Genomic DNA, 131,595 nt, shown 5'->3' with positions numbered 1-131,595 from the left:
ATTAATATATCCATTTTTATAAATCTGAGAAAGTGATAAAAACATAAAACATACTAACATAAAAAAGATTTGATTCAGAGAGGTGTAATGTAGTTAAAGAAAAACATATATTGATAAAATTAATTTTAAAAAAGGTGAAAAGGAAATATCGTATTCTATTCCAGCATATCGTATTTTGTCTTCCTATCCCCTAACCGTTCAGTAAAAGCATTCACCATTCCCTGATGCCATAACAAATATACATTGAGGACTAGTACAACTTTACACCTATAAAAGTATGCAATCCACAAATTATTATAGTTTCAAAACTTATGATTTTGTATATAAAATTATTGTTGAGTGTTTCACCAATTTAGTTTTTGAACATTTTCTTTTTAAAATGTGCATGTAAATCAAAATTACGATATTTCGGTAAAAGAATTAAAACAACTAAGTGCTTGTTGATATTTACTGCCTATTAAGTGCCATGCTACTATCGGTGCTACCATATTTTCTCTAATGAAGAAATGTTCGAATGTGAGAATAAAAATAAATTGATAAAAATCTTAGGAACTTGTTCAAAATAACCTTTCACACATCTGATATTTATTAGGATATATATCAGAAATAATTGATAAGAATTATTTTAAAATGTCGTTGATATACATCTTTATATCAAATTTGAAAGGCACTGTCATTTTTATCCCTTTTCTCAAAACAAATGCGTGATAGAATAGACTACCACCTAGCTTTTTCTCATCTTCGATCTCAAGTGGACTTCCTTTCATGTAATCGTATATAACTTCTTTCCCCATTGCTGGACCTTTCGCGTTCTCGCAGCAGTTGGAAGGTACGCAAAACGCGAAGGCATGTGCATTCCCAATTATACCAACAACACTCCCACGATTATTTTCGTTTTTCTTGCTCACCATTGGGTCTGCAATAATGGCCATTCCTTTCGGAACTAGAATGTTGTCGACATCTTCTAGAAACTTTTCTGGACCTGTGACATCGTGGAAGACATTGATAGCCAGAGCCATGTGGTAAAAGCCTTCCTTCAAGTCCTTTTCATCCTTAGAGAATCTAAGATTTTTTTGTTCTGTATGTTTGGATGCAGCTGCGTCTATAGCCGTTGGGTTGGTGTCATATCCGACCACATCGACCCCAGGCAGAGCTGCAGCGATGGCGGCGGTGAGATTTCCATGTCCACATCCAATATCAATGATACGTAGTCGTCCTTGAGAGAACATATAACTTTGATTATGATATACCCTGAATTGTATATAAACACGCAACATAAACTATAATATACTGTGTATTTTATATAGAGAGATGTGGATAAGATAACTTGGATTATGATATACCCAGAATTGTATATAGTCACGCAACATAAACTCTAATATACTGTGTATTTTATATAGAGAGATGTGGATAAGATAACTTGGATTATGATATACCCAGAATTGTATATATAGACACGCAACATAAACTATAATATACTGTATATTATATATCAGAGAGTTATGGATAAGATAACTTGGATTATGATATACCCAGAATTGTATATAGACACGCAACATAAACTGTAATATACTGTGTATTTTATATAGAGAGATGTGGATAAGATAACTTGGATTATGATATACCCAGAATTGTATATAGACACGCAACATAAACTATAATATACTGTGTATTTTATATAGAGAGATGTGGATAAGATAACTTGGATTATGATATACCCAGAATTGTATATAGACACCCAACATAAACTATAATATACTGTGTATTTTATATCAGGGAGACGTGGATAAGATAACTTGGATTTTGATATACCCAGTATTGTATATACTGTGTATTTTATATAGAGAGATGTGGATAAGATAACTTGGATTATGATATACCAAGTATTGTATATAGACACGCAACATAAACTATAATATACTGTGTATTTTATAGAGAGAGATGTGGATAAGATAACTTGGATTATGATATACCCAGAATTGTATATAGACACGCAACATAAACTATAATATACTGTGTATTTTATATAGAGAGATGTGGATAAGATAACTTGGATTATGATATACCCAGAATTGTATATAGACACGCAACATAAACTATAATATACTGTGTATTTTATATCAGGGAGACGTGGATAAGATAACTTGGATTTTGATATACCCAGTATTGTATATACTGTGTATTTTATATAGAGAGATGTGGATAAGATAACTTGGATTATGATATACCCAGAATTGTATATAGACATGCAACATAAACTATAATATACTGTATATTTTATATCAGGGAGATGTGGATAAGATAACTTGGATTATGATATACCCAGTATCGTATATAGACACGCAACATAAACTATAATATACTGTATATCTTATATCAGGGAGATGTGGATAAGATAAATTGTATTATGATATACCCAGAATTGTATATAGACACGCAACATAAAATATAATATACTGTATATCTTATATCAGGGAGATGTGGATAAGATAACTTGGATTATGATATACCAAGTATTGTATATAGACACGCAACATAAACTATAATATACTGTGTATTTTATAGAGAGAGATGTGGATAAGATAACTTGGATTATGATATACCCAGAATTGTATATAGACACGCAACATAAACTATAATATACTGTGTATTTTATATCGAGAGATGTGGATAAGATAACTTGGATTATGATATAACCAGAATTGTATATAGACACGCAACATAAACTATAATATACTGTGTATTTTATAGAGAGAGATGTGGATAAGATAACTTGGATTATGATATACCCAGTATTGTATATAGACACGCAACATAAACTATAATATACTGTGTATTTTATATAGAGAGAGATGTGGATAAGATAACTTGGATTATGATATAACCAGAATTGTATATAGACACGCAACATAAACTATAATATACTGTGTATTTTATATAGAGAGATGTGGATAAGATAACTTGGATTTTGATATACCCAGAATTGTATATAGACACGCAACATAAACTATAATATACTGTGTATTTTATATAGAGAGATGTGGATAAGATAACTTGGATTTTGATATAACCAGAATTGTATATAGAACGCAACATAAATATATATACTGTGTATTTTATATAGAGAGATGTGGATAAGATAACTTGGATTATGATATACCCAGTGTATATAGACACGCAACATAAACTATACTGTGTATTTTATAAGAGAGATGTGGATAAGATAACTTGGATTATATATACCAGATTGTATATAGACACGCACTAAACTATATATACTGTTATTTTATAAGAGATGTGGATAAGATAACTTGGATTATGATATACCCAGAATTGTATATAGACACGCAACATAAACTATAATATACTGTGTATTTTATATAGAGAGATGTGGATAAGATAACTTGGATTTTGATATACCCAGTATTGTATATAGACACGCAACATAAACTATAATATACTGGTAATTTTATAGAGAGAGATGTGGATAAGATAACTTGGATTATGATATACCCAGAATTGTATATAGACACGCAACATAAACTATAATATACTGTATATCTTATATCAGGGAGATGTGGATAAGATAACTTGGATTATGATATACCCAGTATCGTATATAGACACGCAACATAAACTATAATATACTGTATATTTTATATCAGGGAGATGTTGATAAGATAACTTGGATTATGATATACCCAGTATCGTATATAGACACGCAACATAAACTATAATATACTGTGTATTTTATATAGAGAGATGTGGATAAGATAACTTGGATTTTGATATACCCAGTATTGTATATAGACACGCAACATAAACTATAATATACTGTATATTTTATATCAGGGAGATGTTGATAAGATAACTTGGATTATGATATACCCAGTATCGTATATAGACACGCAACATAAACTATAATATACTGTATATCTTATATCAGGGAGATGTGGATAAGATAACTTGGATTTTGATATACCCAGTATTGTATATAGACACGCAACATAACTATAATATACTGTGTATTTTATATAGAGAGATGTGGATAAGATAACTTGGATTATGATATACCCAGAATTGTATATAGACACGCAACATAAACTATAATATACTGTGTATTTTATATAGAGAGATGTGGATAAGATAACTTGGATTTTGAGATACCCAGTATTGTATATAGACACGCAACATAACTATAATATACTGTGTATTTTATATAGAGAGATGTGGATAAGATAACTTGGATTTTGATATACCCAGTATTGTATATAGACACGCAACATAACTATAATATACTGTATATTTTATATAGAGAGATGTGGATAAGATAACTTGGATTTTGATATACCCAGTATTGTGTATAGACACGCAACATAAACTATAATATACTGTGTATTTTATATAGAGAGATGTGGATAAGATAACTTGGATTTTGATATACCCAGTATTGTATATAGACACGCAACATAACTATAATATACTGTATATTTTATATAGAGAGATGTGGATAAGATAACTTGGATTATGATATACCCAGAATTGTATATAGACACGCAACATAAACTATAATATACTGTGTATTTTATATAGAGAGATGTGGATAAGATAACTTGGATTATGATATACCCAGTATTGTATATAGACACGCAACATAAACTATAATATACTGTGTATTTTATATAGAGAGATGTGGATAAGATAACTTGGATTTTGATATACCCAGTATTGTATATAGACACGCAACATAAACTATAATATACTGTGTATTTTATATAGAGAGATGTGGATAAGATAGCTTGGATTATGATATACCCAGTATTGTATATAGACACGCAACATAAACTATAATATACTGTATATTTCATATCAGGGAGATGTGGATAAGTAACTTGAACTTCACGTCCACATCATAAACATACGATGTATATTTTCTCTAAAATATATAATTAATGTATAAGGAATTAAACTTATTTAATGAGATTCTACGCTGTTATAATGTACAGTGATGTACTGACTTTGAAAGTTGCATCATTGAAATTAAAGTAGGTGGGAAAAAAGATCACTGTCACCGAACCACATTTTCTTGGCTACATTGTACCACTGCCTTTCCGAAACATAACTTAAAAGTTTCTTGAAAAGAATATCAACACTTTGAGAGAATAAGTACGATACTAAACAAAGGTCTCTAGCATAATCTATATGATAACACTAAAGAATCATTTCGCCGTTTTGCCGTCTGGCGAAGAGACAAAAAAAAAAAAAAAAAAAAAAAGACGTGCGGACGACGCTGAGGGGAATATAATACGACCCGCGTTATGAATATAAACATTCATTATCAATTGTAAAGTTCAGGTGATAAATGTAGTGTTAACGGTACGTTAACATCATTTATGAGTCTACAAAATTATCAATCTCGTTCTACATTGCCATTTCAAAAATTAAAAGCCGTTTCGGAAAGGTAGTGGGCCTTTAAATGAAATCGCGATTAGAATATTCATAAATATGTTGGAAATTACAAGAATTATTTCGTGGAAGAATAGGTTCCATACTGTTATACAATATATGTAAACACATTTTAAATACATTTCGAACTCGTCCACAATTTAAATATCTTTCTCCGAAGTAATTAGCCTTAAAAACTTACCTTGGAAGTTTTCTTTTGTTCTCAACTGTTCTTGTAACTCTTTGATAGCTTTAACAATTCCATTCTTCACTCCTTCTTGTTCATCTTCTTGAAATTTAGTTATGTTTCCACATCTGTATGAGAATTCATTTTCTGAAAAGAAGGAAATCACACAAGCCGCCAAACCATAAAAAACTTCAATAACACTATATGAGTAAGTATATTTGTAACACTAGTGAAGGCTGTCACTAATGAAGAAAGAACCAAACTCTTTACCAAATTTAACCCCATCAAGCTATTCACACCTTTTATGGCCTCAGTTATGTAATAATAACAAGACTGACGCGGACTGAATGAAAACATTTCTTACAAATATGAGGAAAAAATGTATGGTCACTTTCCGCATGCCACGACCTAAATCAAGCACAGCTCTTGCTCGGGCTAAAAATAAACTACAGGTGAAATGTCACGTGACATATTGGAAAACTCCCATGTCCAAAATAGGCTGCCATAAGAAGTCTGTTTCATAGGTCGCATAATAAACGCCAAATATTCCCTAAAGTACATTTCGTTTCTGGTACATTTTGGCAACTTTATTCTTGCATAATTTACATTTTATGAAATAAGATTACCTATTATTTTACACTAAGTTATATTTTCCAATTTGTTTTATTTTCAACATACCAATGTATTATAAATCACGAAAAATCATTTGGTTCCAACAAAACTGGACAAAACAGAAAATCCCTCCTTTTTTAACCATCATAACTCACAAGGGACTCCGATCTGACCTTAATCGTTAGTAATATTATGATGTCCTAACCCCCGGATATCTGTAAACAAAAAATGCTTATCGGTCATGGCCGTCAGAGGGCCCAAATTGACACTCCTCCTTTCGAGTCTCAAAACATACTTCGGGTATAATATCTATGTTCTTGATATTTTGTTATAAATAAAATACTACTCGCAACTCTACTTAAATTCATCGGTGTGATTACTGGAATAATGAAATATGCGATAAAACATAAATTGTGGTGTCTCATATGTTGGTTTCCTCTTTGCACTTAACATTTGCTCAAATATTTCATATGTACTTTACGATATCAGTATAATGTGAGTGTACATGATTTCTCGCTCTTGTACAAACTTAGCTGCAATATTGTAGACTTATAGACAGAGAATGGTGTCGTCTTAGAGCTACAAATGGTGCCTATTACTGCTAATGGAGCAAAGCAATGGTCGTGCAACAATTATTCAAACGTCTGTATGCATATTATCTTACTTGTTTGATATAGCTTCCTTACTAGGGAATAAAACTGAACCGTATAAAATATCAAATTCACAGCGAGACATTATTTCATTCACCTATCAATATAATGGTCTTTTTGAAGGAAAATCACACGACAAGTCTACAAATTATGAATTTGAAGTCTTATGAGTGGTCAAGTAGATATTAAGAATGGTCATTATGTTTCGTTTGGACAAACAAAATACATAAATACATGTACAGTATACGCTTACAATAATTAGAAACTTAAAACAAAGTATAGCAAATTGTGCTCGAGTGATTTAGTAGGTAGAGTGGGCCGGTGCGTTTATTCGTTCTAGTACAAACTAAGTAGACCACATGCCTATGATATCTTATATAATGAATTGTGTGTTTAATAATATCTAATAGATTGGTGTTTTTTAACACTTCAGGATACAGAAATCAATATGTTTATTACAAATAAATATATAAATAAAAACAATCCCCTGAAACTACATGTGAAATAATTTGTAAATAAACTTTATGTATATATACCGTCTTTTAGTCCTTTCTCCCTGGAGGCGCGTAGCAGCAGCTCTTCATCATTCATTAACACATGGTTCATTGGGAGTTTCACTTGAATCTGCTTTAATGAATCATCGTCGATTATCCGTCTAACTTTGTCATTTTTCTCGTCAAACTCAACCATTCCCATGGAGTCCAATAATCTCATCCCGGCTCGCAATTGCCTGAAAACGGTAACAACGAAAGGTCTATTGGAATACAAACATAAGTGGCTCGTCCAGCCATGTCATAAATATCGTGACACATGTAAAAACGCTATTAAGACGTCGCATGTAGTGACGTTATAATATATATATGACATCGCATGATTGTTGCAGAAGACGGAAACGTCACATCCGGATTTATACTCTTTATATGAAGACGAAATTTTTCTTATGTTTCTGATGATAAAACCTATGTGATAAATAGAATCTTACATTCGTGAATATCTGATATGAAAATCAAACTTGTTAAATCATCTGCTCGTGCATATCAAATTATTGAACTCATTAGATTAATTTCAATATTTTTAATATTCATCCCTGAAAAAATCTTGTACCCAAGCCTCGGCATATTAGGAAGGTATAGGTCTGTGTGATAGCACTATATTATGAAAGGTATTGTAAAATGTACTATAGTTCCCAGAAGCGGATAAAAAAGATAAATAGTTGTCGAAATAATGTGTAATTACTTTAGTATAATTAGCATGAAAAACCCAACATGTTTCTTATATCGACAAAATATAATGCTTAATTTGTTTTTAGTACTTACTTTAACTTTAGCATGCCGTGCTTGTTCTTTGACGATGTCAATTCTCTTACACGTATATCTGTAAGTGGCATCTCTTTATCGTATTCGAGGATGGACATGACATCTGTTTTGTTCACAAACGTATGATATGCAAACTTTGTCATACTGCATGATTTCAATATCTCCTGTCCTTTTTTCAGAATCTTACTAGAATTACTAGTAATCTTGTTCATGATGAAAACTGTCAAACGACGGAAAATTATAAAATGAGCTCAGATTGTAAAAATCCATGTTATAAACAACCGATGGGAATATATCGATTTTCATTTTCGCATATTAATGTTATGAACTTTATAGTACGGTTCTTCTAGAAGGACGACTAGCATAATAAATGGCACACTCGATACCTCAGGGTTCTGATCACTTACTATTTCTACACCATTGGAGTATACCGTAGTAAACTGTAGGCAACAGAACAGGTAATTTAGTCCTTTGATCTATATCAAAAGACCATATACGGTACACTGTGGTTGACTGTGTGGCTCTGAAGCTCGGCGTCGTTCTCTCTGTTATTCTTCAAAGGCAATTTTGCTGACCTATGACTGGTTCAGGTGTTTTTCCCTTTGAGCTGCCTTCAGTTTTATTACTCCATGGGTGTAGAGATCGGAACCCTTGGAGTATCGAGGATGAACGATTGGTGTAAATGAACAAATTCAGTGATAATGTTACACAACAACGGGTCAAAATACATGTATGGCATAAAAGTATTGTTCCTTGTGGAAAATAAAAGACAAATATATAACAAACGTCTACGATAACTATGTCAGCCTGTAAACTTGTTGACTGTTTAACTTGACACCGTTAAAAATTCCAAATCTTATATACGATATAATTAAGCAAGTACAATGTTATAATGTTAATGTTATTACCATACACAAGCCAGTGCCACAGATAATTAAAACAATAAATTTAATAAATTAAAGCAATAAATACCCAGTAATACCTAATAAGGTAAACCTATTAATCCGATTTGAGACAAAAGTTGCATTACTACACTGGCGCGGATCAGGGTTCGGCATACAAAACGTCACAAAGTATAATGTTGGAGAACGAGCGATTTTGAACATTTCTTATACTGTGACCACATTGGACACTGCTGGCCACATTGGACACTGCTGACCACATTGGACACTGCTGACCACATTGGACACTGCTGGCCACATTGGACACTGCTGGCCACATTGGACACTGCTGGCCACATTAAAGTGATTACACGAATTTTCATTATAACTGTTTTCTTTCCGATACGCATGCAGATTTCAATTCAATCTGAATTGTCCCTTTCATTTTTTAAGTTTAAAATATCAAGGAACTGAAATGCATTCAGTTTGTGTAAATTTATAAATTTATACATGTATGCTATAGAGCAAATATTTTTGCGATACTGTACATGTGTATAGAAAGTTATAAACTTACATACATGTGCTGAGAAAAAGTTCATAAATTTCCACCACTTTTGTTAAGAAGCACATTCATTAGATAAATTCATCATTTCATCACACCAGCACATTCTATTTCAACCTACCAAGCCATTCCGAAACTAAAAGTGTTTCGATATTGAGTTGACTTCCACTTAAAACATATGAAACGTTAAGCTAACTCCTAAACAAAATAAGTTTTAACTTTTAGTTCACTCCGAACCAAAATCTCTTTTAAACTTTTTGAGACTGTGGAACGAATTTTTTTTAACCTTTAGCTGACTCCTTACCGAAATCAGTTTAAACTTTTAAAAAAGTTGACTACTAGCCAAAATGCGTTTTGACTGTTTTCTGAACCCGAAACTAAATCTGCTTCACATATCAACTGAATTTGTTTCAAATGCTAGCTGAATCGAAACTAAATAGCTGTTTAACAAATATTGTTGTTGAATTTTAATAGTAACATTTACTAATGTCTTCTACTTTCAAAATGAAATTAAATAATCAATCTTAATAAAATACAAATTACAGTTACATACTATGGAGTAGGCCTAACGTAGTCTGTCATCTGTTGCTTTTCCTACCTTTTTCCCAACAGGATAGCAGATCTAGAGCTAACGATGTAACCTCGTCTGTTGACTGGACAATCTTTAACGTCGGAGAGTAAGTAATGTCGAAGATCCGAGATTAATACTGGGGTTTGATGATGCCTCTTATATACAGATATTCATACGTCATTATCTACGCTAAATAAAGCAAGAATAAACTAGTAAGGATAATTCCATTGCCATTACTCAAACATCAATATCCAAAACAGTAATTACCAGCGTTCAAATGATATAAACATATTTTAAAAATTGGTTTGATTACCTTAAAGTAGTAAATAATAAAAATAATTTGTTTCGACTTGTTTTATCATTATCTGTATTACAGATATTAACGTACTAACTATACATTGTTCAAAATACACTTAATGTATGATTGTCAATTCTAATTAACATCTTCGGTATTTGTCTATTTTGTTAAACTGCATTATCAAGCTCAGACATATTAACTCAATCACACATTTTGAAAAATGCTGTCGTAAAAATTATGTCCCAGGCTAATGTCAAAGTTTCATTTAAAGTCGTTCAATAAAGATTTATTTTAAACATTCATATTTTATACTACTGGTATTACTACAAAAAAATTAATGTGATCTTTTGAAATCAGGCGTTCAAACAGCCAATTCGTAACATGAATTGATTATATCACAACACATTGGGACTAATTCATGTACCATGCTAACGTCGTTTCAGCGGGAAGATTAGAAATAGTTACGTTCCATCACCACTGGAGATACAAGTACCGCACAAACGTTATCGAGTATCAGGTACATGAATTATTCCCATTTAACAACATTAAACCCTAGGTGACATTATTGTAGCACTACATTACTTTTAGATCGAAAATAGCATCGTCTTGAGACCGAGAGACATACATAGTAGGCTGGGTATATTCCTTTCTATAGATCTGTGTTTATATGCGGAGTATTTTTCATACGAACGAATCAAGAAGAGCTTTTTATATTTTATTCACCACCAAAATATACCAATATTTTGAAAATTACAATACTTCAAATGTAAAGGTTTTAATTTTACAGGCATAAATAGAAAATGAAAATGATTTTTGGCAGTACTGCCAAAAATAATTATAATCACATGTGCAGTATGAGTACATGCAGTCAGACCAATTTTATTTCAAATTTGAATAGTGTTATTTAAGGATTAACTTCTTACTTTGTTTAGTGTATGAGATGATAAACCCAATTGAGCACGAGGTCAATTGCGTTTACGTACAATTTACCTCGTGCTCCATTGGGTTTATCATATAATAAAGTAAACAAAGTAAGAAGTTAATTCTTATATTTACAATATTTTCTTTAAATAATGATATCAACCAAAACGTCAGATACAATCATTGACCGTGTGTTATTCGCCATCAAAATTATATTACCGTCATGTTTATTCATGCACAACAGCCATTCAAAAAAAGCGCGCCATTGACTGACAGCATAATCCCGCCCCTTTTTTCCATGACGTCAAGATTAGTACTCATATTTCAGTTATTTTATTCATGTCAAATATCAATGATACGTTCAAAACATAACTATGTTTTATAATATGTTTCCGAATGTCTCGAAATGCATTATTTGTAAACATTGAGACGTGATTTTTGGGAATGTCAAAGGAAGTCCGCCAATGTTTACAAGTATTCATACGCACTGAATCGGGTCACGTTCTGCACTCAAGTTATTGGAAAATAAATAGATTTGCCCCAACATAGTTTACCGTTAAAGAAATAGTGGAAATTGTAAACATTAACAATTATAAAGTGTTTTACGCGTGTATGTTTCCATCTAAACATACATAAGGCATAATAAAGAATTTATTAGTGCACAAATTTTGTGGTGTAGCTAATGTTTTATTGCATTTTACGTGTTTCTCTGTCCATTTCAATCATTTCTACAGCTCAGTTACTGAAGAAAAAAATTATATTTCAAAAATTAAACTGAATTTTTTAAATGTTATTTTCTACATCCAATAACTAATGTAAACCATCAGGTTTGATGAAGCTGTGAAAATCATCCAAATAGATAGACAAACACGTATGACGCCTTAAAAACATTATAATAAAGTTACATATTATTTTGCACTATAAGTGTTCTTGATTTTATGCTTTCTGTATGTTTAGATGAAATCATACCGGCATAAATCCTTAACATTATTGTAAGAACTTTAATTGTCAAAATGCTGGTAATTTGTGTTGGCGAATTAAATATTAAAATCTATTTGTCATTCGTGAGTATGAAAATTACACCAAATATAACTTAAACAACAATTACCATATACACCCAATTTAGATATATATTCCATTTCTAAAAATAACATTGACTACTGTATTGACTACTGTATACCAACTTTATTCCGCGATTTCCATTTCAAAAGATTGAAACAATGTCCGGAAATTCCGATCTTAATCAACAGTGAAAATGTTATTTCACGGAGATGAACTTTCGCGAATTTACTTGAATCGCCAAAGTAATTCGTAAGCGAAAGAAAGTTGGTTCACAGTACATAATGCACATGAATTGTGGCAGGGCGCAATGTCTTAAACACCAAAAATCTGTATTTTTGAAAATAAACCATAATCACTTTACTATTCATTTAGTAATTAATAGGCTTATCAGAATGGATTGGATGTTAATACTATAATTTGCAGCAAGTTTGACTACTTGGTTTAATTTTATTGTACGTAAAATTGTAAATCAAGTTGTTAAATAGAACAATTTCCTCATCTGTCTTATCAAGCTCCAAAATACGTTCATTTAAGTCGACAAAGCCTTGCCTTTTGTGTTTATAACGTATGAAGTAATGACGTCATCTTATTGTCATCAGGCTCAAAAGGTAAGCGCGCGCAATCTGTAGGGGTTGACAAAGAAATCTCTCACGGCTAAATCCGGTAACAAATCAGTGATTGGTGGAAGAAATAAGTATCAATATATCATCTAGACCAAGTAAATAACATTTCACATCCATCATGCAGATTTGTTTTAATATAGAACTTCCCTTACTATTTTGTTTCAGTCACATACGAGCCGAGATGAAGTTTTGTATTCCATTGGAATTGCTGAATATGATTATCACAGACAATAAAAAGAATTAAAAGTTGAAATATAGATCCTTATAACCACTCCGTTTAATAGAGGATCTGATAACATCCCGTAGGGGTCATGTTCGGATGACCTTTTTACCACATGTTCTTTAGCTCAAATACATTTACTACACATTGCTTCGTCAATTGATAACGCCATTTCGTCCCAGTTTACATATATATTAAGCTTTGTTGTGCTCTTTGGGCGATATGACTATATACACGAAAATAATTCTGGCAGCATTTTCAAAATATTTCGTCCCCAGTCAAGATTCTTGCAGCAGCAATTTGATTGGCCATTTCCGAAGATCACCAGAACGTGACCCCTAATGGGATGTTGTCAGATCCTCTTATCAGCGTAGTGGTAATAAGGATATGTATTTTAATTTGAATCCATTTTTATGAAAATATGTCTATCGATGTATGTTTTATTTTTCTTGTTTTCCTTTTTTAACTACATTACACCTCTCTGAATCATTTCTTTTTATATGCGAATGTTTTATGTTTATTACTTTTATAGATCTATAATATATATCTTAATTTAATGTATTGAATATTTCTTCATTAAACTGTAAACCAACTTATTTCCGCGTGCCATTTATGTTCGAGAGAGATTAAATACCGCGAAAAGTAAAGTAGGCAGGAAAACGTGAAATTATACTTTGTATTGGCATATTACAGAGTTATCTGACTTTGCCGTTAGGTGTTCATCTTGAGATTCGTTCCAAGACATTAAGATATTTAAGAATTAACTTGAATAGACACTAAATTTGAGTGTATTCTCGGTTTATGATGAAAGTACACTCAGGTGTTTGTGTTATATCCTTAAAGCATAAACAAATCTATTCAATTAATCATCTTTATAATTCAATTTACTAAAAATAATCTCTTAAAATTTATATTAGGACTATTTAGTCTATTACGCCATCAACTCAGCCAATCAGAAGCGACGTTACCAATGTAAGTACATTTTTAAACCAATTAAAATGCTCGTAACAAGAAAATTGATTTATATTTAGGGAAATCTCTTTTTTGTCATGTATGGACGGCGTCCCGTGTATGTAGTGTGTTGCGTGTGAGAAGTGCGTGGTGAGTGTTTTGGGAGATTGCATCCTCTTTTATTGTGGAACATTCGTCCTTTGTATAGTGTCATATCATTTGATAATGTGATTCGTTAAGCATTAAACTTAATCACATAACTGGCTTGTCAAGCATTGCCATACGACCATGTCATAAATATCGTAAGACACATGTGTAATAACACTAATATGACGCCAAATGTAGTTTTTTACTTATATTTCTATCGATAAAAGTTATGTGACTAATAATAAAACATTAAGGCTCGTGGCATATCAAATTATTGAGCTCGTTTGATCAATTTCATATCACATAGTCACTCATGTAAGGTTCTCTATGTCTCCCTATGGCATCTACAGACGTCATAGGAAGATAGTTTAATTCTTATGTTTACTAACTCATGTAAGGTTCTCTATGTCTCCCTATGGCATCTACAGACGTCATAGGAAGATAGATTAATACTTATAATTACTAACTCATGTAAGGTTCTCTATGTCTCCCTATGGCATCTACAGACGTCATAGGAAGATAGTTTAATTCTTATAATTACTAACTCATGTAAGGTTCTCTATGTCTCCCTATGGCATCCACAGACGTCATAGGAAGATAGATTAATACTTATAATTACTAACTCATGTAATATTCTCTATGTCTCCCTATGGCATCCACAGACGTCATAGGAAGATAGATTAATACTTATAATTACTAACTCATGTAAGGTTCTCTATGTCTCCCTATGGCATCTACAGACGTCATAGGAAGATAGATTAATACTTATAATTACTAACTCATGTAAGGTTCTCTATGTCTCCCTATGGCATCTACAGACGTCATAGGAAGATAGATTAATACTTATAATTACTAACTCATGTAAGGTTCTCTATGTCTCCCTATGGCATCTACAGACGTCATAGGAAGATAGATTAATACTTATAATTACTAACTCATGTAATATTCTCTATGTCTCCCTATGGCATCTACAGACGTCATAGGAAGATAGATTAATACTTATAATTACTAACTCATGAAATATTCTCTATGTCTCCCTATGGCATCTACAGACGTCATAGGAAGATAGATTAATACTTATAATTACTAACTCATGTAATATTCTCTATGTCTCCCTATGGCATCTACAGACGTCATAGGAAGATAGATTAATACTTATAATTACTAACTCATGTAATATTCTCTATGTCTCCCTATGGCATCTACAGACGTCATAGGAAGATAGTTTAATTCTTATGTTTACTAACTCATGTAAGGTTCTCTATGTCTCCCTATGGCATCTACAGACGTCATAGGAAGATAGATTAATACTTATAATTACTAACTCATGTAAGGTTCTCTATGTCTCCCTATGGCATCTACAGACGTCATAGGAAGATAGATTAATACTTATAATTACTAACTCATGTAAGGTTCTCTATGTCTCCCTATGGCATCTACAGACGTCATAGGAAGATAGATTAATACTTATAATTACTAACTCATGTAAGATTCTCTATGTCTCCCTATGGCATCTACAGACGTCATAGGAAGATAGATTAATACTTATAATTACTAACTCATGTAAGATTCTCTATGTCTCCCTATGGCATCTACAGACGTCATAGGAAGAAAGATTAATACTTATAATTACTAACTCATTTTGCATTAACATTGTTAAGTTAGACCAGGAAAACTGTTTATCAACGAGAATTCAATACACAAGATGAAACAGCCATTTCGACGTTGATCAATTGACTTAGCAATGCCGACATTAATGACGTCATAATCATCATTGTTTGGGTGTCAATTATGCCACCATATACTTCACTTTGTCTTGGTTAGTTTATATAGTAGAAGTTACAAGTAAATATTTACAAAAACGTGGACTATTTTTCAAAATACATGTATTATAATTGTGGACAAACCACCAGTATCCAGATTAATGTAGACAGGAAATGCTGATCTACAATGTACACTTTGCTATTGAATTAACATACACTATCTGTATATGAATTTGTTGTCAGTACACAATATATACAAACAAATAACTTTCATCACCATTTACTGTTCTGTTTTTACATATTACAGGGTTATCTGCCCTTATTGGTAGGTATTGATAGTGACGCAATGTGTTTGCGAGCATAACGTCAACACTTTCGGAGAAAACGACGTGAACTCCGCTTACAAATTAATGACGATACATTTATATGATACCTACCCGCAAGGGAGCTAACTCTGTAATATCTAACAATGGAATAGTCTTTTCACTCGAATCTATTTTTTCCATATAACGGATGTGTCCTTAAATCATTCCTTCACTGCTTCGATTTTCATTTTCCAGGCATTTTTCCAAATGCTTAATAAATAAACAAATGAATGAAAGCGGAAAAAAATCGCAAGTGGCACCACTATGTGTGAAAATAAGGTCCATGCTTCTATGCCATATAAGTTAACCTGTATGAAGTTATGTTCTGGTTCCCGCGACTGGAAAGTTTCCAAAGTCCATAATGCGAAATTACAAAGGATAAGAAATGTGATGAATTGTCGCCCATACTTTGCCTTTTCCTGTACCTTATTTCCGGCCCTCAGCTTCCTGGTGGCGAGAAGAAGAACTGTTTGGATAGACGCCTGCAGGATCATGAGAAGATTTGTCATCACATTAAGAACACCAATCGCTTTGTCTGTATAGAATACGTCCGGTATTATATTGAACACTCCGAATAAAAGAAGCCCCGTAAAGGAAGCAAGAAGCAGACTCTCCTCCAGACCAAATCTGAATTCAGAATAATGCCGAAGTTTATGCATACGTTCGGCGGCCAGAAAACTGGCGATACTGGTAAGAATATACATACTCATTTCTGAGAGTAACATCAAGACAACCGCCGACTCCTGAAATGCTTTTAAGTTGATCATCACATAGAAAGCCACTGTCGTTATAATGGCACACACAGACACAAGAATCCCGATAAATAATCCGCGACTCGAATTCGTACAGTCTATACTAATTTTATGGGACGATCTGTTCAATGATATCGTGTCGTCGTCCTGAGGACTGATTTCGTCATTTCCGGTCGTCATGGTTTGGCATTTTGAGTTTCGGTCGGTACCAACGTTAATCCACATTACGCAGAGTATACCTGAAACACAAAACACAACATTAGAAAATATGTCAGAGGAGGAAGAGTCATCGCCTGATAAAGGATTGTGGATAGAGGGAAAGAGATAAATCAAAATGATCTGTAAAAAGATATTCAAATAAAAGGGAAATGTGAACGAGAAAAAACTCACAAAAAACCTTATAATCGAGAAATGTTCGTATCGAGTGAAAAAATAAAAACAAAAAACAGAACAAGAGGGATAGTATGTTTACATACAAACACGCTTCAGTATTCAAAACAAAAACGCACTTCACACACACAACACACCATATACACTGGAGGCCGTTCTTAAATGACCCTGGCTAGTGATAGTTAATAAATATACAATCAACAAACAAAACAAAAAGTAAAAAGTGAAATGTGTTTCGTCCAGTTCTTTATCCAAAATTAAAAATATTTACCGATTGTCTAATACATACAAAAAAATCGACACCAGATTGAAAACGAGAGCTTTGAATTTATTCCTTGAATAAATACATTTTTTATAAATCGAAAACAACACGATACCTAAGGGTCTGTTTGGATCTGTGTGTTGTGTGGATGTCTGTTTTTGGAGGCTGCTGTATATTCGTGTTGTGTCTATTTACAAAAGTGGAACTCTTCCCCTTGTTTATAGTGCCCTGTGACGCATGGAAGTCACCGAACATGTACACCCCACTCGGTCTCATTAATATTGACAACAGAAAAAAAACAGTCGTCCCATCCCCTTTATGCTGACCGCTATGCAGTAGTAAAAATGACCACTTTTATAAACTAAGGTGTTTTTTTTGCCCAGGGGACAACCTCAAAACGTAAAGTGAGGTGCTGTCGGGGGATACGTTAATTCACCAGAGATTTTATAGGCATGCAAAATAGCACTAAAATAAAGGTGTTTATTGCTTTTATATCTCAACTAATTTCACTCTGAATCTTTAAAGTTATATGTGCCGTAACTGGGAGAAAAAATTGGCATGTTAATTTTTCTTCATTAATCTACTGAAAACTATACGGTTTGATGAATTAAGCTGTGGAAATCATTCAAATAGTTTCAGATGTCTTATGAACGTTAGTTACAACACAGAAATCACGTACTTTAAAATTATTTTTATGCCTTATGTATGTTTAAATGGAAACAGAAATCACTTTACAATTAAATAATGTACTAGTAACACTGCCGAAATGTGAAATGAAGTTGTACACCACAATTCGGCTTCATGGTCACCGTAGATACTCATTGCGCTTCACGGAGTACATACATGTGTAATGAATTTTGGTAGTACTGTTAAAAATCATTTTCTGCTCTTATTTGTATTTGTAAAATTAAAACCAATGCATTGAAAGTACTGTAATTTTCAAAATGTTAGTCCTTTTTGGCGATGAACAACTTATTAAAAGCTTATCTTGATTCGTGAGTGTGAAAAATACGGAACATATAACTTTAACCTACAGGTATTCTTACCAGTACAAATGATACTGTATTCAATGGTGCATGAATACAAGTAAGGTCCTGTCGACTGAACCACACGTGACATCATGTCATCCCAATAGCACGTTGCTTCCGGAACTGTCACGTGGTTGCTGTAGTTTGAATTATCCATGCCTGAAAAACGAATGAAAAATAAACTAGAAACATCAACGCTTAATTTGGGTTTAATCGTAGTAGCATGTATAAATAGCGTTAAACCATTATACTTATTTTTTAACTCAACAAGCAATACACGCCCCCTTGTCAGTACCCTATCTGCTATTTGACCCAAAAATCAATCCAAATCAATGTGTTCTCATTGTATTGGGTTTCATGGAATCCATCAATCCCCTTTTTAAACTTTTGTCTGGAAACCCAATTACCAAAACAATCCATTTTAGTAACAGTGGCATTTTTCCTCAAATCAATCTGTGTTTCTACGTAGGATATTTGTTTGTCGATTAAACAAAATCTATCAATCCCTCTTAAAGTTATCATCTGAAAACCAGTATTTGCCAAGGGAGTCTATTTTTAGTAAGTAGTTGACCTTGTGACCGTAAAATCTGTCCGATGCTGTTGTACCTCAATAGCTACTATTGTATGAATTCCCAAAAATATTCACCAATCCGTTCCCGAGTTATTGTCTGGAAACCAATACCCGGTCCGACAGACAGAGAGATACTATAGAACTGTCATCCCTTTTGGATGAGGCATGGGAAGAATCACAGCCCTCGGGGTAAGATTCTAAAGTTGACAAACACGAGGCTTCGCTGAGTGTTTGACAGCTTAAGAATCGTATCCTTAGGGTTGAGACCTCCTGTCCCACCCCTAAGAGGGTGTATGTTGAGACCTCCTGTCCCACCCCTAAGAGGGTGTATGTTGAGACCTCCTGTCCCACCCCTAAGAGGGTGTATAATTCTTTCAATGTTGTGTCAGAAAAAAAATCACCATTGGAAAATTGATTCTGAAAACAGACAAATGAATAAAATACTGGTAATCTGCAAAACGACGGCTGTTGCTTTTTAATTTTGTGAAAAAGCCGAAAACATCTGATAAACCATCAAATGCTATTGCCAAATGGTCATGTAATGGTTTGCAATAAGATATTACATTTCGAAAAAAACATACTCGTGGACTCATAAATGTCACTCTGGTTTGAAGATTGGACTTTAGTTCTCGGCGAAATGTCGTCCTTCTTGTTTTGATTCCAGTTATGTAGGACAGACAGGGTTTCCATAACGAGGCTTTGGACCCAGACACAGACGTTCGTACAGCACAGATGTATCATGCCGAACCTTGCAACTGTCTTGTTAGTGTGGACACATAACTGTAAAAGTTCGTATAATAAAAGTCGATTCATTTCACTGATGTTATATATCAATACTTATAGTCCGTTTAATAAAAGTCGATTTATTTCACTGAAATCATATATGTAATGATTATAGTTAATTCAATTAATTAAATAAAGTCGAATGATTTAACTGATGTTATATATTAATACTTATAGTCCGTTTAATAAAAGTCGATTCATTTCACTGAGATTATATATATGATACTTATATTTAATTCAATGTAAAGTATGTAAAGTCGAAACATTTCATTGATGTTGTATATTAATACAGATAGTCCGTTTAATAAATCTCGATTCATTTAACTGAGGTCATATATATATCATCGTTAGTTCAATTAAAGTCGAATCATTTCACTGATGATTTTCACTGAGGTTTAGCCGCCTTTTACGATAATGCAATGTGGTAATCACGCCATACCTGTATGACCATTCACGGACGAAGGTACATAACTGATTTTAAAATAAAACATGAACGTTTTTGCTTTTGAATAAAAGTATAACAAGTACCGCGAAAGTTTTGTATTTTCATATTGCAGATTGTGACGTCACGTGTTTCCGAGCGTAACGTCATGATTTTCAGAGAAAACGACGAAAATTTCGCTCACACAATAATGACGTCACAATGGATACCTACCCGCAAAGGATGTCACTCTGTTATATGCAAAGACAGAGTATTTGGTATAAACGTGTTTACATTACCTTTGCATTCAGGAATACAAAGTAGAGCTGGATGAATGTGAAGACAAGATGGCCGAACGGTTTTGCAGCCTCAATAGGTTTGTTACACATGGAGTTTCCGTCAAATGCCTGGAGATGTTGTCCAAAATGTAAACCGCTGTCCACCATACTACCCACTCCGAACACTGTCAAAACAAGGTTAACACTGTCAGTGTCCTGTTTAGCATTTCCAGTTCTGTCTCTAGACGTTAGCTCTTTGTATTTTGATGTTTGCTTATTGCGTTTTGATGTTGACTTATTGCGTTTTGATGTTGGCTTATTGTTTTGATGTTGGCTAATTGTATTTCGACATCAGCTGATTGTGCTTCGACTCATTTCATTGCTATACTTGCACGGAATTGGCTTAAAGTTGCCAGCCAATCTACTTTTGAATCTTGGTAATGATTTTGTAGATAATTAATTTTATTACGTTGTTTTCTCGTAATAAAACTACATAAATCTAAACAAACGGCGTGTGAAGAGACGACTACCGGCAAGAAAAGATAACTGTGCAATTGAGTAGGAGGACTGGTTCAACTACTGTTAGTATAATGTGACCGGGTGGGTGCGTTGCTTGGTGTCTTCGGCGGCATGCTTCAGTGATATAGCACTGTAAAAAGGGTAAGATATACCGGAGAGTCTCAAAACACCCACAGCACGCTGCATGCACGCAACTCATCGCATACATATGAGGTCGTCCTTACACGACACTGGCTGTAATTAGGACGTAAATTAATCGAAAAACAAAGCAAATGCATAATAGATCTTAAATGAAATTTGCATGTGCACAGAAAAAAGTGTGGGTCTAACATCGACGTTAGAGTCATTTAATGTCATTTTATGCGTGGAATTCGTAGTGTGTTTCAACGTCTCTATATGTATTGTCTTCCTGTGGAGGACCTTGTTTTAAAATGTACATTTGTAAGTTATTTCTCATTATTTTAAGGGTCAAAATTTATGATAATAAATTTCAATAACCAATTATTATTTAAAATAATTGCAAACGTAACCCAGCAAGCATATATCTTCGTGGACAGGTGTAAAGTTCTAAACGACAGGACCACAAATAAATAGAGTGAGACAAATATGATATCAGACCAGGACCAAGTTTCACGAACATTCCATAACTTTAAGGAATTCTTTATCTCATCAATCGCCATAGTAAATCATTACAAAATTTAAGGGAACATTTAAGTTTATGAGCCTTTCGTAACATCTCTAATTCGTTTCTAAGCAGATTTTTAAGTTAAAAATCCTTAAATTTAAGGAATGATCATAAAACTGTGCCCTGCTGATAGGATTTGTTTAAAACTGTGCCCTGTTGATAGGATTTGTTTTTAACTTGCATGGTTCGCTTTAAATATCCCAGCTAATCAGACGCTACTTACTGACTGCCCCTAGTCGCAGGTAGAAACTTCCGGTGAAGTATGGATAGTTAACTGATTGGTACGAGAATGGATGTTCTTCCTTCGGTTGGTCCGAAACGGAAGTAGAGGGCGCCTTGGATGACGACAATCTACGTGATAGAGCTTTAGCAATATCTCGCATGCCCATATGCTTCTTCCGCATCATGAATGCGTAGATGTAGACAATAAAGAGGATTCCAGCCACATATAGATATAGATAGAACGCCTGTGAAAAAAAATGTTTATCAGTAGTGTAATTTATTTAAAGGTTTATTCAAAGTGTGATGAGCATCAAAGCGTGGAGGTCACATACACTGAATCTTGATTGGTTGATTACTTTAACGTCCTATCAACAGCCAGTGTCATCAATGAACGGCTTTACGTGTATGCGGAGAGTTGTGTGGACGCGTTGTATGTGTATTTTTGAAAGTATATGGTGTATTCGTGTTGTGTATCATTGTTGTATTGGTTTTCGTGCTCTTTTTCTTGTGCGATGGGTCGTGAAGCATCAGGTAGCATATATATTAGTAATATGGGTAACACTATCTACCGCATTGATGGCATTGTTGACATGGTATATTTACATCAATTAAGAGTTTGTGCCTTTGAGACAGTTTGGAACACCTTCCAAAGCAATTTGCTCTATCCACAACTTTTTATACACTTTGCGAGTTTCTGTACAGATTCACGATACATCGTTGTAAACAAAGCGTAAAAAATCTGTTTGTTCATTGAATCATGATCTGAATAGAGAATACATGGTTAGTATCTTACAATACAAGGGTTACTTTCGTGTGGGACTTAGGAAAGCCGAGATGACGAGGCTTTGTCGAGTCATCTCGGCTTTCCGTGTCGACCACCAAAATAGACCTTGTATTGTAAGATACTAATCGTGTGTTCTGTTTATCCTGCAACTATTATGACATTCAAAACGAAAGCAAATTTCCAGTTATTTACTTGGTTTCGCTCGAATCGAGACGCTTCTTTGATGCGGAGTAAAAGATTCATTCACTAAACCGAATGAGAGAGTACTGCTTGTTACGTCCTTGGGAAATGTATAAGCGCATTCGCGAACAGTACCAGTAATTCTATTCAGTGTGTAACATTTCTGAAACAATATAAAAATACTCAAAAAACATCACAGTATTATTTTACAAACATACCTTTGCTATTAGCCAAGAAAAAGACGATACCGGCATACGAGATTTTCGTTATCGTAAAAATGATGTCATTCTGTTGAATGTGACGTCAATTTTTTTTTAGCGGGATTGAATGACGTTTTATTCACCAGAAAGTTAAAGTTCTGGGTCAAGTCAGAAAAAGTTCCGTGAGATATGGAACAAATTCACGTGATCGTATTAATGGAAAAGCATTTGTATTGACGGATCAATCACATGTTTATCCGGCAGTAGTTATCCGTCAGTAAGTGGGGCAGTTGCAGGATAAAATTGATAGAGGCATAATAATGTACATACATATATATATACTTACCTCGAAAACAAACGGCATTTTTACAGGATCCGCAAATGTTTCAGCCATAGGGACGATGATCCCTGTAGCAACCAGGAATATACCATATATACCGCTCATACAGATTGACAGGTATTCTCTGTAAAACAATATTCGTCATTAAAAACGCACACATAATTGGCTGGGGTTAACGCCCTACCAATAACTAAGGTCATTTAACACAAGAACGTGCATTGTATTGTATGTGCGAATTTGCAGTTGTATGTTTTCGGATCTTGTAGTATATTTTGTAGTAGTACCTTTATATAATGGAAACTTTGACAATGCTTTCTCTCTCTCCTCTCTCAATAACTGAAAACAGGTCACCCAATCATCTCACTCTCTTTAATCTGAACGATAAGTATATCATTCTTTGATACACAACTAAGACGCTTCCTCACGGAATGTCAAACTTGAGGCATTGTCAAACTCAACAAGATTAAATTATATTTACTTTCAATTTATCTCTCATTGCGTTTACGAAACAAAAAACGAAAGTATATAGTAAAAAAATAACCCTAACATCAGAACATCTACTTAGTACATTGAAGACCTAAGATAAAATTACAATGCCAAACAAAGATTTCAAATGAACAATGACGTTTCATTTCGTTTTTGTCGCGTGGCGTAGTGATATTCAACTACTTCGCGGTAATTAGCACGACGCCAGGAAACATAGGACGACATGCGTCATGGAAGTTTAACATTAATTTCAATTCATATATCTAAAGTTATCATGCCGCTAACTGCTGGTCAATTTTAATATATAATCAATATGTAATCATAAAGAACGGTTTTAATTTACTTGAAGTAAAATATTCAAATATAATGCTTCAAACATTTGTGTCTAAGTAACATATGTTAGAAGAAATTTTATTTTCAGGTGAACAATACATAAATTATTATTTTACTGATCGATGTGTGCTGTAAGAACTAGAGAGGATAATGTGTTAGAAGATAAATATAGTAGTACAAGTTCACTGTTTAAATGCTTTCCCTGTGGTAGGAGCCAGATATAGAACAAGTTCACTATTTCCAGGCTGTTTTCGTGAAATAAACTAAATAAAGAACATAATCACTATGTAAAGGCTTCTCCTGTAAAATCACCTAAATATAGAAGCTCACTCTCTCAAGAGTGTCCTTGTGTTAGGAGCTTAAAATAGAAAAAATGCTCTCCCGGTGTCAGAAGCTAGTTATAGAACAAGTTTACTATCATATGGGAATTTTTTTTTCTCGTGACATAAATTAAATATAAAAGAGTTTCTCTATCTTAACGTTATATAGAATACTCACTGAAGACTTTCCTCGCACTTCCGGACATCGTCTGTGTTTGTTTGACTGACAAATACGTCATCAGCATCTCCATCATCAACCCCGATAGTGTCGTCTGCTAACAACAAATTGAATGACGTCATATATTTATGGGTTCTTATTGGCTACATTATTGTCAACCGCAATTTGATGTCATGTTCTTTTATCCCCAAACAGATTACAAAAATTAATAAAATAAAAGTATTCTGAAGTAATAACAAAATTGATTCGGTAAGGCAATTAATAATGATTAAATAAAACAATATCTATACGGCATCCACTTATGTTTGTACTAAAAGCCCTGAAAGTATTATTAAAGATGATATATTTGCAAGGAACATCATCTAAAATACATTATGCTTATGCCAAATGAACTGATTTTGTAAATATATAAAGTGTTACCGATATCAATCATGTACGCAACGTCATGAAAGTATTCACAAAATTGCATACCTTTGTAAGAAAACACACCAAAACATTCATAATGATTCAAGAAATACATATTCCAAAGGGTAAGTGGAACGATAAGAAATGCTAAAGTCTGTATGTGTCGGCCAAATCTCTCTTTGCATATTGCAGAGTTACCTCTCCTGCGGGAAGACATCCATTGTAATGTCATCATTTTGTGAGCGAACTTCACGTCGTTTTCACTGAAAACATTACGTTACGCTCACAAACACTTGACGTTACAATTAATACCTATCCACAAGGAAAAATAACTCTGTATTGTGCCAATAAGCATAAAACATACTACAGTAGTTTGTACTAAGTTAGGTTAGAGTGTCTGCCGTAGTTTTTTTTCTACTCTCCGCTTTGCTCCGAAATCACAAAATTATTTATGAGCGCAGCCTAGCGGAAACAATTGGTACTAAGGCAGGTAATCAAGTCTAGTACTACATACCTGTGTTTCCGGAAATCACCTTGGAGAAGGACGACAGGCCTTTCTTATTGTCGTAATAGTGATCGCCTGAACTGTCGCTAGAGTAATTATACGCGTTGTCCAGCTCATTTAACACCTTCAAGGATTCCCTCTGTTTACTCGCATACTTTCCTCCCCAGGTTGTCCTCTTGGTTTTGTCCAATCCCTCGCCGTGTCTCCTCTTATAGCTATGTCCTATCGTCAGCCAGCCTGACAATCTTCGCTCGTCAACAGCAGTCGGAACATTCTCATGCTGCAGGTGGATGTTTCTCTCCAAAGACGCTGTGCCAGAAAGAACTTTATACTGATTCCCAATCATGTAGGACTCTTTATTGATACCGTCCATTTCTGAATGTCGCCTTTGAAGTTTGTGGTTGCTATTCTGCTTAGGAAGTGTATCCATCTTCATGTGTTCTGGTTTTGTTTTCATATCACCATTTAAGGATGCCTTGTCTGTTTCATTGTCGCTTGGACTGTTTAAGGAACCATTGGTCTTGATGTGGTAGGGCCTACCGAACGAAGGTGACTTTGGGACAATAGTACTCTTTACATCATCACTGTCGATCGACTTGATATCCCGAAACATATCCTCGGATGAAACGCTCGCTGGTGTGGCGGGAATGTATGTTTCTGTTGACTCAGGTTTTAAAACAATGCCCTGAGCTTGTTTATCCTTTTCCTGAAATTTTCCGTTCGAAACACTTTTCATTTTCGGAACACCTTTATTGTTTTTCTTATAGCCGTTACCACTAACGACCTTAAATGCACTTGCTTCATTATCCATATTCGGAGCACCTTTTCCGTTTACAGCCGTAAATGCGCTCGTTGTATTTTCTATTTTCGGGCCGCTTTTCTCCTTCTGTGTATCTGTGGCGGAGTCCATTTTCATGGCCTCGGTATTAATACTACCCATATCGAAATCCGAGTTTATAATTTTTTGCAGGTATGAACTTGACTGGGCGTTGATGTTGGGTTCAGTCATTGATATTGTCAAATGGTGTGTTCAAACTGTAAAATTCGAAAAGAAATTAAAGTGTTAATTTTGTAAGAGGATTGACTTAAAGATGCTGCACCGCCGAAAATATATTATTTTATCTGTGAAAACAGGAGTGGACCAATTAGCATTTTTTTCAGTTACAAACATTACTTATATTTACACCATTATCATCATTGAAACGTGTCAGCTTCTTATTTTATTTCAGAACAAAAGAACAATCTGTATTCAATAAAGTTAATAGCACCCGGAAAAATTCCATGGTATTATACTCTAAATGGAATGAAGTACTGGTGGTGCGGAAAAGAGAAAAAAACCTAATTATTTTAAATGTGTTTTTGTGTCTATATATACACGATTAAACATCAATTACTGTCCAAATGTTTTACATTAATTATGCTCTGTCGGTGGTGGGATATCTTCAATATAATTTTTGTTATAGAGATAGATCCATTAATTGTTTGGGTTTGATATTCTACAGTTGTTTCAAGCCTTATCAGTCAATATTATGACTGTTGACTGATATGGCATGAAACAACTGGTTTTTTTTTACCTGAACCACAATGTTAAACTTTATCATAGATTCTGGCGAGAAGACCTTCGTCGAAAGAATGTTTGGGTCCGGCGGATCTGAGTTTATGATGTCAACAGTAAAAGGTCCTCGCCGGTCAACTCAAACTATTGACCGGTCAACTCAAACTATTGACCGGTCAACAGTTTCTGAGTATTTGTATGTTTATAACGGTAATAAAGCAATTTGACGTGAAAACAGACAAAATTACTTTATTTACAATTATATAGATATAGAGTCAGGTAACATTGTATCCTAGTAGCCGGTTATTTACGTAACTGAAAAGGATGAAATTTCTCAATTTTTCGCGTCTAAATTTTTCGCGATCATGGCAATGTTTCGCGAAAGTATTATCCTCATGATACGGTATACGTAGTTGATTCGCGTAACGTCCTTTTAACATACAAAGTTTTTCGAGGAAATCAAATAAATGTGGGTTGTTGGCGCATGCGTATTCAGTACTTCATTCCATATAGGATATCGTTCCGTGGAATTTTTTCGGGATGCAATTACTTATTTTTCATATTTTTAACTTGAAGTAAATTAGAAGCTCTAAGATTTCAAAGGTGGTAATGATGTAAAGTAGTAACTTTTGTGAAAAAATACCATTCGTCAGCGGTGGAGCATCTTTTAGTGGAATTACGCTAGCCTGATTTGCCGAAAAAATATGTCGACTAGTTGAGCTATAGCATGACTTGTTGAAATATTTATGTTGGTAACTCGACTTATATTACTACTTTTGGACATAATCATCTAGGAAACTCAAGTTGTATTATCATGGAACTCGTTGTAACAAGGTTCTGTCAGTCAACTATCCAGGACATGAGTCAACGTTCCTTTATGCAAGTCGACTTGTCGACATAAACAACTCAACAAATCATGTTATAACTCTAATGTGACGCTACTTTTTGAAGATAATTATAAGATTAATATGTGTGATTGAAACCAGACTTTTCTTTTAACATTTCACAAATAAATGCCTTCAGTTTTAATTTCATGACTTATTAACTTGCCAGAGGTGCATATATTTTCAATTTTTACCCGATCCAGCCATGTGTTTCAGCAGGTTTGAGTACCCAAAATGGTACACCTCCTAAATTTGATTTGATTAATAAATGTCTAGACATGATCAAAAATGTTTGAATAAATTTAAGGAAAGTTCAAACATTTTTAGCTTTTTTAATTGTGCCAATCTGCCAAAAATATCCAGTTAAGCAATTATTAATATATGGTGTTCTTAGGGTTGTCGCACGACGTCGTTCCCCAGATATTTTCACAATTTAATTTTGTTGATGTTTACACAGAGATAAGAGATTGCAGAAAAGAATATGACATATGAAAAATGTCATAGTTACTAAAAACACCTTACTTTTTATTCATGACAATTATTGTCAGTTTAGATGGTAAACTGAAACTTCTGCTTCATATATAATTAAAGTGTAGCAATTTGGGTAGCGCCACGTTACTGGTCGACATGATTATCTCGGCAAAGTCAAGTTACCGTAACGCGACCTATTTTTTCTCAGAAATATGCCACCATATATTTTCATTAAATTGTAGATCAGCCCTTAAACTGGTGAGTGATTACCTAAACACGTTTTTCGGTTTACAGGACTGATTAATTTTATAGAGTTCGCTGGAATATGACATTAAAACTATATGTGCCATGTATTTAATACTCACGAATCAAAAAAGTGCTTTTGATATGTTATTCACCACTAAAAAATAAAAGATGTTTTGAATATTACAATACTTATAATGGATACTAATTAGGTTTTAACTTTACAAGTACAAATATTATAAAAAAAATAATTTTTGTTAATACATTTTACTACCTAAAATTGTTATTGCCACCAAAAATTATGAGTTTTACCTGAAGGTATGTTTCCATATAATCATATATATGGCATAAGAAGCAAGAATTTCACAGTGCATACAATAGGTGTTGTGCCTAACGTTTATAGGGCATCATACAAGTGTATCTGTCCATTTGAATTATTTTCTTAATTCATTAAACCTTATGGTTTTCAATAGATTACCGATGGAAAAACAACATGTCAAAATGTCCGCCCAGTTATGGCACATATAACTTATCTATTATGTAGATTATTATAGATTATTATCTATTATACATGAAAACATAAACTGATGCAATACCGCATAACGATTCCCTTTGCATCATTTATCTGATTTATGAAGTGTACCTGCATATCATAAACGGCGACTAAATTTGAGATATTATTTTTTTGATTTTTTTCCTAACTAACTTTCTTCATCCTTACGTTTCCCTTGATGCCAACTCACTTTTGTCCATCGGTTGAGCGTTTGCCCCAGTGAGGAAGGTTCTGGGTTCTGTCCCCTGGCCGAGACACACCAGAGTCTATAAAAGTGATAGTTTCTACCCCTTCTTAGCGCTCACCTTAAAGGGAGTGGGACGACTGTCGCCCGTTGTACACGTTGACGGTTTTTAAGTTTTCACTCAATATATGTTTCAATGGTCGCATTGAAAATATGTAAACAACTACCGTCAACCATTCTCTCGCGTCGAGCTCCCTCCAATGCCGCCTTATGATCAGCGCCCCCTAAGTCAGAGGTACGCACCTCCTGCGCACCCCGATTCCGTTAACCTTCTTCACGGTGGTTGTAAGTATAATGTAACCAGGAGGGTGTGTTGATCTATGGCGGGATGATTCAGTGGGATAGCACTATAAATTTAAAGGAGCCTCGCTTTCATACAGAGACAACACATGCATATGCTCCACCGCTGACAAATAATTATTTTCTCTATCAAAAACAGGACCAGACGATTTAGTATTTTTCTTCAGTTACAAAAGTTACTTACTTTACACCATTACCACCATTGATAAGTCTGAGCTCCTTATTTCACTTCAAGATTTAAATATCAAAAATAAATTATTGCATCCCGAAAGAATTCCGTTGCACTATGTCCTATATAGAATACAGTACTGATTGCGCATACACCGAAAGCAAAATGAATTATCTTATATTCTTTTTTGAGCTAGTTAGACAAATATATACACGATTATACACAAATTATTGTTCAAAACAACAACTTTTTAGATAAACAAGTAGCGATTTAACATTCAAGCGAACCTATTTGAATATGTATAGGGACAGAACACGAATAACTTGCAGACTTTTTTTAACACGCGTAACACATTTCTTACAAGAGAAAGCCCCTTTAATAACATAAGCAGTTAATATGTTTTTGAGAGGAGAGTCGATCGGGATGTCCTTATGACTTCACAGGTCAGTTGTCACCGAATCGGGTGAATGGCTTGAATTGGGGTTTCAAGTGTGTTTTGCAGAAAAATCGCTTTATCTCTAATAACTCAATTGCTATGAAACTCACACTTTCTGGACGTATTATCCAACCTTATATACCAAACCATTCCGTGTCGTGTACACATTAAGCATGTAATTAAACAACCAATCAACTTACATTTTGTTTATATACATCACGTACACGTATATGTTATACAAGTATTTTCAGATGAACCATCCTCGATTTAACATGAACCTCTTTCATACTGTACAGTTAGACTTTCGTAAATGTCATCATAAATCAAATGAAGTCATATTGTAATTTCACATGAAGATAAACTAGATATGTAATGATCGATGAATGAATTCGTCAGCATTTGTTTGGTTTGTTTTGTTTAGTTTTACATCCTATTAACAGCGAGGGCCATTCTACAACTGATTCTACTATAGACTGGATTACCTGCCTTAGTACCTATTCTCTCCGCTAGGCTGCGCTCGTAAATATTTTCGGAGCGAAGACTAGCGGAGAGTAGAAAAAACTACGCCAGGCAATGCAGTCTAATTCTACAATAATATATGGAGTAGCATACATGCTCTAAGTCAGAAAATGTAGCCTTAGAAAATATATGATTTGTTATTTGTTTTTCAATAAATCAGATTTTTAGTCTGGAGTCGACTTCTTATTTATTTATTTTTTACGAAAATTGCATCTCATATAAATAAATGAATATGCCGACAGTTTGGACCAGTATCGTCTAGGTATTTAATCATTCAAATGGCATTGATTATAAAATTCTAAATTAAATGGGATTATCAGAATTGTTTTTATTTGATAATCCGAGACAATTTTCAAATTACAAACTTTTGTTGTAGGACGATCTTATCGAAACAGTCTGTGACATTTACGCATTTAAATGTCTTGACGATTGATACGTGTAATTTACTGAAATTTATTTGAAAACATCACTAAGGTTATTTATATAATAATAAATTCAGTAGCTCATAATATCCGGTAATTATGCAATTTAGAATATATAAAGGGTACCATCAACAATTATATTTTACCCTGCAAAATGAATAATTTAATTCTTCTTAATTATTCGATAATAATAAAATAATTCAATGATTACACGAAATTTGAATGATTGAACAATACAGTAATATAGTTAGTATTTAAATTTCTCGTGACTTGATTATCAAATATCGATAATAAAATGTCTACATACCTTTTGAAGTATTTAAATGACAACTAATTCCACCATATTTGATAATGTAGTCCAGGATGATGTTTGTCCTTGTTCCATGTATATACACAATTTATCTACAACTCCCACCTGGAAAGAGAATTAATTTAGGTTTGACTTTTCTTCTGAAGGGCGTTTAGAGGACATGATTAAAGTACGGACACCGTGTACGGAGTCAAATTTTCTGTCGTCATGGCCCAGTGATTTCAAGATACCCCGATAACGTATACCCGGCCGTCATAGACCAATAGCCACTATGTGATGAAATAGGACCTCTGTATACCCCTGTGTTTCGTAAAGGATCTTAAATGAGAAACACATGCAAAAAAAAAAAAACAATAAAAAAACTTCCGAGGCCAGGTGCATAAAATCTAACACAGATTTAAATTATTTTTATCATATTACTACAACTACCTCCATTTTGAAGAATATCACCGTGAAATATGTTGTAATAATACAGTATAACCAAAACTTCGTCACGACGTCCAGGAATCCTGACGTCACGTCATTGTTTTACTAACGTCTAGTCATGACGTCACGGTGGATTTTCAGCAAATGGAAAGCGCTCTAGGCTATATTAATAAAGCAATAAACGCAATACATGTAGGTTTACACACGCGACGCTACAGGATATCAAGCGAATTATGTGATAAAAGAAAGGTGTTATTTATAAACTATGAATTAATGACCCCTTGAATTTGGCTATGAATATGCATTAGTTACAACACAAAATTTATGCGCTGTAAAATTCTGTATTTTACGTAGGTTCTGGTGGAAATTTACCTACAGAAATCCCAAATTAGACTAATTACATTGTAAAAATGTAAATTGAAATTGAACACAACTTGGCTTCGTGGTCTTACCATATGTATTCATTTCACTGCACTGTATCTGTAAATCATAATTTTTGGTAGTGCAGCCAAAAATCCTTTTCAGCTTCAATTAGTACAATGTACATTTAAACTTAAAACTTATGCATAATTCCCAAACTGTTAGTACAATGTACATGTAAACTTAAAAACTTATGCATTGTAAGTATTGTAATTCCGTATGTTTTGGCTCTTTTTCTAAGTATGAAAATTACGGTACATGTATACGGTTAACATATTCAGATTATGTTGCGGTGTGTGAATGTCTGTATGTTTTTGAGGCTGTTGTTTATTCGTGTTGGATGTTCTTACAGCGCTGGATCTCTTGTCTTTTTATAGTACTATTTTACTTAAGCATACCACCATTTCTAGAAGACAAACAATCATGCACACTCCACCTGGTTACATTATCATATTTACAACGGCTAAACCAGTCGTCCCCACTCCCTTAATGCCGAGCGATAATCAGGGAATACAACTTGAGACTATGGTGTATCTCCACCAGAAAGAAGAACCAAGAGCCTTCAGTGGCGTAGGAAGATGGAAGATGAAACGTAATTGGGGGGGGGGGGGGGGGGGGGGGGGGCTCAATATTTTGTAACACCCCCCCCCGCCGCACCTTCAGGAGGAGATTAATTCAACTCCTAACCATATATGCTTTATGTACATTTTTTCATATATCATTAAATTTAATCATTGTACACATATATAGACAGGTGGGGTCGCTAAAAGGAAATTAACGAATACGCAAATTGGCCAAATTAGCGTGTGAGCGTCGAAGGCGCGATATTTTGGTATTTTAGGGGTCTGAGGGTGACCCACGGGATGAAATATTGTAATTTAGAATGGCTGAGATGAGTTTTACAAGTATTTTGATGATTTTGCGAGCGCCCGAAAGCGCGAGATTTTAGTGTTTGTGGGGTTCGGGGCCACCCCCGGGAAAATTTTACGATTTAGAATAGCTTAAATGAGATTTGATGAATTTACGAGCGCCCGACAGCGCGAGATTTTGGTGTTTGGGGGTCCGGGGGTCTCCCCCGGAAAAAAAAAAACGTTTTAGGACGGCTTAGAAAGTTTTACGATGCATTTTGATGTATTTGCGAGCGCCAAAGGGCGCGAGAATTTGGTGTTAGGGGGTTCGGGGGTCTCCCCCGGGAAAAAATACGATTTAGACTGGCTGAGATGAGTTTTACGATGTATTTTAATGATCATAATTTTAGCGTTCTTAACATGGTAATATTTGGATTTAAAGCTACCTGCATTTAGAAATGATAATTGTGTCGTCATAAAATTACCGGCTTCACACCATCGGCACAATTTTGTGTAACATAAAAAATGAATTAATTGTCTCGCTAAGACATATAAACAAATTGATCTTTTAAGAGACGTTTTTAAATAGTACATAGAATCCCTTGATGGACATTTTTAGTCTAGTTCGTGTGTATTGATTTTTTACTATTTGAGGTTTGACATTATGTGCTTGAACGTTTTAGGAAATGCGCCGCGCAGCGGAAAATTTTCTAGAATGAAGTATGAAAAATATGCAGGAGGACCCTTTTTTTCTTTCAAATAAGCATTTTTTAGAAAAATGGGGGGGGGGGGGGGGGGGGGGGCAAAAAGACATGTTTGCCCCCCGTCCTGGGGGCGGGGGGGGGGGGGGGGGCAGTAGCCCCCCCCCCCGCTTCCTACGCCCCTGGCCTTCCTCACAGGGGCGAGCGTTCAACGGAAGACCAAAAGTGCATGAGGCGATGTCAAGAAAGACGTTCTCTTGGAGCCACCACAGCCAATTTCAAATGCTTCTGCTTAGAGCTCAAATATGGAGCAGGACGACTGGTTCCCATGTTAAGATAGAGAGGTTCAATAGATATAAATAGGTTGGCTGTGGCTTATCGAAAAACTCCAAAACACACCTGCAATTACCTCAATGAACCAAGGATGTTTGACATTAGAAGAGTACATGTATGTAACAGCTTTTAATTGTACATGTATACGGTCACGTTTTAGCTTCGAGCTTTAACTCGGTCGATAGATCACGTACATCAATGAAAGACAGTGGTGCTTGGTGGCCACAGGCGATTACAATGTATGTATAATATATTATGCTAGTCCAATACCAACGACTTACTTCTTTCTTAATATCTTTCTTGACACCGTCTCAATATTAGCCTTTGGTAGCGCGCTCGCCGTTGTGAGGAAAGCTCTGGGTTCTGTCCCCCCCCCCCCCCAGCCGAGGCACACCAAAGTCTATTTTATAAAGGGGTGATAGTTTGTGCTCCTGCTTAATTAGCGCTCAATATTTAAAGAGGAGAAGTTTTGCCCGTTGTCAGTATAATGTGACTGGGTGGGGTGTGTTGCTTGGTACCTTCGGCGACATGCTCAGTGATATAGCGAAAACTATAAAAAGGTCAATTCAAGAGTTCCACTATACAAGAAAAAACAACACAAATCTTAACACGTCCAGGCTATTGCGAAACGAAATTTGTCAAACAAGCTATAGACTAGCCGGACTGATCTAATGTTTTCCTCACTTCGTTTAAAATACATACATACACGTTGAAACTCGATTCTTTACTTGATTTTAGACATATGGTGTGCTAATTGGAATTCTAAGTTAAAAGTCCCATTTCAGGTATTCTGCAAATACCCGTATACAACTGACATAGTCAAGTCCAATAGCTCTAAAATGACCCTGGCAGTTTATTGGACGTTGATCTAATGAACCAAGTCAAGGTAAGTTGTTTTTTTATCTACTATTGCAAGGACGTACTTTTGTTTGAAACGGTTTAGTGGGCCATAAACAAAGCAAAAGTGAAATGATTATTTTCCTTAGCATTGGGTATAGTGTAATCTTTACACAGATACAACATAGTAGTGTACATACCAAAGTTCATTGTGAAGATTCAGGAAAAAGTCAGGTAACGGAAATAAAGGTCCCTCGTCAAAATTAAAAATTACCACATCCTTGTTACTCCAGGGGCTTCTATCACTGCCATTATACCCTAGAAAATGTCATAGCAAAACTGAAGGCTCTATGTGTGTGGCTTGAAGTTGTATGTATTTGTCAATGTGATCTTCACATGCCATCTCTGTAAGTCTGTGATTTGTCAGGTTTTTCCCCCTTTTGAGCTGCTTTTAGTTTTGCTTTGACATTCATGGGTGAATATAACAACAGTGATAGTAACTCCTGAAGTGTTGAGGATCCAATCAATGATACCTTACCTGTAGCTAGGCAGCTGAAGGGCAAACATTAAAAATAAAGATATTGACAACATTTATTCATATTAAATTGTTTATTATTGTTTGCAAAAGTACAACTGTACGTCTACCGAAATAGACCATTTCATCATAGAATCAACACCATCATTCTCACTTTTGAATATATATAGATATCAAGTCATTTACAATAATCAAGTATATATAGGTACCATCTAATGTGGATACCATAAGTTTATTTATCTAAGTACCTTTAGACTAAGTACCATCATCAATATTCCAAGGGTTACTATCACTGTCATACTATCCACCCCTGTACTATGTAATAGCAAATATGAAGGCGTTTCAGCAGAAAAAAACCCTGACAAATCACAGGCCTACAAAGTCTTTCTTAAATGATAATGCAGAACGTGGCTTTGAACTTCAAACCATACAATGTACATCAATAGACTAAACTACCTTTCTCATGTATTGTCGCACAAAGAGCCTTCAGTTTTGCTATGACATATAATCATGGAGTGGACAAAATGACAGTGATAGTAACCACTGTAACATTGAGGATGTACTATCAGAATACACAATATATATATTAACAGTATTCTGATAAATGAGAGTTAATTCCATTTATTTCAGTAAACCATAGTTACTTCCCTTATTTTCACGGAACAAAGGGAAGTAACTCTGATATATCAGAATAATTAAACAGAAATGGCCACTGTTTACACAACATTTATCATAATTAACATTACAATTAAGATTAATTGCACCAGTTTTACCGCTTACTCCTGTGAAAGTAAGGCAACATCACTCATTTAAATTGCATGATAATTTGTACTAAAATCAACAGGGACTTTATAATGAACAATGAATAAAATTAAAATTCAGTGGTAACCGTAGTAACCATAAACAACTTCTACATATATTCTAAAACAAAATGATGGTAGAAATTAAGTGTAAGTGAACCAAGGGCAGATTCTGAATTCTTAAATATATATTCTATATAAGGCACAAAGTACAGTGAAGATATTAAAATGCATATTCATCATGCTTGAAATGTACACCCATAATATTTGTTTCCAGTTGAATCATATCATTATACACAATAAAAAAAAAATCATTTTCTTGTAAAATAAAAAACTTATCTTTTTTAATTAATGTCAATGAACATCAAATAATATTGTGATCTTTGTTTTCATGGATCCAATGATAGTGTTAATTTCTAATTACGATAAACAAACTTTCGTTCACAGATACTTTCACGATTTCCATTTTAAAAACACATTTGTGCATGGATACTAACTTTTAAGTTGGCAGATTAACCCTTTGGTATAATAATAATATAATATAATAATCTTTCACAAATTTACTTTGATTGTAAAAATCGCGAAAAATAAATCGGAGAAGAAAGAGAGTTGGTTTATAGTAGTCTTGTATCACATAGAGTGAAATAACAGTAAAATGAAAACACAATCAACCAATCACAGACATTCTAGACATAGAACAACCAATGAAGGAACAGTTGATTGAGATATAAATAGCATTGTAACCAGGGACACAAATTAACCAATCAACAGAGGAGACAAACTGACCAATCAGAGATATCAAAGACAGAACATCATATAATACAAAGAGGGTCACGCATAGAACAATGGTGAAACACATATTTAATTCAAGAACCATTTCAAAAACTTACAATTTGTTTAAAATTTTTAATTATTAGCTAGTGCTACAGGTTAAATTATTTTTTTACCTGGTCCAGTGAACTCTCCATGATAGCCTACTCAAAGACACTATTCAAAATTTAGAAATAGAAGCTAACTTCCACTGAAGTGCTTGTGTTTTTATGTTAATTAAATTATTACCTAATTTAAGATATTCGAAGCAAGAAATAATTATATTTCATTCCAATACATCAGACATGTTAACCTTTGGTGAGCAAAAAGAGGTAGATTTTTGACTCAAATGCGGTAGCATTACACGCGGCATTTTTCGCGACGCATCAGAGATATATAAATATCAATAATATGCAAAATACTTTTATTATACATTTTCATAATTTTACGTATATATTTTATTTTTTACGGACAAAAAATTAAATCAGAGTTAAGTTTACGAACAGAATTTAAATAAAAGTTAAGTATTTCGTTAAAATATTCATGGTAAAATTAAGTACTTTCCTCAACAAATCACACACACATTTGGCACAATTGATCAATTAAACAATGCTGTCTACGTATTACAGAAATATTTCCCTGGTGGTAAGGACTCAATTGTGACATTATTTTGTGTCAGAACGAAACATGTCATTTTCTATGACAAATTTTCTATAACAAATATGACTTTACGTTCACAAACCCATAACATCACAATAAATACCTACCAGCAAGGGCAGATAACTCTTTAATATGCAAAAATCAAATAACATGGTTAACAACACGGCGCACAATCACCTATTTTTGTTGACAATTGACCCATCGCAAGGCAGTATGTCGCTTCGCTTTATGCTCGCACACACACGCGTAAACATACACTTGACGAAATGTGAAGTCATGTGCATAACCTGGGCAGTTTGACTGACAGCTGGCGATCCATCTTTATCCTTTTCAGACTGTTACAAACCACTCAATGAAGGACACTTCTTTCAAAAACAATCAATTGTCAAAATCAATATACAATGTTTCAGAATGTTTTGGCTTTATTTTCTAAGAAGGACGAAAATTGATTTCTGAAAGCATTTCAGTGAATTTTTATCTTTTTAAAACATGGAGTGAAAATCATGTAATTTTGAACATTAAAGATGCTACACCACTGACAAATGTTTACCCATTAACCACAGGAGCACATGAATAGGTATTTTTGTTCAGTAACAAAAAGAATTTTCTTTACACTATTATATATATTTATATAGAAAAGTATGAGCTCTATACTATATTTGAATATAAAAGTATTTAAAATAATTAATTACATCCCGAAAAAAAGTACATGACACTATGTCCTATATGGAATGAGGTACTAAAAGTGGAGGCAACAAAAGCAAAACAAATTATTTTATATGTATTTCAGAGTTAGTTAATCATATATATATACACAATCAAGCATGATGAATTTTTATTAATGCTCAGTCGGCGATGGAGTATCTTTAAGTTCTAATGAATAATCTTTTCCTTTATCATGAAGGACTCCATGGAATTTTACAAAGTTAACATCAAATAAATACATGTGAATATCACCTTTGACAGAGGAAGAAAGATTTTTCAACAAAATGGTGTTGTTTGTGTGACAAAGAAATGTATTTTAATGACATCTATATTAAACTATTGTAGTATTTCATTGAAAAAATAATGTAGAGAAATATTTTTTGACATTTTGAATGTTTCATAATAAACATTTCTTTATACTTTACGGTAAACATTTCCTTGATGATTACATTCATCTTAATATGTCTTTCAATCAAAAGCTGGAAGGGAAACACGATACCATCTATAGGGTTCAATCATTTCATAATATTTAGCAGGACAAATTTTCGCGATTATATCGATGTTCCAAGAAATTGCGAAAATATAATTCCCACGAATATAACCATCTATACTCTATATTTATACAAAACTGACCTTTATGAACATATCATGCAACATCATCATATTAACAAATTTATACTGTACTGCACACCATAAAATACTTGCACCAACTGGACATATTTCAAAAATTAAATGCATATACATGTACAAATTGATTAGTATTTGACAGATTTATATTTCAACATCAATTTCTCTGTTCAAAAATAAACACAAAACAACAGGAAAATTGGAGATTATTATACAATAAAAGAAAACATAATGTGATTCTCCATTTGTTTTCCTGAGATTCAACATCAACAATAAATATAACATCAGTATACATGTATAATGTATTTATGATTAATTAGGATATACAGGGTGTCCCAAAAAACATGTCCCAACTTTGATAGGTAATAACTTTCACTATACTGAACTTTTTATGGAAATTCAAAATGATTTGGAAAGCTGGAGTATCCACATTTAACTTAATTGGGTACAAATGTACATATTACATCATAATTTTGTGTGATTACGTCATAATAGAAATGATGACATCATCGATGATGCCACATTTTGGTGACTTTCTAGCACCATGAAGATTCAGGCTGAATATATTGAACTCTACAATGCAGTTGGAAAATCCCCTACTTATGTAAATGAAATGTTATGAAAATGTCACCTATGTATGCAGTCCATTCCAGGAAGTAGAATAACAGAATTGTGAGGTGGTGAGGAATTTTAAAGACAGAATTCATCATATCATCGAAAAGAAGGGCGGACACCTTGCGCCCAATCTTAAAATGAAAGTTATTGATTTTCTGAACAAATCGCAAAATTAGCAAAATATGACTTTCGCTCAATTTTCAATATAGGTATTAACAAAAAGATATTTCTCCAGGTTGTTATATATCGTTGTACAGAGCAGATCACTACCTTTCTCATGGTAAATAGATCAAATTCCTCAGTCTATCAAAATATTTTGTATAAAGCGTCAAACTCGAACATGTTTTTTGGGACACCCTGTATATTAATTAGTATAGTAGTCCATTCTGACTACATTGCGTATGGGTGTCTTTTCGTCTACTCTGATGCCGAAGACGTATGGTCATTGACCTATTAACTCAGTCACCCCTGAAATTTCCTAATGGACTGGTCTAACCTTTGAATCAGAAGAGTCTAAATTTGTCTTCAGGGGTAAATGAGTTAAAAGTGCATGTAAAGCTAATTCTAATCGCAGTAAACAAATTAGCAACAGCAACAGAAAAAAATGTCTTACAGAATAAAAACAGTTCATATACAATATATATCACAATTATGATAGAACAATTGTGTGTTAAAACTATTTATGATCTATAAAATACATTCATCAGGATATGAATTAAGATTGTAATTTAATGAAACAATGTGGTGATTAATAATGTCCTCAGCATTTCTTCAAAAGTCTTGACATAGTGTCTCCAGAGGTTATACTAGGCCCAAAAATAAAATATGTCTGTTAAGGGTTACATTGGCAAAGAAATAGTGTTGGTAGGTCGCAATATTTTTAATATTTTTTAGTGTCTTTCACTCTAAAGTAATGGCCGTAACCGGAGTCTGAGATCAAAATCCCGCATTTTCTAAATTTTTTGTAGAAAAGTGGAAAAAAATAGGGTCAGGGTTAAAAATTAGGGTTGGTTGGGTAACCCTAAACATATTTTTTTTTGCCTTATTACTGATATTATATCCATCCCTGGACTATCTCATAGTAAACCTGTTGGCAGCTCAGGAGAAAAAATCTGACCAATCACAGGCTTGCAAAAACTTCATTTGAAGACTACAAAGAAATAGACTCCCATGCAAATTCAAAGCCACACAGTCAAACACCGTGTAACATTAGGCCTATACAGCTCTTTTGATGTGCATTAAAGGACTGAATTACCTGTTCTGTTCTGTTGCTTCCAGTTTTACTATGACATAGTCTAGGGCTGGATATATGGAGAGTTATAGAAACCCCTGGAGTATCGAGGATGTCAAAAAAATTGCTGTGGAATGAAACTCAATATATTTCCCTTTTCAATAACCAGGCAAAGCACTAAAATTTAAAGATCTTTCAGTTGCCAGCATTTTGAAGAAATAATTAATCATACTTGTAATGAAGCTCTTTTTTTATATAAAATCAAATCCATTTACATTGTATACAATAAGGATGTTCTTCATATAGAACCATAACACAGTAAAATTATGCAAATAATACTACCATATACTATCAACATGTATTGTATGATTAATATTAGCTGTACTATATAAACAATGATGTATGAAAACAGAGCATCAAAATGAGATATTTATACAAAAGTCGTCCAGGGCCCAGTTTCATGAACATTCCTTAAATTTAAGCATTACAGATTTTAAGGAAGGCTCCTTAACTTAAATTTTTCTTTAACCTCTGTACTGCTTTCCTATGGAGAAATTTAAGTTAAGGAGTATCTTAAATTTAAGGAATGTTCATGAAACTGGACTCAGATATTGAAACTACTGTACATGTAATTCTGTATTTTCATAATAGTGAGTTAGTCTCCCTTGTACATAGGTATTGATTGTGATGTCATGTGTTTGTGAGCAAAATGTCAATTTTTTCATAGAAATGACTTTGAACTTGGCTCATAAAATATTGTGTCACAATAGATATCTACTCGCAAGGGCGGTAACTCTGTAACAGGCTGACTACGCACTAGCATGGACATTATATGTATTTAATTGTAGTGGATGAACACAAATTATGGTAGAACAACATGCTACATGATTAAATGATTTATTAACATCAAGACTTCAAAGTTGCTTAGTTCATCAGAGATTGTCTTCCATCAAAATTAGTGCTTAGAGCATGGTATTCAGGTAACAAAAATCTTTTCTCTGCTAAAAACTAACTCAGCTCAATATTGTGGTATACCATGAGTCAGCTAAATATTATGACATACAAAGATTCACGCTCAATATTATGATTTATAATGAGTCAGCTCAATATTGCGATTTAAAATGATTCAATTCAATATTAAAACATTGTCAAACTCATTTTTGTGATTTACAAGGAGTCAAACTCAATATTGTAATTTACAAGGAGTCAAACTCAATATTGTAATTTACAAGGAGTCAAACTCAATATTCTGTGATCGAAAATGATTCAACTCAATATTGTGATTAATTATGAGTCAGCTGAATATTGTGATACAATGAATTCGCTCAATAGCGTGATACAATATAATGAGTCTAACTCAATATTGTGATAAAATTAGTCAGCTCAACTTTATGATTTATAATGAGTCAGGCCAATATTGTCTCTTACAATATATCAGCTTGATATTGCGATTTAAAATGATTCAACTTATAATTAATATTGTGAATTAATTAGTCGATCCGCTCAATATTATAATTAACATGTTCAGTACAATTTTCTGGCTCATCAAAGATTACCATGCATACATAATATGTTTGGCTTCGAAATGAACAGCATTTAAAATTGTATATAAAGTCTATACAAATATTCTGAGATTGTTCTCTAAAAATAGCTTTCATAACATAAAATAGAAGAAAGAATCTCTGGTATTCAACATATGAATATATAATATATCTGTAAAACATGAATGGTCCCTTCAAAATTTGATAATATTTTAACAAAATATTGATTTAATTGAGTTTTTAATATTAAAAACAACTTTTTATTTGCCAGAAATGAACATAATTTTCAGAAAACTCAGGAAATCTGGGCTTTTGCTCTGTTTCCCAAAAGTTGGAAATTTTTCACCTTTTTTCATTTGTATTCATTCATGAAAACAAGAGGTTCAATGGACCTGTATCGTTCATTTGGCTTCTTGTACATGACGTCATTAAACTTAAAGTTCTACCCAACTTTGAAAAAGTTAAGTGATGATAAGAACAATATTTGGAAACAAATTGTATGATTTTGTTTGTTTATGCAATCAATACCGTATTTGACCTAAAGAGGGCGCCTGCTGTAATTAGGGCTCCCCTGCCTTCTTTTCTTAAAAAAAATATAAAATAAAATCCTGCATTGTCCAGTTATCTTGTATCATTTCTTTTTAAATAAACAACGCACTTACCTCTCTTTAGAATTTTATTTCCTATCCAATTTACAGAATAAAATAACAGCCACATATATATCCGATATTAGATAGTTTGAATGTCAATGACCTGGACTGGCACAGTCGTAGTAGTCGTCAGCCATATAAAAAATTATCATCTATAATCACTGTTAGAGGCGCTGCTTTCAGATATTTTAATGATAACATTGTACACATTCATAAACTGATTGAGCAACATCAACATTGCTCTGATTAAAATATTAAACCTTCAAACATTGGTTCATCATGACAGCTGACAGGTTGACAGGTTCCCTTTCACTCCAGTATTCTGTCTAGACAAAGCCCACGTCCTAGAAAACATCAAAGGATTTTTGCGGGAAACTCGATATATAGTCCGTTTCAAAATTGCGGCAGTTCCCTTTGAAATGATGACTGCCTAGCTGCAAGCTTTTGGGATATAGTCTGTTTCAAATGACTTAATGAACTTAATAAGGGCGCCCTCATCGCCAGTTACCCACGACCTGCGCCCTCTTTAGGTCAAATACGGTATTATATTCATGGGTATTCCTGAATATTTTTACAGCATCTTTCTGCAGTAAATTAAAATGTTGTAATATAAATACAATGTTCTATGAGAATCACTAAGTTTTAAAACACTATTTACAACATTCTCAGTCTATATTAGTGTTAAGACATTTAAACTACCCTTTATTTCAAATTATTTTCAAATTTTGAAGAGACAGTTATACCAAAATGACAATTCTGTATTGCATATTAAAGAGTTATCTGCCCTTATGGGTAGGTATTGATTGTGACGTCATGTGTTTGCGAGCAAACAAAGTGAATTGCACCCACAAAATAACGACATTACAATGGATACCTACTCGCAAGGGAGCTAACTCTGTAATACAAAGACAGAATACTATTCACACAATCAGTCTGGCTGGACAAAAGTTGATATGAGGATGATACAGGCACCACTACAATACTATAACGACGTCATCAGCGTGTTGTTTGACGTATCCAGGCTATCCGCCCTTGACTCTGGACTGTCGAGGTCAGATTTTTTTACAAAGCTCATTGAAAGTTTGTTGTGGTTCTCTGAAAAACAATTACCACTATTTACATCAGCTGTTACTTGCTCTCCGGACAAAAATGAATTTCTTTTACATTCCGCTGGTGCAAATGCATCGTCCTCTCTGAAACTGGTGTCAGCGGGTTTATTCTCATCTGTTGCAATCTTTGCCGACGTTGTTCTATAAAGACGTAACGACAGAAAGATAAAAGTTGCCGTAATGACATTCCCACACAACATAATGGCCATCGCTAAATAACTCATCTTCTCGTTGTTGTAGAAGAAACAAGATCCCTCGTTCTCGCAGTCTGTTTGCCACAACAGACAGGCCATGTCTATAAACTTTCCAAACACGATGGGTCCGGGAATAAATCCTACAAAAAAAATGAATAAAAAAATACCAGTACTACATGACATTAAATGCCTAAAAAAAGATGAACCCCAATCACCTCAACATAGGTATAAAGGTATATTATGCTTTTTAACTGTGCTTACTGTTGGTTATGACGGATTTCAATTTTACAAATCGAGCCATTAAGCACCCCTATCCAAATAAGCCTCTCCCACCTTTTTAAGGCTTCAATTTCTGAATTAAATGCAGACTGAATATGAAAAATTTGTTGGTTTTCTTACCAATTTCTTTTGCAAATTAATTTATGGCTTACTTTGTAAAATTTTATGAAAGGCAAGTCTAAATTTGTTTCTATTAAGCACCCCCTGAGTTGCTTCAATTTTTTATGTGACCTGGGCGCTTACTGGGTCGAATACAGTATATATCTTTTTCCAATACTACCATATTGAGATGACATGTAGTCATTACCTATATATGTACATATACTAATTGAAGCAACATACCAAGACATCTCGACACTGTCCACTGGATTCCAAGAGAAAAGGCTCTCTGCTTGTGGGGCACACATCTACAAAATGAAACAAAAGTTGCTTGAGAATAGAAAAGCTCTACGTTGAAAGCCTTGAACTCATTAACCCTTATTCCATAATGGACTACCCTAGTCTTTGATTTAGAAAGAGGTAATGGTCTAAAAGCCTATGAACTTGTTGAATTAATTTACCTTAGGGTAGCGGTTAGGGCCGGTATGGCGACCATGAACTTTGTGAGGACGAATATCGTACTGAGAATGAGGAAAGGAGACAGGAGAGTACAGGTGCTCTCACACGTTCCCTGCTGGGCCTCAAACGCTGCTGATCCAACGACATCCACACAAGAACAATTACGATACGACTGAAAATATACAGTGACAATAATATACAATGGCTGTCCAAAAAAAGTGTATATGTACATACATAGCTGACTTAGGTTAGGTTTGATTTTTTCATTCATGGTTATAAATTAAACAGCCGAGGAATTTTGACAGATATAACCTTGTTCATCCTTGTCATAGTGAAATCTACAGAATATTGTAAGGTATACTCCGTAGAATATTATACTATGATGACCAATAAAATAGCACTTGGGGAGTCTGTCAAGTGAACAGGGACTATCTCCACCTAAGTGAAAATTTTGGCTGGTCAATATCAGGCTGAGTGTGGTTGACAGCCAAAATCTCAAATGATCAATTCCGTCTTTGTATATTACAGAGTTCCCTCCCTTGCAGTATCCATTGTGATGTCATTATTTTGTAAGCAAAATTCACAATTTCCCTGAAAAGTACACTGTATGGTGTTTAGCTCGTAAACACATAACGTCACAATCAATTCCTACATGCAAGGGTAGATAACTCTGTAATATGCAAATACAGAATAACCAAGAGAAAGTTATTATATCTTAATTGATCAATTTCAACGAGGATAGGGGATGATTCATCTTACCAAGGGGAGATAATTATAGACTGGCTGATCAAAGCAAGGTTATTAGATATATACAGATTGTCTAATTAAGGGGAGGTAACATATTTTTGTCTGGTTATCAAAGTAATTTGTAATCATAATTTATTGACAAAAGGCACATGGCAATTTCCTATATTTATAAAGAAGAGTTGTTGAATCCTATTTACCCAGGGAGAGGTTGTCTTGTCAATGTTGTAACAGCCTGCGTGACAAGGCGAGTAGAACGTTATGCCATCCACCCCACACACAGGATTGTAGTTGTCTGCTTGTGTACAGCTACAGTTTCTATGGCAACTGTCTGAACGGAAACTTCCGAGGAAAGTGGTCCTTGAAATAAACATACTAATTAGCTCCAATTATCTACATACCTATGAATTCTTCATAGATACCCTATAATTGTTTCAGAGGTCATGCAATAATTTTTGACGTATGAATTTGCTTGGCCAGTCGGATCCTCTATAAACTCTGAGAATATGGATCGGTATCAAGTAATAAATTGATGCTAGTAATGAACAACCGTTTACTGTAGGGTAAAATAACTTCAATTCAACTGCGATTTATTTCCTCGAATTTCACTAATCTCCACTAGTCAATACAAACACCTCTTATATCATTAGGGTTTTTTATTAAATGATTAACCCCCTAAATGTTTATTTTTGTAACTTGTATTACATTATAAATTGCTAAATTTGAGTGCTGAGAAAGAAAGAATTAATTTACAGGTAGTTCATCATGAAATTACAGGTATGAATATAAATATATACCATGTATAATACTTACCCTGAAGTGCTAGGTTCACCATATTTAATATTAACCCCAGCGAATGGCACACTCGGACAGTGTATAAGGAGAAACAGACCAAGGATAGTGGAGGTCAGCATCAGGCCGACACAAAGCTTGAGTATCCCTCGTACAGATAAGTCAAACCTCTTCACGATAAATCCACCCATAAACGTACTTAACCCTCCAGCAGGGATGATGGCCGCTCCTAAAGTCAAAGAAAACTTTTTAGTATACAAAAATGTTATATATGAGCATAGTTATTGTTAGTTTTTTACTAATCACGAATAAATTTGATATTACCAAATTCTATATCTTATATTTATAATTTGATTGATGAATAAAATTAAAGTTTTTAAATGTGGATTCCAATAGAAATATTGATTTTATTTTATAATGAGTTGAGATACAGTAGTATTGGAGATTATTTCATTTTTTGGAAATATAATCATTGAAGATAAAATTAGATTATCAGAATTATCTCCCTTAGTTTATATTATATGAGAGGGCCTTGTAATGAAAAACCCTTTTAATACAAAATATTGAATATCACTGCTAATTTTGTCTTTTCCTGATTGTTCAACGGAAAATCTTAATACTGATATTGCTTTTTTTTTTTGCTCCAAAGACAAGTTATAGGTCAAAATTAATGATTTCTTTCAAGTTAAATGTAATATTTTTTTAGAATTATTTTTCTGACACGTATTGATTATAGACAGATATAGGCTCACCAACATAAAGTGCAGCTGTAGCAGCAGGCAGACTGAACTGAACTTCGGCAAATTTTGGCAAAAATGTGGACGATCCCGCCAACACAAAGCCTAAAAAGTAGAATATGTAGTACATAACAAACAAATAAACAAACAAACAAAAAATATATTTCATGTATCTTATTGTCTATAGCAAAATTATTAATCACTTGCTTTCTTAAAACATGTAAGAAGATATTTCAGAGCAACTGGCATCCTTGATATTATACTTTCAATAAATCATGGTTTTTAAAAATCAGCAACACATGTACTAATGACATATAACATCATTGTCTAGTGTGTGTGAATTTGTCTCTTCAATGCAAATGACAGAGTTATTTCCAAGCAACCACTGCATAACTTTATCAAGCATGGGGAAATTTGATTTACTCTATGTCATAAAGATACAGAATTAAAACCTACCTTCAGTTGTTTCAGCCAAGGTCAGAAAAACAAATGTAGGATTCATGAAAAGGACCTTGAAAGACTTGTACACATCAAATATACTTGTCTTCCTGTCCCTGGCCCCATCTCCCTCCTGGTCCCCCTCCCCCAGGGATCGGTCCAACTGACCCCCGGTCTTATACGTCTCCTTCTCCCTACCCTCTTTGTAATCTGTTGTTTCTGTAAAGATCAAATATGATAAAATGCCAAAGTTATCTGATCAAATAGGGCAACAAAGTAAAGGTTTGTCACTAACAGAAAACGAACATGACCCAAGAAAGCACATTTTCATACTAAGTAAAAGTTGAAATCAAACCAAACAAACATCAGACATGGCTGGTACAAGTATTCAAATGGGACCATCAGACATGGCTGGTACAAGTATTCAAATGGCACCATCAGACATGGCTGGTACAAGTATTCAAATGGCACCATCAGACATGGCTGGTACAAGTATTCAAATGGGATCATCAGACATGGCTGGTACAAGTATTCAAATGGGATCATCAGACATGGCTGGTACAAGTATTCAAATGGGATCATCAGACATGGCTGGTACAAGTATTCAAATGGGACCATCAGAAATGGCTGGTACAAGTATTCAAATGGGATCATCAGAAATGGCTGGTACAAGTATTCAAATGGGATCATCAGAAATGGCTGGTACAAGTATTCAAATGGGATCATCAGACATGAAACTAACTGGATGGTGTGATAACTAAACACCAAAAAACAAGAGGCCCAGAGGGCCTGTATCGCTCACCTGGTTTTTTGTTAGTAATTATCACAAGACTCTGACAATTAGAAAAATAAGCAAAATTGACTCCCAAAGTTTAATTTTGAATCACAACCATACAATGATGCTATTGATACCATACAAATATGCTATCCTATACATAGGTTCAGAGACAAAGTAATTTATATGAAAATAGTAACCTAATTGACCTTTTGACCTCGCATCTATTGCCGTCTAAGGCCCCGGGGGTCAGCCCTATCATTTGTACAATTTCAAATCCCAACCCTATAAGGATGCTACCATTGCACTATAAGTGCTCTTCCATTCTTAGTTGCAGAGAAGAAGTCGTTTATATGGAATTAGCTAAATTGACCCCTTTTGACCCCACCCTTCAGGCTCCTGGGGGGGTCAGCCCCATCATTTGCAAAATTTTGAATCCAAACCCTATAAGGATGTAACCATTGCATTATGAGCGTAATCCCATGTTAAGTTGCAGAGAAAAAGTCATATATATATGGAAATTGACCACTTTTGACCCCGCCCCTCAGGCCCCCGGGGGGTCAGCCCTACCATTTGCACAATTTTGAATCCCCACACTATAAGGATACTACCATTGTATTATGGGTGCTATACCGTGCTTAGTTTCAGAGAAGAAGTCATTTAAATGGAAATAGCCAAATTGGCCACTTTCGACCCCGCCCCTCAGGCCCCCTGGGGGTCAGCCCCATCATTTGCACAATTTTGAATCCCCACCCTATAAAGATGCCACCATTGCATTATGGGTGCTATACCATGCTTAGTTTCAGAGAAGAAGTCGTTTATATGGAAATAGCCAAATTGGCCCCTTTTGACCCCGCCCCTCAGGCCCCCCGGGGGTCAGCCCCATCATTTGTACAATTTTGAATCCCCAACCTATAAAGATACTACCATTGCATTATGAGTGCTATCTCATGCTTAGTTTCAGAGAAGAAGTCGTTTATATGGAAATAGCCAAATTGACCCCATTTGACCCCGCCCCTCAGGCCCCCGGGGGGTCAGCCCCATCATTTGTACAATTTTGAATTCCCACCCTATAAGGATGCTACCATTGCATTATGGGTGCTATCCCATGCTTGGTTTCAGAGAAGAAGTCGTTTATATGGAAATAGCCAAATTGACCCCTTTTGACCCCGCCCCTCAGGCCCCCGGGGGGTCAGCCACATCATTTGTACAATTTTTAATCCCCACCCTATAACGATACTACCATTGCATTATGAGTGCTATCTCATGCTTAGTTTCAGAGAAGAAGTCGTTTATATGGAAATAGCCAAATTGACCCCATTTGACCCCGCCCCTCAGGCCCCCGGGGGGTCAGCCCCATCATTTGTACAATTTTGAATCCCCACCCTATAAGGATGCTACCATTGCATTATGGGTGCTATCCCATGCTTGGTTTCAGAGAAGAAGTCGTTTATATGGAAATAGCCAAATTGACCCCTTTTGGCCCCGCCCCTCAGGCCCCTGGGGGGTCAGCCCCATCATTTGTACAATTTTGAATCCCCACCCTATAAGGATGCTACCATTGCATTATGGGTGCTATCCCATGCTTGGTTTCAGAGAAGAAGTCGTTTATATGGAAATAGCCAAATTGACCCCTTTTGGCCCCGCCCCTCAGGCCCCTGGGGGGTCAGCCCCATCATTTGTACAATTTTCAGTTAGTAGCCCATAAGGATGCTACCAGTCAAATTTTGTTGAAATCCGACCAGCGGTTATGGAGAAGAAGTCGATTGTTGACGGACGGACGGACGGACGGACGACGGACGACGGACGACGGACGACGGACGACGGACGACGGACGCCGGACGCCACGGTATGGCATAAGCTCACCTTGGTCCTTCGGACCAGGTGAGCTAAAAAATGACTGCGGAAAGGGAATTCAACTCTAAAACTAAGAGGCATTTCTAGTTATGGTCATGTGGAAGTGAAAACAGCAGTAGTACTTTAAACAAATACCTCTGTCAATATAAACAATTTAATTTAATCTTATTTTATCAAAAACCAAACAAAAAGTTTGGCAATTTAGTTCTGAACTTTACCATTTATGCACTATCACACAGCTTTAATTTAGACAGATTTACAATACTGCAAGAAAAGCTCAGAGAAGGGAGCAATGTAACTTACTTGGTAAAATTCCGGGGAATCCCATCAATGGAATAGCCATAATGGCTGCCAATAGGGCACCAAACAGGAAACCTACCCACCAAGCACCAACAAAACGGGAACTTTCCGAGTTCACTGTCACGCTGAAAATGATCAAGTAAAGGTTTGTAATCAAGTACAGGTATTCTTGGGGAGAATTTGTCTTTATTGTTGTTGGTCAATTAAGTGGATATCAGATGGAGGAAAACCGGAGTAACCTCAGAAAACCACCAACCAACACTCAATGCCTAAAGACAAAACACATATCTTTGCTTAATATATAAATGGTCAGTTGGAGAAACTGTAAGTAACCATAGAAAACCATCAACTAACATGCAATACCTTACGACTTCTATATGCTAAGCATACAATACAAAATAGCCAGTAAAATTACTGAGAGATGATTGTTGGTTTCAGTATATAGATATTTCCAATTGATGTAATTATTTGATTTAGCCAAAGGCTCAGGAAATATGAAATCCAAACAGGTTATATGAAATCTTATTACCTGCCTATAATCTAAATAATGAATTTATCACACTGTAAACCTATCTTGATTTTTAAATAAAACCAGAGAAAATCAATCTTCAATAGTGTAACATGTCAGGTGCCATGATTGTTAATCGTGAGAATAATAAATAGTCACCAAAACAATCATGCGTCCCTTGTACACACATGGCTTCATATAACCTCAGCAAGTGATAGGTAATAGTCTTACAAAACTCACCAAGGCAAGGTAACCAATCAGAACCACTGTTACATTTTTGCAAAATTTTACCGTATTCTACACAATAAGAGACCCCCGTCCCTAATCACCCTTCCCCTATTTTAATTTAAATGCATATTGAAACTATGAATCTGTTTGTACATGTAGATTTCTCTATTTGATTACCTTTGCAAATTGATTAGAGATGCTCCACCGCTGACAGAGCATAAATGATATTCATCATTCGAACAATAATTTGTGTTTAATCGTGTATATATATGCCTAATTAACACAAAAAATAATATAAAATAATTTATTTCGCCTTTGGTGCATGCGCAATCAGTACTTCATTTCATATAGAATATAATGCTACGGAATTTTTTCGGGATGCAATTAATTATTTTTCATATTTTTAACTTGAAGTAAAATTAGAAGCTCAAACTTTTCAATGGTGGTAATAGTGTAAAGTAAGTAACTTTAGCAACAAAAGAAAAATATTAAATCGTCTGCTCCTGTTTTTGATAGTGAAAAAATACCATTTGTCAGCGGTGGAGCATCCTTAATGGCTTACATTGTGAAATAACTATGAGAAAGTTAAGTCCTGGGCCTATTAGCTGCCCCTCATTTTGAAATTTTTTTTCCCAATTTATAATCATCCTGGTCACTTACTGGGTTTAATATGGTACATGGCAAAACATTTGTTACTTACGTTTGCACTCTGTCAATATCAACATAGTAAGAAAGAGAAATAGCACCAATAATGTAGCCGGCAGCAGGCCCCAGTACATTGCAACAATGATATATACCTGTAAAACAAAAGTAGAAATATTTAAAATCAAAGTAATGATAAATAACTGTAAAATGAAAGTACTACAAATTATACAAAATAATAGCAATTATAATTACATATTTTCAAAACGAAAGTAGAAATATTGAATAGTATTAAAAATAAGTTACTGTAAAATGAAACAATCTTGTTACATCAGCTGCAATTATTCATGATTTAAGCATGTTCCAGGTTTTCTATACCTACCCATGTATATTTGAACACCAATTATATAAAATTCTTCATTTGATAAGTAAAATGAGTACACTCTTATTTATGAAGAATTTCTTTTTTATTGACGAATTTTTGCCAATCCCATGTGACCTTACACTTAATAAAACTCTTTTTTTCAGAGAATTAATTAGACTCAGATCCCATATACACCCTAAGATAGAATTAATTAATCGGACCCGATATACATATTAAGATTTCAGCTGAATAATTAGATTATTTCCTCTTAGTGTGTATGTAACCTTGAATCAGACATATTGTACTGACAATGTTCATCAAACCAATTTTCTTAATTTCAGTGAAATCAGATTTAAATATTATAGAAACTTGCAGCCAATCTAGGGGAATATGTGTTTATAAGTAATATCAGTTATCTCCCTTGATAAATTAATACCAATTACACTTATTTCCTTAAAGGTAAAGAAAAGATATGATGCCCAATGTGATAACAATACAAATTACTGCTGATATGACATTTTTGATAAAGAGATCAGCAAAATTGAACGATGTTCTGATATAAAACCTTATCTTCTCTGTCACAATCTTACTGGCATCGTAGAGATAAAGATGGACAGACAAGTATATATAGTGTAGCATTATCTCTGTAGCTCTGTTGTGTAAAATTGGAACAGTAATTGTCAGAAATGATAACGTCATCTCTATCTACCTCAGTACAGGAACACTGACTTATCCCTGGAGTACCTACCTAAGTATAGGGACGCTGACCGGACTGGAACACTCTCGTCCAGGAAAGGCTGAGCTAATGTAAACAAAGGCACACTACCAACACCCATTAACAGCATGGCTAGGTAGAACACAAACTTATAGTCTGAGACGGATAAGTTACTGGTGGAGGAAGAGCTCGATGAACACGGCGACGTTCCATTCATTAGGCAGAGTTGGTTGTCGTCAATACGTCCAAAGTTATACACATCAGATGTGAAGTGTGGTAATGAAAAAATAAACGAGCCTGCCGCTATGGACAGTAAGCCGAGGCTTAGGTAGCGGGACTTCACACCAATGCCGCCAAAATAACTGATGGGAATGAGGCTGATGGCGGACATGATGTCATAACAACTTGCGATAAGTCCGGACTCGGAGCTACTAAGGCTGTATCTTTTCTCTAAAGACGATATCACCACACTGATGAGTCCGTTTACCACCATTCCCTGAAACAAAAACAATAATTAATGGATTAATTAACATTCCCTGAAACAAAAACAATAATTAATGGATTAATTAACATTCCCTGAAACAAAAACAATAATTAATGGATTAATTAACATTCCCTGAAACAAAAACAATAATTAATGGATTAATTAACATTCCCTGAAACGAGAAAAAAAAACAATATTTAATGGATGAAGTAACATTATCTGAAACAACACTATACAACAATGCTGATGTATTCATCGCTCCTTGCAATGACACAAAACAACAACTGTCAGATTTTTTCTTCACTGAAAAATACTAAATATTGAATAGCTCAGAACTATACATGGATGTCAATCAACTATGATGATGGGAAAACAATATTCACTGATTATTTGACCATTGAGGTTTTTTACTGACCACCGCTGATTATTGACCACTCATGTTTTTAATTGACCACCAATGATTATTGACCACTCAGGATTGTTTTACTGACCACCACTTATTATTGACCACTGAGGCTTTTTTACTGACTGAAACTGACTATTGACCACACAGGTTTTTTTTTCACTTACCACCCCTGATTATTGACCACTCGGTGGCACTGATCAGGTTTTTACTGACCACCAATGATTATTGACCAATGATCAGGTTTTTACTGACCACCAATGATTATTGACCACTGATCAGGTTTTTACTGACCATCAATGATTATTGACACCATCAGTATTCTGTATCACTGAATCGGCCAGAGAGAATTTTGATGACCAGATTGTTCTGACAGACATCCAGGAAGTAAAATTAATCACATCAAATCAGAGCTATATTGACCATCCCTTGTTGTGGTCAGTATCAGATGTGTAGCTAGGGACAGAGTGGACCTACTCAATTACCACTTTATATATATATATATTGTATTCATCATAAAAGTCACCTTCTTATCTCTAGTGACAGAACTGATCAGGATATAATATAGTTCAGCCTAGGCAAGGTCAACTCATTAACTCCTTAAATTCCAGAATGGACTGATCCAACTTTTGAAAGAGAAGAGTCCAATTGTGTGTTTAGGAGTAAATGAGTTAGGACTAATTAAAGTCTTTTAGTACATCACGTGATACAATACTGGATTCTGATTGGCTACACACATGGGTACTATTTGCAATAGTGCCCGGGCAAGCGGGCACTATTGAAGTGGCGCGAAATTGAACGTGAATGTATTGTGACGTTACCATTACATGACGTCATTATAACGTTGCGCTTCTACCAAGACGTCAAGATGGCGGACAGGCTGTTGTGTGCGGGGATGGAAGCAAATGTTGCTTTTCTACAGAAGACAGTTCACTAATGTTCTATATTGATCTACTTTTAATTTTCATGAAGCTGAATCCTGTTTTTATAGAATCCCATATTTCTGCGACAATTCATATGTTGTACTTTTGATGTAACAACGTGGTGTGGAAAGATAGCGTTGCGGAGGTATCGCTTGACGTACTTTTATTACGATGACATGAAAAACGGTTTCATGTCAGGGTGATGTACTAAACCCATTATGGCCTGGTAGAAAGGGCACTATTGCCTCATAGTATTGTCTCATGATGGGATAGTGCCCTCGCCTTCGGCTCGGGCACTATTCCATCCCTCAACAATACTATGAGGCAATAGTGCCCTCTCAACCAGGCCATAATAGATAATTCATCATCATCAGTCGATTATCAATTGTTACACTGGTAGTTTGGTTTTATCAATTGTTACAGTGGTAGTTTGGTTTTATCAATTGTTACACTGGTAGTTTGGTTTTATCAATTGTTACAGTGGTAGTTTGGTTTTATCAATTGTTACATGGTAGTTTGGTTTTATCAATTGTTACAGTGGTAGTTTGGTTTTATCAATTGTTACAGTGGTAGTTTGGTTTTATCAATTGTTACAGTGGTAGTTTGGTTTTATCAATTGTTACACTGGTAGTTTGGTTTTATCAATTGTTACAGTGGTAGTTTGGTTTTATCAATTGTTACACTGGTAGTTTGGTTTTATCAATTGTTACACTGGTAGTTTGGTTTTATCAATTGTTACACTGGTAGTTTGGTTTTATCAATTGTTACAGTGGTAGTTTGGTTTTATCAATTGTTACACTGGTAGTTTGGTTTTATCAATTGTTACAGTGGTAGTTTGGTTTTATCAATTGTTACACTGGTAGTTTGGTTTTATCAATTGTTACAGTGGTAGTTTGGTTTTATCAATTGTTACACTGGTAGTTTGGTTTTATCAATTGTTACAGTGGTAGTTTGGTTTTATCAATTGTTACACTGGTAGTTTGGTTTTATCAATTGTTACAGTGGTAGTTTGGTTTTATCAATTGTTACACTGGTAGTTTGGTTTTATCAATTGTTACAGTGGTAGTTTGGTTTTATCAATTGTTACAGTGGTAGTTTGGTTTTATCAATTGTTACAGTGGTAGTTTGGTTTTATCAATTGTTACAGTGGTAGTTTGGTTTTATCAATTGTTACAGTGGTAGTTTGGTTTTATCAATTGTTACACTGGTAGTTTGGTTTTATCAATTGTTACAGTGGTAGTTTGGTTTTATCAATTGTTACAGTGGTAGTTTGGTTTTATCAATTGTTACAGTGGTAGTTTGGTTTTATCAATTGTTACACTGGTAGTTTGGTTTTATCAATTGTTACAGTGGTAGTTTGGTTTTATCAATTGTTACAGTGGTAGTTTGGTTTTATCAATTGTTACAGTGGTAGTTTGGTTTTATCAATTGTTACAGTGGTAGTTTGGTTTTATCAATTGTTACAGTGGTAGTTTGGTGTTATCAATTGTTACACTGGTAGTTTGGTTTTATCAATTGTTACATGGTAGTTTGGTTTTATCAATTGTTACAGTGGTAGTTTGGTTTTATCAATTGTTACAGTGGTAGTTTTGGTTTTATCAATTGTTACAGTGGTAGTTTGGTTTTATCAATTGTTACAGTGGTAGTTTGGTTTTATCAATTGTTACAGTGGTAGTTTTGTTACGTTTTATCAATTGTTACACTGGTAGTTTGGTTTTATCAATTGTTACAGTGGTAGTTTGTTTTATCAATTGTTACAGTGGTAGTTTGGTTTTATCAATTGTTACAGTGGTAGTTTGGTTTTATCAATTGTTACAGTGGTAGTTTGGTTTTATCAATTGTTACAGTGGTAGTTTGGTTTTATCAATTGTTACAGTGGTAGTTTTGTTTTATCAATTGTTACAGTGGTAGTTTGGTTTTATCAATTGTTACAGTGGTAGTTTGGTTTTATCAATTGTTACAGTGGTAGTTGTTTTATCAATTGTTGGTAGTTGTTTTATCAATTGTTACAGTGGTAGTTTGGTTTTATCAATGGTGTTACAGTGTTTTGTTTTTTTATCAATTGTTACAGTGGTAGTTTGGTTTTATCAATTGTTACAGTGGTAGTTTGGTTTTATCAATTGTTACAGTGGTAGTTTGGTTTTATCAATTGTTACAGTGGTAGTTTTTTTTATCAATTGTTACAGTGGTAGTTTGGTTTTATCAATTGTTACAGTGGTAGTTTGGTTTTATCAATTGTTACAGTGGTAGTTTGGTTTTATCAATTGTTACAGTGGTAGTTTGGTTTTATCAATTGTTACAGTGGTAGTTTGGTTTTATCAATTGTTACAGTGGTAGTTTGGTTTTATCAATTGTTACAGTGGTAGTTTGGTTTTATCAATTGTTACAGTGGTAGTTTGGTTTTATCAATTGTTACAGTGGTAGTTTGGTTTTATCAATTGTTACATGGTAGTTTGGTTTTATCAATTGTTACAGTGGTAGTTTGGTTTTATCAATTGTTACAGTGGTAGTTTGGTTTTATCAATTGTTACAGTGGTAGTTTGGTTTTATCAATTGTTACAGTGGTAGTTTGGTTTTATCAATTGTTACATGTATTGTTTTTATCAATTGTTACATGGTAGTTTGGTTTTATCAATTGTTACAGTGGTAGTTTGGTTTTATCAATTGTTACAGTGGTAGTTTTGGTTTTATCAATTGTTACAGTGGTAGTTTGGTTTTATCAATTGTTACAGTGGTAGTTTGGTTTTATCAATTGTTACAGTGGTAGTTTGGTTTTATCAATTGTTACAGTGGTAGTTTGGTTTTATCAATTGTTACAGTGGTAGTTTGGTTTTATCAATTGTTACAGTGGTAGTTTGGTTTTCAATTGTACAAGTTTGGTTACATGTGGTAGTTTGGTTTTATCAATTGTTACAGTGGTAGTTTGGTTTTATCAATTGTTACAGTGGTAGTTTGGTTTTATCAATTGTTACAGTGGTAGTTTGGTTTTATCAATTGTTACAGTGGTAGTTTGGTTTTATCAATTGTTACACTGGTAGTTTGGTTTTATCAATTGTTACAGTGGTAGTTTGGTTTTATCAATTGTTACAGTGGTAGTTTGGTTTTATCAATTGTTACAGTGGTAGTTTGGTTTTATCAATTGTTACAGTGGTAGTTTGGTTTTATCAATTGTTACAGTGGTAGTTTGGTTTTATCAATTGTTACAGTGGTAGTTTGGTTTTATCAATTGTTACAGTGGTAGTTTGGTTTTATCAATTGTTACAGTGGTAGTTTGGTTTTATCAATTGTTACAGACAGTGGTAGTTTGGTTTTATCAATTGTTACAGTGGTAGTTTGGTTTTATCAATTGTTACAGTGGTAATTTGGTTTTATCAATTGTTACAGTGGTAGTTTGGTTTTATCAATTGTTACACTGGTAGTTTGGTTTTATCAATTGTTACAGTGGTAGTTTGGTTTTATCAATTGTTACAGTGGTAGTTTGGTTTTATCAATTGTTACAGTGGTAGTTTGGTTTTATCAATTGTTACAGTGGTAGTTTGGTTTTATCAATTGTTACAGTGGTAGTTTGGTTTTATCAATTGTTACAGTGGTAGTTTGGTTTTATCAATTGTTACAGTGGTAGTTTGGTTTTATCAATTGTTACAGTGGTAGTTTGGTTTTATCAATTGTTACAGTGGTAGTTTGGTTTTATCAATTGTTACAGTGGTAGTTTGGTTTTATCAATTGTTACAGTGGTAGTTTGGTTTTATCAATTGTTACAGTGGTAGTTTGGTTTTATCAATTGTTACACTGGTAGTTTGGTTTTATCAATTGTTACACTGGTAGTTTGGTTTTATCAATTGTTACAGTGGTAGTTTGGTTTTATCAATTGTTACAGTGGTAGTTTGGTTTTATCAATTGTTACAGTGGTAGTTTGGTTTTATCAATTGTTACAGTGGTAGTTTGGTTTTATCAATTGTTACAGTGGTAGTTTGGTTTTATCAATTGTTACAGTGGTAGTTTGGTTTTATCAATTGTTACAGTGGTAGTTTGGTTTTATCAATTGTTACAGTGGTAGTTTGGTTTTATCAATTGTTACAGTGGTAGTTTGGTTTTATCAATTGTTACACTGGTAGTTTGGTTTTATCAATTGTTACACTGGTAGTTTGGTTTTATCAATTGTTACAGTGTGTAGTTTGGTTTTATCAATTGTTACAGTGGTAGTTTGGTTTTATCAATTGTTACAGTGGTAGTTTGGTTTTATCAATTGTTACAGTGGTAGTTTGGTTTTATCAATTGTTACACTGGTAGTTATTGGTTTTTATCAATTGTTACAGTGGTAGTTTGGTTTTATCAATTGTTACAGTGGTAGTTTGGTTTTATCAATTGTTACAGTGGTAGTTTGGTTTTATCATCAATCATGGTAGTTTGTTTTACAATTGTTACAGTGGTAGTTTGGTTTTATCAATTGTTACAGTGGTAGTTTGGTTTTATCAATTGTTACATGGTAGTTTGGTTTTATCAATTGTTACAGTGGTAGTTTGGTTTTATCAATTGTTACAGGTAGGTAGTTTGGTTTTATCAATTGTTACAGTGGTAGTTTGGTTTTATCAATTGTTACAGTGGTAGTTTGGTTTTTATATCAATTGTTACAGTGGTAGTTTGGTTTTATCAAATTGTTACAGTGGTAGTTTGGTTTTATCAATTGTTACACTGGTAGTTTGGTTTTATCAATTGTTACAGTTGGTTTTAGTTTTACAGGGTTTTATCAATTGTTACACTGGTAGTTTGGTTTTATCAATTGTTACAGTGGTAGTTTGGTTTTATCAATTGTTACAGTGGTAGTTTGGTTTTATCAATTGTTACAGTGGTAGTTTGGTTTTATCAATTGTTACAGTGGTAGTTTGGTTTTATCAATTGTTACACTGGTAGTTTGGTTTTATCAATTGTTACAGTGGTAGTTTGGTTTTATCAATTGTTACAGTGGTAGTTTGGTTTTATCAATTGTTACAGTGGTAGTTTGGTTTTATCAATTGTTACAGTGGTAGTTTGGTTTTATCAATTGTTACAGTGGTAGTTTGGTTTTATCAATTGTTACAGTGGTAGTTTGGTTTTATCAATTGTTACAGTGGTAGTTTGGTTTTATCAATTGTTACAGTGGTAGTTTGGTTTTATCAATTGTTACAATGGTAGTTTGGTTTTATCAATTGTTACAGTGGTAGTTTGGTTTTATCAATTGTTACAGTGGTAGTTTGGTTTTATCAATTGTTACAGTGGTAGTTTGGTTTTATCAATTGTTACAGTGGTAGTTTGGTTTTATCAATTGTTACAGTGGTAGTTTGGTTTTATCAATTGTTACAGTGGTAGTTTGGTTTTATCAATTGTTACAGTGGTAGTTTGGTTTTATCAATTGTTACAGTGGTAGTTTGGTTTTATCAATTGTTACAGTGGTAGTTTGGTTTTATCAATTGTTACAGTGGTAGTTTGGTTTTATATCAATTGTTAAGTGGTAGTTTGGTTTTATCAATTGTTACAGTTGGTAGTTTGGTTTTAGTTACAGTGGTAGTTTGGTCAATTGTTACAGTGGGTAGTTTGGTTTTATCAATTGTTACAGTGGTAGTTTGGTTTTATCAATTGTTACAGTGGTAGTTTGGTTTTATCAATTGTTACACTGGTAGTTTTGGTTTTATCAATTGTTACAGTGGTAGTTTGGTTTTATCAATTGTTACAAGTTTGGTTTTTATCAATTGTTACAGTGGTAGTTTGGTTTTATCAATTGTTACAGTGGTAGTTTGTTTTATCAATTGTTACAGTGGGTAGTTTGGTTTTATCAATTGTTACAGTGGTAGTTTGGTTTTATCAATTGTTACAGTGGTAGTTTGGTTTTATCAATTGTTACAGTGGTAGTTTGGTTTTATCAATTGTTACAGTGGTAGTTTGGTTTTATCAATTGTTACAGTGGTAGTTTGTTTATCAATCACTTACATACAGTCGTATTTACTTTAATCACCCATTGTTTACACTGGTAGTTTTGGCATTTTATCGTATTGTTACACTGGTAGTTTGGTTTATATCAATTGTTACAGTGGTAGTTACGTTTTATCAATTGTTACACTGGTAGTAGTGGTTTTTTATCAATTGTTACAGTGGTAGTGTGGTTTCATCAGTATTAGTTACAGTGGAAGATGAAATGTTTGGTTTTATCAATTGTTACAGTGGTAGATTGGTTTTATCAATTGATAAAGTTTGTAGTTTGGTTTTATCAATTGTTACACGTGGTAGTTTGGTGGTTATCAATTGATACATTTGTAGTTTGTTTTAATCAATTGTTACACATGGTAGTTTGGTGTTATCAATTGTTACAGTGGTAGTTAACGTTTTTATCAATTTGTTACAAGTGGTAGTTACGTGTTATCAATTGTTACACTAGGTAGTTTGGTTTTATCAATTGTGATTACATGTGGTATTTACGTTTTATATCATATAGATACAATACGCCAATGTTATAAGCATCACATGGTTATTAAATCTGTGGGATGCAAGGAGGGTTTAATAAATTTAAACTCCTCCTAAGGGGGTGGGGCACTAATTAACAGTGGTTAGTTTTGTTTTATCAATTGTTACACTGTAGTTTGTGTTTTATCAAATTGTTATGTTACAGTGGTTAGTTTGGTTTTTTATCAAATTTTTAGCAGTGGTAAGGTGTGTATGGTTTTACTCAATTGTTACAGTGGTTGTTTGGTTTTATCAATTGTTACAAGAGTAGTTTGGTTTTATCAATTGTTACACTGGTAGTTTTGGTTTTATCAATTGTTACAGTGGTAGTTTGGGTTTTATCAATTGTTACACTGAGTAGTTTGGTTTTAATCAATTTCGTTTACACGACAGTGGTAGTTTAGGTTTTTTATCAATTGTTACAGTGGGTAGTTTGGTTTTATCAATTGTTACATGTGGTAGTTTGGTTTTTAATCAATTGTTACAGTGGTAGTTACAACTGTTAGTTTTGGTTTTATCAATTGTTACAGTGGTAGTTTGGTTTTTATCAATTGTTACAGTGGTAGTTTGTGATTTTAAATTGTTTACATTGGTAGTTAGGTTTTATATTGTTACACTGTAGGTGTGGTTTTAGCAATTGTTTACGTGTAGTATACGTTTTAAACTTAAAGTGGTACCTCCTTTTATCAATTGTTACAGTGGTAGGTGTGTATCAATTGTTTCAGTGGCTAGTTTGGTTTTCTAATTGTTACAGGTTAAAGTTTGGTTTTATCAAATGTTACAGTGTAGTTTGGTTTTATCAATTATTACTGTGGGTAGTTTACGTTTTAAACTGTTAACATCGGTAAATCCTCCTAAGGAAGCTCAAGTTCCTTATTACTTTTAGCAATTTCTCAGGCTATAATATATCACAGCGAAAACATTTCAATACTGGTAAATAGATCAAGGAAGCTGTGAAATTACATTGCAATGAAAAACTAGGTCACGCAGCCCTTGTAATTTGAAAATCAGTTGTAACGTATATTTAAAGCTTAGTACCCTATAACAACTATAGTACACCCTCTAGCACCCTATAGTACACCTATAGTAACCCTATAGTACCCTATAGCATCCTATAGTACTCCTCCACTAAGGGGGTATGAGCCACCTTATAGTTCCGATAATACCCTATGTACCCTATGAGCATCCTATAGTACCTATTGTACCTATAGATACCTCCTATATACCCTGGTAGTACACTAATTACCCTATACACCCTTACTTAGTGAAAAGTCCTATTATATTACCTTCTAGTAAACTTAAACTCCCTCCTAAGGGGGTGGGGTGGACCCTATAGGCACTAATTACAGTGAAAGTACTATGTAAATTCTAAGTACCCTATAGATCCTATAGTACCCTATAGTACAGTAAAAATACTTCTATAGTTACAACTTAAATACTCCTCCTAAGGGGTGGTGCACCTAATTACCCAGTGAACATATTGTAAACTTAACACTCCTACCTCTAATAGGGGGTGGGCACACTAATCTCCTCCTAAGGGGGGAATCTGAGACCCCAGTGTCATATAATTCAAATTTTTGTTACTAATTACAGTGAATATTGTGTAAACTTAAGGTGGTGTTTACGGAAACTTGAGGACGATGACGGACAAAGGCAATTAGAAAAAAAGTCACATGAGACTTCATCTCAGGTAGCGAATAAAATTATAAACATAGGGGAGTTTATTAGGAAATGAAATTGTAAGACAAACAACCTCTAAAAGCCTCCTAAGGGGGTGGGGCACTAATTACAGTGAATATTGATAATCTTAAAATCTCCTAAGGGGGAGCATCACATGGTGGCAAACTCCTCCTAAGGGGGTGGGGCATAATTACAGTGAATATATTGTAAACTTAAACTCCCTCCTAAGGGGGTGGGGCACTAATTACAGTGAATATTGTAAACTTAAACTCCTCCTAAGGGGGTGGGGCACTAATTACAGTGAATATTGTAAACTTAAACTCCTCCTAAGGGGGGTGGGGCACTAATTACAGTGAATATTGTAAACTTAAACTCCTCCTAAGGGTGAATGGGTGAATATTGTAAAAATTAAACACCTCCTAAGGGGGTCACTACAGGGGGGGGTGGGGCACTAATTACAGTGAATATTGTAAACTTAAACTCTCACTAAGGGTGAATATTGTAAACTTAAACTCCTCCTAAGGGGTGTGGCACTAATTACAGTGAATATTGTAAACTTAACGACCTCCCTAAGGGGTGGGTGCACATTACAGTGAATATTTGTATAACTTAAACTCCTCCTTAGGGGGTGGGGCACTAATTACAGTGAATATTGTAAACTTAAACTCCTCCTAAGGGGGTGGGGCACTAATTACAGTGAATATTGTAAACTTAAACTCCTCCTAAGGGGTGGGGCACTAATTACAGTGAATATTGTAAACTTAAACTCCTCCTAAAGGGGGTGGGGCACTAATTACAGTGAATATTGTAAACTTAAAACTCCTCCTAAGGAGGGGTGGGCACTAATTACAGTGAATATTGTAAACTTAAACTCCTCCTAAGGGGGTGGGGCACTAATTACAGTGAATATTGTAAACTTAAACTCCTCCTAAGGGGGTGGGGCACTAATTACAGTGAATATTGTAAACTTAAACTCCTCCTAAGGGGGTGGGGCACTAATTACAGTGAATATTGTAAACTTAAAACTCCTCCTAAGGGGGTGGGGCACTAATTACAGTGAATATTGTAAACTTAAACTCCTCCTTAGGGGGTGGGGCAAATAGGGCACAGTGAATATTGATAATCTTTAAACTCTCCTAGTAGAATATTACAGTGTAATATTGTAAACTTAAACTCCTCCTAAGGGGGTGGGGCACTAATTACAGTGAATATTGTAAACTTAAACTCCTCCTAAGGGGGTGGGGCACTAATTACAGTGAATATTGTAAACTTAAACTCCTCCTAAGGGGGTGGGGCACTAATTACAGTGAATATTGTAAACTTAAACTCCTCCTAAGGGGTGGAGGCACTAATTACAGTGAATATTGTAAACTTAAACTCCTCCTAATTACAGTGAATATTGTAACTTAATCCACCTCAATAAGGGGTGGGGCACACTAATTACAGTGAATATTGTAAACTTAAACTCCTCCTAAGGGGGGTGGGGCACTAATTACAGTGAATATTGTAAAATTATATCTCCTCCTAAGGGGTGAGGCACTTAATTACTCCTCCTAGTGAAATATTGTAAACTTAACTCACTTCCCTAAGGGGTGTGGTGCACTAATTACAGTGAATATTGTAAACTTAAACTCCATCCTAAGGGGGTTTTTACAGTGAATATATGTGAATATTAACAGTGAATATTGTAAACTTAAACTCCTCCTAAGGGGGTGGGGCACTAATTGCACAATAACTTACAGTGACTAATATTGTAAACTTAAACTCCTCCTAAGGGGGTGGGGCACTAATTACAGTGAATATTGTAAACTTAAACTCCTCCTAAGGGGGTGGGGCACTAATTACACTGTGAATATTGTAAACTTAAAACCCTCCTAAGGGGGTGGGGCACTAATTACAGTGAATATTGTAAACTTAAACTCCTCCTAAGGGGGTGGGGCACTAATTACAGTGAATATTGTAAACTTAAACTCCTCCTAAGGGGGTGGGGGTGGGGTGCACTAATTACAGTGAATATTGTAAACTTAAACTCAACTCCTCCTAAGGGGGTGGCGGCACTAATTACAGTGATCACACTAATTACAGTGAAATATTGTATCAGGTATTTATCATAAAATTGTCCAGAGAAGTGTCACCCCATATCTGCTGTGACAATATAATGCAAGGTGTTAAATATACGGATAAAATTTTTAAAAATGATTCCAGAACAAGTAAATAATTATTGTATCTGGTAATTATGATAAAATTGTCATCTGTATGTTTAACACCTCGCATTATATTGTCACAGCAGATATGTCACCCCATATCTATTTTATTAAAACAAAACAATCTAAAGCTTAAAATGCACGAAAGAAAATTTCTTAAAAGTTTATGGAACAAGAAATTATTGTATCTGTGCATTTATAGCGATTTGAACTTGATCGGGGAATATATATACAGCATCATCATCATATTGGGCTGTTCCAACTGATAATAAAAGTATGACAAGACATATGAACAAGTCATAAAACAATAAAGAAATAAAAAAGGATATTGTGTTCATTTACAATTCAAATCAACATGCTGGATTTATTACCAAAACCATAAACAATCACTCGATCTTGTTATCCAAATTTATCAGGAAGCAATGAATAGATTTTCCCAAATTTTTAAATGTAAGATAAATTTCTTGGTAGTATAATTTAAACTGAAGATGTTTGTTATCTTTCAGCAACAGTTGTTGTCAATGACTGAGATATATGACTTTGCACTTAACAAAACACTTCAAAGTCAAGGAGTGCAACCCGCTATGATACCGACATTAAAGCTTTCTTTAAGTACTAGTGTCAAAGCTATGATGTGCAACAAGGTTTTCTCCTTTCTCCTTATTCATATTGGGCTATTAGTAATGCTGAAAATTTGTATTAAGTGTTGTTAGACAAGGTTGTCCTCTTTCTCCTTATGTATATTAAATTATTTGTTATGAAAATTTTTTTCCCTTTGTGAGTTATCTTAAATTGCAAGTCATGCTGAAGTGCAAAAAAGATATTGTTATATACCATAAGATATATGTACACATATTTCATAGCTTTTATCAAACCTTTAAGAAAAATCTGCAATTTAAAAATGCTGGTCCAAAGACAATTAAAACATTAAAAAAACATTTTCCACATTTTTATTTATTTACTGCATAATGTTTTATTTCAATCGTGTTTATATTTATATCTGCATATATAATTCTATGATGTCTCATAACAGGTATTTGTAGTCGACACTTACGTCTTGCGTAAATGTATTCATTACTGTATAACTAAGCATGTCGGTTCATCTGTGACTATTCTAAATATATACACATTCGACACAGTGGTCAATGTCGTGTACCAGACCTAGAGAGAATCCTGAGATACATGTGACACCTAAAAATGTACCAGATCTAGAGAGAACCCTGAGATACATGTGACACCTAAATATGTACCAGATCTAGAGAGAACCCTGAGATACATGTGACACCTAAATATGTACCAGATCTAGAGAAAACCCTGATACATGTGATGCCTAAATATGTACCAGATCTAGAGAAAAGCCTGATACATGTGATGCCTAAATATGTACCAGATCTAGAGAGAATCCTGATACATGACACCTAAATATGTACCCGAGATCTAGAGATAAGAATCTGAGATAAAATCTATGTGACACCTAAATATGTACCAGATCTAGAGAGAAATCCTGAGATATATGTGACACCTAAATATGTACCAGATCTAGAGAGAACCCTGAGATACATATGACACCTAAATATGTACCAGATCTAGAGAGAACCCTGAGATACATATGACACCTAAATATGTACCAGATCTAGAGAGAACCTTGAGATACATATGACACCTAAATATGTACCAGATCTAGAGAGAAGCCCTGATATACATGTGACACCTAAATATGTACCAGATCTAGAGAGAACCCTGAGATACATGTGACACCTAAATATGTACCAGATCTAGAGAGAATCCTGAGATACATGTGACACCTAAATATTGTACCAGATCTAGAGAGAACCCTGAGATACATGTGACGCCTAAATATGTACCAGATCTAGAGAGAACCCTGAGATACATGTGACACCTAAATATGTACCAGATCTAGAGAGAACCTTGAGATACATATGACACCTAAATATGTACCAGATCTAGAGAGAACCTTGAGATACATGTGACACCTAAATATGTACCAGATCTAGAGAGAACCCTGAGATACATGTGACACCTAAATATGTACCAGATCTAGAGAGAACCCTGAGATACATGTGACACCTAAATATGTACCAGATCTAGAGAGAACCCTGAGATACATGTGACACCTAAATATGTACCAGATCTAGAGAGAACCCTGAGATACATGTGACACCTAAATATGTACCAGATCTAGAGAGAACCCTGATACATGTGACACCTAAATATGTACCAGATCTAGAGAGAACCCTGATACATATATGACACCTAAATATGTACCAGATCTAGAGAGAACCTTGAGATACATGTGACACCTAAATATGTACCAGATCTAGAGAGAACCCTGATACATGTGACACCTAAATATGTACCAGATCTAGAGAGAATCCTGAGATACATGTGACACCTAAATATGTACCAGATCTAGAGAGAACCCTGATACATGTGACACCTAAATATGTACCAGATCTAGAGAGAACCCTGATACATGTGACACCTAAATATGTACCAGATCTAGAGAGAACCTGAGATACATGTGACACCTAAATATGTACCAGATCTAGAGAAACCCTGATACATGTGACACCTAAATATGTACCAGATCTAGAGAGAACCCTGAGATACATATATGACACCTAAATATGTACCAGATCTAGAGAGAACCACTGAGATACATATGACACCTAAATATGTACCAGATCTAGAGAGAACCCTGATACATGTGACACCTAAATATGTACCAGATCTAGAGAGAACCCTGATACATGTGACACCTAAATATGTACCAGATCTAGAGAGAACCCTGATACATGTGACACCTAAATATGTACCAGATCTAGAGAGAACCCTGAGATACATATGACACCTAAATATGTACCAGATCTAGAGAGAACCCTGATACATGTGACACCTAAATATGTACCAGATCTAGAGAGAACCTGATTACATGTGACACCTAAATATGTACCAGATCTAGAGAGAACCCTGATACATGTGACACCTAAATATGTACCAGATCTAGAGAGAACACCTGATACATGTGACACCTAAATATGTACCAGATCTAGAGAGAACCCTGAGATACATGTGACACCTAAATATGTACCAGATCTAGAGAGAACCCTGATACATGTGACACCTAAATATGTACCAGATCTAGAGAGAACCCTGATACATGTGACACCTAAATATGTACCAGATCTAGAGAGAACCCTGATACATGTGACACCTAAATATGTACCAGATCTAGAGAGAACCCTGAGATACATGTGACACCTAAATATGTACCAGATCTAGAGAGAACCTGAGATACATATGACACCTAAATATGTACCAGATCTTGAGAGAGATCCTGAGATACATATGACACCTAAATATGTACCAGATCTAGAGAGAACCCTGAGATACATATGACACCTAAATATGTACCAGATCTAGAGAGAACCCTGAGATACATATGACACCTAAATATGTACCAGATCTAGAGAGAACCCTGAGATATCTCACCAAAATACATGACACCTAAATATGTACAGATACTAGAGAGAACCTTGAGATACATATGAAACCTAAATATGTACAGATATAGGAGAGGGAACCCTCGATACATGTGACACCTATAATATGTACCAACGATTCTAGAGAGAACCTGTTAAACATGTGGTACACCTTATCTATGTACCATATCTAGAGTGAATCCATGATACATGTGACACCTAAATATGTACCAGATCTAGAGAGGAACCCTGAGATACATAGTTCTACATAAATATGACCAGATCATAGAGGAGAACCACATTGTTTTACATGTGACACCTAAAATATGTACCTGTTCTAGAGTGAACCCTGAGATACATGTGGTACACCTAAATATGTACCAGATCTAGAGAGAAACCCTGAGATACATGTGACATCCTAAATATAGTACCAGTTTTAGAGAGTACCCTGCGATAGACATATGACACCTAAATATGTACCAGATCTTGAGAGAATCCTGAGATACATGTGTGACACCTAAATTCTGTACCCAGATCTAGAGAGAATACCATGATACTGTGACACCTAAATATTGTACCAGATCTAGAGTGAGAACCCTGAGATACATGTGACACCTAAATATGTACCAGATCTAGAGAGAACCCTGAGATACATGTGACACCTAAATATATGTACCAGATCTAGAGAGAACCTGATTACATGTGACACCTAAATATGTACCAGATCTAGAGAGAGATACATGTGACACCTAAATATGTACCAGATCTAGAGAGAATCCTGATACATGTGACACCTAAATATGTACCCTAGATCTAGAGAGAACCCTGAGATACATGTGACACCTAAATATGTACCCACAAGATCTAGAGAGAACCCTGAGATACATGTGACACCTAAATATGTACCAGATCTAATGAGAGAACCCTGAGATACATGTGACACCTAAATATGTACCAGATCTAGAGAGAACCCTGAGATACATGTGATCACCTAAAATATGTACCAGATCTAGAGAGAATCACTGAGATACATGTGACACCTAAATATGTACCAGATCTAGAGAGAACCCTGATACATGTGACACCTAAATATGTACCAGATCTAGAGAGAACCCTGAGATACATGTGACACCTAAATATGTACCAGATCTAGAGAGAACCCTGATACATGTGACACCTAAATATGTACCAGATCTAGAGAGAATCCTGAGATACATATGACACCTAAATATGTACCAGATCTAGAGAGAATCCTGATACATGTGATGCCTAAATATGTACCAGATCTAGAGAAAACCCTGATACATGTGACACCTAAATATGTACCAGATCTAGAGAGAACCCTGAGATACATGTGACACCTAAATATGTACCAGATCTAGAGAGAACCCTGATACATGTGACACCTAAATATGTACCAGATCTAGAGAGAACCCTGAGATACATGTGACACCTAAATATGTACCAGATCTAGAGAGAACCCTGATACATGTGACACCTAAATATGTACCAGATCAGATAGAGAGAACCTGATACATGTGACACCTAAATAATGTACCAAGATCTAGAGAGAATCCCTGAGATACATGTGACACCTAAATATGTGACCAGATCTAGAGAGAATGATACATGTGACACCTAAATATGTACCAGATCTAGAGAGAAACCCTGATACATGTGACACCTAAATATGTACCAGATCTAGAGAGAATCCATGATACATGTGACACCTAAATATGTACCAGATCTAGAGAGAACCCTGAGATACATATGACAAACCTAAATTATGTACCAGATCTAGAGAGAACCCTGATACATGTGACACCTAAATATGTACCAGATCTAGAGAGAACCCTGAGATACATATGACACCTAAATATGTACCAGATCTAGAGAGAACCCTGATACATGTGACACCTAAATATGTACCAGATCTAGAGAGAATCCTGAGATACATGTGACACCTAAATATGTACCAGATCTAGAGAGAATCCTGAGATACATGTGACACCTAAATATGTACCAGATCTAGAGAGAACCCTGAGATACATATGACACCTAAATATGTACCAGATCTAGAGAGAACCCTGAGATACATATGACACCTAAATATGTACCAGATCTAGAGAAAACCCTGATACATGTGACACCTAAATATGTACCAGATCTAGAGAGAACCCTGATACATGTGACACCTAAATATGTACCAGATCTAGAGAGAACCCTGATACATGTGACACCTAAATATGTACCAGATCTAGAGAAAACCCTGATACATGTGACACCTAAATATGTACCAGATCTAGAGAAAACCCTGATACATGTGATGCCTAAATATGTACCAGATCTAGAGAAAACACTGATACATGTGACGCCTAAATATGTACCAGATCTAGAGAGAACCCTGATACTACATGTGACACCTAAATATGTACCAGATCTAGAGAGAACCCTGAGATACATGTGACACCTAAATATGTACCAGATCTAGAGAGAACCCTGAGATACATGTGACACCTAAATATGTACCAGATCTAGAGAGAATCCTGAGATACATGTGACACCTAAATATGTACCAGATCTAGAGAGAATCCTGAGATACATGTGACACCTAAATATGTACCAGATCTAGAGAGAATCCTGAGATACATGTGACACCTAAATATGTACCAGATCTAGAGAGAACCCTGAGATACATGTGACACCTAAATATGTACCAGATCTAGAGAGAACCCTGAGATACATGTGACACCTAAATATGTACCAGATCTAGAGAGAACCCTGAGATACATGTGACACCTAAATATGTACCAGATCTAGAGAGAACCCTGATACATGTGACACCTAAATATGTACCAGATCTAGAGAGAACCCTGAGATACATGTGACACCTAAATATGTACCAGATCTAGAGAGAACCCTGAGATACATGTGACACCTAAATATGTACCAGATCTAGAGAGAACCCTGAGATACATGTGACACCTAAATATGTACCAGATCTAGAGAGAACCCTGAGATACATGTGACACCTAAATATGTACCAGATCTAGAGAGAACCCTGAGATACATGTGACACCTAAATATGTACCAGATCTAGAGAGAACCCTGAGATACATGTGACACCTAAATATGTACCAGATCTAGTACACCTAAATATCCCAGATCTAGAGAGAAATCCTGATACCATTTGACACCTAATATTGTACCAGATCTAAATAGAACCTGAGATACATGTGACACCTAAATATGTACCCTGTTCTAGTAGAGAGAACCCTGAATACATGTGACACCTAAATATGTACTAAGATCTAGAGAAACCTGAGATACATATGACACCTAAATATGTACCAGACTAGAGAGAATCCTGAGATACATATGTACCTAAATATGTACCAGATCTAGAGAGAACCCTGAGATACATGTGACACCTAAATAATGTACCTAGATCTAGAGAGAACCCTGAGATACCATATGACACCTAAATATGTACCAGATCTAGAGAGAACCCTGAGATACATGTGACACCTAAATATGTACCAGATCTAGAGAGAACCCTGGAGATACATGTGACACCTAAATATGTACCAGATCTAGAGAGAACCCGGACAACATATGACACCTAAATATGTACAGAGATCTAGAGAGAATCTGAAGATACAAATGACACCTAAATAAGTACCAGATCTAGAGACGACATTGATACATGTAGACACGCTAAATATGTACCTCATTAGAGAGAACCCCTGAGATACATATGATGACACTCATAAATATGTACACCTAGATCTAGAGAGAAATCTGAGATACATATGACACCTAAAATATGTACAAGATCTAGAGAGAACCCTGAGATAATTCACATTGTATACATGATACATTCACCCTGGAATACACACATTCATGTAGACTCATTCACCCCTGTAGACACATTATAACTCATTCACCCCTGTAGACACATTATAACTCATTCACCCCTGTAGACACATTATAACCCATTCACCTGTAGACACCATTTATAACTCATTCACCTGTAGACACATTATAACTCATTCACCCCTGTAGACACATTATAACTCATTCACCCCTGTAGACACATTATAACTCATTCACCCCTAGAAGACACATTATAACCCATTCACCCCTGTAGACACATTATAACTCACCCCTTCACTCTTCCCTGTAGACACATTAACTTCAGTAAGACCAATTCACCCCTATAGACTCATTAACACCACCTGTAGACACATTATAACTCATTCACCCTGTAGACACATTATAACTCATTCACCCCTGTAGACACATTATAACTCATTCACCCCTGTAGACACATTATAACTCATTCACCCCTGTAGACACATTATAAACTCATTCACCCCTGTAGACACATTATAACTCATTCACCCCTGTAGAACACTTTATAACCATTCACCCCCTGTAGACATCATTATCATAACCCATTCTACCCCTGTAGACACATTATAACTCATTCACCCTGTAGACACATTATATAACCCATTCACCCCCTGTAGACACATTATAAACTCATTCACCCTGTAGACAATTTTAAACTCACCCCGTGTAGACACATTATAACTCATTCACCCCCTGTAGACACATTATAACTCATTCACCCCTGTAGACACATTATTATAACTCATTCACCCCTGTAGACACATTATAACTCATTCACCCCTGTAGACACATTATAACTCATTCACCCCTGTAGACACATTATAACTCATTCACCCCTGTAGACACATTATAACCCATTCACCCCTGTAGACACATTATAACTCATTCACCCCTGTAGACACATTATAACTCATTCACCCCTGTAGACACATTATAACTCATTCACCCCTGTAGACACATTATAACCCATTCACCCCTGTAGACACATTATAACTCATTCACCCCTGTAGACACATTATAACTCATTCACCCCTGTAGACACATTATAACTCATTCACCCCTGTAGACACATTATAACTCATTCACCCCTGTAGACACATTATAACTCATTCACCCCTGTAGACACATTATAACTCATTCACCCCTGTAGACACATTATAACTCATTCACCCCTGTAGACACATTATAACTCATTCACCCCTGTAGACACATTATAACTCATTCACCCCTGTAGACACATTATAACTCATTCACCCCTGTAGACACATTATAACTCATTCACCCCTGTAGACACATTATAACTCATTCACCCCTGTAGACACATTATAACTCATTCACCCCTGTAGACACATTATAACTCATTCACCCCTGTAGACACATTATAACCCATTCACCCCTGTAGACACATTATAACTCATTCACCCCTGTAGACACCCCTGTAGACACATTATAACTCATTCACCCCTGTAGACACATTATAACTCATTCACCCCTGTAGACACATTATAACTCATTCACCCCTGTAGACACATTATAACCCATTCACCCCTGTAGACACATTATAACTCATTCACCCCTGTAGACACATTATAACCCATTCACCCCTGTAGACACATTATAACTCATTCACCCCTGTAGACACATTATAACTCATTCACGCCCTAAGTAGACACATTATAACTCATTTGCACCCCTGTAGAACATTATAACCCATTCACCCCTGTAGACACATTATAACTCATTCACCACCACCTGTAGACACATTATAACTCATTCACCCTGTAGACACATTATAACTCATTCACCCCTGTATCGACACATTATAACTCATTCACCCCTGTAGACACATTATAGGACTCATTCACCCCTGTAGACACATTATAACTCATTCACCCCTGTAGACACATTATAAACTCATTCACCCTGTAGACACATTATAACTCATTCACCCCTGTAGACACATTATAACTCATTCACACCCCCTGTAGACACATATTCATTATAACATTATAACATTCACCCCTGTAGACACATTATAACTCATTCACCCCTGTAGACACATTATAACTCATTCACCCCTGTAGACACATTATAACTCATTCACCCCTGTAGACACATTATAACTCATTCACCCCTGTAGACACATTATAACTCATTCACCCATGAGATCACACATATAACTCATTCACCCCTGAGACACATTATAACTCATTCACCCCCTGTAGACACATTATAACTCATTCACCCCCTGTAGACACATTATAACTCATTCACCCCTGTAGACACATTATAACTCATTCACCACCTGTAGACACATTATAACCCATTCACACCTGTAGACACATTATAACTCATTCACCCCTGTAGACACATTATAAACTCATTCACCCCCTGTAGACACATTATAACTCATTCACCCCCTGTAGACACATTATAACTCATTCACCCCTGTAGACACATTATAAACTCATTCACCCCTGTAGACACATTATAACCCATTCACCCCTGTAGACACATTATAACTCATTCACCCCTGTAGACACATTATAACTCATTCACCCATGTAGACCACATGTAACTCATTTCACCCATGTATAATAACTCATTCACCCCTGTAGACACATTATAACTCATTCACCCCCCTGTAGACACATTATAACTCATTCACCCCTGTAGACACATTATAACTCATTCACCCCTGTAGACACATTATAACTCATTCACCCCTGTAGACACATTATAACTCATTCACCCCTGTAGACACATTATAACTCATTCACCCTTGTAGACACATTATAACTCATTCACCCCTGTAGACACATTATAACTCATTCACCCCTGTAGACACATTATAACTCATTCACCCCTGTAGACACATTATAACTCATTCACCCCTGTAGACACATTATAACTCATTCACCCCTGTAGACACATTATAACTCATTCACCCCTGTAGACACATTATAACTCATCCACCCATGTAGACACATTATAACTCATTCACCCCTGTAGACACATTATAACTCATTCACACCCCTCTGTAGACACATTATAACTCATTCACCCCTGTAGACACATTATAAACTCATTCACCCCTGTAGACACATTATAACTCATTCACCCCTGTAGACACATTATAACTCATTCACCCCTTGTAGACACATTATAACTCATTCACCCCTGTAGACACATTATAACTCATTCACCCATGTAGACACATTATAACTCATTCACCCCTGTAGACACATTATACCTCATTCACCCCTGTAGACACAATATAACTCATTCACCCCCTGTAGACACATTATAACTCATTCACACCCCTGTAGACACATTATAACTCATTCACCCCTGTAGACACATTATAACTCATTCACCCCTGTAGACACATTATAACCCATTCACCCCATGTAAACACATTACACATTCCACCCCTTGTAGACACATTATAACTCATTCACCCCTGTAGACACATTATAACTCATTCACCCTGTAGACACATTATAACTCATTCACCCCTGTAGACACATTATAACTCATTCACCCCTGTAGACACATTATAACTCATTCACCCCTGTAGACACAGATTATAACTCATTCACCCCTGTAGACACATTATAACTCATTCACCCCCTGTAGACACATTATAACTCATTCACCCCTGTAGACACATTAAAACTCATTCACCCCTGTAGACACATTATAACTCACATTTCACCCCCTGTAGACACATTATAACTCATTCAACCCCTGTAGACACATTATAACTCATTCACCCCTGTAGACACATTATAACTCATTCACCCCTGTAGACACATTATAACTCATTCACCCCTGTAGACACATTATAACCCATTCACCCCTGTAGACACATTATAACTCATTCACCCCTGTAGACACATTATAACTCATTCACCCATGTAGACACATTATAACTCATTCACCCCTGTAGACACATTATAACTCATTCACCCCTGTAGACACATTATAACTCCATTTTCACCCCTGTAGACACATTATAACTCATTCACCCTGTAAGACACATTATAACTCATTCACCCCTGTAGACACATTATAACTCATTCACCCTACCTGTAAGACACATTATAACTCATTCACCCCTGGTAGACACATTATAACTCATTCACCCCTGTAGACACATTATAACTCATTCACCCCTGTAGACACATTATAACTCATTCACCCCTGTAGACACATTATAACTCATTCACCCCTGTAGACACATTATAACTCATTCACCCCTGTAGACACATTATAACCCATCCACCCATGTAGACACATTATAACTCATTCACCCCTGTAGACACATTATAACTCATTCACCCCTGTAGACACATTATAACTCATTCACCCCTGTAGACACATTATAACTCATTCACCCCTGTAGACAACATTATAACTCATTCACCCCTGTAGACACATTAATATAACCCATTCACCCCTGTAGACACATTATAACTCATTCACACCCTGTAGACACATTATAAACTCATTCACCCCTGTATGACACATTATAACTACATTATAACTCATTCACCCCTGTAGACACACATTATAACCCATTCACCCCTGTAGACACATTATAACTGACATATTCAACCCCTGTAGACACATTATAACTCATTCACCCCTGTAGACACATTATAACCCATTCACCCCTGTAGACACATTATAACTCATTCACCCCTGTAGACACATTATAACTCATTCACCCCTGTAGACACATTATAACTCATTCACCCCTGTAGACACATTATAACTCATTCACCCCTGTAGACACATTATAACTCATTCACCCCTGTAGACACATTATAACTCATTCACCCCTGTAGACACATTAATCATTACCCATTATACACATTTTAACTCATGTAGAGTACACATTATAACTCATTCACCCCTGTAGACACACATTATAACTCATTCACCCCCTGTAGACACATTATAACTCATTCACCCCTGTAGACACATTATAACTCATTCACCCCTGTAGACACATTATAACTCATTCACCCCTGTAGACACATTATAACTCATTCACCCCTGTAGACACATTATAACTCATTCACCCCTGTAGACACATTATAACTCATTCACCCCTGTAGACACATTATAACCCCATTTCACCCCTGTAGACACATTATAACTCATTCACCCTGTAGACACATTATAACCCATTCACCCATGTAGACACATTATAACTCATTCACCCCTGTAGACACATTATAACTCATTCACCCCTGTAGACACATTATAACTCATTCACCCCTGTAGACACATTATAAACTCATTCACCCCTGTAGACACATTATAACTCATTCACCCCTGTAGACACATTATAAACTCATTCACCCCTGTAGACACATTATAACTCATTCACCCCTGTAGACACATTATAACTCATTCACCCCTGTAGACACATTATAATTCACCATTCACACATTCACCCTGTAGACACATTATAACTCATTCACCCCTGTAGACACATTATAACTCATTCACCCCTGTAGACACATTATAACTCATTCACCCCTGTAGACACATTATAACTCATTCACCCCTGTAGACACATTATAACTCATTCACCCCTGTAGACACATTATAACTCATTCACCCCTGTAGACACATTATAACTCATTCACCCCTGTAGACACATTATAACTCATTCACCCCTGTAGACACATTATAACTCATTCACCCCTGTAGACACATTATAACTCATTCACCCCTGTAGACACATTATAACTCATTCACCCCTGTAGACACATTATAACTCATTCACCCCTGTAGACACATTATAACTCATTCACCCCTGTAGACACATTATAACTCATTCACCCCTGTAGACACATTATAACTCATTCACCCCTGTAGACACATTATAACTCATTCACCCCTGTAGACACATTATAACTCATTCACCCCTGTAGACACATTATAACTCATTCACCCCTGTAGACACATTATAACTCATTCACCCCTGTAGACACATTATAACTCATTCACCCCTGTAGACACATTATAACTCATTCACCCCTGTAGACACATTATAACTCATTCACCCATGTAGACACATTATAACTCATTCACCCCTGTAGACACATTATAACTCATTCACCCCTGTAGACACATTATAACTCATTCACCCCCTGTAGACACATTATAACTCATTCACCCCTGTAGACACATTATAACTCATTCACCCCTGTAGACACATTATAACTCATTCACCCCTGTAGACACATTATAACTCATTCACCCTGTAGACACATTATAACTCATCACACCCTGTAGACACATTATAACTCATTCACCCCTGTAGACACATTATAACTCATTCACCCCTGTAGACACATTATAACTCATTCACCCCTGTAGACACATTATAACTCATTCACCCCTGTAGACACATTATAACTCATTCACCCCTGTAGACACATTATAACTCATTCACCCCTGTAGACACATTATAACCCTTCTTATCCAAAGGCTGGACCAGTTCATTAAGAATTTTCAGGGGTGAATGAGTTAAGAAATGTAGACGGGGATTCCATGGAGAAAGTGACTTCAGATTGCCGACCTATTCCTGCAGCATTAAATGGCACATTTCCATGTCTTCATGCATGGATGAAGCTGTTGCACAGATGACTGACTGAATTTATGCCAGCAAGTCCTTCCACATTTTTATGATCAAGTGACCATGATAAACAAACAGGATGGGGTTACTTCAATAAGCCCTTTAACATGACCCATATTTCATTGTTGATCCAAAACCACTTTAGAATCATGTCATGTCTATAACACTGTGTCCTTTAAGCATTCCGATATTCAGTCAACTGATTATCAGTTGATCTACTTTGACAGTCTGTAAGCAATATCCTCATTTGATACTGCTATGTCAGCGATGACATTTTCTGTGATCCTAATAAAACATATATATAGGAATGAAATAATTAGCTTTTGATTTGTGAATACATATTGTGTTGAATGTCAAAGTTGATCTGTATATGTGACACATATACTTTGAAGAATTTCAGACATACTTTAACCAACTGTCATTTTAACTCTTCCGGAAATACAAGCTGCCATCTTGGAAACCATTCCTTATTTTAAAGCCTCGGTTTGATACAGATTCCATTGGTAGCAATCTTGGATACCATCCCTTATTTTAAAGCCTCAATTTGACATAGATCCCATTGGTAGCAATCTTGGATGCCATCCTTTCAAAGCTTTACTTTGACTCAGATTCCAATGGTATATATAGTCATCTTAGATGCCATTATATAAAGCATTATTTAGATCTAGATTTCCTGAGCCATTTTAAACCTTCTCATACCAATGCAACAAATCAGACACCAAAATAAAATTGCTATCTTTTGGTAAAATGAATACAATTTGATATCTTTAAGTTAAAAACATATACTATATGGTTCAACACTTGCTAACAGCAAGATTCCCTAATTCCTATGAGAGTTTATTGTTATATTTTTGTGCAAGACGAAATGGCTAAACTTGTTTATCAATCTGATATGGGTTTCAAGAGGGCCAGTTTGTAGAAATGTAGTATGTTTCCTGACCACCTCTGGGTAGCAATTTCAGTTTTAATATGTACAGTTGATAGGTACTTATCATTGGTTGGTAGTTTTTCTACAGGTAACTCTGGCTTTCCTCCATCTCCTCAATCTGGCATGTTCTTAAATGACCTCTATTGGTATTTTATTTGTATGGGTAAAACAAAAGCAAACAAACACACATAATTAGTAAACAAAACGTTTCCTGTGTAGCCTCAATGACATCAGAACTGCTATGGTGACAACAAATGAGAATGATCTATTTCTATAGGCCTCTCAGTCAGTGACATGAGGATGCATGTTTAATGACTTGATCACTGTGACCTTGAAGAATGTTAAGGTCATTTTAGCAGCATTTTAACTTCATATCCCTTCATGATCAGTCATCCTTGCATGTTACACATCATCTCTATAAGACCACCATTCTGTTAATCATTACAAAAATGCCCATATTTAGCCTTCTTTCAGATAACAATGGAAAAATCTCAGACACAACATAAACTGATTTTTTTTATTTACAAAACCTTGCAAATGTGTGTTGAAAGAACATACAAATCACAATGTTTGACTAAAAAGCCAGACATCACATAAGCATTGCATGATCTAAAATTGATTTTAAATAAGTTGATGAGTTGATGACTCAGCAAAAATCCTTTTGTAGTTGTAATAGCCATAAAACATGTATAAACCTCCCTTAGTAACATTATATATTTGGCAAGACCATATAGGTTTTGTAGGCCACGTATACAGAGAGGATGCAAACGCCAAAAACCACACAATCCTACAGATAAATCGTAGCCTGATCAATAAGCGAGGTTTCCATCGGCCTGCCAGCCTACGCGAGCTGACATCTGTTAGCTAACATATCAACGACTAATTTCCATATTGGCTATTACGCATATTGACACCGAATCCAATATTCGCAGAATTAGCCGTCAGAAACTGTCGTTCACACAGTTATTGTCTAATCTAGTGTAAACACCGGTCCCTCGATTCCAAAGTAGTCAAAGTCACACACAAGCACAAGTTAGATTTGTCCTTAGAATGTAAAGGTCATTGCCAACACAAGGCCAAACTTCACTATAGTTGGTTTTACTTAACTAAGTTAGTTACTGGTTTAAATCGCCTACATGACTCTATCTATTACTTTAAAATATTTACATATGGACTACATATGTACCCTTATTATTGGTTAAAATAATTAAAATCTAATATCATACAGTGTTAACAACCACCCTTACAACAAATTCGTGGTTATAAATGTAGCGTGTTTCTTTCATTCCCTGTTAGGGTACCTATATATACCTGTGATATGTGTATAACTATCATTCCCTGTCAGGGTACCTATATATAACTGTTATATGTGTATAGCTATCATTCCCTGTCAGGGTACCTATATATACCTGTGATATGTGTATAACTATCATTCCCTGTCAGGGTACCTATATATACCTGTGATATGTGTATAACTATCATTCCCTGTCAGGGTACCTATATATACCTGTGATATGTGTATAACTATCATTCCCTGTCAGGGTACCTATATATACCTGTGATATGTGTATAACTATCATTCCCTGTCAGGGTACCTATATATACCTGTGATATGTGTATAACTATCATTCCCTGTCAGGGTACCTATATATACCTGTGATATGTGTATAACTATCATTCCCTGTCAGGGTACCTATATATACCTGTGATATGTGTATAACTATCATTCCCTGTCAGGGTACCTATATATACCTGTGATATGTGTATAACTATCATTCCCTGTCAGGGTACCTATATATACCTGTGATATGTGTATAACTATCATTCCCTGTCAGGGTACCTATATATACCTGTGATATGTGTATAACTATCATTCCCTGTCAGGGTACCTATATATACCTGTGATATGTGTATAACTATCACTCCCTGTCAGGGTACCTATATATAACTGTTATATGTATATAGCTATCATTCCCTGTCAGGGTACCTATATACATCCCCTGTCAGGGTACCTATATATACCTGTGATATGTGTATAACTATCATTCCCTGTCAGGGTACCTATATATACCTGTGATATGTGTATAACTATCATTCCCTGTCAGGGTACCTATATATACCTGTGATATGTGTATAACTATCATTCCCTGTCAGGGTACCTATATATACCTGTGATATGTGTATAACTATCATTCCCTGTCAGGGTACCTATATATACCTGTGATATGTGTATAACTATCATTCCCTGTCAGGGTACCTATATATACCTGTGATATGTGTATAACTATCATTCCCTGTCAGGGTACCTATATGTAACTGTGATATGTGTATAACTATCATTCCCTGTCAGGGTACCTATATATACCTGTGATATGTGTATAACTATCATTGCCTGTCAGGGTACCTATATATACCTGTGATATGTGTATAACTATCATTGCCTGTCAGGGTACCTATATATACCTGTGATATGTGTATAGCTATCATTCCCTGTCAGGGTACCTATATATACCTGTGATATGTGTATAACTATCATTCCCTGTCAGGGTTCCTATACATACCTGTGATATGTGTATAACTATCACTCCCTGTCAGGGTACCTATACATACCTGTGATATGTGTATAACTATCATTCCCTGTCAGGGTACCTATACATACCTGTGATATGTGTATAACTATCATTCCCTGTCAGGGTACCTATATATACCTGTGATATGTGTATAACTATCATTCCCTGTCAGGGTACCTATATACACCTGTGATATGTGTATAACTATCATTCCCTGTCAGGGTACCTATACATACCTGTGATATGTGTATAACTATCATTCCCTGTCAGGGTACCTATATATACCTGTGATATGTGTATAACTATCATTCCCTGTCAGGGTACCTATATATACCTGTGATATGTGTATAACTATCATTCCCTGTCAGGGTACCTATACATACCTGTGATATGTGTATAACTATCATTCTCTGTCAGGGTACCTATATATACCTGTGATATGTGTATAATTATCATTGCCTGTCAGGGTACCTATATATACCTGTGATATGTGTATAACTATCATTCCCTGTCAGGGTTCTATACATACCTGTGATATGTGTATAACTATCATTCCCTGTCAGGGTACCAATACATACCTGTGATATGTGTATAACTATCATTCCCTGTCAGGGTACCTATATATACCTGTGATATGTGTATAACTATCATTCCCTGTCAGGGTACCTATATATACCTGTGATATGTGTATAACTATCATTCCCTGTCAGGGTACCTATATATACCTGTGATATGTGTATAACTATCATTCCCTGTCAGGGTACCTATATATACCTGTGATATGTGTATAACTATCATTCCCTGTCAGGGTACCTATATATACCTGTGATATGTGTATAACTATCATTCCCTGTCAGGGTACCTATATATACCTGTGATATGTGTATAACTATCTATGCTTTAAAAACAAAGTGATTTTGTTTGTCCCAAGAGGTTCGTTACAAACATGTTTTACTGCATCACAATTTAAGACAAGATATCCCAGAGGGATCTTGGCGCCCACCAAAGAATGATCTATGTCTGACAATGGAAAGAGGGATCTTTTCCCTGCTTTTCAAACTTTTTCAAACACACAACATATAAAATTTGAGACAGATCGCTATAGTACTTTCTAAGAAATAGTGGTAACAAACTTCAACAATGAAATCTAAGATGGCAGCCGGTTGGCCATCTTGTTTAACGATCAGGCATTATGCATCAGTCCTAAAAGTTACTATGCACAACTAAGGTACACATAAAATTTGAGAAAGATCCCTTCAGTACTTTCTGAGAAATAACGGTAACAAACTTTAATTATCAAAATCCAAGATGGCCACCTGTCGTCCATCTTGTTGACCGATCGGTCCCAAAATGCAATATGCACAACTAGGGCCCTAGGGGAACCTATATATGAAATTTGAGAAAGATCCCTTCAGTACTTTTTGAGAAATAGCGGTAACAAACTTTAACTATCAAAATCCAAGATGGCCGCCTGTCGTCCATCTTGTTGACCGATCGGTCCCAAAATGCAATATGCACAACTAGAGTCCTAGGGGAACCTGTACATAAAATTTGAGAAAAATCCCTTCAGCACTTTTTGAGAAATAGCGGTAACAAACTTTAACTATCAAAATCCAAGATGGCCGCCTGTCGGCCATCTTGTTGACCGATCGGTCCCAAAATGCAATATGCACATTTAGGGTCCTAGGGAAACCTACATATGAAATTTGAGAAAGATCCCTTCAGTGCTTTCTGAGAAATAGCGGTAACAAGAATTGTTAACGGATGGACGGAAGGACGGGACGGATGACGGACCATGAACGAAAGGCGATTTGAATAGCCAACCATCTGATGATGGTGGGCTAAAAATGGATATAATTCTTAAAATATTTTTAATTTGTGAATTATGTACATGTCTGTTTTTATTTAATATCAAATAATTCAATTTTGCTTGTTACGAGCATTTCCATTGGTTTAAAAATTTACTTTATCAGCCCATAAAGGAAAAAATGGCGTCGCCGTTTGTAACGTCGCTTCTGATTGGCTGAGATGACGGCGTAATAATTTCAAAGACAAAAGAGTCCCAAAATGAATTTTAAATGTTGAAGAGATTATCTTTAGTAAATTGAATTATAAGGATTAATTTGAATAGATTTTTTATGTTATGGAGATATAACACAAAAATCTGAGTGTACTCTCATCATAAACCGCTTCGCGGTTTATTTTAGAGTACACTCAGATTTTTGTGTTATATCTCCATAACATAAAAAATCTATTCAAGTTAATCCTTAAAAAGTATCTTTTACCTCTTTGCAATATACTGGAGTTATCTGCCCTTTGTCTTTAATATATACATATATTTGGAATTGTGAAGTCATTACTGGAGGAAGGGGGAATAACTTTGTTAATGAACATTTAATATGTGGTTTAAATTGTCCCCAAATGTAATATTACAAAATATGACATAACAATATATACTTCATGCAAGGGCAGATAACTCTGTCAATCAATACCATCATGTAAGGGCAGATAACTCTGTCAATCAATACCATCATATAAGGGTAGATAACTCTGTCAGTCAATAGCATCATGTCAGGGCAGATAACTCTGTCAATCAATACCATCATGTAACAGCTAACTCTGTCAACTGATACCATCATGATTCAGAGGTCAATTTGATGCTTTTTATCTTGTTAAATCTCCAAATTTAATGCTTTTACAAGAAAACATGTTAATTCACCATATATATTTGTTGAAAGATCAAAACATGATACTTAAAAGCATATAAAACATGAATAAAACATAACTATTTTGATGTTCCAAATGGCAACCTTCAAAAGTTTCTAAAAAATATTATCATGATATTATTTTAATTTCATCATCAAAGACTACCTCATCATACACTAAACTTTAGTCAGTGTTTGATAATGTGTGTCAGGAATATCAAAGAATATGATAATTAATATTTCCGTAATAATCAATACCAGAACCTATTTTACATAATTATTGCTTTCATGATAATGCCAGCAACATGTCTTGTCTTAGAATAAAAATTACGGTATATTAAATCAAAGAACAGTTCCAAATTGGGCTTATAACATTCCATAAAATTAATGCACAGAGTAAGTCAATAATAAAATTTTAAGAGAAACGAAATTATGAAATCTACACAATTTTCATTATTTCAGTCTACATTTAATTCAATGTAAGTAAGTAAAATTGAGGCCTCAAAAAGGGGAAGGGATACTTATAATTATATAGGGACAGAGGCACTTATTGGATCAAATACATTAATTTCTATATCGTATGCCAAAACTTGTTTACAAGAATCTAATATAAACCACATATAAATTTGTGATAACTAGTTTATATGATATTGTCAGTTAACATCTGGTCCATGTAAGTGTGACATTTTTATGAGTTTGTGATTATAGACCATTGTCAAACTGTCACTCCATTTCATGATAATAAAACAATATTTCCCTAAAGTCTCAGTTCAATCTAAATCATCACAAGGCCAAAGGTCATTTAAAGGTCAAACCTTTTGTTTAAAGGTCAAACCTTCTGTAAATGTTTCAATGATCCACGCCTGCTACTAGCCCATCAACTTGCTTTTAAATAAACCGAACAGACCAATATTTAACTAACAATCTATAGGTATGTATTTCTGATGTAAGAAACATTAAGATACAGCGAAAAGTTCAGATGAGGTGACGGAGAATGGGAAGAAAAGAAGAAAAGGTAAAGGGGCGGGGTTGGTGGTGGTGGGTGGATAGGGTTGGGACAAAGTAGGGTCAAAGGTGGGAAAGGGTAGAAGTGAGCAAGGTACATGTACATGGGGCTAAAAGGGGAGAAGAAAATTGAAAGGGGTTAAGGGGAATGGCAGCAGAGGATAAGGTGGGGGAGTGAGATGAGTGTGAAGAAAGGGTGGGGACAAAGAGGAAGGGTGGGAGGGTTATAAAGGAAAAGTGGCAGGGACAAACAGGAAGGGTGGGAGTGGAAAAGAGAAAGGGTGGGGAGCTATGAGGAATGGTGGAAGGAGCTAAGAGGAACGGTGGAGGAGGGGGAATGGGGAAGGATGGACGGCAAAGAAGAAGGGTGGAAGGAGCAAAGAGGATGGGTGGGAGTGGCAAAAAGGGAAGAGCGAGTGGGTAAGGCTTGGAGGGGCAAAGGGGAAGGGTGAGGACCATGAGGAAGGGTGGGCGGGGAATGATGGGAGGGGCGAAAAGTAAGGGTGGGGGCAAAAAGGAAGGTGAGAGGGGCAAAGATGAAGCTGGGGAGCCATGTAGAAAAGTGGGAGGGGCAAAGGGGAAGGGTAGTGGGGGTGGCAAAGAAGAGCGGAAAGGGCAAAGAGGAAGGGAGGGAGGAGCAAGATAGGGGTTTAATATGTACAGGTGATTGAATGAGATAGAAAAATAGAGATAATCAGTGGGAAAGGCCAAAAAGAACAATAATGAATGAGAGGGGAGGGAAAGGAATGACAAGGTTATCAAATACGAGAACAGTATAGCCAGAGGGAGGCCTATAATTCACACACTGGGGTTAGGGGAGATAGGAAGGGGTTATGTGGAATAAAGAATAGCCAAGGCCAAATTTAAGCCATTTATTTATGACTTTTGGTAAATAAGATGGTCGATCTAGGGTTTAATGGAAGGGGAAGGAAAGTCTCAACTTTGATAAATAATGGGAAGGAGGTTAGAGGGGATATAGGGTAGGTCCAATCTCCAGAAAACAGTAAATATGTTACATGATACACCTCATAGACACTCCTGGATAGTCTCCAGAATCTTTGTATACTCCAGTTAGAAAGTAGACAACTTGATTCACCACAGAACACATTAGACAGTATTATTCAGCAGTTTTTGCCACCACAACAAAAGGTCCTAGGGGCCTTTTATACATATAACAGACAAAGAGCTTTTCTCCCAGAAAAGGGGGTTCATTGGCCTTGTTTGATATTTTGTTATGTTTTTAAAGTGTGATTGCAGTCATTCTATTATCCTGTAATTTCTAAACCTAAACACTCAACATAATCATATCAGATGTCTGGAGTAATCTGAGTTTTCTCTGACCCTTACACCAGACTTAGACATTCTGGCACATAGATTAATGATGTAGACTGTACGACCCTTTCATATGTTGGATAGAGGACATGGGGTCACAAAATATTGTAAAACCCAATGCTCGACAACTTGACTGTGTTTTACAATATTTTGTAATCTGAGTCATTCCTTCATTTCTTCTCTTTGAACGCTAACAAGACAATGTAACATTTCCACCTCTACTATTTTCAAGGCTGGGGTGTAAAGCTAACCAGACTTTGTAACATTTCCACCTCTACTATTTTCAAGGCTGGGGTGTAAAGCTAACCAGACTTTGTAACATTTCCACCTCTCCCATTTTCAAGGCTGGGGTGTAAAGCTAACAAGACAATGTAACATTTCCACCTCTCCCATTTTCAAGGCTGGGGTATAAAGCTAACCAGACTTTGTAACATTTCCACCTCTACTCTTTTCAAGGCTGGGGTGTAAAGCTAACAAATCTTTGTAACATTCCCACCTCTCCCATTTTCAAGGCTGGGGTGTAACTATGTCCACCTACAACATGTTATAAACAAACATTCTCATCCTGTTTGTTACTTCCCTGTGACTCAGGAAACCTATTGCTGTATTTGATCAAGCAATGTTTAATATTTGTTTTTAAATTCCTTACTGAATTTTTATTTCTACTTTAAAATGAAAGTTTACAGGCCAAACAAACCAAACAGTCTCATTTCTCAAAAAAAAAAAAAAAAAAAAACCACTAAAAAAGTCAAAACCATTAAGTTGCTTAAATTTAATTAAAGAGATTGGCTGTGCTTAAAGTTTTGACAGGTTTTGGTGTTGCAATTAAGTCAGAGTTCCCAAAGAAAAACCACTGACTTAAAATAATTGCCAAGTATCACTCTATCCAAAAGCTACAGCTACATACAGCTATATGAAGCTAGAAGGCTTAATTCATGGATGGATGGTGGAATGGCAACTTCAGCATACAATGCCATACACCTTGACTACGTACTTAGCCATTGGGGTGGAAACTTTAAGGTACAATGTAAGACACCTTGACTACTTAGCCATTGGGGTGGAAACTTTAAGATACAATGTCAGACACCTTGACTACTTAGCCATTGGGGTGGAAACTTTAAGGTACAATGTCAGACACCTTGACTACTTAGCCATTGGGGTCAAACTTTAAGGTACAATGTCAGACACCTTGACTACTTAGCCATTGGGGTCAAACTTTAAGGTACAATGTCAGACACCTTGACTACTTAGCCATTGGGGTTGAAACTTTAAGTACTATGTCAGACACCTTGACTACTTAGCCATTGGGGTCAAACTTTAAGGTACAATGTCAGACACTTGACAACCTTGTGAAGTCACTTGACTTAGCCATTGGGGTGGAAACTTTAAGGTACAATGTCAGACACCTTGACTACTTAGCCATTGGGGTGGAAACTTTTGGTACAATGTCAGACACCTTGACTACTTAGCCATTGGGTGGAAACTTTAGGTACAATGTCAGACACCTTGACTACTTAGCCATTGGGGTGGAAACTTAAGGTACAATGTCAGACACCTTGACTACTTAGCCATTGGGGTGGAAACTTTAAGGTACAATGTCAGACACCTTGACTACTTAGCCATTGGGGTGGAAACTTTAAGGTACAATGTCAGACACCTTGACTACTTAGCCATTGGGGTGGAAACTTTAAGGTACAATGTCAGACACCTTGACTACTTAGCCATTGGGGTGGAAACTTTAAGGTACAATGTCAGACACCTTGACTACTTAGCCATTGGGGTGGAAACTTTAAGGTACAATGTCAGACACCTTGACTACTTAGCCATTGGGGTGGAAACTTTAAGGTACAATGTCAGACACCTTGACTACTTAGCCATTGGGGTGGAAACTTTAAGGTACAATGTCAGACACCTTGACTACTTAGCCATTGGGGTGGAAACTTTAAGGTACAATGTCAGACACCTTGACTACTTAGCCATTGGGGTGGAAACTTTAAGGTACAATGTCAGACACCTTGACTACTTAGCCATTGGGGTGGAAACTTTAGGTACAATGTCAGACACCTTGACTACTTAGCCATTGGGGTTGAAACTTTAAGGTACAATGTCAGACACCTTGACTACTTAGCCATTGGGGTGGAAACTTTAAGGTACAATGTCAGACACCTTGACTACTTAGCCATTGGGGTGGAAACTTTAAGGATACAATGTCAGACACCTTGACTACTTAGCCATTGGGGTGGAAACTTTAAGGTACAATGTCAGACACCTTGACTACTTAGCCATTGGGGTGGAAACTTTAAGGTACAATGTCAGACACCTTGACTACTTAGCCATTGGGGTGGAAACTTTAGGTACAATGTCAGACACCTTGACTACTTAGCCATTGGGGTGGAAACTTTAAGGTACAATGTCAGACAGACACCTTGACTACTTAGCCATTGGGGTCAAACTTTAAGGTACAATGTCAGACACCTTGACTACTTAGCCATTGGGGTGGAAACTTTAGGTACAATGTCAGACACCTTGACTACTTAGCCATTGGGGTGGAAACTTTAAGGTACAATGTCAGACACCTTGACTACTTAGCCATTGGGGTGGAAACTTTAAGGTACAATGTCAGACACCTTGACTACTTAGCCATTGGGGTGGAAACTTTAAGGTACAATGTCAGACACCTTGACTACTTAGCCATTGGGGTGGAAACTTTAAGGTACAATGTCAGACACCTTGACTACTTAGCCATTGGGGTGGAAACTTTAAGGTACAATGTCAGACACCTTGACTACTTAGCCATTGGGGTGGAAACTTTAGGTACAATGTCAGACACCTTGACTACTTAGCCTTTGGGTGGAAACTTTAAGGTACAATGTCAGACACCTTGACTACTTAGCCATTGGGGTGGAAACTTTAAGGTACAATGTCAGACACCTTGACTACTTAGCCATTGGGCTGGAAACTTTAAGGTACAATGTCAGACACCTTGACTACTTAGCCATTGGGGTGGAAACTTTAAGGTACAATGTCAGACACCTTGACTACTTAGCCATTGGGGTGGAAACTTTAAGGTACAATGTCAGACACCTTGACTACTTAGCCATTGGGGTCAAACTTTAAGGTACAATGTCAGACACCTTGACTACTTAGCCATTGGGGTCAAACTTTAAGGTACAATGTCAGACACCTTGACTACTTAGCCATTGGGGTGGAAACTTTAAGGTACAATGTCAGACACCTTGACTACTTAGCCATTGGGGTGGAAACTTTAAGGTACAATGTCAGACACCTTGACTACTTAGCCATTGGGGTGGAAACTTTAAGGAACAATGTCAGACACCTTGACTACTTAGCCATTGGGGTGGAAACTTTAAGGTACAATGTCAGACACCTTGACTACTTAGCCATTGGGGTGGAAACTTTAAGGTACAATGTCAGACACCTTGACTACTTAGCCATTGGGGTGGAAACTTTAAGGTACAATGTCAGACACCTTGACTACTTAGCATTGGGTACAATGTCAGACACTTGACTACTTAGCCATTGGGGTGGAAACTTTAAGGTACAATGTCAGACACCTTGACTACTTAGCCATTGGGGTGGAAACTTTAAGGTACAATGTCAGACACCTTGACTACTTAGCCATTGGGGTGGAAACTTTAAGGTACAATGTCAGACACCTTGACTACTTAGCCATTGGGGTGGAAACTTTAAGGTACAATGTCAGACACCTTGACTACTTAGCCATTGGGGTGGAAACTTTAAGGTACAATGTCAGACACCTTGACTACTTAGCCATTGGGGTTGAAACTTTAAGGTACAATGTCAGACACCTTGACTACTTAGCCATTGGGGTCAAACTTTAAGTACAATGTCAGACACCTTGACTACTTAGCCATTGGGGTCAAACTTTAGGTACAATGTCAGACACCTTGACTACTTAGCCATTGGGTGGAAACTTTAGGTACAATGTCAGACACCTTGACTACTTAGCCATTGGGGTGGAAACTTTAGGTACAATGTCAGACACCTTGACTACTTAGCCATTGGAGTGGAAACTTTAGGTACAATGTCAGACACCTTGACTACTTAGCCATTGGGGTGGAAACTTTAAGGTACAATGTCAGACACCTTGACTACTTAGCCATTGGAGGTGGAAACTTTAAGGTACAATGTCAGACACCTTGACTACTTAGCCATTGGGGTGGAAACTTTAAGGTACAATGTCAGACACCTTGACTACTTAGCCATTGGAGTGGAAACTTTAAGGTACAATGTCAGACACCTTGACTACTTAGCCATTGGGGTGGAAACTTTAAGGACAATGTCAGACACCTTGACTACTTAGCCATTGGGGTGAAACTTTAAGGTACAATGTCAGACACCTTGACTACTTAGCCATTGGGGTGGAAACTTTAAGGCACAATGTCAGACACCTTGACTACTTAGCCATTGGGGTGGAAACTTTAAGTACTATGTCAGACACCTTGACTACTCAGCCATTGGGATGGAAACTTTAAGGTACAATGTCAGACACCTTGACTACTTAGCCATTGGGGTGGAAACTTTAAGTACTATGTCAGACACCTTGACTACTTAGCCATTGGGCTGGAAACTTTAAGGTACAATGTCAGACACCTTGACTACTTAGCCATTGGGGTGGAAACTTTAAGGTACAATGTCAGACACCTTGACTACTTAGCCATTGGTGTCAAACTTTAAGGTACAATGTCAGACACCTTGACTACTTAGCCATTGGGGTGGAAACTTTAAGGTACAATGTCAGACACCTTGACTACTTAGCCATTGGGGTGGAAACTTTAAGGTACAATGTCAGACACCTTGACTACTTAGCCATTGGGGTCAAACTTTAAGGTACAATGTCAGACACCTTGACTACTTAGCCATTGGGGTCAAACTTTAAGGTACAATGTCAGACACCTTGACTACTTAGCCATTGGGGTGGAAACTTTAAGGTACAATGTCAGACACCTTGACCAGACTCATGGACCTGAACTCGAGATAAAGAGATAAACATATACATAAAAACTTATGTATCTTATATCATAATGATACAAAGGTGCAATGACAACAATCAAAGTGCCAAGGCCACTCATAGATCATGTGAATGAAGGACTCAAACAAAGGAATAAAGAAATTGGTTTTTCATTTAAATATAGAATTTAGTAAACTATACATAAGTGTGCAGTGTTGAATTTTGGAGTTTACCAAAAAATATTTACGATATACCGTATTTATTTTATGATATTTGAAGTTTTTCAAGAACAATAAGTTGAATAACTCATTATCCTATTATATTATTATAAAAAACGGTATTAAATTTTATTTCTAAATTATTTTTGAAAAAACGATTTCAACACCAATGAAACTGTTCAGAGTCTGAGTATAAGTTTTTTTTTATAATTCTTTATTAATTACTAAATTATCAATTTCATCAATGTCTCTTCAAAGACAAAACAAGAGCTGTAGGAGAACAGCAAAGCTCGCCTATTCAGAAGAAGCTGATGTTCAAGTATTTACTATTTAAACATGGAAATATGACAAATTAACAGACTCAAAAACCCCCTAAAGCCCCCAAATTGGTTGTATTATCACGTTCAGCATCCATACACATTAGGAAAATAAAATCATAAACATTTAAGATGACTTAAGCTTAAACAATAGACAAAATAGAAAATTGCTCAAAAACTTTAACATGGAAATATGACAAATTAACAGACTCAAAAAAACCCTAAAGGGCCCCAAATTGGTTGTATTATCACGTTCAGCATCCATACACATTAAGAAAATAAAATCATAAACATTTATGATGACTTAAGCTTAATTAATTGACGAAACAGAAACTTGCTCAAAAACTTTAACGTGAAATGGGACGCCAACCCTGACGCCGACGCCGGGGTGACAACATTAGCTCCCCTATTCTTCGAATAGGTGAGCTAAAAATAATAAGTAAACATTTTCGTATCTTAATATCCACTTAACATTGAAGAATATTTTCAGAAAAATATAACATTAGAAATATTACCATTTCCGGATATGTTTTGGTTTCCTTTTTAGAAAACTAACATGGGTTGCTTTGACGACTTTTGACTAATAAATCATGGCCAGATACTTTTGCCAAATAAAAGCCTAAGGTACATTATTTCATTACGTATATCACTTGGATTTCTTTTAATTTCACAAGAACACCAGAAAACTTCATGTAATGTATCAGACTTTAGCAAGTCTTCGTAAGCCTTACAGTAACTGGTTGGCGAGATATTATCATGCAGAACATTTATTGTGAGTTTTGCTTTGCTGACTTTTGACTTATAATAAAACATGGCCATATACTTTTGTCAAGTAAAGGGTACATTATTTGGTTACTTATAACAGGCAAATTTCTTTTGAATTCATAAGAATGCTAACATCAAGAAAACTTGCTGAAATACATCGGACTTAAGCATAAGGCTTCATAAGGTACATTACACGGCAATATAAGTTCATTTGTCACTTTAAGTTGCTCGTACATATATAGATCTATATTATCATTACATTTTGTAAGTTTATGTTGATAGATTTGGAACTTTTTCCCTTTCAATATACCACAGTTGTCGATAAACAAAAGACAGAACTCCCAGTGACAGATCAAGGGAGGAGGCACGTACTCAAAACTATTAACTTTTACTGCGCAAAAATATATCAGTTATAGTTCGTCAATACAGCCATCACAAAAAACTTAATGAGCGTTATAAGAACATTCTTTTGAAGTTGCCTTCCTAACATTTGATTACAGTAATCGATCATTAGCATGAATTACGTAAAAATTTAAATAAACATACACAATCCAAAATCCACCAAAAGTCTGTCACGGAGGAAGGCAGCGAAGAAGGCGTTGTTCGTGATTTTCGGGAGACCAGTGTTCTCGGAATAATACAAATATCATAGAGTCCCAACTGAACACTTAAAACACTCCATCCATGGTGTATACGTATGTACATATTCTATGTATGTTGTGTTGAAATCAAGTATTATGTGAAATATGAACAAAACAACTTTTAATTTTCATCGCGGAGTACTAGTGGTTTCATTGTTTTGATGTGCACAGGCTCACCAAGCATACCTAAGAATGCTGTTTCACAGCATCAAACATTTTATATTTCTCAGTGTAAATTTGGTTGTCATTCCACAGGTCCTAGCTCTGCCGGAAAATACAAACTACCGTAAGGGGACGTTTTATATGACCAAATCAGATCAAACCTTCACAAAGTTATATTGCACAAAGTAAGCCATAAATCACCTTAATACATATCTATATCATACGACACAGAGAATTGTTTTATGGTGTATTATATACATACAAAACCAAGATAGGAATTTTAGTGATTAAAAGGCAAGGGGTGCCTTTATTTAGGTAAAATACGGTACAACAAGCAAAGAACAGGTAGCGGTGAAATCAGATCACAGCCACCTGGGATCGTGCAATGCCAAAAAAAAAACATAATTAAAGTATGAATATTACAACCATCAAAGAATTCAGAAATTGCAGCAGTGTACTTCCTATCCCTTGTCTAAAACTAGAGACAGACGTTGTGCAGGCCTACCTGAACTTTGTCTAGACCTAGAGACAGGTGTTGTGCAGGCCTACCTGAACCTTGTCTGCACCTAGAGACAGGTGTTGTGCAGGCCTACCTGAACCTTGTCTAGACCTAGAGACAGACGTTGTACAGGCCTACCTGAACCTTGTCTGCACCTAGAGACAGGTGTTGTGCAGGCCTACCTGAACCTTGTCTAGACCTAAAGACAGACGTTGTGCAGGCCTACCTGAACCTTGTCTAGACCTAGAGACAGACATTGTACAGGCCTACCTGAACCTTGTCTAGACCTAGAGACAGACATTGTACAGGCCTACCTGAACCTTGTCTAGACCTAGAGACAGGTGTTGTGCAGGCCTACCTGAACCTTGTCTAGACCTAAAGACAGACGTTGTGCAGGCCTACCTGAACCTTGTCTAGACCTAGAGACAGACATTGTACAGGCCTACCTGAACCTTGTCTAGACCTAGAGACAGACATTGTACAGGCCTACCTGAACCTTGTCTGCACCTAGAGACAGGTGTTGTTCAGGCCTACCTGAACCTTGTCTAGACCTAGAGACAGACGTTGTACAGGCCTACCTGAACCTTGTCTAGACCTAGAGACAGACATTGTACAGGCCTACCTGAACCTTGTCTAGACCTAGAGACAGACAGTGTACAGGCCTACCTGAACCTTGTCTAGACCTAGAGACAGACGTTGTACAGGCCTACCTGAACCTTGTCTAGACCTAGAGACAGACGTTGTACAGGCCTACCTGAACCTTGTCTAGACCTAGAGACAGATGTTGTACAGGCCTACCTGAACCTTGTCTAGACCTAGAGACAGATGTTGTACAGGCCTACCTGAACCTTGTCTAGACCTAGAGACAGACATTGTACAGGCCTACCTGAACCTTGTCTAGACCTAGAGACAGACATTGTACAGGCCTACCTGAACCTTGTCTAGACCTACAGACAGGTGTTGTGCAGGCCTACCTGAACCTTGTCTAGACCTACAGACAGGTGTTGTGCAGGCCTACCTGAACCTTGTCTAGACCTAGAGACAGACATTGTACAGGCCTACCTGAACCTTGTCTAGACCTAGAGACAGACATTGTACAGGCCTACCTGAACCTTGTCTAGACCTAGAGACAGGTGTTGTGCAGGCCTACCTGAACCTTGTCTAGACCTAGAGACAGACGTTGTACAGGCCTACCTGAACCTTGTCTGCACCTAGAGACAGGTGTTGTGCAGGCCTACCTGAACCTTGTCTAGACCTAGAGACAGGTGTTGTGCAGGCCTACCTGAACCTTGTCTAGACCTACAGACAGACATTGTACAGGCCTACCTGAACCTTGTCTAGACCTAGAGACAGACATTTTACAGGCCTACCTGAACCTTGTCTAGACCTAGAGACAGACAGTGTACAGGCCTACCTGAACCTTGTCTAGACCTAGAGACAGACGTTGTACAGGCCTACCTGAACCTTGTCTAGACCTAGAGACAGATGTTGTACAGGCCTACCTGAACCTTGTCTAGACCTAGAGACAGACGTTTCTGCAGGCCTACCTGAACCTTGTCTAGACCTAGAGACAGACATTGTACAGGCCTACCTGAACCTTGTCTAGACCTAGAGACAGATGTTGTACAGGCCTACCTGAACCTTGTCTAGACCTAGAGACAGATGTTGTACAGGCCTACCTGAACCTTGTCTAGACCTAGAGACAGACATTGTACAGGCCTACCTGAACCTTGTCTAGACCTAGAGACAGACATTGTACAGGCCTACCTGAACCTTGTCTAGACCTAGAGACAGACGTTGTACAGGCCTACCTGAACCTTGTCTAGACCTAGAGACAGGTGTTGTGCAGGCCTACCTGAACCTTGTCTAGACCTAGAGACAGACGTTGTGCAGGCCTACCTGAACCTTGTCTAGACCTAGAGACGACATTGTACAGGCCTACCTGAACCTTGTCTAGACCTAGACACAGGTGTTGTACAGGCCTACCTGAACCTTGTCTAGACCTAGAGACAGACGTTTGTGCAGGCCTACCTGAACCTTGTCTAGACCTAGACACAGGTGTTGTACAGGCCTACCTGAACCTTGTCTAGACCTATAGACAGATGTTGTGCAGGCCTACCTGAACCTTGTCCAGACCTAGAGACAGGTGTTGTGCAGGCCTACCTGAACCTTGTCTAGACATACAGACAGACATTGTACAGGCCTACCTGAACCTTGTCTAGACCTAGACACAGGTGTTGTGCAGGCCTACCTGAACCTTGTCTAGACCTAGAGACAGACGTTGTGCAGGCCTACCTGAACCTTGTCTAGACCTAGAGACAGACATTGTGCAGGCCTACCTGAACCTTGTCTAGACCTAGATACAGACGTTGTACAGGCCTACCTGAACCTTGTCTAGACCCAGAGACAGATGTTGTACAGGCCTACCTGAACCTTGTCTAGACCTAGAGACAGACGTTTCTGCAGGCCTACCTGAACCTTGTCTAGACCTAGAGACAGACATTGTACAGGCCTACCTGAACCTTGTCTAGACCTAGAGACAGATGTTGTACAGGCCTACCTGAACCTTGTCTAGACCTAGAGACAGATGTTGTACAGGCCTACCTGAACCTTGTCTAGACCTAGAGACAGACGTTGTACAGGCCTACCTGAACCTTGTCTAGACCTAGAGACAGATGTTGTGCAGGCCTACCTGAACCTTGTCTAGACCTATAGACAGATGTTGTGCAGGCCTACCTGAACCTTGTCTAGACCTAGAGACAGATGTTGTACAGGCCTACCTGAACCTTGTCTAGACCTAGAGACAGATGTTGTACAGGCCTACCTGAACCTTGTCTAGACCTAGAGACAGATGTTGTACAGGCCTACCTGAACCTTGTCTAGACCTAGAGACAGGTCTTGTACAGGCCTACCTGAACCTTGTCTAGACCTATAGACAGATGTTGTGCAGGCCTACCTGAACCTTGTCTAGACCTAGAGACAGATGTTGTACAGGCCTACCTGAACCTTGTCTAGACCTAGAGACAGATGTTGTGCAGGCCTACCTGAACCTTGTCTAGACCTACAGACAGACATTGTACAGGCCTACCTGAACCTTGTCTAGACCTAGACACAGGTGTTGTACAGGCCTACCTGAACCTTGTCTAGACCTATAGACAGATGTTGTGCAGGCCTACCTGAACCTTGTCTAGACCTAGAGACAGACAGTGTACAGGCCTACCTGAACCTTGTCTAGACCTAGAGACAGACGTTGTACAGGCCTACCTGAACCTTGTCTAGACCCAGAGACAGATGTTGTACAGGCCTACCTGAACCTTGTCTAGACCTAGAGACAGACGTTTCTGCAGGCCTACCTGAACCTTGTCTAGACCTAGAGACAGACATTGTACAGGCCTACCTGAACCTTGTCTAGACCTAGAGACAGACGTTGTACAGGCCTACCTGAACCTTGTCTAGACCTAGAGACAGATGTTGTACAGGCCTACCTGAACCTTGTCTAGACCTAGAGACAGATGTTGTACAGGCCTACCTGAACCTTGTCTAGACCTAGAGACAGATGTTGTGCAGGCCTACCTGAACCTTGTCTAGACCTATAGACAGATGTTGTGCAGGCCTACCTGAACCTTGTCTAGACCTAGAGACAGATGTTGTACAGGCCTACCTGAACCTTGTCTAGACCTAGAGACAGATGTTGTACAGGCCTACCTGAACCTTGTCTAGACCTAGAGACAGATGTTGTACAGGCCTACCTGAACCTTGTCTAGACCTAGAGACAGATGTTGTGCAGGCCTACCTGAACCTTGTCTGCACCTAGAGACAGGTGTTGTGCAGGCCTACCTGAACCTTGTCTAGACCTAGAGACAGACGTTGTACAGGCCTACCTGAACCTTGTCTAGACCTAGAGACAGACATTGTACAGGCCTACCTGAACCTTGTCTAGACCTAGAGACAGACGTTGTACAGGCCTACCTGAACCTTGTCTAGACCTAGACACAGGTCTTGTACAGGCCTACCTGAACCTTGTCTAGACATATAGACAGATGTTGTGCAGGCCTACCTGAACCTTGTCTAGACCTAGAGACAGACATTGTGCAGGCCTACCTGAACCTTGTCTAGACCTAGAGACAGGTGTTGTACAGGCCTACCTGAACCTTGTCTAGACCTATAGACAGATGTTGTGCAGGCCTACCTGAACCTTGTCTAGACCTAGACACAGGTCTTGTACAGGCCTACCTGAACCTTGTCTAGACATATAGACAGATGTTGTGCAGGCCTACCTGAACCTTGTCTAGACTTAGAGACAGATGTTGTGTAGGCCTACCTAAACCTCATATTTATATCATATCTAAATCTATTATGGCTTCATCACTAATGGACTATGGTGGCAAATTGGTTTAGATGTTCCAGAATAGTACTACTGGGTTGTGAGTTTTTAGCCAAGGTTTGCTTTTGGTTTGGTCTATGGAGGAAATTAGAGTACCTGCAAAAAAGCCACCGACCAGCAGTCAGTAATCTGGCCACTGATCCATATGGGATTTTAACTTGCAGCCCAGAGTTTACAGGTTTGTGGAAATATATCGCGACATCACTGTGGCCCCCAAGATAAGGCACTTGACCGGCAGAGATTGCATGCAGCTTTTTGTTTTTCTGTCCAAGTACTCTGGCTACCTTCCACTTTCACTCCTAAACTTTGCAAATTTTACAATGATCCTGGCTGTTGATATGATAATAAAAAACCACAACACAAAACCATGTGAAAGTGGAGCAAGTGGAGATAATTAAAAGTTAATTAAGTTCCAATGTTCGTGAATTACACCTAGCTAATTGAAAGCAGAACCTTAAAATAAATCTGCATTCATATGAATGGTACATGGCATACATGTATATATAGCTAAAAGCTAAATAGTTCCTAAACATTCTTTAAATTTCACAATTTATAAAAGAGGATATACATAAATGTACAATAAACTTAATGCATTGTATAATATTTCCATGAACATGAAATTAGGGGTGCTAAAAAGATATCCATGTGTAAAAAGAATGATAGATATTGACAACTGGTTGGTGATTTTTCTCAGGGAACTCCGGTTTTCCTCCAACTTCTATCCTGATCTGGCTGTGATTTATATCGTTTTCACCTCCAACACCTAAATCTAATACATCATTAAATCACCCAGCTGTTAATAGTGTGGATAGGAGAAAATGATTTCAAATGTTGCGGTCGGACCGGGATTCACACCCGGGACATCCAAACACTAGCTGAAAGTCCTACCACGTGCACTGAGCTACCTGGTCACTGATGATCAACCAAGCCAAATCCCGCCACGCTCCTCCCTCCTTTTTCAAAGTCTTCGACGTAAAAGACATACAACACCCTTATACCACCACCTTGGTTATTTTAGTTGGGAGCCAAGTTTGTAATAGGAGAGGAGAAAATGACTTGTATTCCAACCTGGGACCTATAAACACTAACCAAAATTGTGAATGCTCAACCGCTGAGCTACCTCAGGTCCCCGATAATCGACCCAGTCCAATTTGCCACACTAGGATATTCAACCAATGAAACCAACCTAACAAGTAGTCAGTGAAATGATGCACACATATAAAAACAATGTATTTTTGTAATACTATATGTTTAGTGGTACGTGTCTGTCATTTATAGATAAACAGAAGCTGTATGACATGTTATCAGCATATAATTGTTTTCCCGAATGTACTACTCAAGCGAAATAGGAGACAGACATTTTCTTATCAGAGAGTCACTGACTGCCTGAGAGGTCCCTATGCGCTATGCACATCTAATTGTCTTTATTGCTATAGCCCATTAAAATATGTTTTTATAGTCACTGTAAAACCATGTCAGATTATCTTCATGAATAATTAGCAAATCTGAGGGATTGACAGAAGGAATTAGACAAATAGATGGACAGAATAACAAATTGAAGAAATGGATGTATGGAGTGAAAGAGTATGGATGAATGAATTGAAGAGTTTTACGTGCCCTCACGTTATCGTTTCTGGGCATGCGTGAGAGTATGGATGACTGACGAATTAAACTAGATAGACATGAAGAATAGCTGAAAAAAATAAGTACGGTAGGAACAGAATGTCTGACAAAGAAATGATATACAGAAGGAATGATTGACAAAGAATTGATATAGAGAAGGAATGATTGACTAAGAATTGATATAGAGAAAGAATGATTGACAAAGAATTGATATAGAGAAGGAATGATTGACAAAGAATTGATATAGAGAAGGAATGATTGACAAAGAATTGATATAGAGAAGGAATGATTGACAAAGAATTGATATAGAGAAGGAATGATTGACAAAGAATTGATATAGAGAAGGAATGATTGACAAAGAATTGATAAAGAGAAAGAATGATTGACAAAGAATTGATATAGAGAAGGAATGATTGACAAAGAATTGATATAGAGAAAGAATGATTGACAAAGAATTGATAAAGAGAAAGAATGATTGACAAAGAATTGATATAGAGAAGGAATGATTGACAAAGAATTGATATAGAGAAAGAATGATTGACAAAGAATTGATATAGAGAAGGAATGATTGACAAAGAATTGATATAGAGAAGGAATGATTGACAAAGAATTGATATAGAGAAGGAATGATTGACAAAGAATTGGAGTAGAGAAAGAATGATTGACAAAGAATTGATATAGAGAAGGAATGATTGACAAAGAATTGATATAGAGAAGGAATGATTGACAAAGAATTGATGTAGAGAAAGAATGATTGACAAAGAATTGATGTAGAGAAGGAATGATTGACAAAGAATTGATGTAGAGAAAGAATGATTGACAAAGAATTGATATAGAGAAAGAATGATTGACAAAGAATTGGTATAGAGAAAGAATGATTGACAAAGAATTGATATAGAGAAAGAATGATTGACAAAGAATTGATATAGAGAAAGAATGATTGACAAAGAATTGGCGTAGAGAAAGAATGATTGACAAAGAATTGGTATAGAGAAAGAATGATTGACAAAGAATTGATATAGAGAAGGAATGATTGACAAAGAATTGATATAGAGAAAGAATGATTGACAAAGAATTGGTATAGAGAAAGAATGATTGACAAAGAATTGATATAGAGAAAGAATGATTGACAAAGAATTGGTATAGAGAAAGAATGATTGACAAAGAATTGGTATAGAGAAGGAATGATTGACAAAGAATTGATATAGAGAAGGAATGATTGACAAAGAATTGATATAGAGAAGGAATGATTGACAAAGAATTGATATAGAGAAGGAATGATTGACAAAGGAATTGATATAGAGAAGGAATTATATTGATGACAAAGAATTGATATAGAGAAGGAATGATTGACAAAGAATTGATATAGAGAAAGAATGATTGACAAAGAATTGATATAGAGAAGGAATGATTGACAAAGAATTGATATAGAGAAAGAATGATTGACAAAGAATTGATATAGAGAAGGAATGATTGACAAAGAATTGATATAGAGAAAGAATGATTGACAAAGAATTGGAGTAGAGAAAGAATGATTGACAAAGAATTGATATAGAGAAGGAATGATTGACAAAGAATTGATATAGAGAAAGAATGATTGACAAAGAATTGGTATAGAGAAGGAATGATTGACAAAGAATTGATATAGAGAAGGAATGATTGACAAAGAATTGATATAGAGAAAGAATGATTGACAAAGAATTGATATAGAGAAGGAATGATTGACAAAGAATTGATATAGAGAAGGAATGATTGACAAAGAATTGATATAGAGAAGGAATGATTGACAAAGAATCGATATAGAGAAGGAATGATTGACAAAGAATTGATATAGAGAAGGAATGATTGACAAAGAATTGATATAGAGAAGGAATGATTGACAAAGAATTGATATAGAGAAAGAATGATTGACAAAGAATTGATATAGAGAAGGAATGATTGACAAAGAATTGATATAGAGAAAGAATGATTGACAAAGAATTGATATAGAGAAAGAATGATTGACAAAGAATTGGTATAGAGAAGGAATGATTGACAAAGAATTGATATAGAGAAAGAATGATTGACAAAGAATTGGTATAAAGAAGGAATGATTGATGAAGAATTGATATAGAGAAGGAATGATTGACAAAGAATTGATAAAGAGAAAGAATGATTGACAAAGAATTGATATAGAGAAGGAATGATTGACAAAGAATTGATAAAGAGAAAGAATGATTGACAAAGAATTGATATAGAGAAAGAATGATTGACAAAGAATTGATATAGAGAAAGAATGATTGACAAAGAATTGATATAGAGAAAGAATGATTGACAAAGAATTGGTATAGAGAAGGAATGATTGACAAAGAATTGATATAGAGAAAGAATGATTGACAAAGAATTGATATAGAGAAGGAATGATTGACAAAGAATTGATATAGAGAAAGAATGATTGACAAAGAATTGATATAGAGAAAGAATGATTGACAAAGAATTGATATAGAGAAAGAATGATTGACAAAGAATTGGTGTAGAGAAAGAATGATTGACAAAGAATTGATATAGAGAAAGAATAATTGACAAAGAATTGATATAGAGAAAAAATAATTGACAAAGAATTGATATTTAGAGAAGGAATGATTGACAAAGAATTGATATAGAGAAAAAATAATTGACAAAGAATTGATATAGAGAAGGAATGATTGACAAAGAATTGATATAGAGAAGGAATGATTGACAAAGAATTGGTGTAGAGAAAGAATGATTGACAAAGAATTGATATAGAGAAGGAATGATTGACAAAGAATTGATATAGAGAAGGAATGATTGACAAAGAATTGATATAGAGAAGGAATTATTGACAAAGAATTGGCGTATAGAGAGAATGAGAATGGTTGACAAAGAATTGATATAGAGAAAAAATAATTGACAAAGAATTGATATAGAGAAGGAATGATCGACAAAGAATTGATATAGAGAAGGAATGATTGACAAAGAATTGATATAGAGAAAGAATGATTGACAAAGAATTGGTATAAAGAAGGAATGATTGATGAAGAATTGATATAGAGAAAGAATGATTGACAAAGAATTGATATAGAGAAAGAATGATTGACAAAGAATTGGTATAAAGAAGGAATGATTGATGAAGAATTGATATAGAGAAAGAATAATTGACAAAGAATTGATATAGAGAAAGAATGATTGACAAAGAATTGGAGTAGAGAAAGAATGATTGACTAAGAATTGATATAGAGAAAAAATAATTGACAAAGAATTGATATAGAGAAAGAATGATTGACAAAGAATTGGTATAAAGAAGGAATGATTGATGAAGAATTGATATAGAGAAAGAATAATTGACAAAGAATTGATATAGAGAAAGAATGATTGACAAAGAATTGATATAGAGAAGGAATGATTGACAAAGAGTTGATATAGAGAAGGAATGATTGACAAAGAATTGGTGTAGAGAAGAATGAACAAAAAATTGTATAGATTGATTGACAAGATTGAATTGATATAGAGAAGAATGATTGACAAAGAATTGATATAGAGAAAGAATGATTGACAAAGAATTGGTATAGAGAAGGAATGATTGACAAAGAATTGATATAGAGAAAGAATGATTGACAAAGAATTGATATAGAGAAAGAATGATTGACAAAGAATTGATATAGAGAAGGAATGATTGACAAAGAATTGATATAGAGAAAGAATGATTGACAAAGAATTGGTATAGAGAAGAATGATTGACAAAGAATTGATATAGAGAAGGAATGATTGACAAAGAATTGGTGTAGAGAAAGAATGATTGACAAAGAATTGATATAGAGAAGAATGATTGACAAAGAATTGACAAAGAAATTGACAAAGTTGATATAGAGAAGGAATGATTGACAAAGAATTGATATAGAGAAGAATGATTGACAAAGAATTGATATAGAGAAGGAATGATTGACAAAGAATTGATATAGAGAAGGAATGATTGACAAAGAATTGATATAGAGAAAGGAATGATTGACAAAGAATTGATATAGAGAAGGAATGATTGACAAAGAATTGATATAGAGAAGGAATGATTGACAAAGAATTGATATAGAGAAAGAATGATTGACAAAGAATTGATATAGAGAAAGAATGATTGACAAAGAATTGATATAGAGAAGGAATGATTGACAAAGAATTGATATAGAGAAGGAATGATTGACAAAGAATTGGTATAGAGAAGGAATGATTGACAAAGAATTGATATAGAGAAGGAATGATTGACAAAGAATTGATATAGAGAAGGAATGATTGACAAAGAATTGATATAGAGAAGATGATTGACAAAGAATTGTGTAGAGAAAGAATGATTGACAAAGAATTGACAAAGAATTGATATAGAGAAGGAATGATTGACAAAGAATTGATATAGAGAAGAATGATTGACAAAGAATTGATATGAGAAGAAGATACAAGAGAAAGAAGAATGATTGACAAAGAATTGGTATAGAGAAAGAATGATTGACAAAGAATTGATATAGAGAAAGAATGATTGACAAAGAATTGATATAGAGAAGAATGATTGACAAAGAATTGATATAGAGAAGGAATGATTGACAAAGAATTGATATAGAGAAAGAATGATTGACAAAGAATTGGTAGAGAGAAGAATGATTGACAAAGAATTGGTGTAGAGAAAAATGATGACAAAGAATTGATATAGAGAAGAATGATTGACAAAGAATTGATATAGAGAAGGAATGATTGACAAAGAATTGATATAGAGAAGAATGATGACAAAGAATTGATATAGAGAAGAATGATGACAAAGAATTGATATAGAGAAGGAATGATTGACAAAGAATTGTATAGAGAAGGAATGATTGACAAAGAATTGATATAGAGAAAGAATGATTGACAAAGAATTGATATAGAGAAAGAATGATTGACAAAGAATTGATATAGAGAAGAATGATTGACAAAGAATTGATATAGAGAAGGAATGATTGACAAAGAATTGATATAGAGAAAGAATGATTGACAAAGAATTGGTATAGAGAAGGAATGATTGACAAAGAATTGATATAGAGAAAGAATGATCGACAAAGAATTGATATAGAGAAGGAATGATTGACAAAGAATTGGTATAGAGAAGGAATGATTGACAAAGAATTGATATAGAGAAGGAATGATTGACAAAGAATTGATATAGAGAAGGAATGATTGACAAAGAATTGATATAGAGAAGGAATGATTGACAAAGAATTGATATAGAGAAATTGACATGATTGACAAAGAATTGATATAGAGAAGGAATGATTGACAAAGAATTGATATAGAGAAAGAATGATTGACAAAGAATTGATATAGAGAAGGAATGATTGACAAAGAATTGATATAGAGAAGGAATGATTGACAAAGAATTGATATAGAGAAGAAATGATTGACAAAGAATTGATATAGAGAAAGAATGATTGACAAAGAATTGATATAGAGAAGGAATGATTGACAAAGAATTGATATAGAGAAAAATGATTGACAAAGAATTGATATAGAGAAAGAATGATTGACAAAGAATTGATATAGAGAAGAATGATGACAAAGATGATATAAGAAGAATGACAAAGAATTGATATAGAGAAGAATGATTGACAAAGAATTGATATAGAGAAGGAATGATTGACAAAGAATTGATATAGAGAAGGAATGATTGACAAAGAATTGATATAGAGAAGGAATGATTGACAAAGAATTGATATAGAGAAGGAATGATTGACAAAGAATTGATATAGAGAAGGAATGATTGACAAAGAATTGATATAGAGAAGAATGATGACAAAGAATTGATATAGAGAAGGAATGATTGACAAAGAATTGATATAGAGAAGGAATGATTGACAAAGAATTGATATAGAGAAGGAATGATCGACAAAGAATTGATATAGAGAAGGAATGATTGACAAAGAATTGGTGTAGAGAAAGAATGATTGACAAAGAATTGATATAGAGAAAGAATGATTGACAAAGAATTGATATAGAGAAGGAATGATTGACAAAGAATTGATATAGAGAAAGAATGATTGACAAAGAATTGATATAGAGAAAGAATGATCGACAAAGAATTGATATAGAGAAGGAATGATTGACAAAGAATTGATATAGAGAAAGAATGATTGACAAAGAATTGATATAGAGAAGGAATGATTGACAAAGAATTGGTGTAGAGAAAGAATGATTGACAAAGAATTGATATAGAGAAAGAATGATTGACAAAGAATTGATATAGAGAAGGAATGATTGACAAAGAATTGATATAGAGAAGGAATGATTGACAAAGAATTGAGAGAAGAATGATGACAAAGAGAAAGGAATGATTGACAAAGAATTGATATAGAGAAGGAATGATTGACAAAGAATTGATATAGAGAAGGAATGATTGACAAAGAATTGATATAGAGAAGGAATGATTGACAAAGAATTGATATAGAGAAGGAATGATTGACAAAGAATTGATATAGAGAAGGAATGATTGACAAAGAATTGATATAGAGAAAGAATGATTGACAAAGAATTGATATAGAGAAGAATGATTGACAAAGAATTGATATAGAGAAGGAATGATTGACAAAAATTGATATAGAGAAGGAATGATTGACAAAGAATTGGTAGAGAAAGAATGATTGACAAAGAATTGATATAGAGAAAGAATGATTGACAAAGAATTGATATAGAGAAAGAATGATTGACAAAGAATTGATATAGAGAAAGAATGATTGACAAAGAAATTGATATAGAGAAAGAATGATTGACAAAGAATTGATATAGAGAAAGAATGATTGACAAAGAATTGATATAGAGAAAGAATGATTGACAAAGAATTGATATAGAGAAAGAATGATTGACAAAGAATTGGTGTAGAGAAAGAATGATTGACAAAGAATTGATATAGAGAAGGAATGATTGACAAAGAATTGATATAGAGAAAGAATGATTGACAAAGAATTGATATAGAGAAAGAATGATTGACAAAGAATTGGTGTAGAGAAAGAATGATTGACAAAGAATTGATATAGAGAAGAATGATTGACAAAGAATTGATATAGAGAAAGAATGATTGACAAAGAATTGATATAGAGAAAGAATGATTGACAAAGAATTGATATAGAGAAGGAATGATTGACAAAGAATTGATATAGAGAAAGAATGATTGACAAAGAATTGATATAGAGAAAGAATGATTGACAAAGAATTGATATAGAGAAAGAATGATTGACAAAGAATTGATATAGAGAAAGAATGATTGACAAAAATTGATATAGAGAAAGAATGATTGACAAAGAATTGATATAGAGAAGGAATGATTGACAAAGAATTGATATAGAGAAGGAATGATTGACAAAGAATTGATATAGAGAAAGAATGATTGACAAAGAATTGATATAGAGAAAGAATGATTGACAAAGAATTGATGTAGAGAAGGAATGATTGACAAAGAATTGATGTAGAGAAGAATGATGACAAAGAATGATTGAAGAATGATGACAAAGAATTGATGTAGAGAAGGAATGATTGACAAAGAATTGATATAGAGAAAGAATGATTGACAAAGAATTGATATAGAGAAGGAATGATTGACAAAGAATTGATGTAGAGAAGGAATGATTGACAAAGAATTGATGTAGAGAAAGAATGATTGACAAAGAATTGGCGTAGAGAAAGAATGATTGACAAAGAATTGGCGTAGAGAAAGAATGATTGACAAAGAATTGATATAGAGAAGGAATGATTGACAAAGAATTGATATAGAGAAGGAATGATTGACAAAGAATTGATATAGAGAAAGAATGATTGACAAAGAATTGATATAGAGAAAGAATGATTGACAAAGAATTGATATAGAGAAAGAATGATTGACAAAGAATTGATTGATATAGAGAAGAATGATTGACAAAGAATTGATATAGAGAAGGAATGATTGACAAAGAATTGATATAGAGAAGGAATGATTGACAAAGAATTGATATAGAGAAGGAATGATTGACAAAGAATTGATATAGAGAAGGAATGATTGACAAAGAATTGATATAGAGAAGGAATTATTGACAAAGAATTGGTGTAGAGAAAGAATGGTTGACAAAGAATTGATATAGAGAAAAAATAATTGACAAAGAATTGATATAGAGAAGGAATGATCGACAAAGAATTGGCATAGAGAAAGAATGATTGACAAAGAATTGATATAGAGAAGGAATGATTGACAAAGAATTGATATAGAGAAAGAATGATTGACAAAGAATTGATATAGAGAAAGAATGATTGACAAAGAATTGGCATAGAGAGAAAGAATGATTGACAAAGAATTGGTGTAGAGAAAGAATGATTGACAAAGAATTGGTGTAGAGAAAGAATGATTGACAAAGAATTGATATAGAGAAGGAATGATTGACAAAGAATTGATATAGAGAAGGAATGATTGACAAAGAATTGATATAGAGAAAGAATGATTGACAAAGAATTGATATAGAGAAAGAATGATTGACAAAGAATTGATATAGAGAAAGAATGATTGACAAAGAATTGGCGTAGAGAAAGAATGATTGACAAAGAATTGGCGTAGAGAAAGAATGATTGACAAAGAATTGATGTAGAGAAAGAATGATTGACAAAGAATTGGTGTAGAGAAAGAATGATTGACAAAGAATTGGTGTAGAGAAAGAATGATTGACAAAGAATTGATATAGAGAAAGAATGATTGACAAAGAATTGGTGTAGAGAAAGAATGATTGACAAAGAATTGGTGTAGAGAAAGAATGATTGACAAAGAATTGATGTCAGAAGTTTTGGTTATGGTTTTATTAGTTTCACGTCATATCAACAGCCAGGGTCATATTAGGATGTGCTAGGTTTGTTGGTGGAGGAAAGACGGAGTACCTAGAGAAAAACCACAGACCAGCAGTCAGTACCTGGCAACTGCCCCAAATGTCGAGACATCTTAACCACTCGGCCACTGCGGCCCCAATTGATGTCAGAAGGTCAATTGAACCATTGTAAAGAAGGAATGACAGACAAAGAATTGATCTACAGAAGATATAACAAAGAAACAAATACATTTTCAGTAGAAATGATTGTCAAACAAAAACAGAATGAATGATTGCCAAATGATTATAAATAATGTAGATGACAGAACATATAGCTTACCAACAAATTGATATACCTAAGTGGAAAACGACTTACAAATGATAAAATCAACTGGCCTGACAGATACTTAATGGGAGACAACATGGACAGACTAGAAATGACAGCAGTGACATTAAATGATGTACTTTAGCTGTCTTATTGTGAAAATTTCAGTCAGAAATTAATAAAAAGTTGAGTTGAAATTAGTGTCACTTTGTTCACCCCTGAAGACACATTTGGACTCTTCTGATTTAATGGCTGAAATAGTTCATTATGAATTTTCAGGGGTGAAGAAGTGTAGTTATCATATGAGATGGATTTGCTAGGCTGCACAGATAATAATATGCATTGACAGACAAAAATTGTAAAAGAATGGGCCGTCACAACTTACACTTTATGCATATATGTAATAACATGTAAAAAGTATAAATGCATATAGATTTAATTGTATGCTCCTAATCTACAGCAGTTGTTATCATTTGAAATGAAAAAAAAAAACCATTATACAAGTACTTTTTGTTCTTCACTGATACCAACATACATATTACTTAACCAGACTGCATTAGATAAACAATACTTGGACTTTGAATTTGAGTACAGTGGACATATGATGTTCCGGACATTGGTGGTCAAGAAAACTCACAAACCAAACGGTATACAGAGATATGGACAGTTTGGGCTGGGGACGAAAATTGGCTATCTGGACAGTTTGGGCTGGGGACAAAAATTGGCTATCTGGACTGTTTGGGCTGTGGACAAAAATTTGTTATCTGGACAGTTTGGGGTGGGGACAAAAATTGGCTAACTGGACAGTTTGGGGTGGGGACAAAAATTGGCTATCTGGACAGTTTGGGGCGGGGACAAAAATTGGCTATCTGGACAGTTTGGGGTGGGGACAAAAATTGGCTATCTGGACAGTTTTGGCTGGGGACAAAATTGGCTATCTAGACAATTTGGGCTGGGGACAAATGTTGGCTATCTGGACAGTTTGGGCTGGGGACAAAATTGGCTATCTGGACATTTTGGGCTGGGGACAAAAATTGGCCATCTGGACAGTTTGGGCTGGGGACAAAATTGGCTATCTGGACAGTTTTGGCTGGGGACAAAAATTGGCTATCTGAACTGTTTGGGGCTGGGGACAAAAATTGGTTATCTTGATAGTTTGGTCTGGGGACAAAAATTGGCTATCTGGACTGTTTGGGCTGGGGACAAAATTGGCTATCTGGACTGTTTGGGCTAGGGAAAAACATTGGTTATCTGGACAGTTTGGGGTGGGGACAAAACATGGCTATCTGGACAGTTTGGGCCTGGGGGACAAAAATTGGTTATCTGGACAGTTTGGGGTTGGGACAAAAATTGGCTATCTAGACAGTTTGGGGTGGGGACAAAAATTGGCTATCTGGACAGTTTGGCCTGGGGACATAATTGGTTATCTGGACAGTTTGGGGGTGGGGACAAAAAATGGCTATCTGGACAGTTTGGGGTGGGGACAAAATTGGCTATCTAGACAGTTTGGCCTGGGGACAAATGTTGGCTATCTGGACAGTTTGGGCTGGGACAAAATTGGCTATCTAGACAGTTTGGCCTGGGGACAAAAATTGGCTATCTTGACAGTTTGGGCTGGGGACAAATGTTGGCTATCTGGACAGTTTGGGCTGGGGACAAAAATTGGCCATCTGGACAGTTTGGGCTGGGGACAAAAATTGGTTATCTGGACAGTTTGGGGCGGGGACAAAAATTGGCCATCTGGACAGTTTGGGCTGGGACAAAATTGGCCATCTGGACAGTTTGGGTTGGGGACCAAAATTGGCTATCTGAACTGTTTGGGCCGGGGACAAAAATTGGTTTTCTTGACAGTTTGGGGTGGGGACAAAAATTGGCTATCTGGACTGTTTGGGCTAGGGGAAAAAATGGTTATCTGGACAGTTTGGGGGTGGGGACATAATTGGTTATCTGGACAGTTTGGGGTGGGGACAAAAATTGGTTATCTGGACAGTTTGGGGTGGGGACAAAAATTGGCTATCTGGACAGTTTGGGGTGGGGACAAAAATTGGCTATCTGGACAGTTTTGGCTGGGGACAAAATTGGCTATCTAGACAGTTTGGCCTGGGGACAAAAAATTGCTATCTGGACAGTTTGGGGTGGGGACAAATGTTGGCTATCTGGACAGTTTGGGATGGGGACAAAAATTGGCTATCTGGACAGTTTGGGGTGGGGACAAAAATTGGCTATCTAGACAGTTTGGACTGGGGACAAAATTGGCTATCTAGTCAGTTTGGCCTGGGGACAAAAAATTGCTATCTGGATAATTTGGGCTGGGGACAAATGTTGGCTATCTGGACAGTTTGGGCTGGGGACAAAAATTGGCTATCTGGACAATTTTCATGTGAACTAAATCATTTTAGAAGGACTAGCTATCACGTTTGAATTACGTTACTACATTTTTACTTCTTGGAAAAAGTTGACTGTAATTAGAAAACAGTTTAAAATGACAAACCTCTTATGAACAAAATTTCATTATAAACAAAGTTCATTATACACATATACAGAAATATATTACAAGAACCTCGGCGGAAAATGAAAATTACTATTTCATAATTATAACAATGAATTTGTAGTTGTGTTTGGTATAAACATATTTTACTAAATGCATAGTGTATTTGGAAGACCATTTTTGCTTTATTTTGAAAAATATTCCCATGAAATTTGAAAAATACAGTAAAATTTCTCTACAAAGAGGGGCTTTTATTCAGCTCTATAGATTCTCCAAAGAAAGTCAACTGAGGTTATAACTTATTCATTTGTATCAAAATGTGACCTTGAATGCATGAGTATCAAGGTCATTCATATGAAAAAACTTGATGTTACACCCAGTCATGATTTATGTGTAAGGGACTGTATTAATTGTATAATTATGTGGCATTTCATTAACTTTTTAATTATTTTTGTTTATAAAAGTGAATGAACGCTTTCAACCCTAAAAATCTATAATGGACTCTTCCAGCCTTTGAAACCGAAGAGTCCAAATGTGTCTTCAGGGGGTGAAAATTAAAAATGTCAAGAGGGACTTGAAGAAAAACAATTCCCTATCCCGCCCTCATGACAGATAATAACATGTGTCCCTGCTCTTCAGGTAAGTGATCTTAATTTAATTCTTACCTGGATAAACGAGGCTCCACAAAGGCACAATAGCAGATAACGAGGACTGCGGAACCGCTGACAAAATCTCGGCCGAACTGGCCCCCAGCCGCACTTTTCATGATTTAACGAATCCACATCATCTCCATGTTTGGCAGTCATGGTCGTATCCATGTTTTCTCCGTATTGTGACTTTTAAAGCTTTTGGCCGACTAGACACAACGTCCAAACCATTCCGGAGTAATTAGATGCAGCTCTGAATAGCAATCATGAATGAAATTGATGCTGCTGACAAGACGTCACTTCAGAAAAATCCATTTTTCCACTCAAGCCTTTCTCCGGATCTGATCTGTAGATAGATATATCAATGTTGTTAGCACAGTAAAAGAGTGTATGATAATGATTATCCGGATAGATTTCAGAAATCACCCATCTGTCCATCAACCTTAGCTATCCTACAATACACACTCGGACCCATCATTTCACTAATTGCCAATACATACATGAACTTACAATAATGACACATTCCTTAAATAATTTATCTGCTAAACGTTTTCTTGTTTTCTGACGGGAACAAGTATATATACTGCACTATACATTATTCACAACACAATTTGAACATCATTGGAAAGTCATACAGCAAAGCTGTTTTCTTTTTTTTATAAGTGAATGAGTGTCCCAAATGTAGAACAGATAAAGAAAGGTCAATTCCAATAGAAATATCAACAGACCAAAGGTCACAACGGCTAACCTTTAAAGGTCACTGTCCAACAAAGGTCAAAAGTCAAAGGACTGCCCATCTAAGATGAAAGATAATCATAGCATGAAGCCAAGGACAAAGTTCACTCTTCAGACAAGGTTAAAGGCCAATTAAGGCCAAGGTTAAGGTTAATCACTAGTCAGGTCAAAGGTTAAGCACAGGCTAAAGCTCAATGTTGCTTATGTTAAAGGTCACTATTTGTTAAGTCAAAAAGTCATTTTCTAGCTAAGGTAAAAGCTACCCTCCTCAAAATTATGATTAAAATCCACCTCCTTGACATTAAGACTCAATGTCAAGATGTCAACTAAGAAATGTTACATAATGATTCTAAATTTGTATATCACAGAGTTATCTCCCTTGCAGAAATATGTTGATTGTGATGTAATGTGCTAGCAAGTATATAACATCATATTTTTCAAAGGAGATGATTCAAGTTTTCTATAAGATTGTTTTTCCCAAACTAATGTCCACCGCCAAGGTCAAAGCATATTACCCTCTTGCCCAACATGACTCAAACAGACTTGTAAACCGACAGCGGAGAGTTTGTGGTAATATATAGGGACATCTCCAACACTTGGCCACAGTGGCCTTTCAATCAGAGCTAATTTACCCCTTAAGATACATTTAAACTCTTCTATTCGAATGGCTGAAAGAGTTCAATATGAATTATCAGGGATGAATGAGTTAAATTATCATGGTTATTTGTAAAAAAAACAAAAAAACAAGCATCAACGTAAAACTCTCAGACTCTCTTTATCATTCCCTTAATATACACTTACTGATCACTAATCTTAATCTATATATATTATTCATATAAATTCATATTTTACAACACACAAAACAATCTCTGCTGGGGGTCCTCACATAAAATTCCACAGTAATCTACGCTCAATAGGTTGTCAATAGGAAAATCAATGGAAACACATCTGCTGCAATAAACATTCTATTAATTCAAATTTATTCATTTCATTTGCCATTACAATACAAAATTTTGCACATAAATATTGCAAAAAAAAGTGTCCATGGCTAAAAAAAAAAATTTGTGTTTGTATGACACCAAAGCTGGTATATTGAGTCCTATAGCCACCTGTACGACCATTAATCCATATAGACATAACGTACAAAGCTGGTATATTGAGTCCTATAGCACCTGTACGACCATTAATCCATATAGACATAACGTACAAAGCTGGTATATTGAGTCCTATAGCACCTGTACGACCATTAATCTATATAGACATAATGTACAAAGCTGGTATATTGAGTCCTATAGCACCTGTACGACCATTAATCCATATAGACATAACGTACAAAGCTGGTATATTGAGTCCTATAGCACCTGTACGACCATTAATCTATATAGACATAATGTACAAAGCTGGTATATTGAGTCCTATAGCACCTGTACGACCATTAATCCATATAGACATAATGTACAAAGCTGGTATATTGAGTCCTATAGCACCTGTACGACCATTAATCCATATAGACATAACGTACAAAGCTGGTATATTGAGTCCTATAGCACCTGTACGACCATTAATCCATATAGACATAATGTACAAAGCTGGTATATTGAGTCCTATAGCACCTGTACGACCATTAATCCATATAGACATAACGTACAAAGCTGGTATATTGAGCCTATAGCACCTGTACGACCATTAATCCATATAGACATAACGTACAAAGCTGGTATATTGAGTCCTATAGCACCTGTACGACCATTAATCCATATAGACATAATGTACAAAGCTGGTATATTGAGTCCTATAGCACCTGTACGACCATTAATCCATATAGACATAACGTACAAAGCTGGTATATTGAGTCCTATAGCACCTGTACGACCATTAATCCATATAGACATAATGTACAAAGCTGGTATATTGAGTCCTATAGCACCTGTACGACCATTAATCCATATAGACATAACATGTACAAAGCTGGCATATTGAGTCCTATAGCACCTGTACGACCATTAATCCATATAGACATAACGTACAAAGCTGGTATATTGAGTCCTATAGCACCTGTACGACCATTAATCCATATAGACATAACGTACAAAGCTGGTATATTGAGTCCTATAGCACCTGTACGACCATTAATCCATATAGACATAACGTACAAAGCTGGTATATTGAGTCCTATAGCACCTGTACGACCATTAATCCATATAGACATAACGTACATAACTGGTATATTGAGTCCTATAGCACCTGTACGACCATTAATCCATATAGACATAACGTACAAAGCTGGTATATTGAGTCCTATAGCACCTGTACGACCATTAATCTATATAGACATAATGTACAAAGCTGGTATATTGAGTCCTATAGCACCTGTACGACCATTAATCCATATAGACATAATGTACAAAGCTGGTATATTGAGTCCTATAGCACCTGTACGACCATTAATCCATATAGACATAACGTACAAAGCTGGTATATTGAGTCCTATAGCACCTGTACGACCATTAATCCATATAGACATAACGTACAAAGCTGGTATATTGAGTCCTATAGCACCTGTACGACCATTAATCCATATAGACATAACGTACAAAGCTGGTATATTGAGTCCTATAGCACCTGTACGACCATTAATCCATATAGACATAACGTACAAAGCTGGTATATTGAGTCCTATAGCACCTGTACGACCATTAATCCATATAGACATAACGTACAAAGCTGGTATATTGAGTCCTATAGCACCTGTACGACCATTAATCCATATAGACATAACGTACAAAGCTGGTATATTGAGTCCTATAGCACCTGTACGACCATTAATCTATATAGACATAACGTACAAAGCTGGTATATTGAGTCCTATAGCACCTGTACGTACAAAGCTGGTATATTGAGTCCTATAGCACCTGTACGACCATTAATCCATATAGACATAACGTACAAAGCTGGTATATTGAGTCCTATAGCACCTGTACGACCATTAATCCATATAGACATAACGTACAAAGCTGGTATATTGAGTCCTATAGCACCTGTACGACCATTAATCCATATAGACATAACGTACAAAGCTGGTATATTGAGTCCTATAGCACCTGTAGCAGCTGGTATATTGAGTCCTATAGCACCTGTACGTACAAAGCTGGTATATTGAGTCCTATAGCACCTGTACGACCATTAATCCATATAGACATAACGTACAAAGCTGGTATATTGAGTCCTATAGCACCTGTACGACCATTAATCCATATAGACATAACGTACAAAGCTGGTATATTGAGTCCTATAGCACCTGTACGACCATTAATCCATATAGACATAACGTACAAAGCTGGCATATTGAGTCCTATAGCACCTGTACGACCATTAATCTATATAGACATAACGTACAAAGCTGGTATATTGAGCCTATAGCACCTGTACGACCATTAATCCATATAGACATAACGTACAAAGCTGGCATATTGAGTCCTATAGCACCTGTACGACCATTAATCCATATAGACATAACGTACAAAGCAGGTATATTGAGTCCTATAGCACCTGTACAACCATTAATCTATATAGACATAATGTACAAAGCTGGTATATTGAGTCCTATAGCACCTGTACGACCATTAATCTATATAGACATAAAGTACAAAGCTGGTATATTGAGTCCTATAGCACCTGTACGACCATTAATCCATATAGACATAATGTACAAAGCTGGTATATTGAGCCTATAGCACCTGTACGACCATTAATCCATATAGACATAACGTACAAAGCTGGTATATTGAGTCCTATAGCACCTGTACAACCATTAATCTATATAGACATAATGTACAAAGCTGGTATATTGAGTCCTATAGCACCTGTACGACCATTAATCCATATAGACATAACGTAGAAAGCTGGTATATTGAGTCCTATAGCACCTGTACGACCATTAATCCATATAGACATAATGTACAAAGCTGGGTATATTGAGTCCTATAGCACCTGTACGACCATTAATCCATATAGACATAACGTACAAAGCTGGTATATTGAGTCCTATAGCACCTGTACGACCATTAATCCATATAGACATAACGTACAAAGCTGGTATATTGAGTCCTATAGCACCTGTACGACCATTAATCCATATAGACATAACGTACAAAGCTGGTATATTGAGTCCTATAGCACCTGTACGACCATTAATCCATATAGACATAATGTACAAAGCTGGTATATTAGAGTCCTATAGCACCTGTTGACCATTAATCCTATAGACCATAATCATATAGACATAACGTACAAAGCTGGTATATTGAGTCCTATAGCACCTGTACGACCATTAATCCATATAGACATAACGTACAAAGCTGGTATATTGAGTCCTATAGCACCTGTACGACCATTAATCTATATAGACATAACGTACAAAGCTGGTATATTGAGTCCTATAGCACCTGTACGACCATTAATCCATATAGACATAACGTACAAAGCTGGTATATTGAGCCTATAGCACCTGTACGACCATTAATCCATATAGACATAATGTACAAAGCTGGTATATTGAGTCCTATAGCACCTGTACGACCATTAATCCATATAGACATAACGTACAAAGCTGGTATATTGAGTCCTATAGCACCTGTACGACCATTAATCCATATAGACATAACGTACAAAGCTGGTATATTGAGTCCTATAGCACCTGTACGACCATTAATCCATATAGACATAACGTACAAAGCTGGTATATTGAGCCTATAGCACCTGTACGACCATTAATCCATATAGACATAACGTACAAAGCTGGTATATTGAGTCCTATAGCACCTGTACGACCATTAATCCATATAGACATAACGTACAAAGCTGGTATATTGAGTCCTATAGCACCTGTACGACCATTAATCTATATAGACATAACGTACAAAGCTGGTATATTGAGTCCTATAGCACCTGTACGACCATTAATCCATATAGACATAACGTACAAAGCTGGTATATTGAGTCCTATAGCACCTGTACGACCATTAATCCATATAGACATAACGTACAAAGCTGGTATATTGAGTCCTATAGCACCTGTACGACCATTAATCTATATAGACATAATGTACAAAGCTGGTATATTGAGCCTATAGCACCTGTACGACCATTAATCCATATAGACATAACGTACAAAGCTGGTATATTGAGTCCTATAGCACCTGTACGACCATTAATCCATATAGACATAACGTACAAAGCTGGTATATTGAGAGGTCCTATAGCACCTGTACGACCATTAATCCATATAGACATAACGTACAAAGCTGGTATATTGAGCCTATAGCACCTGTACGACCATTAATCCATATAGACATAACGTACAAAGCTGGTATATTGAGTCCTATAGCACCTGTACGACCATTAATCCATATAGACATAACGTACAAAGCTGGTATATTGAGTCCTATAGCACCTGTACGACCATTAATCCATATAGACATAACGTACAAAGCTGGTATATTGAGTCCTATAGCACCTGTACGACCATTAATCCATATAGACATAACGTACAAAGCTGGTATATTGAAGGACCTATATAGTACAATTTTGTCACCTGTACGACCATTAATCCATATAGACATAACGTACAAAGCTGGTATATTGAGTCCTATAGCACCTGTACGACCATTAATCCATATAGACATAACGTACAAAGCTGGTATATTGATTGTCAATTTTGTTGCTTGCATTGACTGATGATGAAGAAAGTTAATCTCGTGCAAATGAAGTGAACTGCGAAGCAGTTCATGTAACATTTGCACGAGATTAACTTTCTTCATTAGTCAATGCAAGCAACAAAATTGATAATCAATCCTTATATTTACATTAACCAATTTAAAAATTCCGCTGTTAAAAAAAGTCAAATTATATGTGTTCGGTATAAGATTATTATACAATTTTGCAACATTGTACCAGTTATCGTACATGTATGTACAGCTACGGAACAGCCGCCAGTCAGTTCTTCTCGTCACCAAGGCAACACAAAATGTAGTTCCGAAAATAACTTCATTCTTTGTGCGTTGTTACGATAAAAAACGGAGATTTTGAAATATTGTTTTTATATTCAAGAATTAATGGCTTAAATTTTTCATAAAACATTATTATGTAGCTTCAAATACAAAAATTGCTGCGCAGTACTAGCAGTGCAGTCAATGTGTAATCCGGTCGCTCGATTGAGCAGGGGTCCGGTTTCGAAGAATTGACGATTGTGGTGAAAATGCTGAATAGTTGGTATCTAAACATAATCAAACCTTTTAAAACTCAATTATAATTGTTATGGAATTAACTGAATGTTGTATTTCCGTCTGATAATTATTTGTAGCTGACATTTAAATATGTATTAACTAAACCTGTTGTGAAATCCAACCCCTGTGTCTGTAGTATGTGATGCAGTCCAATAATCATGCTTCCGGGGCTCAATAAAACGTGTTAAAATGCGGGACTTAGTCGCAGATCACTGGAAGACTTCTGTGTTATTCTTGAAATGTGATAACTTCTCTGTCTACTGGAGTTTGGGGATTAAAATTCGGTATAAAGTAAGTAGAGAAACATCGATTTGAAAAGTTGGCGGTTTCCAACGACCCTCCAATGCCGTGGATTTTGACACTCACAGAATCGTTTCGTTAGGCTTAATGTCACTGAAATTAGCCTGTTTGCTATTTGAGCGTATTTTCATGGAATCTATCGTTTCTAAGCTTACATGTATGACACCGTTTCACATATATTGTACACATTAAACTATTTGCGTTCGATTATGCCTACTAGGCTATGCGATGAGTGGTGAACCTCACTGCGTTCGGTCCTAACATGACGCTAACCCAAATTACACTTTTTGAAGATAACATTGTTAAAATTTTCTTACGTGTGCTTGAATTAAGATATCTCTCTAAACATTAAACAAATAAATGCTTTTAGTTTTAATTTCATGCTTTGTTTACTTGTCAGCAGTGCATATATTTATAGGCCTAAATAGAGAGCTTTGAAGCATCCCCGGTTCAGGCTATGCTCAGCATTTTTTTACCTGGGCTTGAGCCTAATTCAGTGTGTCATCAAAATACGTGTAAAATATCTCTAGGCGACTATAATATTATATCACTGACAATTTCTAATATCACTTTATCAAGCATTCTTGTCTGTGTTTCTAAATGTACAACGGTAGGCCTAGGCCACATCGCAGAAAGTTCGTTCAAAACTGAAGCGGCGTAAAACTACAATGTAGGTCAAAATGTAAACAATGTCAAAATGTATTCTCACGCCGGTCAGAGGTCAGCACGTGACCAAGCATCTTCATTGGGAAATGAAGTGATCGGAGTTTACTAGTTTCATTGAGGCGGAGCGAAGTGACATAATGTAATTCATTGTGTATTGTGATGGGCCGTGACTGAAAATTGTGTTTGAGATGTCTATAAATATCCTCCATTTCTAGGTTACATCTTAAAGTTGGTCAGCAGCTTTTCTCTTGGTACTCTGGCTTTCCACGACCAAATGACTATGGCTATTAATAGGATGTAACCAAAACTGATAAAACAAAATTTCAAATGTAAACAAAGTGATATTGTATACTAAATCATGTAAGACTATCCAACCTCCCAACCCTAATCTGCTACTCCCTACTCCTTCCTCCCCACCCTCATCTGCTACTCCCTACCCCTTCCTCCCCTACCCTAATCTGCTACTCCCTACCCCTTCCTTCCCACCCTCATCTGCTACTCCCTACTCCTTCCTTCCCACCCTAATCTGCTACTCCCTACCCCTTCCTCCCCACCCTCATCTGCTACTCCCTACTCCTTCCTTCCCTACCCTAATCTGCTACTCCCTACCCCTTCCTTCCCACCCTCATCTGCTACTCCCTACTCCTTCCTTCCCACCCTCATCTGCTACTCCCTACCCCTTCCTCCCCTACCCTAATCTGCTACTCCCTACTCCTTCCTTCCCACCCTCATCTGCTACTCCCTACCCCTTCCTCCCCTACCCTAATCTGCTACTCCCTACTCCTTCATTCCCACCCTCAACTGCTACTCCCTACCCCTTCCTCCCCTACCCTAATCTGCTACTCCCTACTCCTTCCTCCCCACCCTCATTTGCTACTCCCTACTCCTTCCTTCCTTCCCACCCTAATCTGCTATTCCCTACCCCTTCCTCCCCACCCTAATCTGCTACTCCCTACTCCTTCCTTCCCACCCTCATCTGCTACTCCCTACCCCTTCCTCCCCTACCCTAATCTGCTACTCCCTACTCCTTCCTCCCCACCCTCATCTGCTACTCCCTACCCCTTCCTCCCCACCCTAATCTGCTACTCCCTACCCCTTCCTCCCCACCCTCATCTGCTACTCCCTACTCCTTCCTTCCCACCCTAATCTGCTATTCCCTACCCCTTCCTCCCCTACCCTAATCTGCTACTTCCTACTCCTTCCTCCCCACCCTCATCTGCTACTCCCTACCCCTTCCTCCCCACTCTCATCTGCTACTCCCTACTCCTTCCTCCCCACCCTAATCTGCTATTCCCTACCCCTTCCTCCCCACCCTAATCTGCTACTCCCTACTCCTTCCTCCCCACCCTAATCTGCTATTCCCTACCCCTTCCTCCCCACCCTAATCTGCTTCTCCCCTACCCCTTCCTTCCCACCCTCATCTGCTACTCCCTACCCCTTCCTCTCCACCCTCATCTGCTACTCCCTACCCCTTCCTCCCCACCCTAATCTGCTACTCCCTACCCCTTCCTCCCCACCCTCATCTGCTACTCCCTACCCCTTCCTCCCACCCTCATCTGTACTCCCTACCCTTCCTCCCACCTCATCTGTACTCCCTACCCCTTCCTCCCCCTAATCTGCTACTCCCTACCCCTTCCTCCCCACCCTCATCTGCTACTACTGCCCCTATCCCTTCCTCCCCACCCTCAATCTGCTACTCCCTACCCCTTCCTCCCCACCCTCATCTGCTACTCCCTACCCCTTCCTCCCCACCCTCATCTGCTACTCCCTACCCCTTCCTCCCCACCCTCATCTGCTACTCCCTACCCCTTCCTCCCCACCCTCATCTGCTACTCCCTACCCCTTCCTCCCCACCCCTTCATCCACACCCTCATCTGCTACTCCCTACCCCTTCCTCCATACCTCCAATCTTTCCCTTTCCTCATTTTTTATTTTTGTTTGATCGGACTTTGTCCTGAATGGTCCTGTTACGAAATTAAATTATAAAGAGTAAGATTATCAATAGGCTTTATTGTGTAAAAGAACAGGGAAAAATATACTTTCCTGTCAAATGCCCCGCCAAGAATCGAACTCTTGTTTCCGGCAAGAAATCAACAACTCTGATCTTGACCAAGTTAAAGAATATTGCATACTCCCTCATGATAAGTAGAGTTTTAAGCCAAACTGACCTGCTTCTTTTACTCCCCTTGTTTTTTCTAGATTTTCTAAATCCTTGTCTGAGGACTCTTTCTAGAACCACATTCTCTGGGTTATTTAGTTGGGCACCAATGCAAAAGTAGAGACAAAAATACACTTCATTCACAGCACCCCAACCAGGAATCTGCAATTTGCTCCATCAGATGAGTGACCAAGTCATGATATAATACTATGTACAAACTACACCGACCTGCTCCATTTACATTACTCCTTCTGTTTTCCTTAATTCCTCAACTTATTTTGTCTGAAATTTCATAATGAACTAGTCTATCCTTAGATTAAGAAGAGTCTAAATGTGTCTTCAGGGGTGAATGAGTTATTGATCAAACTCAAATTTGGTTGGCGGCCACTCTAGAAGGATAAGCCAAAAACTTAACGTCTCTCTGTTGACCGAGAATCAAACTGGAATGGAAATCCACATTTGTTTTGACAGAACCAGCAAAGTTATTACACTACAATGATGTATTACAAGCCACACTGACTGGCTTTCCTAACAAGTGTTTATAGTTCAATAGCACTGTAATCTGGTATCCCCCCTGGGGCCCAGGCTGATGGATTTTCCCCCCTGGGGCCCCAGGGTTGAGAATGTGTCAATTAATTCAATTATAAACTGTTCCAGTCTTAGAATCAGAAGAGAGTCTAAATGGGTCTTCAGGGGAGAATTTAATTAGTACATTACCAATTGACTGGTGCTGTGGATGCTAAACATTTCAAGGTCAGCATGACCTCTAATGGTTTGACCATTAGTCAAGTTTTACATGCAGGTCTGTCAATAGCATTTAAAGTTGATAATTAAGTTAATCTAATAAAACTTGAACATTCTTGTTGACTCAGCCACAAAAGTCTTCCAATAACTGAATAAGGTCAAGGTCACACCAGTGTATAATTGGGTCACGGTCACTCTATATAGACTATAACCATATAGATTAAATTTATTTTACCATTAATGATCATTTAGTGTCATTTAAAGCAGTCTTCTTTTGACTTATCCTGTGCTTAGATTTTTTTAGTTGTTTTCAAGAAACTGAATACTCTTCCCCTGCAAAACAACCAGTACATTGAATAATATATCAAATATAAATATACAACATTTTTTCTAGACTCACCACCATCCGGGCCATTAAAAGTCATTAGTTTAAATTAGATAGTCACTTGTTTCCCAATCAATGTAAGTAAATAAAGAGCTCTTTAATGACCGTGGTAGTCGATGTGGCCTTATTCTGTTTTTGCATATCAGATTTATCTCCCTTGTGGGACGACATCTATTTTGACATTGTTTTGTGAGTAAACTAATTTTTTTTCCTGAAAAATATGCAAACAAGTAGGGCAGATAACTCTTTAATATGCAAAGACCGAATACATGGGTGCTCATGGTCTTATATTTTCTTTAGACTTTCAAGAAATCTCCACGGGCCACAGTGGCTAATATAAGTAGTTAAGACCCCTGAGTCGTGGGCTAAAATCCCATGTGTAACAGTTGCTAGGTACTGACTGCTCGTCAGTGGTTTTTCTCAGGGTACTACGGTTTTCTTCCACCATCAAACCTGGCACATCCTTAAATGACTCTGGCTGTTAATAGAACAAATCTCTCAACCATCACATATAAAACACACTAACACACCAACAAATCTCTCAACTTTCTCATGTTTACAATGATTTATTTCAGTAATGGTAAAAGTCAGAACCTACTTACATAGTTTATGTGAAACATGTGTTTATAATGATATGAAGGTTTGTTTTCATTTCAAGTTTCCCATATTTAGCCATTTCATAATTAACTCATTCTCCCCTGTAGACACATTTGAATTCTTCTAACACATGATGGCTGGAACAGTTAATAGTGAATTTCCGGGGGGTGAATGTCAGCTAAATCTCAACAAATCTTTATTAGGGAGGAGAGCTTAACTCTACCACTCTTGAGAAAATTGAATCAATAAACTCTTGGTAAGGTTAAAACAAACAACTTTATCTACTTTAAAGGACATCATTTTTCAGCAATTAAATCTGAAGAGTTTTCGTTATGAATGCCATTCTGAATCATTCTTGTAATCGAGGAAACTGTTAAGCCACAACTTGGGCGTAGGAGGAAACAGAGAATGGGAAATCTCTCACTAGAACACATGGACAAGTATGTACACACCCACGCCATATTTTTTTTTTGGATATGATTTCGAGATTTACCCGAATCCATATTGATAAAAGACAACTATTTGCCAGCTTGGTGTCTACCTCATAATCTATAAGTAAATGAATATTGTAGGATCTACTGTACGTAAAACGATTGATTCGTAAAACAATTCAGAAGCACTGCTACCATATACCAACCACCTATATCAATCACATGTAAGAGATGTTGGCAGCGTACTATGGGAGCATACTGGAAAACAATTGTAAGATGAACATAGAGCATGAACAGGGACTTGAAAAATCACTAAAGATGTAGTGAAAAGTTCATTATACTGAAAATATGATTATATTGATTAATACTAAGAGACTACACATGTATATGAATTGCGCCAAAAAAATCTGTCACACAGGGATTTAGTACAATTTTGATATCTAATGACCAAGATTCAATACACATATTATTTTTTTGCAAAATATGAGAACATTTCCCTGTGCATAAATATACTTTTTATTGAAAATAAAGCTAAATTTTAAGACGATATGTGAGGAATAAGTAACATAGGCATGATGATACCATTCATTTCTGAACAGATTTAAGGTATCTAAATAAATACACAATCTGATTAAAATACAGATCCTTATTATCACTACGTTTGATAAGAGGATCTGACAACATCCCATTAGGGGTCATGTTCTGGTGATCTTTGGAAATGGCCAATCAAATTGGTGCTGCCAGAATCTGAACTGGGTACGAAACTGTTTGAAAAAGCTGTCAGACGTGTTTTCCTGTACGTAGTCATCAACAAAGCTAATTGCATATGTATATTGGACTAAAATATCGTTAACAATTGACGTAACAAGGTGTAGAAATGTATTTAATCTGAAGTACACGTGGTAAAAAGGTTATCCGAACATGACCCCTTGTCTGATCCTCTATTGAAAGCAGTAATATCAAGGATCAATATTTTAATCAGATTGCTAAATACATACAAAATCGATATTCCAGAGTGTTTTCCACAACTAAACTCAAGCCCCTGTGCAAGTGTTATCGACTTTTAGACTCAAACCCCTATGCTAGTGTGGTATTGACTGTTAGACTCAAGCCCCTGTGTCATTAACTGACAGATTCAGCTCCCTGTGTCAGCATATTATTACTTGTCAATCCAAGGCCCCTGTGCCAGTGCTATTGACTGAAGCCCCTGTGCTGATGTGTCACTGATTGTCAGACTTATATAGTCCCCTGTGTCAGTGTGTTGTTAAGAGTCAGACTAAGGTCCATGTGTCAATGTATTGTGAACAATCACTCAGGTCCCTGTGTCAGTGTTAACAGTCAGACTCAGGTCCCTGTGTCAGTGTTAACAGTCAGAGTCAGGTCCATGTGTCAGTGTTAACAGTCAGACTCAGGTCCCTGTGTCAGTGTTAACAGTCAGAGTCAGGTCCCTGTGTCAGTGTTAACAGTCAGACTCAGGTCCCTGTGTCAGTGTGCTGTTAAGAGTCAGACAGGATGTCAATGTATCATTATTATTTATCACATTTATTTTATATCCAGGTCCCTGTGTTAGTTTTACTGACAATGCCAATCCCTGGGAAAAAAAAGAAACATATGCACATTTCATGTAACACGTGGTTGGACCATGCCTGCATACATGTATTTGCGCCGCGTGATACCGTGAATGTGTAAACAAACACTGCGCCTATATTATTGTAGTTTAGATGTGTATAAATAGGGGAAAAACGTGTACACGTGATCCCCTTATAATATCAGTATATATTTCGGCAATATAAATGTACATGTACAAGTGTTTCTGAATGTGAATTAAAGCACATGAACGTGTGAGTTTACTTACTTGTAAATGAAATTGTACCTGTCCAGTTAAGCACATCTCCACAAATACCTCCAGCAGACAACACCAGAACACATTGCATATACAATATATACATGTCACAGGAAGTGAATGTACGTCAATTTGCGGTTACACACAAAATACACTTACCTAATCTCGGTAAATCTCCCTACCCCTAGCACACATGTATACCAACGACACGACACCTACATTATATGTAAACACGTGTAATCAAATCTACACCCTATCTTATTAAATTACGTACCTTGTTCTCAACAGCAGTGCCACTCTGTATAAATCTGATCATCGCCCGTATTTTCTCCACCGTCGACCGCGCACAACACATCAATGTATACGTATATACGCTGTTGCTAAAAATAACTCCCCACGTTGCTGCCTTAAAGCTCCACAAGAGTCTATACAGCATTACTTGGTATCGAGTGTGTAACAGGTGGTTATGTGGTATAGACGTCAAGTTTACGGTAGCATGTATATTTATGGTTTAATTAGGTGATTAAAAAGTATTTTATATCATCACTGAATTGAATGGAATGCGATGTAAACATGCGCACCTGACCTACATGTAAATCCACATTGTACGCACACGCACGTACCATGCACGTTATAATAATTACTTGCACCCTGTCATGTACGCGTGTACATGTATGCACATGCATATATATGTCTTTTAATTTTTTTTCCACACAGATATATCATATATATATACATACCCCAAGCTATATACGTACATGTATATGGTGCTTGATTGAAAACAAATACACGTACACAATTAATGCACCTTTTTCTTTCTGAAATGATTTTTAATTTTAATGGCCCACTACCTTTCTGAAACAACTGTTGATTTAAAATATGGGAATGTTACGAGATCGATAAATTTGTAGAGTCCCAAAAGTTATTAGCGAATCGATCATTAATACTACACCTATCTTCACCTTCTGATCAATTTAATTACAATAAATCAAATGTTAATTTTCATACCGCGGGTCGTATTATGTTTCCCGCCGTCGTCCTAATTACCGGGCGGCAGTTTGACTATTTCTGTGTCAGACGGCAAAGAAGTGAAATGAATCTTCAGTGTTAACATACAAAGATTACGTAGAGTAACTTGCATTTATTTGGTGTTACAACTTTATCTAAGGTCATTCATATACATTTCCTTTTGTTCATATTGTAGAAAAAGTTTAATTTTTGTTTAGGAAAAGTAGTGGGCCTTTAAAATGAGAATGTGATAATTTTATAGAGTCGCATAAGTTACCTACACTAATCACCGCCTTCTAATAATTAACAATCTAATTAAAACAAAAATAAAAGCTAATTTTCATAATGCGGGTCGTCTTATATGTTCCCCGACGTCATCCTTAATTAGTCTGTAATCTCACGAGAGGATATAAATTACACAGGGAGTTTCGCATTTGTTTGTTGTTGTTACCTCATCTTACGATATATGTATATTTGTATGTTGTTCTTGTTTTAAACAAGCTTTAAATTTTTGTTTTGGAAAAGTAGTGGACCTTTAAATGTTTCTTAATGATTATAACCAATAATACCAAGAAAATATTTATCGAGGGTCTAAGATGAAGTTATTTCACTGGTCCGCCGTCTGGTGCAGTATATACAGTCAAGAAACGCCCGGTAATTAGAACAACAACGAGAAACATAAGACGACCCGCGTTATGGGGTAAACTTTTGATCTATTTTAGTTAGATTGTTCAGAATGTGATAGTTATTTATAAGTGTAGTATGAACGGTAAATTATCAATGTCGTTTTACATTCCCGTTTTAAAATTTGAAATGCCGTTTCGGAAATGGTAGTGGGCCTTTATTTGATCAACCAGCCGATAACTGACATGACAAGATACTTCAATGAACATTAGTGTCAATTCCAAGTACAAGTATATCTAAAATTGGTGGCTCTTTAGTGCAAACGACAAATGACGAATTCATTACAAAAACGCGATAACGAAGTAGCGATATTGCGATAATGCAAAAACGCGACCACAAAAGTACAGGTACATGACTTAAGATCGATTTAAGTATTTACATTAGGGTTAACCACCATAAGTTTGACAACTAGATTTATTGATTATACATGCCAGAGGCAAATTACTTTGGTGTGACTCAGGATAGGTCTGAGATACTATATAGTAGCTGGTATAACTGTCATAATGTTCTCCAACAGCTGGCGGAGTACTCCGAAATGGTTACTCTTTGTTTGGTTATGGTAATTTATATTACATGTACATTAATATTATTATCCCATTATCAGTGGCGGATCCAGGTTCATCTTCAAAACATTACCGTCAACCACAGTGTACCCTTATCAATTCTTTTGATGTACAGCAGAGGATCAATTTACTTGAGCCAGTTAGTCCAGGGGTGGACATAACGTCAGTGATAGGGTTTTTGGAATTGAGGATTGTTGACTTTGTCTTGGTAATTCCAACCAA

General features: G+C 35.9%; 2 protein-coding genes across 3 annotated transcripts; both read right to left on the bottom strand.

The window, feature by feature from the left end:
* Positions 1-16,123: 16,123 nt before the first annotated feature.
* Positions 16,124-32,953, bottom strand: LOC138309161 (proton channel OtopLc-like). The gene is made up of 9 exons (XM_069250318.1): positions 32,320-32,953; positions 26,226-27,251; positions 25,307-25,403; positions 23,996-24,113; positions 22,487-22,730; positions 21,081-21,244; positions 20,159-20,357; positions 19,025-19,165; positions 16,124-17,565 (listed from the first exon to the last, which is right to left on the bottom strand). The coding sequence occupies exons 2-9, from the start codon at positions 27,223-27,225 to the stop codon at positions 16,736-16,738; spliced, it is 2,793 nt and encodes a 930-aa protein (XP_069106419.1). The 5' UTR covers positions 27,226-27,251; positions 32,320-32,953; the 3' UTR covers positions 16,124-16,735.
* A 3,524-nt stretch (positions 32,954-36,477) lies between these two features.
* LOC138309160 (solute carrier organic anion transporter family member 4A1-like) lies at positions 36,478-129,550 on the bottom strand. 2 transcript variants are annotated; one of them, XM_069250317.1, is made up of 12 exons: positions 129,393-129,550; positions 114,994-115,321; positions 54,335-54,797; positions 53,281-53,377; positions 51,848-51,969; positions 48,931-49,131; positions 48,490-48,579; positions 47,759-47,966; positions 47,146-47,305; positions 46,204-46,373; positions 45,986-46,050; positions 36,478-45,504 (listed from the first exon to the last, which is right to left on the bottom strand). In XM_069250317.1, the coding sequence occupies exons 2-12, from the start codon at positions 115,144-115,146 to the stop codon at positions 45,044-45,046; spliced, it is 2,190 nt and encodes a 729-aa protein (XP_069106418.1). In that variant the 5' UTR covers positions 115,147-115,321; positions 129,393-129,550; the 3' UTR covers positions 36,478-45,043. The 2 variants fall into 2 exon arrangements, with proteins under 2 accessions (XP_069106418.1, XP_069106417.1); XM_069250316.1 differs by lacking the exon at positions 129,393-129,550 and adding an exon at positions 129,131-129,255.
* Between the last annotated feature and the right edge of the window lie 2,045 nt (positions 129,551-131,595).

The sequence above is a fragment of the Argopecten irradians genome, chromosome 15 (assembly GCF_041381155.1).
Source record: "Argopecten irradians isolate NY chromosome 15, Ai_NY, whole genome shotgun sequence".
Lineage (NCBI taxonomy): Eukaryota > Metazoa > Mollusca > Bivalvia > Pectinida > Pectinidae > Argopecten > Argopecten irradians.
The sequence above is the reverse complement of the archived record's forward strand: the minus strand, read 5'-3'. Positions and strand labels throughout refer to the sequence as shown.

Bases quoted from the DNA above. Each gene is read 5' to 3' on its own strand.
- LOC138309161 (XM_069250318.1), bottom strand. From the start codon at position 27,225: ATGACTGAACCCAACATCAACGCCCAGTCAAGTTCATACCTGCAAAAA. The intron at 24,114-25,306 runs GTGAGTATTCTA...ATTGTTTTACAG, and splicing joins AAGTGCGAGGAAAGTCTTCA to AGAATACCTGTCAATCTGTA. The intron at 19,166-20,158 runs GTATGTTTTTTT...TTCGTTTTTCAG, and splicing joins TGACATTTATGAGTCCACGA to GCATGGATAATTCAAACTAC.
- LOC138309160 (XM_069250317.1), bottom strand. From the start codon at position 115,146: ATGGATACGACCATGACTGCCAAACATGGAGATGATGTGGATTCGTTA. The intron at 54,798-114,993 runs GTAAGAATTAAA...TTTTTGTTTCAG, and splicing joins GTGGAGCCTCGTTTATCCAG to GGAATGGTGGTAAACGGACT. The intron at 46,051-46,203 runs GTAAATTAATTC...TTCATTTTGTAG, and splicing joins GCCCTAACCGCTACCCTAAG to ATGTGTGCCCCACAAGCAGA.